This window comes from Lethenteron reissneri, chromosome 26, assembly GCF_015708825.2.
Source record: "Lethenteron reissneri isolate LAM-NWPU_2019-01 chromosome 26, ASM1570882v1, whole genome shotgun sequence".
NCBI lineage: Eukaryota > Metazoa > Chordata > Hyperoartia > Petromyzontiformes > Petromyzontidae > Lethenteron > Lethenteron reissneri.
The window spans coordinates 14,633,827-14,778,005 of record NC_083804.1 but is presented as its reverse complement, the minus strand read 5'-3'; the positions used below and the strand labels follow the sequence as shown (position 1 = coordinate 14,778,005).

Sequence of the window (144,179 nt, the reverse complement as noted above, 5' to 3'; positions counted from 1 at the left end):
GGATGAGCGCCTCCCCGTGGCGAGGGGGCGGTGGGGGCGGGGGTGGGGGTGGGGGGGTGTTCTTTGACCATACTTCACGCTGGTCAGTGCGGGTTGTTGGTGAAGGGTAATCAAAGACATGGGTGGGTGGGTGGGGGCGTAGAAGTGCAGGATAGCAAATTCACATTGCAGCACTTGCCCACTGCTTGCTCTGAGCGCCCGCCCACCCAGGCGCTATCCAGGTGCTATCCAGGCTCGACCCCTGCGTAGTTCGCTGGCTCGACCGCGACGCGGTGGCCAGCGACATAAAACGGCGCCGTCCGCCAAAAAAACTTGCGGGACTCTTCCCACACCTCCGCCCCACCCCTCCCGGGCCCCACGGAGCCCGGGATGCCGACGGCTCTGACGCTTTCGTGCCGTCGGGTTCCCGAGTTGCGGTTTATCTCGGGGGGGGGGGGGGGGAGGGGGGGGTTGGAGGGTTGCAGGGTGCGGCGCGTTCGCAAGGAGTTTGCGGCGGCATTGAGAAACGGCACGTGCTAATCGTCGCCAAGGATCGTGGAAAATTCGTGGCTTCATTCTGTCCTCGAAAACCCACCTCTACCCCCACCCCAAAAAAGAAAGGCAAGGTCGGGCTCAAGTCAACGGATGTCCGTTACTTAGCCGGAATTTAAATTAAAAAAATTTAACAAAAAGTTACGAGCGGAAAATGTGGAAAGCAAAATGCATTCGGTCGCAATGAATGACGCGTGTTCCCCGACGTCCTCGGATTCGGTGACGGGTGGTGGCGGCACGTTCGGTGACTCGCGCTTAGCGAACGACGACGCCGTGTCGTGGTCTCCGTGGCGTCCTCTCGTCCGGCCAGCGGACTCGAGCGCTTCCGTTGACTCCCGCGTGTCAAACGGAGCGCGCCAGACGGATTTGCGGTGTTTCTTGAACTCGGCGATCCGCGATTTTGGCCGTCCGCGAATCTCGCATTTGGAACTCTACATGACTACTGCGTCGAGAGAGAGGGGGGGGAAGTGATGAGATAAAGTGATGAGATGTGATGATGCGTATTTCATATTTGAACGTACATTTAATTTACTTCATGTTTATTACGACAATTTTTTCGTGTTATGATCATTGTAATGTATTTTCGTAGCTTATTTATTTAATGTAAATCATTACAAAGCTAGGTTTTAGTAGACCAACATCATCTTCCGCGTAATGTGCTGGTCACGAGCAATCTCCGCGGATAACGAGGAAACGCCGTAAAGTGCATCTGGCAACGCAACGCAGTGTCCCGGATCTCAAAAAGCACAGGACATTCCGTGTCTGGTCAATTGAGAGCCGGTAGCCTGAACCCCGTGTCGCAATCACGAGCAGTCGATTCCTCAACGGTTTGCCTCCCTTGCTCCCCCAACTGAAAGGAATCGACAGGGAGAAGTTGGAACTGCCAAGTCGTGGCGGCGACCTCGCTAGTTCGTCCAACAATTCACCACCGCACACCACACCACACCCCCCACCACACCCACACCACACCCCCCCCACCACACCACACACACCACATCCACACCACACCACACCCCCCACCACACCACACCCCCACCACACCCCCCACCACACCACACCCCCACCACACCATCCCCCACCACACCACCCCCCACCACACCACACACCCCCCACACCACACCAAACCCACTCCACACCCCCACCACACCCCCCCCCCCCACACCACACCACACCCCCCACCACACCACCCCCCACCACACCACACCCCCCCCCACACCACACCAAACCCACACTACACCCCCCCCACACCACACCCCCACCACACCACACCACACTCCCACCACACCCCCACCACACCACACCACACCCCCACCACACCCCCACCACACCACCCCCCACCACACCACACCCCCCACCACACCACACCCCCCACCACACCACACCCCCACTACGCCACCCCCCACCACACCACCCCCCACCACACCACCCCCCACCACACCACCCCCCACCACACCACACCCCCACCACACCCTCCACCACACCACACCCCCACCACACCACACCCCCACCACACCACACCCCCACCACACCACACACCACACCACTCCCCCACGCAGCGTATCCACAAATTGTCACAATTCGGGGGTTCCCGATTCGACTCGAGAATGCTTTCACCGCCCCTGGTGCGTGTTTACGGTTTGTCTGACCCCGTTCGCTCCATCAGCTGATGTGAAACGCGGGCTACGTAGTGCAGTGTGTATGTTGAACTTCTTTCGCGCCGTACGTAGCCAACCGTGCTACGCGGAGGTGCGGGTGGAAGGGCATTCAAGCCAAACACGAAAAAGTAGTTCTAAACATTAGCGTTTTCTATTTAGTAGAGCGGTGTCGTTTATAGTCGTAGTGTAGTGTATAGTGAAGTGTCGTGTAGTGTTTAATGTAGCATAGTGCGCAGTGTATAGCGCAGTGTGTGTAGTGTATAGTGTAGTGTATAGTACAGTATGTATGTTGAACTTCTTTCGCGCCGTACGTAGCTAAACACGAAAAGCAGTTCTTACGAAATTAGATTTCAATCTAGATTTAGATTGTGTCGTGAGCGTGAAGATTGATCTTGATCCGAATCGACGCGTCGCGACACACCGCATGGTGACCCGTCGCTGCTACTGCTGGTACTGCACATACTGCTGCTGATGTTGCCACTTCTGCTGACACTACTGCCGCTACTGCTGCTGATACTACTAATGCTGCTTCTCCTGCTGATACTTCTGCCGCCACTGCTGCCACTACCGCTGCTGCTGCTGCTGTGGTGTTCTCGCTCCTGCCGTCGCCGCTGCTGACCCTGCTACTGTGGTCCCACCCATCCACCCGGCGCCCTGCTGCAGGTGCTGCTGGGAGAGATCTTCGCCGGCTTCAGCCCGTCCCGCGTCGTCGTCAAGGAGCTGCGGTCGGGCGCCCCCCCCGATGAGCAGCGCAGGTTCCTCGAGGAGGCGCAGCCGTACAGGTAGCCCGCCACACCCCCACCCTGCCCCACCCCCACCACCCCACCACCACCCTGCCCCACCGCCTCACCATGACCCTGCCCCACCACCTCACCACGACCCTGCCCCACCACCTCACCACCACCCTGCCCCACCGCCCCACCACAACCCTGCCCCACCGCCCCACCACCACCCTGCCCCACCACCCCACCACCACCCTGCCCCACCCCCACCACGACCCTGCCCCACCACCTCACCACGACCCTGCCCCACCACGACCCTGCCCCACCACCCCACCACGACCCTGCCCCACCACGACCCAGCCCCACCCCCACCACGACCCTGCCCCACCGCCCCACCACGACCCTGCCCCACCACCGCACCACGACCCTGCCCCACCACGACCCTGCCCCACCACCCCACCACGACCCTGCCCCACCACCCCACCACGACCCTGCCCCACCACGACCCTGCCCCACCACCCCACCACGACCCTGCCCCACCCCCACCACGACCCTGCCCCACCGCCCCACCACGACCCTGCCCCACCACCCCACCACGACCCTGCTCCACCACGACCCTGCCCCACCACCCCACCACGACCCTGCCCCACCCCCACCACGACCCTGCCCCACCACCCCACCACGACCCTGCCCCACCACCCCACCACGACCCTGCCCCACCACGACCCTGCCCCACCACCCCACCACGACCCTGCCCCACCACGACCCTGCCCCACCACCCCACCACGACCCTGCCCCACCACGACCCTGCCCCACCACCCCACCACGACGCTGCCGTGCTCCGTCAAGATCCTAACCCACCGTCGTGCTCCGCCTCTTGGTCGATTCAGTTGACAAAGTTAAAATTGTTTGACCAAAACAAAAACCGTGTAATTAACCACACGTCTCTTTTTGTGCGGTCTGTTAACTCGGCGGCTGCCCCCTATGTGCCATGGATAGACCCTGACACGTGATGATGTGGATGATGATCCCAGCAGTGGATAGACCCTGACACGTGATGATGTGGATGATGATCCCAGTAGTGGATAGACCCTGACACGTGATGATGTGGATGATGAACCCAGCAGTGGATAGACCCTGGCACGTGATGATGTGGATGATGATCCCAGCAGTGGATAGACCCTGGCACGTGATGATGTGAATGATGATCCCAGCAGTGGATAGACCCTGGCACGTGATGATGTGGATGATGAGCCCAGCAGTGGATAGACCCTGGCACGTGATGATGTGGATGATGATCCCAGCAGTGGATAGACCCTGGCACGTGATGATGTGAATGATGATCCCAGCAGTGGATAGACCCTGACACGTGATGATGTGGATGATGAGCCCAGCAGTGGATAGACCCTGACACGTGATGATGTGGATGATGAGCCCAGCAGTGGATAGACCCTGGCACGTGATGATGTGGATGATGAGCCCAGCAGTGGATAGACCCTGACACGTGATGATGTGGATGATGAGCCCAGCAGTGGATAGACCCTGGCACGTGATGATGTGGATGATGATCCCAGCAGTGGATAGACCCTGGCACATGATCATGTGGATGATGAGCCCAGCAGTGGATAGACCCTGGCACTTGATGATGTGGATGATGATCTCAGCAGTGGATAGACCCTGACACATGATGATGTGGATGATGATCTCAGCAGTGGATAGACCCTGGCACATGATGATCACAGCAGTGTCAAGGTTCTCCGTGTGGCATGGCTGATAGGAGATCCCACGCTGCGTCTATCGCTGCAGTCTGCATGCGGACGCTGTGCTGCAGGAAATGTGAGGAAGGCGAACTTCTTTCGCACCATACGTAGCCCCCCCCCCTTTCCCCCTTCCCCCACCCACCGTGCTAATCGGAAATTCTTCCAGTCAGATTGCCACGGCAGAACTGTTGCCAAGTGACGACGCAAGTACTCGGCACCGGTCTCAAATGCGAGAGTCGGCGTCACAGCCTTCCCTTGCCCCGGCGCACCAAACGTCGGGTCTTCCTCGTAACCGACCGTAGCGTCCCCCACGTACTCCGTCCGGACCACGCTGTCAGGATCACCTCCGCCACACTGTGGCCGTGAACGCTGCTTATGTCCGAGCCCGTTAGATGAGTGTCCCAAGTACCTTTTATTTATCGCTCGTCCTGTTTGCGGTCAGCTCTGGTGCGGGTTTCCTGTGTAATGGGTTCCGGAGACACTTGTAGAGGTAACTTCTTTATTACAATACAACACTCCAACAGTCCTGATACTCTGTTACAGCCTAGCGACACAGCCTAGATACACAGCCTAGGTACACAGCCTAGGTACACAGCCTAGGTACACAGCCTAGATACACTACTCTGGCTACGCTCTGGGGTCCTCCGGCTACAACTACCCTAGGGGAGGCTACCTGACCCGATCCTAAGTACTGTTTATTTATCGCTTGTCCTGTTTGCGGTCAGCTCTGGTGTGGGTTTCCTGTATATAATTTGTTGTTTTTGCTCTTGTTACTTTGCTTGTTCCCACCCTGCGGTGTCCGGTAAGTGCTGCTACTACCGACGGCCTTTGACTGTGGCCTATGAGTCTCTGTGTAACGCTACGGATCTCTATGTAGCTATGTACTCACATACTCGTTGGTTCTTTCGGTAAAGTCACGTAGGTAGAAACATAAAATACATTTATTATTTTTTGTTTTTATTTTTCTACCCACGTGAATTTACCGAAGGAACCAAAAAGTATGGATTCCTTCAGTCGTGAAAGCTTCAAATCAAGCGATGTGCTTCTCGATGCAACTCGATGGCTGCATGTAACTCTACGGATCTCTGCGTAACTCTGTGCAACTGCAACGGTCGTGGGCTGCGGTCATCATTGTAACAGAGCCACTTATCGCAATGGGGCCTTGCTAGCTGAGTCTATGGCTCTGTATGTAACTCTATGAGTCTGTATGTCACTCTGAGTCTGTATGTAGCTCTATGAGTCTGTATGTCACTCTGAGTCTGTATGTAGCTCTATGAGTCTGTATGTCACTCTGAGTCTTTATGTCACTCTATGGCTCTCTATGTAGCTCTATGAGTCTTTATGTCACTCTGAGTCTTTATGTCACTCTATGGCTCTCTATGTAGCTCTATGAGTCTGTATGTCACTCTGAGTCTTTATGTCACTCTATGGCTCTCTATGTAGCTCTATGAGTCTGTATGTCACTCTGAGTCTCTATGTCACTCTATGTCACTCTATGGCTCTCTATGTAGCTCTATGAGTCTGTATGTCACTCTGAGTCTTTATGTCACTCTATGGCTCTGTATGTAGCTCTATGAGTCTGTATGTCACTCTGAGTCTTTATGTCACTCTATGGCTCTCTATGTAGCTCTATGAGTCTTTATGTCACTCTGAGTCTTTATGTCACTCTATGGCTCTGTATGTAAGGCCACATTGAACTGCTTGGCTCAATGTGGCTTTGGCAGCTGAAATAACAAAGCCTGAGTCTGAGCCTCTCCCTGCTCAAGCGAGCAGCACTCACCTCCACTGTCAGCCCTGAGCCACAGCAGTGTAAATTCCACATTCCCATGACAGGGCCGGGTCCCCTCCACACACTTATATATAATATAGATATTAAAGTAACAGCCGACCGTGGGATCTGCTGGCTCGGTGAACAAAGCGCGTAACGCGAATCAAATTCAAACGTCACACGTTTTTAGCGCGACGGTCTCAAAACCGGGGTCGCGTGATGCCGCGTGACAGAGAAAGAAGCCCCCCCCCCCCCCTTGTTCCGATGGGCAACGTCAGCTTCGGTGTCAGCGCTTTCCGTCGCTGGCCGCGTCCCAGGCAAAATAAATGTTGCGCTCGGGAAGAAAGGGGGCCCGCGGGGACCGAGAGCCGCGAATATAAATACCCCAGGAGTTGTATCTTTCCCTCGGCCTGGCCCCGTCGCGTCCCGCATGCGACGTCTCTCTCGCCGTTGAGGGCCTCCGCGGCTAAGCTCCCTCGCTTGCCGCGTGCTGATACAGCCCCGTCCCCCCCCCCTCACGCCCAGAGCCATGGGGGACTTGAAACGAGCGCTGTTCATTTTGGGGGAGCATGGGGAGGGGGGCATCAAAGGGAGATGCCGAGAGGGAGGGGGGGGGGAGCGGGGGTGGGGGGGCTGGCTCCCCGTGACAGTCGCTTTGCCTCGAGGGGCTGTCGCTCGCTCACTCAGATGCTTTTTCCCTCGCTCGCTCGTCGCTCACTTAACCACTCACTCGCTCGCTCGTCGCTCACTTAACCGTTCACTCGCTCACTCATCATTCACTTAACCGCTCACTCGCTCGCTCATCATTCACTTAACCGTTCACTCGCTCGCTCATCATTCACTTAACCGCTCACTCACTCGCTCATCATTCACTTAACCGTTCACTCGCTCGCTCATCATTCACTTAACCGTTCACTCGCTCGCTCATCATTCACTTAACCGTTCACTCGCTCGCTCATACTTCACTTAACCGCTCACTCGCTCGCTCATCATTCACTTAACCGCTCACTCGCTCACTCATCATTCACTTAACCGTTCACTCGCTCGCTCATCATTCACTTAACCGCTCATTCGCTCGCTCATCATTCACTTAACCGTTCACTCGCTCACTCGCTCACTCATCATTCACTTAACCGCTCACTCGCTCGCTCATCATTCACTTAACCGTTCACTCGCTCGCTCATCATTCACTTAACCGCTCGCTCATCATTCACTTAACCGCTCACTCGCTCACTCATCATTCACTTAACCGCTCACTCGCTCGCTCATCATTCACTTAACCGCTCACTCGCTCGCTCATCATTCACTTAAACCGCTCACTCGCTCGCTCATCATTCACTTAACCGCTTACTCGCTCGCTCATCATTCACTTAACCGCTCACTCGCTCGCTCATCATTCACTTAACCGCTCACTCGCTCGCTCATCATTCACTTAACCTCTCACTCGTTCGCGCGCTCGTCAATTACGTAACCACTCACTCGCTCATTATTCACCTAATCGTTCACTCAGCCGCTCGCTCACCCACATAATCAACTCCTCACTCACTCGCTCATTCACTCAAACGCTCACCCATTTGCTTCTTCGCTTTCCCGCCCACGCAACCACGCACTCAACCACTCATTTTCTTGGTCGTTCGTTCACTCACTCGCTCACTTAATGGCTGACTCACTTCCTCAATCACTCACCCGACTGCGCACTTTCTCGCTTTCAGACTCACGCGTCCGCTCGCTCATTGGCTGGCCCGCTGTTTCGATCGCTCACTCGCTCAGTCTCAGAGCAATTCAATCAGTGACTCGCACAATTTTACTCACTCGGTCAGTTATCCACCCACCCATCCACGAACTCGGCCATCCACTCAGACGCGGGGATAGAAGCCGCAGTTGTGTGGCTGTGCGTCAAGAGGAAGCTAGACAGAGGCTGTGATTGGAGAGAGAAGAGGATGCAGCGATGGGAGAAAGCAGCAAGGGTAGAAGAAACAAGCGGGAATGGAAGCAAGAGAAGCGGTAATGGCAGAGAGAGTTGGTGATATGCGATGGGAGAGAGAGACGTGGAAATGGTGGGGAGAGGCGGTGATGGGAGAGAGGCGGTGATGGGGGAGAGGCGGTGATGGGGGAGAGGGGGTGATGGGAGAGAGGTGGTGATGGGGGGGAGGGGGTGTTGGGGGAGAGGGGGTGATGGGGGAGAGGGGGTGATGGGGGGGGGGTGTGGTGATGGTGTGATGGGAGAGAAGTGGTGATGGGGTGGAAGGGGTGATGGGGGGGAGGCGTTGATGTGGGGAGAGGGGGGTGATGGGGGGAGGGGTTGATGGGGGGGAGGGGGTGATGGGAGAGAGGCGGTGATGGGTGAAGGGGTGATGGGGGGGAGGGTGGTGATGGGAGGAGGGGGTGATGGTGGAGAGGCGGTGATGGGGGAGAGGGGGTGATGGGAGAGAGGTGGTGATGGGGGGGAGGCGGGGTGATGGGGGGAGAGGGGGGTGATGGGGGAGGGGGTGATGGGGGGGAGGGGGGTGATGGGGAGAGAGGCGGTGATGGGGGGGAAGGGGTGATGGGGGGGAGGGGGGTGATGGGAGGAGGGGGTGATGGGGGAGAGGGGGTGATGGGGGGAGGGGGGTGATGGGGGGAGGGGGTGATGGGGGGGAGGGGGGGTGATGGGGGGGAGGGGGGTGATGGGAGAGAGGCGGGATGGGGGGGAGGGGTGATGGGGGGGAGGGGTGATGGGGGGGGGTGATGGGGGGAGGGGGTGATGGGGGGGAGGGGGTGATGGGGGGAGGGGGTGAGGGGGGAGGGGGTGATGGGGAGGGCGGTGATGGGGGGGAGGCGGTGAGGGGGGGAGGGGGGGGATGGGGGAGAGGGGGTGATGGGGGGAGGGGGGTGATGGGGGAGGGGGTGATGGGGGGAGGGGGGGGGTGATGGGGGGGAGGGGGTGAGGGGGGGAGGGGGTGATGGGGGGGAGGGGTGATGGGGGGGGAGGGGGGTGATGGGGGGGGGGGGGGTGATGGGGGGGGGGTGATGGGGGAGGGGGTGGGGGGTGATGGGAGGAGGGGTGGGGGGGGAGGGGGGTGATGGGGAGAGGGGGTGATGGGGGGAGGGGTGATGGGGGGAGGGGGTGATGGGGGGAGGGGGTGAGGGGGGAGGGGGTGATGGGGGGAGGGGTGATGGGGGGGAGGGGGTGATGGGGGGAGGGGGTGATGGGGGGGAGGGGGGGTGAGGGGGGGGGACGGGCGGAGGGGTGATGGGGGGGAGGCGGTGTGATGGGGGGAGGGGGGTGATGGGGGGGGGAGGCGGGTGATGGGGGAGGGGGGTGATGGGGGGGAGGGGGTGATGGGGGGAGGGGTGATGGGGGGGAGGGGGTGATGGGGGGGAGGGGGTGATGGGGGGGAGGGGGTGATGGGGAGGGGGTGAGGGGGGAGGGTGGTGATGGGGGGGAGGGGGTGATGGGGGGAGGGGGTGATGGGGGGAGCGGGGTGATGGGGGGAGGGGGTGATGGGGGGAGGGGGTGATGGGGGGGATGGGGTGATGGGGGGAGGGAGGAGGGGGGGTGATGGGGGGGAGGGGGTGGACTGGGGGGAGGGGGTGATGGGGGGAGGCGGGGGTGATGGGGGGGAGGCGGTGCTGGGGGAGGACGGGATGGGTGGGGTGATGGGGGAGGGTGGTGATGGGGGGGAGGGGTGATAGGGGGGAGGCGGGTGATGGGAGGGAGGCGATGATGGGGGGGATGGCGGTGATGGGGGGGAGGGGGTGATGGGGGGAGGCGGTGATGGGGGGGAGGGGGTGATGGGGGGAGGGGGTGATGGGGGGGAGGCGGTGATGGGGGGAGGGGGTGATGGGGGGAGGGGGTGATGAGGGAGTGGCGGTGATGGGGGAGAAGCGGTGATGGGGGAGAGGCGGGTGATGGGGGGGAGGCGGGTGATGGGGGGAGGCGGTGATGGGGGAGGCGGTGATGGGGGGAGGCGGTGATGGGGGGAGGCGGTGATGGGGGGGAGGCGGTGATGGGGGGGAGGCGGTGATGGGGGGGAGGCGGTGATGGGGGGGAGGGGGTGAGGAGTGGGAGGGGGTGATGGGGGGAGGCGGTGATGGGGGGGAGGCGGTGATGGGGGGAGGCGGAGTGATGGGAGAGAGATTACCGCGAGTGCCCCGCTGAGTCTGCGGGGCCACCGAGTGAGCGCGATAACAACATTTCTTAATTCTTCTCTAAAAGTTTTGGAACTCTTTGTCCCCGGCATTTGCGCCGCTTGGCTCAGCCTCGTCCGGCCAAGTGGTGCCGTGGTCGGGGCGCCTCCACCCACGATCGCAAGGTCATGGCGTTTAGCTCACGGTCAGGGTGTCCATCCTGACCTCATCCCTCGGGGGGTGGATAGCGTTCCTGCTACTTGGTGGAACATCATCTGTGACTGTTTAGTGGATACAGTGGCGGCCCCTGTCATAGGAACGTGGTATTGCCACTGCCCAACCCGGGGGCTTTTTACCAGCTCGTTTCTGGAGACACGGACCCAGCCCTGCTGAGAACCTGGGTTCGTATCCCAGGCTCCCACCCACTCGTGATGTTAGCAACTCGCTCAGTTGCTCACCCAGTGCGCACAAATTCAACGGGGTAAGAGCTCATCGCAATAACAAGCTGCCCAATCAATCCCGTTTGTTAAATGAGCCTCGTTTGGGAATTTAACCGTGCAAAGAGATTCGTGCGTTAGGCACCCGTCCACCAATTACCCTCGTACGTAGCGCAATGTATCTCTATATGTGTGTATATATATGTGTATATATACATCTTATTTAATTGCTTTTTTTGTAAATATTTCATCGGCGAAGTCACCCAAAATTGCTAAGAATTGCCAACCGTTTACCCGTGGCTGCACACCACGGGAAAGGGGAGCAGAGTCAAGGATTGTGATGCATGGGGGAAATGAAGTGAACGGGGAAAAGGGAATAGAAAAAGAGAAAGAATGGGAAATCAGGGGAAATGGGAGGCAAAGGGATGGAGAGATGTGAGCAGAGAGTCTGGAGAGATGAGGATCGGGAGGAAGAGGCTCCTATCAGGGCCTCCACGCTGCTGCTGCTGCTGCTGCTACTGCTGCTGCTACTGCTGCTGCTACTACTGCTGCTGCTACTGCTGCTACTGCTGCTGCTGCTACTGCTGCTACAGCTGCTACTGCTGCTGCTACTGCTGCTGCTACTGCTGCTACTGCACAGAGTCTGTTTTCTGAGTGGGCGGCGACGGGGGGAGGGGTGCATTGTGGGCGTAGCCACACAGAGGTCACGTGATTTACAGGAAGCTTTGGCTTTATTTAGTTACTGTACATGCATTTAAAGTATTTGGCTGCGATACATTTCCACGCGATTAGCCACTTAATTGAGCTGTCATTTGTGGCCAGGTCGCTTCTGTAAAAGAGCTATGTAGCCTAGTGGGCCTTACCTGGTAACATGGAAGAAATGTGATAATTGTTTTTTTACCCTTTTATCTGGCAACAAAACTGACACCTATTTTACAAGGAGTCATGTTTGCATAGACCACAATACCTGCAGTCAGAATGCAAACAAAAACATTCACATACCTGCATTGTTGTGTTGTTGTAGTACAGAGTTAGACTGATGGCCTTAATCTAAGTTGTCTTGTGGTTGTTGTTTGACTTGCATCCCACTGGGATTTTTGCACACAGCGTTGGTGTACGGTGTTTTTTCAGCAATATTTTTGCTGTCTTTTCTTGGATTTTCTGTTTGCACTTAGTCACATATTCACTTTAAGATGTTTTTTTTGTTCATGTTTTTGTTTTTTGTTTGTTGCGGTTGCACCCGATTCAAGAGCTGAATGGCTCACAGGGCTACACCTAATAAATGAACTTGAACTTGAACTTCCCATATCCTCTCCCTTTGATGCTGTTAATCCTGCATAATGCACATGCATATGTAGTACTAATCACATTCCTGGATTTCCCATAAATATGCTAAATTCCTCTTGATATGCAAATTCCTTTGTCAAGGCGCCCAGCTTATATATATGCTCCAAGCTCGTGTGCTGTTTCATTCAGACTCTGTCGCCTCGACAGACCTGGTTTTCACCTGAGGATGGCTGCTTGCGTTGTGGCCGAAACGTCGTGAGAATTATTTTATTGTGTTTTATTTTTATTATTTTATTACTTCCCTTCTACGTGACTTTACCGAAAGAACCAAGAATATAACTCTGATAATGTATGCACTGTCCTTGAAGTTGATTGGTCCACACCCGAGACAGCTTTCCTTAGAGCCTAGTCTCACACAATTTTTGGCGAAAAGCGTGAGGAGTGACTCTCACAGTTGAGTTCTGGGTTATTCCACAGAGGAGTGATGATCCGGGCCGCGGTTGTGTTGCCGAGACCCTCCACCGCCTGACGCGGTATATGAGCGTAATTTGACGACGCACCAATTGCTGCCGTTTAGAGCTCGACTTGGCGATTCTCACGACCAAAATGTAGCGATTAACCCACACCTCAATCACGCATCGTAAGGTAGGCTATAAAACTGCAAACTAAGCTTTTGTTTTATTTTACCAGGTAAGGCCCACTGAGCTACGTAGTTCTTCTTCAGAAGGGACCTGGCCACACATGAAGTGGCTCATCGTGGGGACATTTATAGCAGCCAAATACTCAAAATTCACGTCGATGATGATTCTACACTTGGAGGGAAAACCCGGAGGACGTGGAGAAAAATCCAACGCGACCACAGGGAAAGAGAGAGACCTGCAAACTTCAAATACACAACAGGGGTCGGGATCGAACCCATGGCATTGTGTACACGAGGCGAGGTAGCTAACATCTCGCCACGCGAAAGTCAACGTGAAAGGTGTCTGATGGATAGACACACACGGACGGACAGACTCACGGACAGACGGACCGACGTATATCTATTTCACGGGAAAAGCACGTAGCATCGTGGTTCAGCCTCCCCGATTAAAAGGGCTCTGTTTTCAAAGGGAGACCTGGGGGAGGAGGTGGGGGATGGGGGCAGGGCGGGGGGGGGGGGTCGGAAACAAACACATGGGCTGGGCACAGCCACCAAACGCTGTACAGAGCCCCCCATTGTTCGAGTGTAATACATTTGCCTTTGATCTTAATTCAGAAAAATGGAGCAGTCGTGGAAGGAGGGCGTGCGGGTGGGCGGCTCTGCTGCGCGCGGCGTCCAATCCGGCACGGGGCGGAGGCGGCGAGGGTTGACGGATCACCGCCGCTAATGGTTGCGCAACTCCCGTAATGCCTATCCCCGTTCCGATGACGCACGCGTACGCCATCAGTTGTTCTTCTCTCTCCGATGCCGTTCGGGATGACGTGCGTGTGCGGAGCCGGAAGGAAAAAAACTAAAATAGAATAACTTGGATAATTGTTTTTTGTACCTTTTTATCTGGCAACAAAACTGACACCTTTTTTTTACGAGGAGTCATGTTTGCATAGACCACAATACCTGCAGTCGTAATGCAAACAAAAAACATAACTCTGATAATGTATGCACTGTTATGTTTTTTGTTTGCATTACGACTGCAGGTATTGTGGTCTATGCAAACATGACTCCTCGTAAAAAAGGTGTCAGTTTTGTTGCCAGATAAAAGGGTAAAAAAACAATTATATTTTTTACTGGCAAATGAGGTACCAATGGTAGAATAACTTCATCGCGACCGATGCTCCCACAAGGCCACGCGAGGGTTGGGGGGGTGGCGGCAGCTAACGTAGAGTGCGGTTCTCTGCGGCGGCGAGTACAGTTGTCTTTAAAAGCAACGCCGTTACGACGCCTCTCAAAATCAAATTAACGCCGAATCGCTCGCGCGCTCCCAGATTCAGCGGTGCGAACGGGACCCCACCACCCACCCACCCTGCAACTTGCAGTCGTCTGGGAATAATGGAAAAGGGTTCCATTTCGCCAGAAGAATTATAAGAATAAGAAGGCGGTCACAGTAAAGAGCGTGGACTGACATCACCCCTGTCACTTCCCTATGATGGGATAGAGTGTTGCCCCCTCGCACGCAAGTGGGGGTTTTCTGCGGGTGCTCCCACACGCATAAGCACTCGTTAATTGGATGTAAACATATTCACATCTACATATATATACACGTGCAGAGGACTGTTCACCGCCTCGCTGCTGCCTCGTAGCTTCGTGTGGTTCCCGAAGGATTGTGGAGATGCAGTTTGCATGAACAACGCTGCAGAGAACTAAACGAAGTTAGACCCTCTGACCACAGATATTTCACATCCATCCGGGGGGTCAATCTGCAGCGCTAATGGGACCCTAATCGGTGTAAACGTAACAGTAAATATCAATAATTGAGTGCCTCTCTCTGTCTGTGCTTGTATCTCTCTCTCCGTCTGTGCGGCTCTTAACTCCCTCTGCTTCGCTGTCTCTATCTGTGCCTGTGTGTGTGTGTGACTGTGTGTGTGTGTGTGACTCTGTGTGTGTGTGTGACTCTGTGTGTGTGTGTGACTCTGTGTGTGTGTGTCTCTCTGTGTGTGTCTGTTTCCCTCCCAGGCTTCTACAGCACCCGAACATCATGCAGTGCTTGGGACAGTGCACGGAGTCCTCGCCGTACTTGCTGGTCATGGAGCTCTGCTCGCTGGTGAGACAACACACGCAGCACAAAGACAAAGATCCCGTGTCACAGACTGTTGGGGCAAGTGCTGTTAGCGAGCACCTACGAAGGCCGGCATGGCACACGAGGGAGCGGGTGGCCAGCACCACGCCCGGCCGCCTTTGTCTCCCCAGTGGCGATGTTTACTACACATCGCGCCAAGGTACTCATTTGGAGCCGAGTCGACCTTGGGGAGGCCCAGGACCGGTTCAGATAATCGTCACCGGTGTTGGCCGTGAGCGGGAATCGAACTCGGGTTGCTGGGTTCATCGCGCAGCGCGCTAACCGCTACACTACCGCTCCCCAGACAAGACACGCACACACGTCCACGTGCACACGCATGCGAACCCATGCACGTGCGTTTTGTATGCACTGTATAGTACTGTGAGAGTGTCTTTACATTCCTGAGTGCATTTTGCAAAACTCCTTGTAGAGTGTATGCAGTAGCCACGTTTTTGGGGATACTTTCACACTATACTTGTGGGTGGAGCTACTTCCGAGGCTTTTTCGGTGCACTGTGTGAATGTGTTCATGGGAGTGGCTACCCCCAGTTGGTTGGGTACACTGTGTGAATGTGCAGGTGGGAGTGGCTATCCCCAATTCTTGCGGTACACTGTGTGAATATGTTGGCGAGAGTGATTACGATCCCGTTTTTGTGGTACACTGTGTGAACGTGCACGTGAAAGTGACGACTACGCCCAGGTTTTTGGGGTACACTGTGTGAACGTGCGCATGGGAGTGACCACTACCCCCAGGGTTTTTGGGGTACACTGTGTGAACGTGCACGTGGAAGTGGCCACTACCCCCAGGTTTTTGGGGTACACTGTGTGAACATGCACATGGCAGTGGCCACTACCCCCAGGTTTTTTGGGTACACTGTGTGAACGTGCACGTGAAAGTGACCACTACCCCCAGGTTTTTTGGGTACACTGTGTGAACGTGCCATCGGACTATGAATGGTGTGGCCAAACCCTCACTGGACATCTGTCGCACCGTGGGGCTTCTCTAACGTTGTTACTGACATCGTTTAGCTCCAGAGTTACAAATACCTGTCCTCAAATCTCTCATAGTGGCCATGTGTGGGCAGTGAGTTCGTGGGTGTGCGTGTGTCTCTGTTTATGTATGTGGGGGGTGGTAGTGTAGTGGTTGGTGTACCGCGCTATGAACCGAGTTCGATTCCCGCTCACGGCCAACATCAGTGGCGATTATTTGAACCAGTCCTGGGCCTCCCCTTGGTCGACTCATCCTCAATTGAGTACCTGGTGCGGTCTATGTGAAAGAAAACATCAGCACTGGGGAGACAAAGGCGGCCGGGCGTGGTGTTGGCCACCCACTCCCCCGTGTGCCGTGCCGGCCTTCATAGGTGCTCGCTAACAGCACGTGCCCCAAAAGCGTTTTAAGGCTATACAGGGAGTCTTTGTTTTATTTTTGTCTATGATTGTGCGCGTACAATATATGCGTGGGTGTGTAAGTATGCGTGTCTATGTTAGTGTGTGTGTGGGTGTCTTTGTTTGTGTGCATATGCATGCCTATGTTTGTGTGCATATGCATGCCTATGTTTGTGTGTATGTCGGCGACTGTGTGTGTATGCGTGTGGGTCTCTACGTGTCCGCGCGTATATAGCTTGTCTATGTTTGTGTGTGTGTGTATGGATTTACTGCTATCGTCAGACGCACGCACGCACCCACACACGTTTCTGATCCATGACCCCCGGGGAGGGCAGCCCCACCTCCATGTAGGGATGGTGTGGCCGGACCAGGGAGGGACCCTCAAGTGTCGACCCGAGTACACACAACGGCGTGTGTACGTTTGTGTGTCTGTATGCGCGTGTGTATGTTTCTGTGCGTGTGTGTGCGTATCCTGTGTGTCTGTGTATGGCGTCAAAGTGCACGTGGCCTGGCACAGGTGCCATGGTGACGTCATCGCCACTTAGTGGCGAATGGCGATTGCTGTTGTTGTATGAGTATCTATGTGCGCGTGTATGCGTATCTATGTGTGTATGAGTATCTGTGTGTATATGAGTATCTGTGTGTGTATGAGTATCTGTGTGTGCGTGTATGAGTATTTGTGTGTATGTGTATCTATGTGTGTATGAGTATCTATGTGCGCGTGTATGCCTATCTATGTGTGTATGAGTATCTGTGTGTGTATGAGTATCTGTGTGTGTGTGTATGAGTATCTGTGTGTGTGTGTATGAGTATCTGTGTGTGCGTGTATGCGTATCTATGTGTGTATGAGTATCTGTGTGTATATGAGTATCTGTGTATGTATGAGTATCTGTGTGTGTGTGTATGAGTATTTATGTGTGTATGTGTATCTATGTGTGTATGAGTATCTATGTGCGCGTGTATGCGTATCTATGTGTGTATGAGTATCTGTGTGTGTATGTGTATCTGTGTGTGTGTGTATGAGTATCTGTGTGTGTATGAGTATGTGTGTATGAGTATCTGTGTGTGCGTGTATGCGTATCTATGTGTGTATTCGTATCTGTGTGTGGTTAGCATGCTGAACTACGAACCCGGCCACCCGAGTTCGATTCCCGCTCACGGCAAACACCAGTGACTATTATCTGAACCGGTCCTGAGCCTTCCCCAGGTCGACTCAGCGTCAAATGAGTACCTGGTGCGGTGTGTAAACTTCGCCACAAGCAAGACAAAGGCAGCCGCCGGTCGTGGTGCTGGCCACCCACGCCCTCGTGTGCCGTGCCGGGTTTCATAGGTGCTCGCTAACAGCACTTGCCCTCACAGTCTGTTAGAGGCTATATGGGGGATCTTTGTCTATGTGTGAGTATCTATGTGTATATGTATGTTTGAGTATCTGTGTGTGTGTGTATATATGAGTATCCACGTGTCTGTGTGTATGAGTATCTGTGTGTGTGTTTGAGTATCTGTGTATGTGTATGAGTATCTGTGTGTATGTGTGTATGAGTATCCACGTGTCTGTGTGTATGAGTATCTGTGTGTGTGTGTGTATGAGTATCTGTGTGTGTGTGGATGAGTACGCACGTGTGTGTGGATGAGTACGCACGTGTGTGTGTATGAGTATCTGTGTGTGTGTATGAGTATCCACGTGTCTGTGTGTATGAGTATCTGTGTGTGTGTGTATGAGTATCTGTGTGTGTGTGTGTGTATGTATGAGTATCTGTGTGTGTGTATGAGTATCTGTGTGTGTGTATGAGTATCCACGTGTCTGTGTGTATGAGTATCCACGTGTCTGTGTGTATGAGTATCTGTGTGTGTGTGTATTAGTATCTGTGTGTGTGTGTATGAGTATCCACGTGTCTGTGTGGATGAGTACACACGTGTGTGTGTATGAGTATCTGTGTGTGTGTGTATGAGTATCCACGTGTCTGTGTGGATGAGTACACACGTGTGTGTGTATGAGTATCTGTGTCTGTGTGTATGAGTATCCACGTGTCTGTGTGGATGAGTATGCACGTGTGTATGTCGTGTGTTGGGCTATGCTATTCTGGGTGGCCCCTCCGGTGAGAAAGAGCCAGTGAACTTCCAGGCCGGTTTTTCATCGACCTAATTAGGTGTCTGACGTTATCCCTCGAGGCAGCTGGGGGGGGGGGGGGCAAAAAATGCCCCCCCCCCTCCCCTCCTTCGCAACACGTTTCACCACATCAGACACCGCGTTCAAAAATATCATCCTCACAAGCCTCCTACGCATCCAGCGTCGTCATCTCTCCTCCTCCCACTCCTCTTGCTGCTCCTCTTGAGCTGACCGTGAACTCAGGCGGTCGGGGCGACACGCACAACGCCGCCGCGCTGTTGTGCGTGCGACGCGGCCAAGCAGATGGGACAGTGCGATGGACTTTGAATCCATCTGTGCGGCTCTTCGAACAGTCAGTTGGCTCCTTCGCGCATGCGGTTGGGGGGTGGGGGGGGGGCAGTCTCTCCAGGCTCTCCGGTTTCCTTTCCACGCGAAGGCAAACGACTCGTGAGATGGGATTGGCCGAGCGTCACCGACGCGGCAACCCTCCTGAAGACGGAGTCTCGGGACTCGACGAAGCTCCCTTGAGTTAGCGGCAACGCAGTACAACAGGTGCTCGCTAACGGCACTTGCACCCCCCCCCCCGCACCCACGCGCTCTATGAGACTGCATTCCATCCGGGGCATTATCGCCTTTGACTTGACTTTTTTTTTTTGTCCAATCTGTGGACGATGTGCCGTAATCACCCCGGCAATTCCAGAGCGGTCGTTGTTTGGACAGGCTTGCCCCTGCCATGGGAATGTGGAATGCCCCACTGCTGGCTCAAGGCTACCAATGCATGCGTGCACCGTTCAAGGCTCGTTTAAGCAGGGAGACTCGTTGACTTGCGGTTCAAAATAAACACAAAAGGCGCAGCCGCACCTCCCAATCTGCTTCCTTCTGCTGGTCAGCGAAACCAAACTAACAAGCAGAGCCATTTTATTATGTTAATGAGATTTATATAGCGCCTAGACTCAGGCGCTTTTTACTACGGCGCTTTGCAGCGATGATACAATTTACACGTCGCATGATAATAATTTAAAATGAAGAATTGGGTTATTGTAAGTTCTATGCAGAACCTCCAAGTTGCTTCGCGTGTCCTCTTCCACCCCACACGTCAGGCCCATCACAGCCTCCTCTTCCTGATTACATCCACAACGCCTTCCTGCCACGTTTTGCTGGTTACCCTTTCCCGTACGTACACTTAAAGCCCTTCTGTTTATCCGCTGCTGGATGAGAACCCATCCCCCCACAGGCCGTGTGGGGGGGACTCATTTGACCATACCTCACCACGCCGGTTAAAACGGGTTCATGAATGCGTCCCACTTATCTCCGAGTACCACAGAGTCACGTGACGTAACTTCGGTTACAGCACGGCGTGGGATTTAGCCACCGGTGCCCTCCGCTGACCCGCAGCGCAGCGCCGGGGCCGCCTACGACACCCGGGCGTGCGCATGGGTGGGTCGCCCACCCGAGCGCTCTCTAGGGTCGACCCTTGCTCGTCGACCCCGGAGACCTGACGGGTGACGTGTCGCGGCGGGTCGGTCAGCGGCCCGGCCGTGCGCCGGGCCGCGCTGCGTTTCAAGGCCACTTTGGGTGACCAGGCCCCCATCGTGAGACCCCGAGGTCCACCCCCCCCCCTTCCCCATTATCGAGGCCTCTCGTGTGGTGGCCGGCACTGCTCAAAGGGCTGAGCGCCGAGCTGGCCGCACCTCCGATTAGCACGGTTGGCTACGTACGGCGCGAAAGAAGTTCGACGTGCGTGCGCGCACGCTGGCGCCAGCGAGTTCGTGGGCACGGCTCGGAGTGTCGGCCGGGCTGTGTTTAAGCCGGGCTGTGTTTAAGCCGGGCTGTGCTTAAGCCGGGCTGTGTTTAAGCCGGGCTGTGTTTAAGCCGGGCTGTGTTTAAGCCGGGCTGTGCTTAAGCCGGGCTGTGTTTAAGCCGGGCTGTGTTTAAGCCGGGCTGTGTTTAAGCCGGGCTGTGCTTAAGCCGGGCTGTGCTTAAGCCGGGCTGTGTTTAAGCCGGGCTGTGTTTAAGCCGGGCTCCTGCAGTGCAGAGGGTCGGCGGGCACAGCCCGGACCCGACGCGAGGAGAGCCATCGCAGCTCCCGTTGAGATGCTTCAGTCAAGAGTGAGAACAATATCGGCTTGACCGTCGCTTGGCGAGCATTTCTCTTCAGCGGCAGAGCTCGGTTTGGAAAAGTGCTGCCCCCTCAGTCTGTGGACCTCGGAGGTCATTCGAAGTGACCTCGGAAGCAGTTCTCCGATATCCGATTCCGCGGGGAGATTTCCCGAAGGCATTCCTCTTCGGCTCGAGACGCCGCGACGCCGATTAGCACGATCGGGATGAAAGTTAGCGGTAAAATTAGCGATTAAAATGCGAAATATATTAAGATTTTTTGGAAACCAAGGGTCCCTTTGTGAGACCGTGCGTGGCGCTTTGCGTCTGGCCCCACCCCCGCCGCACTCGCGGTTCGGTGACCCTGCGGTAGCGCGCCCCGGTAAACAGGATGTTGCATCAGCTCTGTATACACGGCCGCCGCCGCAGAGGCATTCCGCGTTGTTATTCAATAATCCTACGTCTAAAATCGCAGTGTTAAGAAAATAAGTATATACATATCGCTCTCTCTCTCTCTCGCTCGCGACTGAAATTCGTCTAAAATTAAACCCGCTCGCTGCTCGCTGGCCAAGGCAAACGTATCGCAGGCCCAGAGAGCCGCCATTTATCCCTCCAGTCGGCTTATCGCAGTGGAGTGTTTTTGCTCGCTTGACAGCACTTTCATGCTTTATAGTCAGAATTATTAATATTATAAGACGATCCTTTGAGTAAGGCGCACCCCAAACTTGTGCCGGGTGTAAAGTTACGCAAAAGACAAAGATCACCTTATAGCCTCAACAGACTGTTTGGGGCAAGTGCTGTTTGCGAGCACCTATTAAAGGCTGACATTGAGGCACACGAGGGGGTGCGTGTGGCGAGCAACTTGCCCCCCCCCCAGGTCGCCTATGTGGCGATGTTTACACACCGCACCAGGTACTCATTTGAGGCTGAGTCGACCTAGGGGAGGCCCAGAACCGGTTCAGTTAATCGTCACTGGTGTCGACCCGCGGGATCGAACCTGGTTGCCGGGAATCGAACCCGGGTGGCCGGGTTCATAGAGCAGCGTGCTTATTGCTAACCCTTACCACTCCCCACTCTGCGGGGTCGTCGACAAGTGATTCTCAAGACAACAACCGCCATTCGCCACTAAGTGGCGGTGACATCACCACGACGCTTGTGCCAGGCCATGTGCACCTTGAGGCCACGTGAAGTGTCGAACGCCCGCTGGCAGGAGGTCACGGGGCAGACCCAGCAGGTGCCACGGGTCGACTGACTGAGATGACCGAGATGACTGGCTGATGCACCACCTGTGCCCCCTACTGTGCCAACTTGCCGTGCTTTAGCCACCCGGCGCTCTGCTCGTTGACAAAGACACACGCACACACACATACACACACAAAGACACTCGCACGTGCGGGTACACACGCACACACACAAAGTGGCATTCTTACCGCTATCGTTTGTAAGATTCGTCTCTGCCGTTTGCTTTAAAATAGTGGGGGAAACAAAGTAACGCTTTATGTTCGCGGAGAAAACAGCAAGACGCTATCCCCGGTTTTGCCAAATTCCATGCAGAAGATGGCATTAGTTAGGATCGGGTCACCGTGGCGAGGAGCATTCGCCTCACGATCGGAGAAAGGTTGTAAATTTGATTCCTGGTCAACTTAGACCATCATGTACATCATGGGACCTCCTTTGGCAGTGTCACAATATAAGAATAGGTTTTCCCCTTTTTTTCTGGCAACAAAACAGTTGTGTTAAGATGTTAAAACAGCAAACTGAAACCTTTTGCAAGGAATCATGTTACTGCATTAACCACAGATAGTTGTGGTGAAAATACAAACAAAAACATGCTCTGACATTATGTGCATTGTCTTTGAAACTGATTGGTCCACACCAGAGACAGCTTTCTTTAGAGCCGAGTCTCAACCGGTGTTAGACCAGAGGACGCCAAAAGTCGAACAGCGCAAAGACAATGATTTCGTGCAGACACGATTCCTTGCAAAAGGTTTCAGTTTGGTGTTTTAACATCTTAACACAGCTATTTTGTTGCCAGAAAAAAGGAGAAACCATCATGGTCATGATGATCATCATCATCATCATCAATCATCCTGACTCTGTGGGCCGGTCAACAGTGATCGTTAGTCGGGAACGTGGAATTTCCACCGCCGCCAAACTGAGATGAGCGCCCGGCCCGTGGTCGTTTGAACGCTTAGACTCTCTGAGACGCTTGAATTAGGATAATAAATTATAATATACGATGGCGACGGGGATAATCCTTGCGTCCAATAGCCGTGCGATGCACGTGCTGTTCAGCCGTCATCGCCATTAATGACCATAATTGTACTTTTAAATGCAGGATGCTAAGACACACAAAAACATCAACGCCCGCAGCTGTTGTTTTTGTACAGAAAGGTTTTTTTGTCTTCATCGGATGCAAAGTGCAGTACGCACTTGCGTGTGTGTCTATTTTTACTACGATATAAGTTTTTTTATTTTTACATATACATTAAAAACAAAAAAATCCGAGCGCGTTTGACGACGCCACCTCGGCCCGCTTGACTGACGAATCCCACGAAACGGCCATAAAGGAATGTTTCGGGAGCCATTGTCGTGGCCGCCCCGATGCCATCGTTGCGTTATTCGGGAGGAGCGGCGGCGGCGGTGGCAGCGGCGGCGGTGGCAGCGGTGGCGGTGGCAGCGGCGGCGGTGGCAGCAGCGGCGGTGGCAGCGGTGGCGGTGGCAGCAGCGAATGCCGCACGCTGAGAGGCAGGAATGTTAAGGGGGGTCCCCATCGTTTGTGTTGGGGTAGTCGGTCCACGTCGCCTGCGCAAGAAGCCTCCGAGACGGGGAGAGCTTCGCAGCTCATCGGATTCCTCCAGCCTGAGATGAAGATTCTGATCATCGGGATTATGAGCAAAGGCCTTGCCCAGCTACAAGCAGCCAGAGAAATCCAAAAGGGTTGGTAGTTGTGCAGTAACTACCCCAGGTTTTTACGTTGGGGGGGGGGCGGGGTCGGTGGGGACGCGTAGCATAGAGATCCATAGAGTTACACAGAGACTCATAGAGTAGCATAGAGATCCGTAGAGTTACACAGAGACTCATAGAGTAACATAGAGATCTATAGAGTTACACAGAGATCCATAGAGTTACACAGAGACTCATAGAGTAGCATAGAGATCCATAGAGTTACACAGAGACTCATAGAGTAACATAGAGATCCATAGAGTTACACAGAGACTCGCAGAACACAGCCCAAGGCCGCCAGAAGTGGTGGCAGTTACCGGACATCGCAGGGTGGGAATGTGCAAACTAACAAGAGCAAAAACAACAAATTATATACAGGAAACCCACACCAGAACTGACTGCAAACAAGATAAGCAATAAATAAACACGATTCAAAACACTAATCTAACGGAGTCGGACTTCACGAGCACGGCTGCAGTGTTCATAGCGACAGTGGTGGAGGTGATCCTCTAGCACGGCGAGAGAAGAGCGTGCATACCTTCTCCTGTATCCTCGCACGTGACACACAATCACTCGTTAGTTTTGAAAGGGACTTGGGCCAAACATCTCACTAGAAGTAGTGCTCCACTTAAAAAAAAAAGTGTCTTGTATGTTTGTTGAATTTATTTCGCACCGTAGCCGACCGCGCTAATCGAATGTGCGGGGGGAAGATCAACAGATGGGAGACTTGGGAGGGCAAGGGCGCCATGGCGGCTAGGAGATGTTAACTACCTCGCCTGGTGTGCAGGAGGTTGTGGGTTCGATCCCGACCCTGACGCCTGCTGTTTTATATTTGAAGTCTGCGTGCCTCTCTCTCATCATCATCATCACCACGGTGGCTAGGAGATGTTAACTCCCTCGCCTGGTGTGCAGGAGAGGCCGTGGGTTCGATCCCGACCCTGACGCCCGCTGCTGTATATTTGGAGTTTGCCTGCCTCTCTCCCCGTGGTCGCGTGGGGAGTTTTGGATAATAAAAACTAATTATTCAGCTGAAGAAAAATACTCCTTTGACATTTCCTTGCTGAAATTAACACGTCAACGTTGCGCCCGTGGCGTGATTAATCGGAGCGTGTTTTATTTTTAGCCGAGGGGGACAGTGTCGCTGTGTGGCACAAGGTGCACGCAGCAGCTGCTTGGCGACGGGCGTTCGTCTGCCCTGATGAGGCGATGTGCCCCACTGGTTATCGCAGTCAAATAGCTTGCGAGGAATTCTTATTTTCAAAATCGGCAAACTTGGCCTGTGACGCCGCCTCCGAATAACGCCGTGGGGTCTTCAGCAATGTCTGCCGTGAAGCAGATGCCACTTTTCCGTGGCCTCTGACCTCTGCGCCGTAACCTCTGCCCCCCCCCTCCCCCGTGCCCTCCTAACAGGGGGACGTGAAGGCGTACCTGCGCGGGCTGGCGGGGGTGACGGGCAGCGTGGTGGACGTGGAGCAGCTCCTGCGCATGGCCTTCGAGGTGTCGGCCGGGGTCACGCACATGCACCGCCACGGCTACACGCACAGGTGGGACGCTCGGTCCGTCGGTCGCTCGACAATTCCCCGCAGCTCGATCGCTCGGTCCGTCGGTCGCTCCCTCGCAGTCGAGAATCGCTCGACCGGTCAACCGGCCAGGGCCGCCCCCCGTCTCTCCGTCTCTCCGTCTCCCCGCTCTTCTCCGCGTCTTGCCCCCTGTGTCTCCACTCCGCGTGTCCGTGTCGCCACTTGCCGCGCGTGCCTCCTGCGTCTCCGCGCTGTCCCGTTGTGTCTGCGTGTTTCAGCTGGGAGCGTGCGACTCTGCTCGTACCCGTGTGTCCCTGTGTTCCGGCACTTCCCTGCATCGCCATCCTTTCCTGTGCCTCTGCTCAATCTGCTCACTCCGTGTGCTGTCCCCCGTCCTCCGTCCCCGCCCGTCTCGTGAGCGTTGTTGGGAGCGCGCGGTTCAGCCCCGTGGACCGCGTGGCTGTTGGAGAGCGTCCCGTTGAGTTCCGGCAACAACATCCTGGTGCTGCCGAGTGGCACCTGAGACTCCAGCATCAGTGATTTTGTTGCCGGAACCAGGCACAAGCAGCTTCCTCTCCAGCAACAACCACTGCCCGGCACCGGCACCACCAACACCACCAACACCACCACCAGTCCCGCCACTCTCACCACCACCACCGCCACCACTCTCACCACCACCACCACCAGTCCTGCCACCACCACCACTCTCACCACCACCACCACCACCAGTCCCGCCACTCTCACCACCACCACCAGTCCTGCCACTCTCACCACTCTCACCACCACTCGCACCACCACCACCAGTCCCACCACTCTCACCACTCTCACCCCTCTCACCACCACCACCACTCTCACCACCACCACTCTCACCACCACTCTCACCACCACTCTCACCACCACTCTCACCACCACCACTCTCACCACCACCACTCTCACCACTCTCACCACCACCACCAGTTCTGCCACCACCACCACTCTCACCACCACCACCAGTCCTGCCACTCACCACCACCAATACTACCACCACCACAACCATTCCCGTCACTCTCACCACAACTGCCACCACGACCAAGAGCATCACCACCGCCTCACACCATCTGGCACGTTCCCCTGTGTGACGGTGGCCGCTCTGCTTCGGTTTCTGTTTCATTTTCCTCGCCGCGTTTGGTTCTCTTCTCTTTCTTCTTCGTCGCTGGCGGCGACCCGTCCGAGGCCATCCTTCAAATGGGACGCGGACGAGCCGAGTCTCTCCACTTCTCGCCACGGAATCACAAGAGGAGTGCCCGAGAGCTGCCCCCCGTTCCCGGCCTGTATTGCGCTGTCTGGCGGCATCGCGCCCCAACCCCCCTAACATCAGAAGGGAGGGTAGCAGGTGACCAGGACCGGCAAGTCCTCGAGTGCGACGTCCGCCATCCGCTACGTGGCCGTCAGCCAGCGCCACCGCCGTCGTGAACTGCTTCCGAAAGAGCCAAGTAGATGAATCCCTGCAGTCGCGAAAGCTTTACACCACTGTAACCACTGTAACCGCATCGCCGGGAATCTGCCAAACTTCCCCGTCGAGCAATAAGAATGGGGGGAAAAATTAAGCGACAGTGGTGCCGGTGAGGAATCGCCACCACCGCCACCCACCCACACACCCATCGCCCCCCCCAGTGAGGAGCTCGCATCTGGCTCCAAATCCAAATGGCTCACATACATGGCGGAGCTTAAAAAGACTTATATTGAGTGGAGCTTCTGCGGATGCAACTCTCTCATGAAATCATGGGTGGGGGGGGGGGGCTTCTGCAGCACAGCCGACCAGTGTGCCTGTCAGGAGAAGCAAACCACGTGGGTCACGTCTCCTGAGATGCCCTGCAGCAAACCGCGATGCTACTCCTCAAGATTTCGGAAGCGGGGGCCTGCGCAGAACGTTGGTAAAGAACCCGTGTCGGTTGGACAGGAGACGCGAGGAAGAAGAGCTGCCTCAACAAGACAGCCGCACACCGCCCTCTACTGGCTCGAGGCCCCGCATCGTCAGAGAGAAGGCTCCTCCCTCGTCCCTAACGTGCCAGCATCGATGCAAACACGGCCTGACCCTGCTGAGAGGAGACACTGTCCGTGGGTCGAAACCGGCCCAGGGTTTTGCTGATGCCGAATCGTGTAAAATAATTCTTTACACTGCTGCCCTCGTACACGAGAGCGGAGTAGTAGGATGCAGTTGGGGGCATTTTCACGCTTCCCCCCCATCCCAGATCACTCCCCCTCCCTCTCTTTCTCTGGGAGCTTAAAAAACCCCGAATGCCCTCTTGTAGACGCCGACTTTGGCATTCGGCTGCTGAACCGCATCGCCGCTACTACCGCTTGCGCCGCGGGCGTCGTCGTACGCATGCGGAGCATCGGGTGAACTCTCGTTTTGCCGTCGGGCGGACGGCGGACGGCGTTGGATTGGCAGCGGCAGTGGGAACAAATCACAGTGACTGCAGAGTCGGAGATGTGGACAGAACTCCAGTGTCTGTGATTTCGTTCTCCACTCTGCTAGCCCAAACATCGTTCCCACCTCCACCCGCCTCCACACCCGAACTGTCGACCCGCGACCTCGTCATCTCGACCCTTTGGCGGCGGCGACGCGGCCGCCCGGGGGTAACCGCGTTCGCCTACTCGTTTGCGGAGGTTCTGCGGTTCGAACCCTGGCGGGCCGCCCTGGGTAATACTGCGGAGCGCGAGAAGCGTACATTTTGTTTTATACTTCTGCCGCGGTTAGTGGAAATCGTGTTAAGCGGAAGCAGTTTTCCTGTGAATAATGTAACGATAAACATTTGGCGAGACACAATGTACTACGCACACACACAGGGTGGGGGGAGGGAATGGCTGGACAAATAACCGAGAGTACCGCATCACTGCATCATTCCGCGTACCGCATCACTACACTGCTCAAGAAAGTAGTTCGGTGTCCACCGCTCACGAGCCGCGTTGTAATGGCGCTCGTTCCGCGTGATAACGAACGAACAAGTTGTCACGTCTGTCACCCGCCCTCCCTGTCCCCCGCGACCCCCCCCCCCTCCACCACCGGGTGCCGCCACCACCGCGTGTTGAGTCACGCAATGGGGTATTTGTGCCATGGCCTTTAGCGGGGGGGTGGCGTGCATGGAAACTGCTCCGTGGGTTTATCACGATGGCCAGGGATGCATTGCGAAGTGTGTCCGTGCGTGTGCCGGGTCAATGCGACCAATATTTGACCGTTCGCGAGCCTCCCCTAGGTCGTCTCAGCCCTAAATTAGTATTGTACCTGGTGCGGTGAGTAAATATCAGCACCGGACGTGGTGTTGGCCACCCTCCCTCCTCGTGTGCCGTGCCGGCCTTCATAGCTGCGGCTCGCTAACAGTACTTGCCCCTATAGTCTGTTAAAGGCTTCACGGGGGATCTTTGTCCATGCATGTGTGTGTGAGTTGTTTGTTTCGTCAGGTTTTTTGGCCGGATGCACCGCGCTATATTTAGCCGCACGTTTAACCCTCAATTAGTTTAATTGCCGTGCGATTAGTGTCGCTGTCACGTGCTCATTCGCCCCGCGTGCGTGCGCTTTCACTCACTTCTCCACCTCACCTCACCTCGGTCACCAACACACTCGTTTTATTCACTCATTTCTTCACCGCACTCGCCTCTTCGCCCCCCCCCCCCCCCCACCTGTCCCCCACTTCGCTTCACTCCCATCTTCACCTCATCATCTCGCTCCCTTCAACTCACCTCTTTACCGCTCCACGTCACTCCTCTGTTCGCCTCGCTCACCTCTTCACCTTGATCCCATCACCCCCGTCGGTTTCCCAGTGACCTTGCCCTGAGGAGCTGTCTCTTGACCTCTGACCTCACGGTGAAGATCGGAGACTATGGCACATCCGCCACCAAGTACAAGGTGAGACACTCATCCCTACAGCCAACCCTACAGCCAACCCTACAGCCAACCCCAAGTCATCCTTATAGCTACTCCTGCAGCCATACCTCCAATTTGCACGGTTCATGATGTACGGTGCTAAATAAGTTCAACATAAATACATGCCTACAGCCAACCCGATACCCACCCTTACAGCCAAATCTACAGCCTTCTCTAAAGCCATCCCTACAGTCAACCTTACACCCATCCCTACAGCCATACCTCCACCCATGCCTACAGCTACCCCTACAGCCATCCCTACACCCATCCTGACAGTCAACCATACAGATATCCCTGCAGCCATATCTACAACAATCGCTGCAAACAACCCTACAGCCAGTTATATCCCTACAGACATCCCTACAGCCAACTCTACACCCATCCCTACAGCCATCCCTACAGCCAACCGCCCAAACAACCCTACACCCATCCCTACAGCCAACCCTACAGCTACCCCTACACCCATCCCTACAGCCAACCCTACACCCAACCCTACACCCATCCCTACAGCCAACCCTACAGCTACCCCTACACCCATCTCTACAGCCAACCCTACACCCAACCCTACACCCATCCCGACAGCCAACCCTACAGCCAACCCTACAGCTACCCCTACAGCCAACCCTACAGCTACCCCTACAGCCATACTTACAGCTAACCCTACACCCATCCCTACTACCAATCCTACAGCCATTCCTACACCCACGTGTGTACACATGTACTTGTGCATGCCAATGCGTGTGTAAATGCATTGCTCGTGCATGCCTGTGCATGCGTACACATGTGTGCGTGTGTACACGCGTCTGTGTGTGTGCGCGCGTGTGCATGTGAACACGTGTGTGCGTGTCTCGCTCGTGTGTAAGTGGTAGTGCAGCGGTCAGCGCGCTGCGCTGCGAACCCGGCGACCAGAGTTCAATTCCCGTTCACGGCCACCAATACCAGTGACAATTATCTGAACCAGTCCTGGGCCTCTCCTAGGTCGACTCAGCCTCAAATGAGTACCTGGCGCGGTGTGTAAACGTCGACAAAGTCGGCCGGGGCGTGGCGCCGGCCACATCACCCCCCCGTGTGTGCCGCATGACGGAGCGACGTGGCCTACACGGGCGCTGCTCCGAGCGGCACTTGCCCCGACCAGTCTGTGTCAAGGGCTACACGTGGTGGGGGGACCTTTGCCTTTGTGTCGCAGGACGACTACCTGGTGACGTCGGACCGGCAGAGCGTGCCGCTGCGGTGGATCGCGCCCGAGCTCGTGGACGACGTGCACGGAAACCTCCTCGTGGTCGACCAATCCAAGCAGAGCAACGTGTGGTGAGCGAGTGAGCGAGCGCCAGAGTCGTCCCGTCGTTTGTATTGTCTCGTTTGTATTGTCCAACTCTGCTGTGTGTCCTGTCTCCTTTACGTCGTCCGGTTGTGCTGTCCGTCTCGTTTGTGATGGCCGCTGGAATCTCCAGAACGGCGCATCCCTCCTCGCGCGAGCGTCGTCCGCCCTGCGCCCCCGGAGCGTCTCTCGCTCCCGCGCTCGCCACAAATATCTCAATCGCTCGCCAAGGAACCGGCCAATGAGCTCAAGGCGTTGAGATATCCTCCCAGAAACGTCGCCGATCCTGTATCTTGTTAACGACGTCCCCCCCCACCCCCCCCCCCCTCCTCGCGAACTCGTGTTGTCAGGTCGCTCGGCGTGACGCTGTGGGAGCTGCTGGAGCTGGGGTCTCAGCCGTACAAGCACCTGACGGACAAGGAGGTGCTCTCGTATGTGGTGAAGGAGCAGCAAGTGCGCCTCGCCAAGCCTCGCCTGCAGATGGTGCACTCGGACCGCTGGTGCGGGCTGCCACGATGATGATGACGACGATGACGACCATAACAACGGAAATGATGATGACGATGATGACGATGACTGATGATGACGATGATGGTGATGACAATGATGAGGATGGCAATGATGATGACGATGATGACTATGATGATGACCATAACAAAGATGATGATGATGATGACGATGACGACCATAACAACGGAAATGATGATGACGATGATGATGATGACTGATGATGATGATGGTGATGACAATGATGATGATGACAATGATGATGACGATGATGACTATGATGATGACCATAACAAAGATGATGATGATGACGATGATGACTATGATGATGACCATAACAAAGATGATGACGATGACGACCATAACAACGGAAATGATGATGACGATGATGGTGATGACAATGATGATGACTGATGATGACCATAACAAAGATGATGATGATGACGATGACGACCATAACAACGGAAATGATGATGACGATGATGGTGATGACAATGATGATGACGATGATGACTGATCAAGACCATAACAAAGATGATGATGATGACGATGACGACCATAACAACGAAATGATGATGACGATGATGGTGATGACAATTATGACTGATCATGACCATAACAAAGATGATGATGATGACTATGATGATGACCATAACAATGGAAATGATGATGACGATGATGATGACCATAACAAAGATGATGATGATGACTATGATGATGACCTTAACAAAGATGATGATGATGGGGATGACAATGATGATGACGATGATGACTATGATGATGACCATAAAGATGATGATGATGACAATGATGACTATGATCATGACCATAACAAAGATGATGATGACGACAATGATGATGATGATGACGACCATAACAACGGAAATGATGATGACGATGATGGTGATGACAATGATGATGACGATGATGACTATGATCGTGACCATAACAAAGATGATGAGGACTATGATGATGACCTTAACAAAGATGATGATGATGGGGATGACAGTGATGATGACGATGATGACTTGGATGATGACCATAACAAAGATGATGATGATGACGATGATGACTATGATGATGACCATAACAAAGATGATGATGTTGGTGATGATGGCGATAGCTATGACGACGATTATTATGGCGGTGCGCGTTCCGAGCTGTAACGGTGCGAAAAGTGTGGTGAAATAGAAGAACCGCGTTATAGCGAAAACGCGTTAAGCAAGGACTTGGCGTGCTTATTTCCACCTTACACGCATATCGATGATTGTAATGCAGCTGTTGCTGTTGCTACTACTACTGCTGTTACTGCTGCTGCTATTTCTGTTGCCACTGTTTCTGCTGTTGCTACCATTGCTGCTGTTACTGTTGCTCCTCTCACTGCTGCTGTTGTTGTTGCTGCTGCTACTGCTGCTGCTACTGTCACTGCTGCTGCTACTGCTGCAGTTGCTGCCGCTGCTGCTTTTACCGCTGCTCTTACGGCTGCTGCTGTTACTGCTGCTGCTCCTAATGCTGTTTCTGCTGCTGCTGCTGTTTCTGCTGCCGCCGCCGGCGCCGCCAGGTACGAGGTGCTGCAGCTGTGCTGGCTGCCGTGTGAGCAGCGCCCGTCCGTGGAGGAGGTGCACCTCCTCCTCACCTACCTCTACAACCGGCGCCTCTGCTCCAGTGACGACGCCAGCTTCGAGCGCCAGTGGAACGCGCTCAAGCCGTGCCTGCCGCTCGCCCACCACCACCAGCAGCAGCAGCAGCAGTCGGCGCCGGCGCCCGCCTACCCACAGCTGCGCCGCTTCTCCAGCGAGGGCCTGCAGGAGGAACTGGACGACATCCTCACCGTCACCGAGACCAGCCAGGGCCTGAGCTTCGAGTACTCGTGGGACCGGCCCTGCTACTACGGCCGCGCCGGCGGTTGCGAGGGAGGAAGCGGCGACGGCGACGTCGGCGACGACGACGGCGCCGACGCGGCCCGGGCGGACGACGCGGCGGGGGGACGGCCGCGGCGCGCCAGCGGCGGCACCCGCGGAGACTTCTCCCGCCTGCGCTTCTACTCGGGCGAGGCGGACAGCGACGTGGACGCGGCTCCGTTCGCGCCGGACCCCCGGGGGCTGGCACCGCCGTCGAGCAAGCTGCCGGTGCTGGCGGCGGGGAGCCCCTCCGTGTGCGGCGACTACTTCGTGCGGCTGGAGGGACGCGCCGGCGGCGCCGGCCGGGACGACGATGACGACGACGACGAAGGCGGTGTCGGCGCGGGCGGCGGCGACGACGGCCGCGACGATGACGACGACGGCCGCTGCTCCGTCGACCTCGACGGCGCCGACAACGACCTGGACGGCGCCGGCGACGGCTCCGGCGGCTGCTGCGGCCGACGGGACGACGACGATAGCAGCAGCAGCGGCAGCGGAAGCAGCGGCAGCAGTGGCAGCAGCGGCGGCAGCGGCGCGGCCGGGGGGCCGTCGGAGCACGGGGGCGACCCCGAGTGCGACTCGCTGCTGCGCAATCGCTTCAGCATCCTGCAGAGCGCCGGCATCGAGGAGATGCGCACTGAGTTCCTCAGTCGCCACGGCAACAGCCTGGGCAGCCCCGCCGCCTCCCTCGCCATGGAGCCGCTGATTCGCGTGTGCGGCGGGGCCGGCGAGCAGCGCGGGGACGAGCGCGAGAACGACGAGGAGGAGGAGGACGGCGGCGATGACGACGGCGTCGATGAGCGCCGGCATCACCACCAGCGGCAGCAGCAGCAGCAGCAGCTGGACAGCCGCTACGACCGCGTCTTCGCGGACAGCTCGGACGAGGACGACGACGAGGAGGAGGACGACGACGACGGGGAGGCGGAAACGGCGCACCTGCTGGGCGGGGAGGGTAGCGAGCGGGCGGCGTGCTACACGACGGCGCACGACCTCCGCGCTGGCTACCGCCGCCCACGGATGTCGCTGCAGCAGCAGGCGGCGCCGCCGCCGCAGCCCCCGACGCCGGCCGCGGCGTCGAGCGTGGTGGCGCCGTTCGCGGGGCCGGGCCGCCTCACGCACGCCTTCTCGGCGTCGGCCGCCAGCCGCTCCTTCGACGCCGGCTGCTGCGGGCGCCTCCCTCCCGCCGGCGCCTGGAATCCGCCGGCGAGCCTCCCCGAGTTGGGCGACGGCCGCTCCGCCCCCTCCGTCCCGCCGCCGCCGCCTCCGCCGCCTCCGCCGATGCTGCCGCTGCAGGCGAAGGCGGGCGGCGCCGGCATGCGGCGCTCGTACTCGCAGCAGGAGCGGCCCGGAGCGGCCCGGCGCCGCGCGCACGACTCGTCCGACTTCGGGCTGCTGCTCACGGACCGCGCCAGCATGGGGCCCTTCGCCGGTCACGCTGCGTTCTCCTTCTGCTACGGCGCCGGCGGGACCGGCAGCGGCACCGGCGGCGGCGACGTGGTCGATCTGGGCGACGCCGGAGGCCCCGGGCTGCTGATTCTCGGCGGTGGCGCCGGCCGTCGCGCGGGGACGTGCGGGGAGCCGGAGGTGGCCACCGGGGCGGCGGCTCCGATGCGCTACGCGGACAAGCTCGGCGGTGGCGCGGGCGGCTACGGCGACGGCGGCGGCGGGCAGGCGGAGGCCTGCTACTCGCCGGGCGAGTGCGGCCTGCTGCTGTACGATGGCCCCGTGCGGGCCTACGAGCCGGAGCCGCGCGACTTCTACGCCGGCGCGCCGGGCCCGTTCGGCGTCCCCGTCGCCTGCAAGGTCGCCGGCTGCTACTCCCGCTGCGGCGGCGGCGGCACCGGATCCGGCGTGATGGGCGGGGGCGGAGTGCTGCCCGTCAGCTGCTGCGGCGGAGGTATTCCGGGGCCCGTGCCGGTGCCGGCCACGTACGCCATGGTGCCCTCGCACGGCGCCGGCTGCCCGCAGTGCAGCTACCGCTGCGGGAAGGGATTCGCGCAGCCGGCGGCGGACGGCACCGGCGGTCTCCTGCGCGAGCAGCGGTGCTGCGCGCTGGCGAGCGGCTGCCACCCGGCCGCCTGCTGTGATGCCGGGGTTGGCGTCATGATGCCGCGCGTCGCCGGCAGCGGCGGTGGAGGCGGCGGCTGGGGCGACATCTCCCGGCCGTGCGAGAAGAGCTCTTATGCGCGTGGCAGCTGCGGGGGCGGCGGCGGCGGCGGGTACCACCTGGAGGCGTGCGGCTGCACGTCCGTCGACGAACGGCACTTGCCGGTGCGAGGATACTGCGAGGGCGTGCACCAGCAGCAGCAGCAGCAGCAGCACGTCCTGCTCGACCGCTACCGACATGGTGAGCGCGAGGAGCTCGCCCTGGACGCCTGCGCCGCCAAGTACCCGCCACGACGGGGCTCGCTGGGCATAGAGGAGCGCTCCGGCTGCTACGGGGAGGAGAAGTACGTCGCCATCACGGCCGGCGCGGGCCTCGCCGTCGGGGAAAAAGCTGACGAAGCGAGGCAGTGCGGCGGCGGCGCCGGCAACATCGCCAGCGCCGTGAGACGCGTCGAGCCGGAGAAACCGGCGTTCGCCCAGGACGCGGCGCCGGTCACGACGGCGTCGGCGACGTTGGCGGCGACGGCGCCGAAGAAGCAGCCGGAAGCGCAGGCTGACCCGTTCTACGGGGCGCGGGCGATGGACGGAGGGGACTCGCGGCGCGGGGCGCCGGCGGCGGTGGCGGCGGCCCCAGATGCCGCGGATATGGCAGCGCAGGAGGTGAAGGCGGCGCTGTCAGACACGTCGAGCCCCCCTCCGGACTCCGGCGCCGACTTCGACAGCCCCCTGTCGCACCTGTCTCTCCAGCAGGCCGGCGCCGGCGACAGCGGTTACGACACGGAGAACGTGGAGTCGCCGGCGCCCAGCGGGCTCGAGCCGGCCAAGCTGCGCGGCTGCCACGCGGGAAAGGACGACGGCGCGGACGGCGCCAATGGCGCCGCCGGCTCTCCCACCGCCGGCGCCCTCGCCGTGGAGGTCACGGTGACGACCGACGCCGACGAGGTGGACGAGGGCGACGAGATGGAGGGCGGCGCCGGGGATGCGATGGCGTCGCCGCTGGCGCTGGAACCGCCAAATAGGGACTCGGCGTACTTCTCGGACGGCGACGTGGACGCCGGTTTGGGAGACAAAGCGCCGGTGGGAACGATGGCGCAAGGCCAGCGGATGGGTGGAGACGACGCCGTTCTGGGCCGGGCGGTGTCGGCGGCTGCGCAGATTTTCTGCCAAATCGATTGTGTCGGTGGAGGTGGAGGGGCGCGGTGCCGCGAGCATCGGCCGTCCCCTGAGCGAGGGATCGGACCGGGCCGGAGGCTCGCGTAGCGAGCCGGCGTCCGCGAGGCCCCCGCTGGCGCGCGGTCACATCGTGCTTTGCGGCGATTACAACGACATTGACGCCAACGAGGAGGAGGAGGAGGACGAAGATGACGGTGCCAACGACAGCGCGGTGCCGGACGCACGAGTGATGGACGGGTGGGACGCGCGGACGGACGGCGCGGCCTGGACGGTGGCGGCAGGGCCGTGGCGTCGCTCGGCCGCTGGTGCCGCCGACGCCGATGAGCGGCGGGCAGAGGAGGGGGACGAGGTGCTCGCGAGCGATGAGAGAGACGTCCGAGCAGAGGTACCGGACGGAATCGCCGAGCAGCCGCCGCCGCCGGAACCCACGGCGCCGGCCGCCGTCGCCAACGAACCGGTGGCGGCACGGCGCGGCGACGAAGAGGAAGAAGAGGTGGATGACGTGCACAGCGAGGACTCGGAGGAGGACATGGTGGTGTACAGCGTGCAGGGCAACAGCTCGGACAGCGACGACGATGGTGACGACGACGACGACGGCGGATGCGGCGATCGCCGCGGGGGCGACGGCGGCGATGGCGACGATTGCGGCGATGGAGCCAACGCCGGGGGAGCGGAGCCGGTGCCCGTGGTAGTGACTGAGTCGGAGAGCGATCGCTCTCTGCGGAGCATGCTGAGACCACCCGCCGACCTCTGCGGCCTCCCATCAGAGGCCGCCAGGGGGGGCCGCTCCAAGAAGATGGTGTCGTTCTTCGACGACGTCACCGTCTACCTGTTTGACGAGGTGTGTGGCGGCTCGCCGAGTCCCAAGACTCATTGTCGGAGGGGGTCCTGCTGCGTTGTGGGTAGTCACCGCTGCAATTACCAGCAGCGCCGCGGTCACTGCTAGACTCACCAGCAACACTGATCGCTGCTAGAGTCATAGGCAACACCGTGATCACTGATACAGTCACTAGCAACACTGTGATCACTGCTAGGGTCACTAGCAACACTGTGATCACTGCTAGGGTCACCAGCAACAACACGACAGCTATTCCACAACACTTTGAAGTCCTGCGCGGTCGCCAGTGTCAGTGCGCTGCTCAGAGAGTGAGCAGAGTGCACCCCAGTCAGTCGTACATTTCTCGTGGAGGTTCTGAATAAATTATGCCTGGCTCTAGAAGGTGCTCGCTAACAAACGGCGTTAGGGGTTACTGTGGGGATGATGGCGTGCGTGCGCGATTGCGTGCGCGATTGCGTGCGCGTGCGTGTGGGGAGCGGTGGTTTAGCGGTTAGCGCGCTGGGCTACGAGCCAACACTAGTGATGATTATCTGAGCCGGTTCTAGGCCTCCGCAAGATCTCCCCAGCCTCAAATGAGAACCTCGTTCAGTGTGTGAGAACATCGCCACTGGGGAGACAAAAGGGCAGCCGGGCGTGGTGCTGGCCACCCACCCCCTTGTGTACCGTGCCAACCTTCATCGGTGCTCGCAAACAGCACTTGTCCCAACAGTCTGTTAAGGCTACACGGGGAATCCTTGTCTTTGTTTGTGTGCATGCGTCTGGCAGGAGAGCCCCACAAGCGAGCTCGGAGACCGCGGCCTAACGGAGGATGACGGCGCCGAGGGGATGCAGCTCGGTGCCAGGGCGCCCTGCTCCTCCGAAGGGGATGAAGGGGGCCATCACGAGGAAGGCAAGGGTCCCGTGGCAGCGGTGCCGTGGTGGTGGTGGTGCAGCGGTGATGGTGCCGTGGTGGTAGTGCCGTGGTGGTGATGGTGCAGCGGTGATGGTGCCGTGGTGGTAGTGCCGTGGTGGTGATGGTGCCGTAATGGTGATGGTGCCATGGTGATGCTGCTGTGGTGATGGCCATATTAATGGTGGTAGTGCTGTTGCTGCTGCTGCTGCTACTGCTGCTGGTGTTAATGATGATGGTGGTCACATTGCTGTTGCAGCTACGGCGCCTGTTGCATGTGGTGCTGGTGCTGGTGTTGGCTTTGTTAATGGTGGTGCTGTTATGGCTGGTGGTGGAGGTGATGATGGTGACTGTGCTGCTACTGCTGTTGCGTGTGCTGGTAGTGCTTGGGGTGATGACGGTTGTGCTCATGATGTTGTGCTGCTATGGTAGCGGGTGTGGCACTAATTTCACCAGGTAAGGCCCACTGAGCTATATCGCTTTTTTTCAGAAGCGACCTGGCCACAAGTGATAGCTCGCCGAAGTGGCTTATCACGTGCAAATTTATAGCAGCTCAATACTGGAAACGCACGTTGATACTTAAAGTGGAGTAAAAAACCGGAGGAGCCGGAGAAAAATCCACGTGACCACACGCAAACTTCAAATATACAGCAGGCATCAGGGTCGGGATCGAACCCACCACCTCCTGCATACCAGGCGAGGGAGTTAACAACTCGGCTGCTGTAGGAGTGGACCCGGTGGTGCTTCTTGTTACTGCTGCTGCCAGTGTTGTGGGCAGTTCCCTTTGAAGTGCCCGGCCGCTCGTAACTGGGACCCTACTCCCTTTGTCCAACAGTCGGCGGTGGCAGCGGCGGCGGCGCCGGCTACGAGTGGGACGATGAAGACCTCCCCCCGGGGCCTCGCCTGGTGCGGCAGGACACGCCGCGGCACGCATCACCTACACTCCGCGCCGGCGCCGGGGACAGCGATGATGACGCGGGGGCCGCTGCTGATGGTGACGACGACGACGACGGTGGAAACGGCAGCAATTTCGCCACGTGGTTGGGGAGCGATGAAAACGCGCAAGCCTCCGTTTTGCCAGCGTCGCCGCCGACAGGGCCTGTTCTGCTCTCCGCAAGCACCGAGGATGGTGGCCAGCCCTTGTCCGGCAACCAGGCCTCACCAGACATCCAGGCGTCGCCTGTTGCCAAGGCCTCACCGGGCAACCAGGCCTCACCTGTTGCCAAGGCTTCACCCAGCAACCAGGCCTCACCTGTTATCAAAGTCTCACCCGGGATCCAGGCCTCACCTGTTGTCAAGGCCTCACCAGACATACTGGCCTCACCTGTTGCCAAGGCTTCACCCAGCAACCAGGCGTCACCTGTTGCCAAGGCTTCACCCAGCAACCAGGCCTCGCCTGTTGCCAAGGCCTCACCAGACATACAGGCGTCGCCTGTTGCCAAGGCTTCACCCAGCATCCAGGCATCGCCTGTTGCCAAGTCCTCACCCGGGATCCAGGTGTCGCCTGTTGCCAAGGCCTCACCCGGGATCCAGGCGTCGCCTGTTGCCAAGGCCTCACCCAGCATCCAGGCGTTGCCTGTTGCCAAGGCCTCACCAGATATCCAGGCATTGCCTGTTGCCAAGGCCTCACCCAGCATGCAGACCCCACCGTCCCGGTTCCGGGTGTCGACGCCAGTGCTGTCCCGATTCTCGGTGACGCGCGTATGTGATGCTGTACACGGTGAGTGACACAGGTAGGATGGCAACCATCGGCAACACCACAACAAACGAAACCCCCCCCACGATACACTAGTTGGGGCGAGGGGAGGGCAAGGAGCAGTGGCGCTTTGGTTCGCACAATGCACCACGCCCCCTCCCCACCGGCTCCCGGCCACGGCTAACGTCGGTGGCAAGCGACGTCTGCACCGGTCGGTCCTGACCAGCGTGGTGCGTTTTGTTGGCGCGGTTTTGGTGGTCAAAACAACCCCCCACAACCGGCACGAAAGCACGAAAGTGGCCAGGCCTTCATCCAGCAGTGGATTGACGAGAGGCCTGTGAATTATTTTAATGTTCATTCCAAACGGAGGCTTTCGCCACCAATATTATCCATTATAGAGGGGTTTTTTTTTGTTTAGGTCGCGTAAATATGAATGTGTCGTCAAATCCTTCACAGTCACCCCCCTCTATTTAAGACCGAAAGAGGAGAGCAGGGTTTCTCCACAACTCTGTGGCTGTCGCCAGATGAGGCTTGTTGTTATGATTACCAGCGAAACGTCACGGTAATCGAATTGTAAATGTTGTTGGTTCACTTCCCAACACAACCGGTGTGCTGAACTAGTAACGAATTGGCACGTTTTTGTTGACGTGACAAACCTTAACTAGTTGACTGTGTCGGGTGGTGGCGGGTTTAACGACACACATTTATATTTACACGATCTACCCCAACAAAACATCTCTTACGGATATATTGTATTGCTTATTGCGCCAGTGGAACAAGCAGCTTCACCACCACCACCACTGCTCAGTAACCAAGGTGCAGTTGGGACGTTGGGTGCATTGGCAAGCGGCCTTCATTTGCAAAGGAAATTAGGAAAATGTCCCTCAAGCGTTTCCGTCAACACCGTGGGCCTTTAATCCGAACGTCTGAGGTTCGACGCTTAAGCAACAGTCACCACTGGTAACATCAATGCCTCAATTTGTTTATGTACATAATTTGAGTAAAAATAAAAGCAAGATTTTAGGGTTTCCCTCCCGAAGAGAGGCGTGATTTTATGGCTGGTTGCCCAGCCTTGCTCGAACAAAGATCCCTCGTTTGGCCTACGCCTGTGGTTCTTAGCCTGGGGTGCACCCCCCGGGGGTGCGAGATGTCCTTTCTGAGGGTGCGAGACATGTCCAGATTGTTATTTAAGGTAAATCATCCAAACACAAACTAAGCACGGGCACGTAAGTTACAACCTTGTTTCATGAAACCCATGTATTTATTAACATACATTTTTTTTCACAATTGAAAACCAAAGGGGTGCAAGTCTGCAGTCAAGGTGAAGAACCACTGGCTGACACAAACGCTTGGTGCAGGGGCTGTCAGTGAGCGCCTATCAAGACCGGCACAGTGCAAGAGATGTTTGCATGGGGCACTATTACGACACCGTGGCCGCATTTATCTCCACCTTCGGGGAGGCCCAGGACCGATTGAGACACTTCCCACTATTAGCTGTGGTCAGGGAATCGAAGCCACGTGACCAGTTATATAGGACAGTGCACTGACCACTGGAGCCAGTGATCCTAAAACAAACACACACACGTGCTCCCTTTCTGGCTTTAAGAGCGTCTTTATAACATGTCTTGTCTCAGAGCTTTGTCCAGGCTGGAGGGAGGATATTTGTCTCTGTTGTTCAGTGTGTGTCCTTCCATCTTTGTGTTTTACTTTGCTTCTCTTCAGTGTCTATGCGCGTGCCTGTGTACGCGAGTGTGCTCGATAATAACACTTTTCCCCAACTTTCTGTTGAAAGCCATTCTGGGGATCTTTGCACAGGGAGCAGCGACACGGTGCTTTGCGCACTTGGCTACAAAAGCCGCAAACCTGAGTTTTACTCCCAGGCCATCATTAGCAAAGTAGTGTCTTAACCTTTCCTGGCCTCTCCTAAGTCTACTCAACATTATATAAGTCTACTGGCGCGGTGTGTTAAAAATCGCTATTGCAGAGGAAAAGGCGGCCAGGCGTGGTGTTGGCCACCCACCCCCCTTCGTGTGCCATGCCGGCCGTCATCGGTGCTCGCGAACAGCACTTGTCCCAACTTTCTGTCGAAAGCTATACGGGGGGAACTTTGTCTTTGTGTGCACGTGGGCCCACCGTATCTCTTTAAGTTTAAAAAACAAATACCTTAAACGGCATCGCACAAAGCCGCTGTCCCCCCCCCCAATCCCACACCGGCCAAGGTAACAGCGCGGTACAAACATCGCCCTGCATGCCGGCACCTGAGTTTATTCCCACCGTGGTGGGTTGGGGGGAGGGGTAAGTTTACAGCCCAGGAACGTTGGGGGCATACCGCACCCTGCACTCAGAATGTGGCAGCACGTTTCTCTGCTGCAAAGGCAACATGATGAAGTCCGCGGACGATGCAGATCCAATTAAACAGAGAAACGTTGGGCCAATGTTGGGCCAACGTTGGTCCAACGGTTCCAACCACGTGACAACGTTGGCATGTGTTGACTGGGGGAGCACATGTCTTTTTTGTTGTTTTTTTTAATTTTATTCGTGCTCTCGGTGTCAAATCGTCATGAGACAGAAACTAACTTCCAGTTGAAACTCTCCCGTTGAGCGCGGTGACGTCAAAACGCGTCCCGGAATGGCCCTGGAAGCGAGCCGGTAAAAATTAAACGGAGTTATCGATTGTTCGAATCCAATCGTATACCGCAATTTGCCCTTGACGATTCATCGAATCGTAAATTGTCAAGGGCAAGGAGTGGAAGCGTCGGGGCCGACGTTGGCCCAAGCGGTTGCACTGACATGTCAAACTTCGGCCCGACGTTGCGTGCTCTGGAGAGGAGCGATGAGATTGGGACAAGTTGTGGTGTCTGCGGGATGAAGGACGACGGGGTCTCTTGTTCTCCGCGACCGCTGACCTTTGCATCGTTGTGCCAACAGGTGGCGGCAAGACGGCCGGGGAATGACCCCGCGGGCGCGGGCTCGCATCGACGTCGACGGCGCCACGATCACAACGCTTCGATTGCTAATTGCCACACTCGTTACTAGTGGGCGGGAGACATTTAAAAAACAAAAAAACTATTACTGTAACAGCGATAACGATGAAGAATATATCAGTAGCGCTTCTTCACGAAACACTTGCCTGAAACACTCACAAACCTCGTCCTGTCGCGTCCTAAAAGAGGGATCGGGGAGATGTCCGGATTTTGGGCCCCCCTGTGTGTCGTGCGGTGAGGCGGTGTGACGGGGGTCAGAAAGTCGCATGGAGTGGAGAGTCCCTCGCCTCCTGTGGGGAACACCACGGGGAGACTTGCGATGAAGACGCGTCCACCCACGCTCGCCTGCCCATCGCCCGCCCGTTAGCTCGCTCGTTAGCGCGCTCGTTAGCGAGCCACGGACGCGTTTGCACGAATTCACACGCTTCACGTTAGTGCACGGGGAACCCACGAATCTTCTCCCGAGGTGTCGTGACCCCCCCCCCCCCCCCTGAGTGTATGCCCACTGCGCTGACCTGGGGAGGTCGGCGGAGGGGGTGGTGGGGAGGGGCGATCGTCTCCGTTGGCGATGCTGGATCGGCGGTGGCAATTCCATGTTCCTATGGCGGCAAGATGTCTCTCCCTCCCCCAACCCCCGCCACCGTAGGAACAGCCACTGTTGACTTTGCTTTGAAACCTCAGTTGGGGTGATGTTCATTTTACTGACCCCGGAGGGATGATGATGATGGTACTAATGGTATTGTTGATGGTAGTGATGGGACCGAGTTGACTCTGGTCAGGATTTCACACTCCTGGGATCTCTTGATTGGGAACTCTGTATCTCAGCTACCCGAGCTGTTATCTTTAGCGTTGAGTGCGATCGTTATAATGCGCGCGATTTTGGTGAACAGATTGAAAAAGAAAAATGCGAAAGAGCGATCGTTGGTAAGGGAAATCGTTGCCATAATTGTGGTTCGGAGTTTTTCTAAGCACTTTTGAAAAGGTCACTTGAAATTAAATAATAAGAATAACGATAATAATCACAAGCTGTGAGCCTGTTATACACACAAAGGATGTACGTGTAACATTGGCGGTGTCTTGTAAACAGTATTTATTGGTAAGTTACATTTGTCGTTGCTTTATCGATCGTACGCAAGTTGGGTTTAAAATAAATTTGACTGCCGAGAGAATAAAATTGGAAAGGTTTAAGAGTATAGCGATAAGCTTCAAATCAAGATTGAGTAAAATGGAGTATAATAATTTTTACGTTTTGGCCGACTGACCTCCCATCGCGAGACACAAAAACAAAGTGTTTTTTGAAAAGAGGTCAACTCAACCTGTCGAATAAGATCAAAGCGAACTCAGTATTTTCACAAATTTTGCGTTGATACGATGGCAGCGGCAATCGCAGTTTGGCTAACGTGTAGAGTTTAATTACAGCACCATGAAAATGCAGCGACGTATCACAACGAAGCAAAGCGCCCGCCATTTTGTGTCGCCACCCGGGGCCTGGGATTTGTTTTGTTTGTAGCTTCAGATGAGGGAGAGCTCCGTGAATTAACCGTCGACATTGAATTTGGCCGATCGATTGCCGTGGCCTGTGGTGCTTGCCCGTGTTCAATGGCGTTCGTTCATTTGCCTCAACTTACAACAACAAATCCTTATCCACCCGAGGTTTATCCATCTCTCTTCTTTCTCTATCTCCCGCCGCCATTCCGTCAGTGGTGAAATCGACTGCTCACTTGACCGTATTTGAGGGCTATAAAAACGCGATAGAAAATGTCACCGTTGCATTCACGCCGGAGAACGCAAGTCGCTCTCTTTAGTTTTGCTCGTCCTCCGTTAAAATTGAATTACGTTACCTAAAAATGCGGTACGTCGTGATCTTAACATCCTTTATTTAACTTTATCATCCCGTCTCCAATGCTTTCAAGGTACAGCTTTATCAAATGCATTATTCCAGTATATCAACGACGTCAAACAAACAGAGTCCACGTGGCGCCCATTTCCTTCGCCGGCCCCGAGATAGAGGTGTAAATTCCACGTTCATATGCCGGGGGCGAGTTTCTCGCGAAGGACATTTACACCAATACTTAGCTGTGACTACGTGGGGAGCAATTTCCTGAACGCCCTTTCTTGCTAGGAGGAACGGCCATTTCGTGAGTCCAGTCCACGTGTACTAACAACACGAAACGTGTAACATGTTGATTATGCTGACCTATTGGATATTTTTCTATCGTAAACGGTGTTAACGATGAAGGAGCCGAAATGTGTTTTTTCGTATTGCCTGAGGGTTACGTTAGAGATGGTGAAGTGATGATGGTTATGAAGATGGTGATGATGATGGCCAAAACTGAGGGGAAGTTATTGCAAAAAAAACTAAATGGTCGTCACTTTGACAACCCAAAGGCAATATTTTGTACGACTTCAAGACAGAGTCACTCGTTGTGTTACAATTTCGCACGTGCCATTCGAAGCGCTGTAAATGCCAATATACTCTAGGTTTTATGTTGAAACTTGTGGAAATTTTGTCGCCGTTTTTGTATTTCGGTTGCCGTAGGGGACCGCGAACTGCGACTGCTGCCATTGAAACGGGACGTGTGTTTTTTTCCCGCCAAAATAATCGAGGTGGGGGAGGGGAGCGCGCTGGGTTGTGCATGTAAACTAGAGCGGGTCACGTGACGCACCCTGAGCCAACGTCATAGGTGTAGCGCATAATAGTGGCACGTGCGCGCGCGTCGATGTTACGGTAGATGTAGTCGGCCCGGCAATGGAGGAGGAAGCGAGTTTCACAGACGACTTAAAATCGTATTATTATTCCGACACAACTCGACGACGTACACTTTACTAAAGCAGCGGTCGGAAAGCCTGCGGCTGTTCAAGGGACAACTCCGCGCCGTTATTTATTAAGGACCTGCCGTCTCTTGTTCACCACGTGGCACCTTGAAATATTGAGTTGGTTCACCGAATTCAAACGAAAAAACGCCTCTTGCTATTTTGGTTTTTCCCGACTCCCCCTGTGCGTCAAAGAAACGTGCGAGGAAGACAATTGACTACGTAATTCGACGCTAGGCGCTTTTTCTAAATATATCTTACAACAACAAAAAATCATCAAGTACGCGTAACTATTGCCATGCCAGATTTTTGTTGTTGTTGCTGCTGCTGTTGTTGCATATCTTTACAAAGGAGCGCGGATCGGGGTGACGGTGTAGAACACAGTGTAATATTTTGTATTGCTACGGAGAAGATATATTATAGCTATAAGATGTAAAAAAAACTAAAAAGATATGCCATAGGTTTACTATCAAATTGCATATACATTATATATGATATATATAAACACACACACACGCACGCACGCACGCACTCCAACATACTTAATAAGGTGTATAATGTCGCAGTTGTCTGTGCAGTGTGTTCATGTGTAACTTGCCAAGCCTTCGCGCGCACAGTAGTCTTATTATAAGTTAAAGTTTTAAATGATGATGACGACGGCGGCGATGACGATGATGATGTTAGAGAATGTTGATCCCACATATCGTGTGTGCGCCTCTGGTTGTTCGTGCGGGATCAAGCGAAGATTTACTCGGGTGCTCAGTCATTCATTCATCCAGTCGTTCATTCATCCAGTCGTTCATTCACTCGTTCGCTCGTTCACTCATTCATTCACTCGTTCGCTCGTTCACTCATTCATTCACTCGTTCGCTCGTTCACTCATTCATTCACTCGTTCGCTCGTTCACTCATTCATTCACTCATTCACTCGTTCGCTCGTTCAAGAAAGGAAATGAAGCTGGAGGGCCCTACCAAAAACCCGAGTGTTTCTTCTTGTAGACGCGCATCTCGGCTGTGTCTTCATGTCCTGGGCTTCCAGCTAACGTGGAACCGTTGGGAACAACATTGGCCCAATGGTTCCAACATTGAGCCGACATTGGGCCAATCGACGCCAACGTTGATCCAACCACACACCAACGTTGATCCAACCGCACACCAACATTGATACAACCGCACTCCAACGTTGATTCAACCGCACACCAACGTTGATCCAACCACACTCCAAAGTTGATCCAACCACACTCCAAAGTTGATCCAACCTCACTCCAACATTGATCCAACCGCACTCCAACATTGATCCAACCACACACCAACGTTGATCCAACCACACACCAACATTGATCCAACCACACCAACATTGATCCAACCACACTCCAACATTGATCCAACCACACTCCAACGTTGATCCAACCACACTCCAAAATTGATCCAACCACACACCAACGTTGATCCAACCACACTCCAACATTGATCCAACCACACACCAACATTGATCCAACCACACACCAACATTGATCCAACCACACACAACATTGATCCAACCACACTCCAACGTTGATCCAACCACACACCAACATTGATCCAACCACACTCCAACATTGATCCAACCACACGCCAACATTGATCCAACCACACACCAACATTTATCCAACCACTCACACAACATTGATCCAACCACACCACAACATTGATCCAACCACACACCAACATTGATCCATCCACACACCAACATTGATCCAACCACACACCAACATTGATCCATCCACTCACACAACATTGATCCAACCACACTCCAACATTGATCCAACCACACTCCAACATTGATCCAACCACACACCAACATTGATCCAACCACACTCCAACATTGATCCAACCACACTCCAACGTTGATCCAACCACACTCCAACATTGATCCAACCACACACCAACATTGATCCAACCACACTCCAACATTCATCCAACCACACTCCAACATTGATCCAACCACACTCCAACATTGATCCAACCACACTCCAACATTCATCCAACCACACTCCAACATTGATCCATCCACACTCCAACGTTGATCCAACCACACTCCAACATTGATCCAACCACACTCCAACGTTGATCCAACCACACACCAACATTGATCCAACCACACTCCAACATTCATCCAACCACACTCCAACATTGATCCAACCACACTCCAACGTTGATCCAACCACACACCAACATTGATCCAACCACACTCCAACATTGATCCAACCACACACCAACATTGATCCATCCACACTCCAACGTTGATCCATCCACACTCCAACATTGATCCAACCACACTCCAACATTGATCCATCCACACTCCAACGTTGATCCAACCACACACCAACATTGATCCAACCACACTCCAACATTGATCCAACCACACTCCAACATTGATCCAACCACACACCAACATTGATCCAACCACACTCCAACATTGATCCAACCACACACCAACATTCATCCATCCACACACCAACATTGATCCAACCACACTCCAACATTGATCCAACCACACTCCAACATTGATCCAACCACACACCAACATTCATCCATCCACACACCAACATTGATCCAACCACACTCCAACGCTGATCCAACCACACGCCAACGTTGGGCCAACGTTGGTCCAGCCACCGGCCCGGCGTTTGCACGACGTTTAACACGGGGGTGGGGGGGGTCTGACGAGCAGCGGAAGCTTCGTCAATGTGGGGGGGATCAAAAGACTCCAACAAGTTGCGCGTCGGCCGCGTCGTCACGGCACCGCTGTGACGACGCCCCAAGTCGAATGGGGCGTCAACGTGATCGGGCTTGGTCGTGACGCTCCTTGGAGCCACTTGCCATCGTGACGAAAGCTTCAACAGTCGTGTGGCACAGCCCGAGACGCAGCCTCGTGCGTGCGTAGCTACCACTAGAGACGAGTCGGTTCATTTGGGGTTCGGATTTCTCCTGGCAGGGGGGCGGGGGGGCATAGAGCTGTGATGAGAAGAGAATTTAGTTTGTTGTAGCCCTAACTCCTAGCCCCCTAGCACTACCCTTTAGCACTCGCACTAAACCAGCACCTATAGCTCCAACATCATCATAGCCTGGCCCCTTCTACAACTGTAGCTTCAACCTTAGCCTCAACTCTTAACTCGTCAAAGCCTGCATTGACACCTGACCCTGGAACACGAACCCTCCTCACTCCCGTCGCCCCTCACACTCTCACCCGACCATCTCTCAACCACGCGGTGTTGAGAGCTTGCTGTGAGTCGTCGTTCGCCGTCTTATAATCGATTCGCGTCGCTTGGCTTTCTCTTTTTCCTTTCTCCCTTCCCGACCGCGTAACGTCAACGGCGTCTTGTTCCGAGCGGACTGAGCGACGCTTACGGATATAGTTGGAGAGCGGGGTGGGTTTGTTGTTGTTTTGTTTGGGCCTCGAACCTCGCTTCTGAACGGTTTCGCGTTGGAGGCACGGTGTGGGCACGTGGTGGGTTAGGGTGGGAAGACGGGAGGAGAGGGCACGATGGCTAATCCCCCGTGCGGCGGTGTCATCCTCGCTGACGGACGAGTGCGGTCACGATGCGACCCACGTGGTTAGCTTGAATCTATTTTGACTCTCCTCTCGAGAATGAAATCCGCGTGGGGATGATACGCACGTGTCGAGCAGTAATACAGCTGTGCAAAAAACGACTGTTTGGTCGAATCACTGTTTTTAATGTTACAAATGCACCTGCTGCTAAAATTAGGGGGGTGGAGGGGGGGGGGGAATCACACGCGCACGCTGCAAGTTGAGTTGATATTCAACAATCACACCGCAATTAAAGCAAAAATGCGATTTAAATCCGATGTTAGAGTTTTGTCCTTGCCCGAAAGCTCACGCATACACCGCAGCAATGGCAGTCCATTTCCTGGGCACGGCTTACGCACGGTGCCTCGTGAACACGAAGACCGATTTCGACCACCCCGGGCACCTCCTCGGCTGTTTGGACGCGTGCCGGGCTTGGCTTCTCCGACGACCTCCGCTTGAATTTCGATATAAAGCTTTCGTGACTGCAGGGATTCATCGTCTTGGTTCTTTCGGTAAAGTCACGTAGAAGGGAAATAATGAAATAATAAAAATAAAACATAATAAAATACAATTCTCACGACGTTTCCGGCCACAACGCAAGCAGCCGTCCTCAGGTGAAGAACAGTCTGTCGGAAAGACAGCGTCTGAATGGGCACCTGTTCTTGGGAAATTAAAGACGCGAGCCAGAGTCGTACGATTTTGGCCATACAACTCCCACACTATGGGCCATATCGCGAAGCCAGAGATACACAGAGAGAGATATACATAGACCCACAGAGACTCGCGAAGATACAGAGACTCGTAGAAACACAAAGACTCATTGATTTACATTAAAGACACGAGCCACAGTCGTGTGATTGTGGCCATACAGCCTAAACTATGGACCATATCGTAGACCTCGAGCAGTGGTTCTTAACCTGTGGTGCACGCACCCCCTTGGGGGTGAGAGATGCCCTTGCTGGGTGTGGGAGACATGGGCAGAGTTTTTTTTAGAAGGAAAATAATCGAAAACACAAATTAAGCACGAGCACGTTACGTTACAACTTTGTTTCATTAAACCCTATGCGTTTATTAGCATTATAAAACATCATTGGAACCTCATTTGCCAGTAAAAAAAATGATAATTGGTTTTTTACCCTTTTATCTGGCAACAAAACTGACACCTTTTTTATAAGGAGTCATGTTTGCATAGACCACAATAGCTGCAGTCATAATACAAACAAAAAAGATTTTGCGCCTGTTGGCGTCACCTGGTCTAACACCATGTGAGACTAGGCTCCAAGGAAAGCTGTCTCGGGTGTGGACCAATCAACTTCAAGGACAGTGCATACATTATCAGAGTTATGTTTTTTGTTTGCATTATGACTGCAGGTAGTGTGGTCTATGCAAACATGACTCCTCGTAAAAAAGGTTTCAGTTATGTTGCTCGATAAAAGGGTAAAAAACCAATTATCATTATAAAACATTTTTACAATTGAGAACCAAGGGGTTGCATTGCTGCAGTAAATGTTAAGAACCACTGGTCTAGGGACACAGAAAACCTCTGAAATTCAGAGACCCACAGAGAGGCTTGCAGCTACCTCGCGACTCAACGGACATACATGAAAGACGACCCACTGCAATGATGGCCATGCAACTGAAACGAGCGAACGAACCACGCAGTGAAGCCGATGTCGCCTGCGCTGTTCCTTCAGACGAGGAGCAGCAACACGACAGGAAGTCCCTGCCCTGAAGCCCTCTCGTCGTCGTCGGCAACAGACGTCGACATTGGACATTTTAGCTCGTCAACTGCTGCCATCTTACGCAGTCGCGTAGTGGATACGGGCGATCCCCGGGTTACGGGAGATGCTACTTACGGAAGGCTCGACTTACGGGAGACCCGACTTTGTGGAAATTCTCCCGTAATTCGTGGGGGTTAAAACATTTTTAAAATTCCAATACGCGGAAATGTTTGCGTTAGTTACGTAAGCGCAAATAGTGCGGCGCGGTCAGGTTGGGGGTGGATTCCGCGGAGCGAGCGCTAAGGTGGGCAAGCCGCCTTATACCTCTTTCGCTGAGCCTCACGAGGATTCAGGTAAGATAGAATATAAAATAGAATTGTTAGTAACGTTACGTAGTTCCATTTTTCCTTTTGTCGCATTACGTAATTGTTTAGAGGAGAATAAAAAAAACAAGAATAGCTTTTTACAACTTATGCCAATAAAACAGGGGTTGTGTTTAGATGTTAAAACACAAAAATCATAGATTAAACCTTTTTGCAAGGAATCAAGTCGCTGCCGTTAACCACGTGCGGCACGTGTGGTGAACATTCCAAACAACAACAACATGGCTCTGATAACATTTGATGCATTGTCTTTGAAACTGATTGGTCTACACCGGAGTTGGAGACGCTGCTGCGAAACCTGGAGCGTGCCACCAAGAGGTTTACCATTAGCCCCACCAAAAACACATTCCTGCGGAGGGAGCTGGTAGGAACGTTGGGTTGCTCGGTCAATGACCAGGGTCAACGGCGGCGTGGTGTATTCCGCAAATATGGCCGACTGTGAGGGCGGGCACAAGCCGGCGTGAGTAGGTTAACCACGGGGTGACCAGCCCCTCCCCACCCAGCCCCACCCAGCCCCACCCCTCCCACCCCCACCCAGCCCCATCCTCCCCACCCAACCCCTCCCCACCTAGCCCCTCCCCACCCTCCCCTCTCCACCCAGCCCCACCCCTCCCATTTTTGGATGCACGACGGACGGACGGACACAATAATCCCATGTGGGCTGGTGTAACCAGCAGGTTCCTACCAGTACTAAGCACCTGCCTGGATATTTTGTACCATCCGACACTCCGCCCCCACAACTCCAAATTGGTGATGGGGCAGTTGTGGAGAGTTTCCCATACCTGGGCAGTGTGCTCATGGCCGGCTCTGGTTTAACAGCAGAGGTCTCACTCCGAATCAGTCGAGCGGCACTATCTTTTCGTTGGTTGCGTAACGCTGTGTGGAAGCTACCTGGTCTGTCGCTCCGCAAGAAGTTTCGGGTCTCCTCGGCCACGGTCATTCCCTTCCTTCTCTACGCTTGCGAAACGTGCACCCCCGTAATGGAACATCTCCGCCGGTTAGACACATTTAGGCTGGCCTGCCTACGATCAATCCTGGGTTTAACCCGGCTGGATTGTGTGAGGAGCTCACAAACTCTCGAAAGATCTGGACAAAGTCCCATCGTGATACACAGAGAGAGACACAGAGAGACAGAGAGAGACACAGAGAGAGACACACATAGTGACACACAGAGACTCAGAGAGACGACAACCGCCATTCGCCACTAAGTGCTGGTGACGTCACCACGGCGCTTGTGCCAGGCTATGTGCACCTTAAGGCCACGTGAAGTGTCGAACGCCCGCTGACATGAGGTCACAGGACAGACCCCGGTGCTATGGGTTGACTGACAGCGGAGACACAAAGAGATACACAGGGACACAGAGGCACACAGAGACACCGAGAGAGGCCGTGGACTCGTGCGTTCGCGAAAACCGTGGCTTTTCCCGGCACTCACAATTTAACAAACAAACAAAAACTAAAACAAACAAAAGAGTGGAATTTTTAAATTCACGTGTTGGCGAGTTACGTCCCAAAAACGCATCGATTTGGTGGTGGTGGTGATGACGACGATGACGATGATTATGATGACGACTGTGGACAATTGAGAGAGACGTTGATTTTGTAATGTTTTGGTAACGCTTTGATAACGTTTTCCCCGCCCAAAAAGCAAAAGAGACGCTGAGCCAGCACTTTGAAAACAGGGTGGCGAGGGGCTCCACAACAACAACCAAAACAATTACCCGCGGGCGAAAGACCGGGGGAAGCTCATTCGTGCGCACGAGTCACGATGGTGGTGGTGGTCAGACTCTGTTGGTGGTGGTGGTCAGACTCTGTTGGTGGTGGTGGTCACACTGTTGGTGGTGGTGGTCAGACTATGTTGGTGGTGGTGGTCAGACTGTTGGTGGTGGTGGTCAGACTCTGGTGGTGGTGGTGGTCAGACTCTGTTGGTGATGGTGGTCAGACTCTGTTGGTGATGGTGGTCACACTCAATGGGCACGCTTTGTTGAGCGTGACAAACCTCACTAATTGGCTGTGTCGGGTGGTGGCGGGTTTAACGACACATTTGTATTTACGCGATCTAACCCTCCCCGAATAAACCCCTCTATTAATATTGGTCGCGAAAGTCTAACTACTACTACGTCATGGGACGACCTCCTTGGCCAGTACCAAAATATACTTGTTGCCAGAAAAAAGGGGAAAACCCCTATTAGTATATTTTGGTACTGGCAAAGGAGGTCCCATGATATAGCTGCTCACCCCGAGCTCTCATTACTCTGGTAGTGCGTTGTCTTGGAACTGTGCGCCTTTTGGCGTCATCTGGTCGAACACCATATGAGACGAGGCTCTAAAGAAAGCTGTCTCTGGTGTGGACCAATCAGTTTCAAAGACAATGCATACATGATCAGAGTATTGTTTTTTGTTTGCATTTGACTGCAAGTATTGTGGTTAATGTAAACATGATTCCTTGCAAAAGGTGTCAGTTTTGTTGCCAGAAAAAAGGGGGAAACCCCTATTAGTACTACAACGTGTTAAACTCTCTTTATTTATCTCTGTTGCTCTCAGCACCCCCCCCCCCCATCACCCCCTACCCCGTGTGCTTATCCGCCACCTGCTGCTGTTGGGGTTTTTTTTGTAAGAACGCAAATAAAAATTCGAGTTACCCGCCTACAGATCGATTCTTTTCGCGTTGCTCCGTGGATTGAAACCGCCCTTGCCTTGACTTGGCTACCTGCGGTCCTCGATGGGGGGCGCCACGGCGGCTAGGAGACGTTAACTACCTCGCTTGGTACGCAGGAGGTCGTGGGTACGATCCCGACCCTGACGCCTGCTGTGTACGTGCAGTGTGCGTGTCTCTCTCCTCGTTGTCGCGTGGATTTTTCTCCGGGTTCCTCCGGGTTTTCCCTCCACATTTAGGATTCGAGTATTGGGCTTGCTAGAAGTTTCCACGTCACAAGCCACTTCGTTGAGCTGCCATTTGTGGCCAGGTCGCTTCTGAAAAAGAGCAATATAGCTCAGTGGGCCTTACCTGGTCAAAATATATAGTTTTATATAGGATTAGCTTTACTAGCCGGCTTCGCCCGAGACTTGGATTTTTGTCTTGGATTAATACACGGCCTACGCGGAGGGTGGGGGTGACGGGGACACACTTCGTGACGCTGCCGCATGCGGGTGACATCACAGATGTGACATCACAGATGTGATGTCACCGCTCACTTGCCGTGCAAAATATATCCATTATTGCCCCCCCCCCGCCCATTTTGTACAGTCTGGAAGCTACCCTCGTGCCAAATTTCAAGTTTGTTGCATGTTGCGAAGTATGCTAAACATTTTGAACATACACATATTCACAAATTTCCCTTTTATATATATAGAAGTTGGTTAGAGAGATGTGGTGCGTGATGATGGTGATTGGTGAGTGAGGATGAAGATGATGGATCGTGTTGGGTGATGATGGTGATTGGTGATTGATGGGTAGTACTGTAATGGGTGATGATATAATGTGATGATGGAGAGAAATGGGTGATGGTGTGGTACAGTGTGATGGTGGTACAGTGTGATGGTGGGTCGGGGATCTTTGAGATGGTGGGGCTGGAGTTGAAGGAGGGTGCAGTGGATGGGAGTAATGGTGGGGGTGGTGGTGGGAGTAGTGATGGGGGTGATTGGGAGTGATGGTGGGGGTGGAGGTGATGGTGGGGGTGGGAGTGATGGTGGGGGTGGTGGTGATGGTGGTAGTGATGGTTGGGGTGGTGGAAGTGATGGTGGGGGTGGTGGTGGTGGGGGTGGTGGGAGTAGTGGTGGGGGTGGTGGGAGTAGTGATGGGTGTGGTGGTGGGAGTGATGGTGGGAGTGACGCTACTGAGCAATTGAAGGCAGTCGCCCTCCAGCAACAACGGAGGGCAGAGGAGCGACGCTCACAACAACGAGCAGAGCGCCGGGCGGATAAGATGCAGCAAGTTGGCACAGTAGGGGGTACAGCTGGCGTATCTCCCAGTCGTCTCAGTCAGCCAACCCATGGCACCTGCTGGGTCTGTCCCGAAAGTGCACCTAGCCTGGCACAGGCGCTGTTGTGACGTCATCGTCACTAAGTGGCGAATGGCGGGTTTCGGTATTGGTGATGGTGGGGGTTGATGGTGGTGGGATTGAGGTGGTGGGAGTGATCGTGGGAGTGGTGATGGTGGGGGCAGTGGTAGGAGTGGTGGCGGTTTGGGTTTGTAGTTGGGTGGTGGTGGTGGTGGGGAGTTGTGGGGGCGTAGGTGACGAGGGTGGTGAGGGTGGGGGGAAAGGTGTTGCACCGGGTAGGAGAACACCTGGCACAGAAACGTCCGTACACAGCTGAGGAGGGTTTTACAACAACAAAAAAGGTGAGCCCATCATCTTTACCATCACCTGTCGTCTTTAGAATCATCAATCCAAGTTTGTCTGAAGTGTTTTCTTCCTTTAAATCAGGTAAGTGTATTTGTTTTGTTTCAATCTTTGTTGAGTTTATGGATACATGCAGCATTGTATTTTTGGTGCTTTCGTGGTTAAAGTGTCCCTTGTTTGCCCAGCAAAGCCGTGATGAGTTGATTAGCAAGGCACCGGAGCTATATGCTGCGCTTTCAAATCATCTCGGATTTAAAACTAACTTCTCTCGAACCGCCTTTTGTGTTCAGTTTTGTTGTCCCTGTATCACGGCTGGCGACGTGCGGTGCGAAAGAAGTTCAACATGCGTTCGTGCAAGACTCGTTTTGTTTTAAGGAGAGCGCTTCTTCCATCGAGATGTTCGGTCCAAGTCCCTTTAACAAAAAACATGAGAACGAGTGGTTGTGTTTCGTGTGGGAGGACACGAGAGAGCCCCGAGTAAACTCAAAAGCAAAGAGAAATATCCCCCGTATAGCCTTAACAGACTATAGGGGAAAGTGCTGTTAGCGAGCACCTATGACGGCTGGCAACTGTGGCACACAAGCGGGTGAGTGGCCAGCACCACGCCCGGCCGCATTTGTCTCCGGGGTGGCGATGTTCACTACACACCGCACCAGGTACTCATTTGAGGCTGAGTCGACCTAGAGGAGGCCCACGAATCGGCTCAGATAAGCGTCACCGGTGTTTGAACCCAGGTCGCCAGGTTCGTAGCGCAGCGCGCTCACCGCTACCCGACCGCTCCCCACTCATAGCACGTACACACGTACACATGTGCACACGTACACACGTGCACACGTGCACACGTACACACGTGCACACGTACACACGTGCACACGTGCACACGTACACACGTGCACACGTACACACGTGCACATGTGCACACGTGTACACGTACACACGTGCACACGTACACACGTGCACACGTACACATGTGCACACGTACACACGTACACACGTGCACACGTACACACGTACACACGTGCACACGTGTACACGGACACCACTGCAGAGGGGGGGGGGTCACAAATCCCACTTTCTGTACTGCATTGCGAACGTTTTCAACACAACATGTGCGGTTGGCAGGAGATTCACGGATTGTTGCAGCCACCTGTAAGGCGCTCTGCGATATCTCGTTACGCGTCGTGGTGGCGTTTCTCCGCTTTTCGATTTTTTTTCCGACGATCAGGTCACGCAACTCAAAACAAAAAAACTCCCCGCCCGCCACCGCTTCGACGATCCAACGTCTCAAAGTGGCCGGAAACCCTCCACGGAAAACGAGGCTCGGCGAGGCTTTTCCTGGGTGTAATGTAGGAACGTTCCATGTGGCTCAAGGCCGTAGACATGGAGTCAACATTTGGGGGGGACCAAATCTTTCAGGGTGTCTGGGGTCCCCCCCCCCCCCCCCAGAAAAAAAAAATCTAAATTTGAAAACGAATTTCCTGCGTAAAATATAAAAAATTCACTAACACATGGGATGGACCTTTTATTTATTTATTACAACAATGTCTAATAATGTATTACAGTACATTGCTCTGTTTTTTCTTTTTTCCTTTTGTGTTTCATTGTATGTAATGGCAGAGATTAGGGATTAATAAAGTACAACCATAACCACAATCATATCAACATGAATCTATTTATAGCAATATATTGGGGGGGATATTTTGAGCATATTTGAATATTTATTGGGGGGGTGTCCCCCCCAATACATATTCTAATTACGGCCTTGCTGTGGCTGTTAGGACGTCGCCCTGGGTTTCTCGTTGGCGCTCCCTGAAAAAGGGGAATCCCACGTGTCGCGGCACCCCCCGAAGAAAAGCCGGCGAGACGCGGCGAGGCTTCCCTGGGGGTACAAATAGGAAGCCATGTAGAGCGGTGGCCTGAGCACCTCGTCACGCTTGAGGGAGACTCGCTTCATTTGGCGGCGGGGTGGCCACGGGTGTGGCAACGCTTGTGCCTCACGGCAAGAAGCGCCCAGGTTCGATTCCCGACTGGGGGCACCTTTCTGCGTGGAGTGTGAAACGTTCTCCCCCATTCTCAGCGTGGGTTTTCCTCCGGCGTCTCCAGTTTGCTCCCCCCCCCCCCCCCGTAAACAATTAATTGAAGACTCCGTGAGGCCTTCCTACGTGTTAAACAAGCAGAAAACAATGCCCCCCCCCCCCAGTGAGCTACTACTGAAGACTCGAACCCAGGCTTTCGGAGGTGCGAGCTCAGTATCTCTTCGAACGCGGCCAACCTCCTTTTTTGAAACTTCATTCCGATATCCGCTCCGGTCTTTTATGTTGTTGCAGGTTCTCCTGACCAGCACCGCTGCTTAGCAGTAACACCCCCCCCCCTCGCCCCAATGCCTCTGCGATCGAGCACGCGGGGCCGTGGGCCTCCAAGTTGTGACCCCGTGCCCCCAGACCAATTCGAGGCCCTCTGCTCAAGTGACGGCAGCGAGGACCTGAGACCGGCGATGAAGAGGAGGAGGAGGCGGAGGAAGAGGAGACCGGCAATGGCGGCGGTGGCGACGGACACAGAACCGGTGGTGAAACGGCCACAGCGTCGTGGCGGAGACGGGGTCGGGGATGAGCCGCCGGCCGTGGGGTCACGGTCACGATCGGGGTCACCGTCGGGCTCAGGCTCGGGGGACTCCGCCTCGCGAGGAGACGCCAGAGACGAGAGGACGCTGAGGCGGCTGGAGAGCAACGAGAGGGAGCGCCAGAGGATGCACGGCCTCAACGACGCCTTCCAGGGCCTGCGCGAGGCCATCCCGCACGTCCGCCGCGGACGCAAGCTGTCCAAGTTGGAGACCCTGACCCTGGCGAAGAACTACATCGAGGCGCTCACCGGGGTGATCGGGCATCTGGCCGACGGGGAGCGAAGGTTGGAGCAGCTCGTGCAGCAGCAGCAGCAGCAGGACCAGCAGGAGGAGCAGGAGGAGCAGCGAGGTGCAGAGGGAGACCCCGTGACGAGCGTCCCCGTGAGAGGAGTCCCAGTTAACGGGTTTCCAGTGAATGGGGTCTCGGGGAGAGGAATCCCGGTGAGAGAGGTCCCAGTTTCTGGCCATTTTCGTCGCAAACAGCAGCGGCGCTCGTGCGTCGGGAAGTAGGGCCCAGGGGTCACGGTGGCTCTCTACGTGTGGGCAAGGAGATGGAGGGGCCTTGTCTTGGTCATCTTCAGCATCTATATCGTCGTCGTCATCGTCTTACTCTTGGAGATGGTGAAATGTGCGCCATGCAGCGAGGTTACAAACCCTGGTGGTGGAGAGGTTGGGGGGGAGAAATTGAACAGTGAGTTGCACTCCTGCGGATAGACTGGTCCCCGTCATAGCAACGTGAAAGTTTCACTGTTCGATTAGTCTAAGCTCATTTTAGCGCGGAAACACTGACTTGGGTGTATGCTGCATATATCGATAATGATCAAAGTAGGGGTTCAAAAATTTAATAGGCTTTAACCTTTCCAGCAATCATATAGGTATTAAGATGGTCAAAATGGTCCCATAGGTAAAGTAGGGGTTACCAGTGTGGTGTGTCTGTGTGACAACTGGGCTTACACTGCGTAGGGTACGCAGCCTGGAGGTTCCGAATAGAATGGGTGAGGAAGGCGTTGTGGATGTAATCAGGAAGAGGAGGTTGTTATAGGCGTAACGTGTAGAGTGGAAGAGGACACGGGAAGCAACTTGGAGGTTCTGCATAGAGGAGGGCAGGTGACCGAGAAAGCCATTGGAGTGGCACCCAGGGGTCGGTGACCACCGGGAAGGCCTAGAGGAGCCATGTGATGGTGGCGAAGTTGAGTTTGAGCGCTCCTTACAGGACCTGTCAACCCTCTTACAAACGCGAAGAGACGAAATGAGAGCATTGTTGTGTCGATGATTATGGCAGTGTGAGAGCGGTGCTTGCTGATCCGCCCTCTCTGGACATCTGTGAAAGAGAACTTCATAGCCGGTTCCTCCAGGACGAATACATCGCCTGCTTCTGTGTCGCCTGCGGAAGAAGAGGGCCACTCTGAGGCGTGCGGTGACGACGACGTCGAGATCGTGACCGGTCCTTGAGGGACGTGTCCCGTGTACAACAAAGAGGAAGACCTCAAGCCAGGCCGTGGTGGCGACGAGACTCGGGTCAACCGTGGGGGGAAGGTCGATGGTCGACATTACGACACCGGAAGGATCTGGCAGAAAGAAGGAAGCGATGGCGACGTTGGATGGTATGCAGGGTCGCTTTGACCTGGACTTTCGGTCCTGTGACCCGCGTGTATATTAGGTGAACTGAAGTGAAATTTGTTTGAATTTTGTGTAAAATTTCACGTTGCTGCATCTCAGACGAGAGACGCAAAATGGCGGGTTCTGAATCTTACGAGGAGTGATGTTGCCGATGACAGCGTTCAATTACGAATGTTTATTAATGATGGAGACCATGCGAATGAGAATGATCGTGGTGATTTGGAGTTTGGTTTTTATGTGAAATAACATAATAAAGAACACACACTTGATGATGAAAGATATTGACTACTGGTCATGGTTATTGATGAAGACCATGCTATTAATGATGATGTGTATTAGAGACCGATGCTACACTGCCGATTAAGCAGTAAAGGGGTCAAAATGAGTATATTGGTTCAAATTACCAAATGTGTTGGTGTTTATTTATTAATTACAGCTCTGGTTCACTGGAGGAAAATCCACATTCCTATGGCAGATGGGCGAGTGTATCCATAAGACAAACCAACTGTTGACTTCCCCACAAAGTGTTACGCATTGTATCGACCCCCCTGATGGAGAGATGATTGATTGAGCCAACACACACGCCCAAATTAGGATTTCAACGCTACTCAAACCTCCGATTGTGAGCTACTCACTCTACCGTCGAGTCGCGTGGCCGGTAAAATTAATGTTCTTCTGTATTGATGATCGATGACCGAAGATGAATTATATTTCAGCAATAATCATGTGTGTGATTGCAGTGCAGCAAGTATGTGTGATAGCGCTCCTTCCCCTCACCCCCCACAACACCGTAACTTTGAGCGGTTTATTTTAGTTTGTCATCTGCCACAGTTCACATCGTGACGCTGGAGGGTTTTTTGTTGTTGTAATCATTAACCCGGTTATGGAGCCACCCAGCTACTGGGTTTACCCTCCACAGTTTAGAAACATGCGTTTAAAGAGTAATTAGGCTGCTGTAAATGTCCCCGTGATAAGCCACTTCGTTCAACTATAATTTGTGGCCAAGGTCGCTTCTGGAAAACTGAACTATTTTATCTTCTTGGTTATTTCGGTAAAGTCACGTAGAAGGGGAAAAAAAAACCTGAGGACGGCTGCTTGCGTTGTGGCCGAAACGTCGTGAGAATTATTTTATTATGTTTTATTTTTCTTATTTTATTATTTCCCTTGTACGTGACTTTATCGAAAGAACCAAGAACATGAATCCCTGCAGTCACGAAAGCTTCAAATCGAAATTGAACTATTTTAATTTGGCCAGGTAAGGGCCCACTGAGCTATGTAGCTCTTTTTCAGAAGCGACCCGGTCATCACAAATGAAAGCTCTAACAAGTGGCTTTATTGCAGCCAAATACTCTAAATGCGGAGGGAAAACCCGGAGAAAAATCCACGCGACCACGGGGAGAGAGAGGGAGACACGCCGCAAACTCCACACATACACAGCAGCAGGCGTCAGGGTCGGGATCGAACCACGACATCCTGCAAACCAGGCGAGGTTGTTAACATCTCGCCACCGTGGCGCCCAGTCTTTTGGGGCCGTCCATAAATGACGTCATGCACCTAGGTGGGTGGGGGGGGGTCAGAAATTTGTGACTATGTGTGACGAGGGGGGGGGGGGGTGAGAAATGTGACGTCACATCAAAATGCACAACTTTAAATAAATATAGACAACACGTTCTACTTAATTAAATTGACTTTTTAATTAATGTTTTCTCCTACAACATCAGAGTGCAGCGACACATTAAATACGCTCTACAATGACAATAATTTGAAGCATGTTTTATTTTTTTTTGAGGGGGGGGGGGGCAGAGCTTTGTGACGTCATATTTGAGGGGGGGGGGGTCTGACTTTTTGTGACGCCGTGTGACGATGGGGGGGGGGGGGTCAAACATCGTCCAAAATCGCGTGACGTCATTTATGGACGGCCCCTTTCTCCCTTGTGATGTAGGATGAACGTTGAGACTTACAAGGGGCACGGGGTGACCAATAAGGTCTGAATTGGTCCGTAATAAGGTCGGGCACTGATAAGGGGTTGACGGGTTTGCAATTATCGATCCACTGCTGGATGAAGGCTCCTGTAAACGGACCTCACTCCCGCTCCTTGCGCGCACACACGGATCATTGATAAATAACGATCGATTCCATCTATCAATCCACCGTCGGATTAGCGTCATCAATCGATTATTTTGTCCAGCGGTGACGTCATTCGATTAACGCGTTGAATAACGTAACGGGATGGGGGGAATCGATTCTCGCGGTCTGTTCAGGGCACGGAATCGATCCACAACCCCCCGTACAGTCGGAGCGCGCGCGCCGCTGCGTTTAATTAGCAACGGACCACGTGACCCCGGCGTCATGTGACTGCGGTGACGTCATCCCGGAATGGGGGAGGGGTGAGTGGGGGGGGATGGATGAGTGAGGGGGAGGGCGGAGGGGTGAGTGGGGGGGAGGAGAGGGTTGGGGTGAGTGGGGGGGAGAAGGGGTGAGTAGGGGGGAGGAGGGGGTGGGTGTGGGGAGGAGGGGGTGGGTGGGGGGAGGAGGGGTGGGTGGGGGGAGGAGGGGGTGGGTGGGGGAAGTGAGTGGGGGAGGAGGGGGTGGGTGGGGGGAGGAGGGGGTGGGTGGGGGAAGTGAGTGGGGGAGGAGGGGGTGGGTGGGGGGAGGAGGGGGTGGGTGGGGGGAGGAGGGGGTGGGTGGGGGGAGGAGGGGGTGGGTGGGGGGAGGAGGGGTGGGTGGGGGGAGGAGGGGGTGGGTGGGGGGAGGAGGGGTGGGTGGGGGAAGTGAGTGGGGGAGGAGGGGGTGGGTGGGGGGAGGAAGGGGTGGGTGGGGGGAGGAGTGGTGGGTGGGGGGAGGAGGGGTGGGTGGGGGAAGTGAGTGGGGGAGGAGGGGGTGGGTGGGGGGAGGAGGGGGTGGGTGGGGGGAGGAGGGGTGGGTGGGGGGAGGAGGGGTGGGTGGGGGAAGTGAGTGGGGGAGGAGGGGTGGGTGGGGGGAGGAGGGGGTGGGTGGGGGGAGGAGGGGTGGGTGGGGGAAGTGAGTGGGGGAGGAGGGGGTGGGTGGGGGGAGGAGGGGTGGGTGGGGGGAGGAGTGGTGGGTGGGGGGAGGAGGGGTGGGTGGGGGAAGTGAGTGGGGGAGGAGGGGGTGGGTGGGGGGAGGAGGGGGTGGGTGGGGGGAGGAGGGGTGGGTGGGGGGAGGAGGGGTGGGTGGGGGAAGTGAGTGGGGGAGGAGGGGGTGGGTGGGGGGAGGAGGGGGTGGGTGGGGGGAGGAGGGGTGGGTGGGGGGAGGAGGGGTGGGTGGGGGAAGTGAGTGGGGGAGGAGGGGGTGGGTGGGGGGAGGAGGGGGTGGGTGGGGGGAGGAGGGGTGGGTGGGAGAAGTGAGTTGGGGAGTAGGGGGGAGGGGTGAGTAGGGGGGAGGGGTGAGTAGGGGGAGGGGTGAGTAGGGGGAGGGGTGAGTAGGGGGAGGGGTGAGTAGGGGGAGGGGTGAATAGGGGGGAGGGGTGAGTATGGGGGGTGAGTAGGGGGGAGGGGTGAGTATGGGGAGGGGTGAGTAGGGGGAGGGGAGAGTAGGGGGGAGGGGGTGAGTATGGGGGAGGGGTGAGTAGGGGGGGGAGGGGTGAGTAGGGGGAGGGGAGAGTAGGGGGGAGGGGTGAGTAGGGGGAGGGGTGAGTAGGGGGAGGGGTGAGTAGGGGGAGGGGTGAGTATGGGGGAGGGGTGAGTAGGGGGGAGGGGTGAGTAGGGGGAGGGGGAGAGTAGGGGGGAGGGGTGAGTAGGGGGAGGGGTGAGTAGGGGGAGGGGAGAGTAGGGGGAGGGGTGAGTATGGGGGAGGGGTGAGTAGGGGGGAGGGGTGAGTAGGGGGAGGGGTGAGTAGGGGGTGGGGGCTCATTGTTGACATCAAAGCCGTGGGGCGGCTACCAGCTACGGGAGCTGCTGTTGCTGCTTGTGGTGGTGGTGGTGCTGGTGGTGGTGCTGGTTGTGGTGGTGGTGCTGCTCAATCTCTCTCCGCTGCTGGCTTGCCGCTATCCTCCTGGTCCCGGCGACAGCGCTGTGATACAGCCGGCACAGCAGACACACACACACACACTCTGCTGCCGTGGCCTACGACAACACTCGGGCTCGCTAAGAGAGAGGTACGTTGTGACTGTCTGTGTGCCTGGCTTGGGGCTACGGCTGGGACAGCAACCCTGGATGTTTGTCAAGGCGACAGCTGTTGCTGTTGTAGCTGTTGTTGTTGTAGCTGTTGTTGTTGTAGCTGTTGCTCCAGCGGGGCTATTGTGGCGACACGGATCTCCAGCAGGCCTAGAGAATCACTGCCGCCGCCGCTGTTGTTGTTATTGTTGCTCTGGGCTACAGCTGCTGGTGTTTGGTAACGGTAACTTATCATCGGGCTGGACTACAGATGATAATCTTGGTGATGGTAACTTGGTAATGGTAACTTATCATCGGGCTGGGCTACAGATGATAATATTGGTAATGGTAACTTATCATCGCCTGGGCTACAGATGATAGTGTTGGTGATGGTAACTTAACATCGGGCTGGGCTACAGATGATACTCTTGGTGATGGTAACTTAACATCGGGCTGGGCTACAGAAGATAATCTTGGTGATAGTAACTTAACATCGGGCTGGGCTACAGAAGATAATCTTGGTGATGGTAACTTAACATCGGGCTGGGCTCCAGTCCGATGATAGCAATTCTTTGAACCGGTCCTGGGCCTCCCCTAGGTCGACTCAGCCTCAAATGAGTACCACGGTGTAGCGGTGTGTAGTAAACATCGCCACTGGGGGAGACAAAGGCGGCCGGGCGTGGTTTCTGCCCACCCCCCCCCCTCTGTGTGTGCCACAGTGCCGGTGGCCTTCATAGGTGCTTCTCGCTATAACAGCACTTGCCCCAACCAGTCTGTGCAGGCTACACGGGGGATCTTTGTCTTTGTAGCCGGTATCACGACTTCAGCTTCTGCTTAATTGCTCGAGATTGGAGCTGGGTACAAGCTGATCGTGGCCCACACTTGACTTGTATTATTACACACTTTCATTTCACTGTCTGTTGTTGTCGTTGTTGTTGTATCCTCAAATCTTGTAACTCAATTTTGACACACTTCCCAATGTGCTATCGACTGCAAACTCGGTATAGCTATGTCATACCGATGACAACACGATATTCTATCATAAAAAAATCCATAATATAAAATTAAAAACTTTTTACACGCTTTTATTTAACTTACTGTATGTGTTGTCGTATCCAAACATCGTGTAACTCAATTTCAACCGTATTCCCAATGTCGTACCGACTGCAAACTTCGTATAGGTGTGTCATACTGATGACAATACTATATTCTATCATTTGAAAAATTAATTAAACAATCTTTTTAACGGCTCTAATAGTCCACGCTCAACTGACGTTGCCTGTAAATCACCACGTGGTCCCTGACGTCACGGCAAGCCTCGGGGAGCCACGCCCAGGGGCGGGGCATGTGGAAGGAGGGGAGGGGCGATAGGGGGAAGGGGGCAGGGCAGCTCGGACAGTACATTTCATTAAAGCGTGTTTTTAAAAGTATTTTTAAATATTTTATTATTACCCGCTTTCATTTAACTCACTCTGTTGTTGTATCATCAAATCTTGTAACTCAATTTTAACGCACTTCCCAATGTGGTATCGACTGCAAACTTGATATACTTATGTCATACTGGTGACAATACTATATTCTATCATTAAAAATTGGTATTTTTAAACATGATTTTTTACATGTTATGTTTCGGCTTGAGTCTAATTGTCCACGGTCAACTGACGTTGGCTGTAATTGTCCATGGTCCCTTCCTGGAGTCGTGGAGTTCTTCCATTACTAGTACATTTAATAAAAGCCTGTTTTTAAAGGCGTTTTTGTAAATATTACTTTTTTTTAAAGGCGTTTTGCTCTCCCAAGTCTGAAGGAGGCAGGAGAACGCCGTCGCTGTGGGATCGCGTCCAATATTAATGTTGTATCGTTAAACCCGCCACCACCCGACACAGACAGTCAGCAAGGTTTGTCACGTCAACAGAACGGGTGTCAATTCGTTACTGCAGAGCGTAAACAACCCCCCAGCTCTCCAACACACCGGTGTGCTGAACTAGTAACGAATTGGCACGTTCTGTTTACTTGAACACTACAAATTGGCTGTGTCGGGTGGTGGCGGGTTTAACGACACAACGTTGATATTTACGCTCCACCTCCTTTGGATAATATTGGTCGCGAAAGCCCAGCTACTCACGACTACGCGTTACACTGATGGGCGTTGTTTTGTAAAGTCGTCTTGAGTTTGGTTTCAACTCATCTGAGTTGTGTGTTGCCGCCCCGGTGCACAGAAGCGTCGCCTCAAAACGAACAACAACATCATCATCATCATCTACGACGACGGTCGTCGCTGCTGGGGACAAGCGGATTGATTGAAGGTTGTGCAAGGAAGCAAGGAGAGAGACCGTCTTCTGCGGCACTTGATTCACAGCAGCAGCAGCATCGCCGTCGTGGCGTTAGCGAGGGGTGCGTTTCATCATCAGCAGCGCCACTGTGCCCACCACCACCACCGCCGTCTTCGTGGCGCGCGTGGGGAACCACGGAGGCGATTTACAACGTCGAGGAACTGTTTAACAAAAAAAGGGCCGCCTCAACATCAACAAATACCAACGTGCGAAAACTACACAACGACAAAAAAAACATCAACAGCCGAAAGTCAACAACAACAACAACTGCTAACTACATCATCAACACCGTCCGCAATAAACCAGCAGCAACAAGAACAACAACAGTCGACGACGACTTCTACACAAACTGCAAGAACTTCATTATCAACAAGAAGATCGACTACACCATCGTCACCACCACCACCACCATCGTCATCAAACTGCATAGACTTTAACCCGAGTGCCGTGGTATACATTGTAAACACACAAGGACGAGTTGTCAACCTCACGGCACCACCAGCGTCGTTTGGCGAGTTGCTCCTCGCGTCGTGAAGGAAGGCGGCCGGGAGGGAGCGAGCAATGGAGAGCTCGAAGCCACTGCTGGATGAAAGACCCCCTCCCTACACGCCTGGTCCCGTGGGAGAAAGGGGGGGACCCCCACCACCGCCAGGCTACCACCCCGGTGGTGGTGGTGGTGGCGGCTATGGCACCATGCAGCCCGCACCACAACAGTACCAACCCCGAGGCCACCCCTACCAACAACAACAGCAACATCAGCAGCAACATCAACCGCAGTTCCAGCAGCAGTATCAACCGCAGCACCATGCAGGTGAGCGATGGAGAGGGGAAGAAGACGAGTGGGGTGTGTGGCCACTGCCATACATTGCCACGTGACGCTCAGCCAACTTCGTTGAGCTGACCGTTTGTGGCCAGGTCGCTTCTGATAAAGAGCCATGCGGCTCAGTGGGGGGCGGCCTAACCTCGAAAAGAATATATACAACAAATAGCAGTGTTGGAGCGTGCTGTCGGCAAATCCACTGCTGGATGGCGGAGGGCCTTTGTCCCGCACTCCGTGCCAAGCAAGTTGCCAGGGATAAAAGATTGCAACGTTGCAGCCAACGTTGGAATCTGGTTTGGCACGTGGTTGCAATTGGGTTGGAACCGTTGTACCAACGTTTGTCCGTCGTTATTTGTTTATATACTGGGTTTGGGTGGAGTGGTTTAACCGTATGGGCGCCGTGGTGGCTTGATGTTAACTACCTCGCCTAGTATACAGGAGGTCGTGGGGTTTGATCCCGACCCTGACACCTGCTGCTGTATATTTGGAGTTTGTAGGTCTGTCTCTCTTTCTGCCCCCGTGATCGTGTGGATTTTTCTCAGAGCCTTCCGGGTTTCCCCTCCACATTTAGAATCAAACCGTCCGTTTGGAGTGTTTGGCTGCTGTAAATGTCCGCGTGATGAGAAGCCACCACTAAGTTGAGCTGTCATCGCGTGTGGCCAGGTCGCTTCTCCAAAAGAGCTGTACAGCTCAGTGGCCCTTACCTGGTAAAAAAAAAAACTAGTTTTTAGTATATTTGACCACCCTGGTTGGTAGAGGCAGGGAGCCATGGACGTTGGAATACAGTACAGTAAATGTGGTTTTCTGTGCTGCCATCTGCTGGCAATGGATTCCGGCCACGTGTTTGGCAGGGCGGTTAGTGGTCCAGATGTCTTGTAACGCCCATTTAATTCTCTCAAACCTCATAATTGTTACGGTTTATTTAAACACTTACATTAATATGCAAAGGGAGTTTTTTTTCAGAGGTCAATTAATTGCCGGTCACAAGCCATCTGGTCCACCCTGTACTCTGGCATTGGAGTTGTGGTTATGAGATGCCTCGTTTCGCCCCCGTCATGGGAACGTGGTATTGCCACCACTGGCTCAGGGCACAGTGTGAGAAGCAGAGTTGTGATTGTGTGTGGCACACAGCACACCTGTAAAGCACGCATCTCCCTCCGTGAGAGATGGTGACCGCTGCTTTTCGTGGCTTATGATATAAGCACATGACATGAGGTGGCGAGGTTTGTTTGAACAACATCGGGGTTGACGATTGACCCCGGGTCAGGGTTTTGATAACTAGGTTTAGGCCTAAACCCAAACATAAACCCATCAAAATTCTAAACGGCGGCTCGGTGTCGTGACTGCATTAAGTCCTGACCATAAATCCATCCCACCCCGAGCTGAAACCGGGTAAGGGTTTGGACTGGGTTTAACTCTGGCCCGAACCCTAACAGGAGGTTAACCTGGTTTATAGCTTTCTCTACACCTGGGTCTGTGTGCTCAGTTTATATGTGTTCGTGAGCAAGTCTACACATGTATACAATTTTTGCGTGCCTATGTGTGTTCACACCTGTAGGCCTGTGTGTGTTCACACCTGTAGGCCTGTGTGTGTTCACACGTGTAGGCCTGTGTGTGTTCACACCTGTAGGCCTGTGTGTGTTCACACCTGTAGGCCTGTGTGTGTTCACACCTGTAGGCCTGTGTGTGTTCACACCTGTAGGCCTGTGTGTGTTCACACGTGTAGGCCTGTGTGTGTTCACACCTGTAGGCCTGTGTGTGTTCACACTTGTAGGCCTGTGTGTGTTCACACGTGTAGGCCTGTGTGTTCACACCTGTAGGCCTGTGTGTGTTCACACGTGTAGGCCTGTGTGTGTTCACACCTGTAGGCCTGTGTGTGTTCACACGTGTAGGCCTGTGTGTGTTCACACGTGTAGGCCTGTGTGTGTTCACACCTGTAGGCCTGTGTGTGTTCACACCTGTAGGCCTCTGTGTGTTCACACGTGTAGGCCTGTGTGTGTTCACACCTGTAGGCCTGTGTGTGTTCACACGTGTAGGCCTGTGTGTGTTCACACCTGTAGGCCTGTGTGTGTTCACATGTGTAGGCCTGTGTGTGTTCACACGTGTAGGCCTGTGTGTGTTAACACGTGTATGCCTGTGTGTGTTCACACCTGTAGGCCTGTCTGTGTTAACACGTGTAGACCTGCGTGTACCTGTATTTGTGTTCACATTCGTACATCTGTACAGATCTACATGTATGTGTTGACATCTGTGTGTACCTGTGGGTGTGTTCATATGCGTATACCTGTGTGTGTGTGCTCACACCTGCACACCTGTGTGTGTGTGCTCACACCTGCACACCTGTGTGTGTGTGCTCACACCTGCACACCTGTGTGTGTGTGCTCACACCTGCACACCTGTGTGTGTGTGCTCACACCTGCACACCTGTGTGTGTGTGTGCTCACACCTGCACACCTGTGTGTGTGTGTGCTCACACCTGCACACCTGTGTGTGTGTGTGTGTGCTCACACCTGCACACCTGTGTGTGTGTGTGTGTGCTCACACCTGCACACCTGTGTGTGTGTGTGTGTGCTCACACCTGCACACCTGTGTGTGTGTGTGTGTGCTCACACCTGCACACCTGTGTGTGTGTGTGTGCTCACACCTGCACACCTGTGTGTGTGTGTGTGCTCACACCTGCACACCTGTGTGTGTGTGTGTGCTCACACCTGCACACCTGTGTGTGTGTGTGTGCTCACACCTGCACACCTGTGTGTGTGTGCTCACACCTGCACACCTGTGTGTGTGTGCTCACACCTGCACACCTGTGTGTGTGTGTGCTCACACCTGCACACCTGTGTGTGTGTGTGCTCACACCTGCACACCTGTGTGTGTGTGTGCTCACACCTGCACACCTGTGTGTGTGTGTGCTCACACCTGCACACCTGTGTGTGTGTGTGCTCACACCTGCACACCTGTGTGTGTGTGCTCACACCTGCACACCTGTGTGTGTGTGTGCTCACACCTGCACACCTGTGTGTGTGTGTGCTCACACCTGCACACCTGTGTGTGTGTGTGCTCACACCTGCACACCTGTGTGTGTGTGTGCTCACACCTGCACACCTGTGTGTGTGTGTGCTCACACCTGCACACCTGTGTGTGTGTGTGCTCACACCTGCACACCTGTGTGTGTGTGTGCTCACACCTGCACACCTGTGTGTGTGTGTGCTCACACCTGCACACCTGTGTGTGTGTGTGCTCACACCTGCACACCTGTGTGTGTGTGTGCTCACACCTGCACACCTGTGTGTGTGTGTGCTCACACCTGCACACCTGTGTGTGTGTGTGCTCACACCTGCACACCTGTGTGTGTGTGTGCTCACACCTGCACACCTGTGTGTGTGTGTGCTCACACCTGCACACCTGTGTGTGTGTGTGTGCTCACACCTGCACACCTGTGTGTGTGTGTGTGCTCACACCTGCACACCTGTGTGTGTGTGTGTGCTCACACCTGCACACCTGTGTGTGTGTGTGTGCTCACACCTGCACACCTGTGTGTGTGTGTGTGTGCTCACACCTGCACACCTGTGTGTGTGTGTGTGTGCTCACACCTGCACACCTGTGTGTGTCCTGCAGGGTACACTGTGATTGCCCCTGCGGGGTACGCGGGCGCCTACCCCACCATGGTGCAGCCGGACTCCTCGCTCATGCAGCCCCCCATCACCTCCGTGCTCGTTGTGGGGGGCTGCCCCGCGTGCAGGTATGGGGGGGGGGTCTGCACCCCAGGGGGTCCCCTCACACCAGGGGCCCCTCACGTCACATACACCTCACCCCGTGTACCCCACAAACCTATTAGACTAGGTCCCTTATCAGACCAGGTCACCACCTATTAGACCCGGTCCTCCATTAGAGCAGGTCACCACCTATTAGACCAGGTTCTCAGCAAACCAGGTTTCCTGTTCGACCAGGTCTCCCTATCAGACCAGATCCTCTGTGAGACCAGGTCTCTCTAACAGACCAGATCCTCTGTGAGACCAGGTCTCTCTAACAGACCAGGTCACCACCTATTAGACCAGGTTCTCAGCAAACCAGGTTTCCTTTTCGACCAGGTCTCCCTATCAGACCAGATCCTCTGTGAGACCAGGTCTCTCTAACAGACTAGACCCTCTGCCAGACCAGGTCTCTCTAACAGACCAGGTCATTTCTGACATCGGGCTTGGCGACATAATCGACCATGTGGTTGAAAATGACCGCGGGGCAGATTCCACCCAGTGCTACTCTCACAACGGGTCCGTGAGTTGCTGCCCTGGAGACCTGGAGATCGTTGACTGACGGTCGGTCAGAACCAGAATGAGAATATTTATTCATACTGGAGGAATCCGATGAGCTATGAAGCTCTTTTTCACGGGTGCCCAGTAAGGACAGGTCAGAATGTTCCAACAACAACAAACAATACAAAAACACAATAGGAGTGCGAAGTATAGGAAAGGTAAATAATCACTGAAAAAAATATATACAAAGAAAATAAACTTTCTATCTTACCAGGTAAAGCCCACTGAGCTTATTAGGTTGATGACGGCATTCGTTGCGACTAGCAGGAACCCGCTGAAAGAAGTTCTGCTGTAAAAGGATGTCGAATGTGTACATAGGCTCACTTCATATCTCACGTGACGCAATCACCCCTCTGCTGATACTCACCAATGTGGCGTGACGTCACTCCTTCCCTCTCCACCTTCTCGTGACGTCAACAAGCCCTTCACCTTGCATCACCCCAGAGGTCGCGTGACGTCACCCCGGTGCGTTACAGAAGACACAAAGACGAATATTCCCTGTGTAGCTTTAACAGACTGTTGGGGCAAGTGCTGTCAGCGAGCACCTATGAAGGCCGGCACGGCACATGAGGGGGTTGGGTGGCCAGCACCACGCCTTTGTGTCCATAGTGGCGATGTTTACACACCGCACCAGGTACTCATTTGAGGCTGAATCGACCTAGGGGAGGCCCAGGACCGGTTCAGATAATCGACACTGGTGTTGGCCGTGAGCGGGAATGGAACTCGCGTCGCCGGGTTCGTAGCGCGGCGCGCTAACCGCAACACTATCGCTCCCCACAGACGGACAGACACACGCACGAACAAGCGTATGATAATAATTCTTATATAGATTTCTCACTGAACAGAGTGGACCACGTGAAAGCTGCCACCTTATCTGGCTCAACTTCAACCTGCAGTCACTGTCGAGTTGTTACTCGGCGTCGACATGATCCACAAGGAAGCAGGAGGAGGAGACCAAGGTCCCTTTTCCACTGCTTTATTTCAAATAAGTGCCATTTGTAGAAACGCTGTTTAAAAATTCACCACGATGGATAACAACTTGTGAATTGTTGGCCACGTTTTTGTTTTATGTTATTCGATAACTGAATATGTACACTTGCATTAAGCCTCTTTAAACTGGCCTTCACCCGCCGGTTCTAGCCGTTCACTCCTGTTGTGTTTATTTCCTGCCTTCCGTACATGGTGGCGCATTGGGATCTACGGACGAAATGCACCTTTCAAATGTAAATTATTATAACATCGCCTCCGATCAGCACGGTTGACAACGTACGGTGGTGCGACAGAGGTTCAACATGCAAGCGTACATATTGAAGTTCTTTACGTTTTGTCAAATAACCGCACGTAGGTATACAGTGCAGTGAATGAGTGTGAAGCCCAAATGAGCCGAATGTGACTCGTGCTGTCCAATTACCGACGGCTATGATGGCCAGTAACGAGGATGCCCGCTGTAAATAGGACACGTGGGCCCACAGTGTGCGGTGCCGGTGCTCAGACACGATGGGGGTGGTGGAGGGTTGGGGGGGGTTTGCGCAATCGGCGCTCCTTTTAATTTTGGCCCCGAGTGGCGAGTGAACCTCCCAAACGAGCGCAGACACGCTCCGGGTGGCTGTCTGCGCCTTTACGTATGGTCGCACTCATTACACACAGTGTGATTGCCACATGAACCACAATACCTTTGCTGGTAGTGTCAAGGAACAACAAACCATCACGCCAACATCCTGGCAGCGGCGGCTTTTTGGCTGGCCATCGAACAAAGGCGGTCACCGCGTCGCGCGCGTTCAGATGCGCTATTGCGGCCGTCTGGAATGCTCTTCCAATATTAGAAAGCCACTGGAGCTAAGCACTTTTAAACATGGATTGAAAACTAATTTCTTTAGAACTGCCAGTACCAAAATATAGTAAGAGTGGTTTTTGTTTGCATTTTGACCGCAGGTATTGTGGTTAATGCAAACATGATTCCTTCTAAAAAGGTTTCAGTTTTGTTGCCAGAAAAAAGGGGGGAAAACCTATTGTTATATTTTGGTCCTGGCAAAGGAGGCCTCGTGATGTAAACAAGAGAATAATCTCGACCTTAGATCGTGACGGGATGGGGGAGACCGTCATCCAGAAGCAGATAGAACATTGCTGCTGATCATGATGATGTATTAAACATATTCACAGCTATGAGAAGGCCATTGCATTGCAGCTTTTTGTTCCAAAGCCCAAACTTTAAATAAAAAAAAAACATAAAACATGTTTTTAGGAAAAAGCCACCTAAAACCACAGTTCGAGCCCAGCATCGTAATCTGACGAAGACAATGCTAAGACAAGGCCATTGTGAACCCCGTGAGGTTGTCTGGTGGCCCTGTGATGGTGCGATTTGGAGGGTCTATTTTAGTGAGCGCTTGAGTATTGTGTTGCACAGTGATATTAATAGGGGCGACTGTACCGATACGTGAGCCGCCAGCCACAGCGGTTTAGAATACTGCACGGCTCTCCCTGCTGCATGGTATGAGAGTTTAAACCCGAGTCTGGGCTTGGCTTTCGCTCTTCCCTCCAGGGGCGATACAATGAGCAGTGCCAATTGGTGGGAAGTCAACGGTGATCATTGTTGATTGGATAGACTTGCCCTTGCCGCAATTACGTGGAATTTCCACCACTGGCTCGCAACTGTGAGTTCTAAGCACCGCCACATGCTTGTTTTGAGTTGGAAACCACTTATTTTTTACCTGGTGATGGTGTTATTGATGCAACGGATTCACAAATCCATCCGTGTAGAGTTTTGGGCGTCACCCTCTCGTGTGCGTGAGTTTTATCAGTGTTCTCCGGTTTCTGCCCACAAGGGAAAACGCACTCGCCGGTGGAATTTGGCCAAATATTCCAATACCAGGCCCTACAGAAAAAATATCCCCAAGCCTTTGGGTTCTTCTGGATAAATGGCATTACAGTAATTCCCTCGATTAACGTTTTTAATTCTTTCCACGAAAACTACTGTTAACCAAAAAAACTGTCAATCGAATATGGGATTGGCATGTTAAAACCATTAATCCATTCCAAGACGATCAGAAGTTTACCTCTTTGACCCTAAAACATAGTTCGTAACATTTAAACACTCAATATTAATAAACTAGCCTTTTGCCCGTCCAAGGACGGGTGTATTGTGGTGAATCTGAAACTTGCAAGCGAAAAGCAGACCGTGACGTGATATTCATTGCATCAATGCGTGTGCAATTTGTGAGGGCGCGGTGACACAGACCTATTTCATTTAAAGGTTATAATCTCTTGTTCATCATGACGTCCTTTTTACTTTGATGTCTCAACAGCGCTACGGAGATCGGGTGACGTGAGGGTTGTAAGTTGACGCTGAAGAGGGGAGAGGAGGCGCCTCTCCCCCCCCATGTGGAGTGACGTCACCCGCTAATAATTATTAATGAGGGGGGAGGGTGCTCCATGTGGAGTGACGTCACCTGCTCATGAATATTAATGAGGGGGGATGGTCGATGTAGAGTGACGTTACGAGCGTTAAGGACATTCCTAGGTGATTATAGTAGGTAAAAGCATGATAACACTTTAAATAATGCTTTGTTTTAAGGCTAATTGCTTACCTAGTCTTCTCCTTTTTGCGAATTCACTTTAGGGGACATTGCAATCACTACGAATTCACTTATGAGTAAAAAAATTAGTTTAAAATAAAATCACCGAGTCTGCAAGAGAGCTGTTTCGACTGCCAAAACAGAAGACGTATCCTGTAATAAACGGGCATCCCTGATTAGCCGTGGGCATGGCTCCTCAGCCCCACTTACGAGCACTCGGATTGGTCGAAATTGGCACCCGCGTGCATCATCTAAGTACCGCTGAATTCAAATTTCAACGTTAATCGAAACCATGGGGTGGGTCCTATGGAAGGCGAAATTGTTAACCGAAAAACCATGAACCAATGTCACTGTTAACCGAGGGACGACTCTGTTGATATTTTGTGCTCATAATAGTTGTATTGTTATCATCACGCTTGTTACCCATGCGAGACTCGCCGAGTCTCACGACTCTCTTTCAGGAGGCTCCTGCCAAGTTGTCGCTGTGGAGGGAGGGGGATGGCATCATTGCCGAGCGTAATCCCAGGCCAAGTCGCTGAGTAATTCCAGTTGAGAGTTTGAATTCCAATTCTTAATTCCTCCGCTGAACTGCAGCGAGGGTTCCGCACTCTTTGGGCGTGCTTCGTGTGCATGTACTGCACACTTAATCGGCGTCTGGCGCTGGTGGTTGTTAGTGGCGCTGGTGGTTGTGGGGAGCGGTAGTGCAGCGGTTAACGCGCTGCGCTACGAACCTAGCGACACGAGTTCGATTCCCGTTCATGGCCAATATCATTGATGATTATCTGAACTGGTCCTGCGCCTCTCCTCAAATGAGTACTTGGTGCGGTGTGTAAACATCGCCGCTGGGGAGACAAAGGCGGCTGGGCGTGGTGCTGGCCACCCGCCTCGTGCGCCGTGCCGGCCTTCATAGGTGCTCGCTAACAGCACTTGCCCCTACAGTCCGTTAAGGCTACACGGGGGATCTTTGTAGTGGTAGTGGTGCTGGTGATTGATGTGCGGTGGCAGTGGTGGTTTGGGTGTGGAGTTGTTGGGGTCCGTGCGCCTTAGTTTGCGTTGGTTTCATTTGTTGTAGTTCGCTTAATGTGGTTTTGTTGTGGTTGTAGTGGTTTGGAGTCAATGGTTACCACACTGTGATTTCCATTGTTAGTCTGCTGCAGTTACATTGCCACCGTTTCCACAGTTCATGTATGCAAGGATGTTGATCTTCCTGTGCGCCGTACGTAGCCAAACGCGCTAATCGGAGGTGCGGGAGAAGAACAAACTAAACACAAAAAGCCGTTCTAAATAAATTGGTTTTCAGTCTAGGTTATTTAAAAGTGCATAGCTCCAGTGGCTTCCTAATATCGGAAGAGAGTTCCTGACGCCCTCGGAAGCGCGTCCGAAAGGGCGCGACACGGTCACCGTCTTTGTTCAATGGCCAGCCAAAACCCCGCCGCTGCTCGGATGACCAGAGTTCGCGTGATGGGTGGTTTGTGCTCCTTGACGAGATCAGCAAAGCTATTGCGGCTCATTCGTGGCAAGCACTCTGAAGGCTACGCGGCGGAGGGTGCGAATCGCCGTCTCCGCGTGCCGTGTACGTGGTGCAGGGTGGGCGTGCTGGAGGACGAGTACACCTGCCTGGGCATCTGCTGCGCCATCCTCTTCTTCCCGATCGGCATCCTGCTCTGCCTGGCGCTGCGGGAGCGCCGCTGCCCAAACTGCGGCGCCGTCTTCGGCTGAGGACGCACCCGGACTCGCGCACGGAGAGAGCGCCCCGGGGTTCAGCCCGAGTGTAACCCTGACCGCCCCCCTGACCCCACTCCCAACTCTGAGCCCCTAACCGTGATTCCAACAATAAACCCCGTGACCATGATATGTACAGTTGCCCCCCCACCTCATCTTGACGTGAACGTTGACACCCTAACCCCAACCTCAACCCGAAACCATTGACCCTAACCCTGGCTCCTAACGCAAACCCCTAACCCTATCTATGCCCCTAACCCTGACCCACTAACCCCAACTCCCAACACTAAATCACTAACACTAGATCTGAGGCTAACTGTAACCCTCGCTCTTAACTGTGCGTCACTCGCATCACACCACTCGCACCGCATCACTTCACTTACAAACTCAACTCGCCACACCACCTACATGCACACATATCACCATGCTGCTTACCAAACCACCACACCACCCATCTCGCGCCTCACCACCCAACTCACCACACCACCAAACTCGCACCACACCACCCAGCTCACCACAGCACACCACCCAACACACCACCCACACTGCCCCAGGCACCTGACTGCAGGGGTGTCACGGAGTGGACGGTGGGTCTGTGCGTGGGTGTGTTGTACACGTGCAATTTGTACCACAGTATTTACGTTTGTAAAGTGTTTGAATGCCGGCATAGCTAATGGGAAATGGAACTCAAGGGTGTATTTGGGAATATAGGGGGTGGTGGATGTTGGCTATTCGTGGTGTGTGTGTGTGTGTTCCCTAAATGACATCGATGTCACCATATTTTCTGGATTATAAAGACGCTCCAGAAAGTAAAAGAAGCACTCCAACCTGGTGCCCTGATGCTAAAAATAGTTGAACACGTAGTAGTGGTAGTAGGAGACGTTCGCGACCATTATTGTCCATAATTGAGGTTTTTCTTTTTTGGGTAAGATCGCGTCGGAGGATTTCTCCACAACTCTGGCTGCAGCCTGATGAGGCTGGTTGTTGTAATTACCGGCGAAATGTCGTGGTGTTTGTAACCCAACACAAGTGGTGTGCTGAACTAGTAGCGAATTGGCACGTTTTGTTTACGGAACACTACCTTAGTAATTGGCTGCGTGGGGTGACAGCGGGTTTAGCTACACATTTATATTTACGCGATCTAACCCAAAAGAAACCCCCTCTATTATGGATAATAAAGTTATAACAAATCTGGTTTCTCTCGCGCGCAACAAAGACAAAAGTCCCCTTTATAGCCTTAACAGACTGTTGGGGCAAGTGCTGTTAGCGAGCACCTATGAAGGCGCACACACGTGTGCACACACGCACGACTTACCGGATTATAAGTTCCCCCCCCCCCCAACCTCTTCTTAAACATCAGCAGAATACGGTCATGACGAAGCTGGGGTTGATGATCATGCAATGATGGGAGCTTTGATTTAGTGGGTGGTGGTGGTGTGTGTGAGCAGTTCTCCTTCCTATCCTGTGAGGCATCGGCTGTGGGAGGCAGTACAGCAAGCGGGTGTCGAGGCACGAGGCTCCGCGTGGCGGAGAGTGTGCGACTGGGTCTCTGCGTGGGTGGATTCTTCCTGGCCACTGGAAAGAGTAATTGGGCAAATTTCCCAAGCAGATCTCCAGCCTGGCAGTATAGTACAATCTTGTAGATTCTGAAGCCTTTCTGGCTCAAGATTTTGAATCTAAATGCCGTTCTTCGCACATTTTCAGAGGGGGGGGGGGGGCACTTTCGCTGATAAGACATCACGAGTGTGAGGGCCGCCACCCATTTGAAACCATTGGGATTTGACAGCGGCACGATGGGGGGTTGTTTTTACATTTGTGTATTGTCGGGGGCAGCACTGAAGGTGACCAGTGGCCCGCAGGCCTTTGCGATGGAGAACACTGGCCTAAATTATCCAGGAAAGCCTCGCTTGGTCTCATGAATCATTTTCAGCAGGGCCCTGCAATGGTGTCTTTGGCCAATTCCTGCTTGTCGAGTGTTGTGTACGTGCGAAGAAAAACCCCACCGTGCGTACAAGGGGATTAACGGATTTGGCACTTCAACCCACTTGCTGGACTGCTGCCTCTTGCATCCCAGCCGGGATCCCACGGACCACGTCCACGGCACCGGCTCGCAGGCATGCGCCACCGTGCCAGGCTAAGTGCGCAAACGGGCGGGGAGGGAGGGGGTGGTGGTTGCGTACGACGTGATGACACGGAGGAGTCGAATGTGCCACGAAGAAACGTCTCGTGGCTTCCACATCCCCAGACAGACGCTCATGTCCCCGCTCGTGGGCCCCACCCTGGAAGGGGCGGTGGGCCCAGTTCTCCCCCTTCACTGGGCCCTGTCGCGTCCAACTCGGGCTGCTGTTCGCAACATTTGTTTCCCCCCCCACACTGTGTTCAGCGCTTTGTATCGGGCTCGCGTTGAGTTGTAACGAGACAAACATCTCGCGGTAACATGCGCAACTGCAACGAGATTACCGTGATTCTCATCGTCGTCGTCGTCGTCATGCCTCGGGTGCGAAGCATGAGCTGCTGTGGGGTAGTGCAGGAAGGAGGAGAGAATGGGTTGCCGTGTGGACCGGGAGGAGCCGAGAGGTTGCCATGGACGACCGTGCGGAGGGAGTTTCGGACGTCACCCACAATACGCACGCAGAGCTTGTGATTTTGTCAAAGTTGCCGTGGTTGCCTGAAATTTACTTGGTGGGGGCCCATGGCGTTCGTGACGAGCTCTTGTCACCGTGATAGTACGTTAAACTTCTTTCGCACCCTACGTAGTCAACCGTACTCATCGGAGGTGCAGGGGAAGGACAACAAACTCGACACAAAAATCAGTTCTAAAGAAATTCATTTTCAATCAAGATTAAAAATGAAGAAGCGTTCCAGACGGCCACGGAAGTGCATCGGAAAGTGCGTTAATGGCTAGCCATAAGCCTCTGCGAGGATGACCGAAGTTCGCGTGATGGTTTAGTCTCCTTGATGAGATCAGCAACCAGTTGTGGCGAGCGCTGTGTGTGTGTGTGTAACGAGTGCGACCTCAATGCAACCGGAAGCCAATGCAGCTCTGCGAGCACCAGACAGACACGGTATCATCGGCTCTTGCAGTCACCCAGCGGCGCGTGCGTTTGCCAGCCTCGTGCCCTCCGTCCTGTGTTCCGTTTTATCGGCAGAAAGGAACGGGGAGGGGGGGGCGTAAAAAGCCACGCTTCTCATCATCCTCCCAGCAATTCGGTGCCAATGGGCATTCTGGGAAATGGAATTGTGAGGTTTGAATCCATGTGCGTGGAGCCTTGATTGTGTTGCCTTGTTGCATGCGTGGTAGCAGCGGCGTTCGTTTTCTTCCCCACGAAGTCAAAACGCTCACTAATAATGGCATTGGCCACACGGCCACAGTGTGGCAGGACCCTCCTGAACAAAACCATATTCTTGCCAACTCGGTGAGGCCCATTATCAACTGTATTAAAACACGTCCACTATCGTCATAACTGAACTCACTAACAATTATGTTTACCCAAAATTCCTGAGAAATTGTTTGCGACTGCAAATGTCGCAATCGTGTGTTTTGTCTGTTTCACGGCATTGTTAATGACAAATGTTAGGGGGTTGAATGTCTGTGTTCTTGTGTTACCACTGCCAACAGATTCGTATTATTTTTTTTATATGGTGGGCTTATTTAATAGGGGGATGGTTTTGTGTTTGAAATGCCACAGTATTACCATTAGTAGTATTCACGGCCTATGGGAGGCCAAGTTCTCACCACGTTGAACACAAGCTGTGAGTCGCCCCTTCCCCACCTCACCTCCTCCCCCACCTCCCTCCCCCTCTCCCCACAACCCCCCTTCCCCTCACCTCTCACCCCCCTCCTAACCCCAGCACGGCCGCTGCTGCTGCTGCTCCATAACGTTTATAACTCCGGTTCTCGACCCGCGAGTCGCCAGGCTGCGGCACGGATACCGTGCGGGAGAAATGTTGGAATCACACGGGGGGGGGGGGCGGTAGACGTTGTGGCGACAAAACACAGTGACTCGACACGCCAAGAAACCGCAGTGGCACCATCACTTTCGACATGAGCTGATCTCCGTAACCTGGGAAGCACTGCAGACCTGTGGGTCTTGAGTGGTGGGGGTGGTGGTGGGGGTGGTGCCTTAGCGAACCGGTGAAGAACCGTTGGTCTCAACCAGTGGGTCTTCACTCATCTTCAGAGGGGGGAGGGGGGAAGGCCATTTTCGCGGATAAGACATCAGTTGTGAGGGCCACCACGCATTTGAAAACATTGTCGGGTGTGACAGCCTAACAATGGGTTGCGTTTTCACATTTTGTGTATTGAAACAGCGAACTTAACAAAAAAACATTTGACCAGGTAAGGCCCATCGAGCTATTTCAGCTCTTTTTTTTGCCCAACGCGACCCGGCCACAAATGACAGCTCAACGAAGTGGCTTGTCATCACGTGGCTTATCACGTGGACATTGATAGCAGACAAATACTCTTAAAGGCGTGAGGTTGATTCTAAATGGGGGGGGGGGGTGGGGGCGGGGAACCGGAGAAAAATCCACGCGACCACGGAAGAGATGGAGAGACGCAAACTCCACAACGATACAGCAGCCATCAAGGGTCGGGATCGAACCCACGCCCTCCTGTATACCTGGCGAGGGAGTCAACATCGTCGTTTGTGGCCGCACTAAAGGCCACCAGGGGACGCCAGTGGCCTGCGGTTATAGGGTGTGGAGGGAGAGGCAGAGGTCGCAACCGGGTACCCGATACCCGTACCCTACCCGATACCCAGCTACCCATACCCGGCCGAGTACGGGTAGGCTGTGAGTCACTGGTGAGTAACCGTTTGTCACTCATTTCGGGTAGGGTACGGGTAGGTTACGGCTACCTGTACCCGGCCGGGTACCCATTTGCGACCCTTGTAGGGCCGGCTAAGGAATCAAAACCCGTTTGTGGCCTCTGGGGAGAGGTGCGCGTGGATGTTGGGTGAGAACGTGGGCCTGGGGCAAGGGGGCTTGATTACACACCGGTTGACGGGGGGCGGCGGGTGGGGTGTAGGAACCATTCGTTCACACGTCGCACAACTTTTAACGTGCTAAATAATATAAGCTACCGATGTTTAAGCTCGGAATAAAGTAACGTAGAAAAATTGTCAAAACAAAATGTAATAAAACCGTTTACAAAAGCCGTGTGATTGTGGTTCAGAATCATCGCTGCACTAGAAGCTGCTGCTGCTGCTGCTGTTGAACGAAAGGGGAGATTGAACGTCCCCAGTTTCCCCCGCTCCTTAACATTTCCCGATTTTAGCCAAGTCTTTGAAATGCCCTTGTGTCGCCGTCCACTGGACTTGGGTCTCAACATTCAAGCAGTTCCGCCCTCCCGGGCCCAGGGGGAACGCGTTCTCAGAAACCCCTTCCCCCCACATCCCCCCACATCGTCTTCTCTGCAGTGACAGAGACCGTGCATCTCAGATCATCAACTAGGAAGTGTGCGATTGGGAGGCTGCACCGTTGTGGAATGAGGCTTTTTTTTAAGTACCGGAGCGAGGTGGATTGTTGCTTTGCTTAGAGAAGAGATGGAGTGATGTGGTACACGAGGATGCGGTGCTGAGTGGACTTGCCGATGACTGGTACCAGCGGTGTCAAGATCGGCCTCTGTGGAGGAGGCTCGTGAAGGACGCTGCTACTGGGCAGTTGGAGGCAGTCGCCCTCCAGCAACGGAGAGCAGAGGAGCGACGCTCACAACAACGAACGGGACGCCGGGCGGATAAAACGCAGCAGGTTGGCACAGTAGGGGGCGCAGGTGGTGCATCTGCCAGTCTCATCTCAGTCGACCCGTGGCACCACCTGGGTCTGTACCGTGACCTGCCAGCGGGCGTTCGACACTTCACGTGGCCTTGGCGTGCACATAGCCTGGCACAAGCGCCGTGGTAACGTTACCGACACCGAGTTGGCGAATGGCGGTTGTTGTTGCGAGACTGCGCGAGATGCCGGCATATTTTTAGCTGGTTGGGAGCGGCCGTTATCCAGCGGCTGATAGAGCGTGGCTGAGGAATTCCTATTGGATGGAAGTGCAAAAACACTGAACTCCGAAACAGCGCGAGGTCACGCAAACCTGGACGACAGCGGAAGAATTCCGTTGTGGTTCAGCGTTTTTACACCGAAATTCAAATTAGCATCAGGTCATGCGCACACACCAGACTGGTGGTCGAGGAATTCCATTGGGATTTAAGTGCAAAAAACGCCGAACCCCAATTAGCGTCGGGTGATGCATTGCAACACCCGACGGTTTAGTTGCATTGCAACACCCGACGGTTTAGTTGCACGTGGAGTCGTCACGTGAACAGACTTCGGCAATTCCTGGCGAGAAACGCACTCTGGACAAAGTGACTTCGGGGTGAGGATGGGGTTGGTGAATCACAAAGGGATGGGAGTACCGATTTTAAACAATAGATATTTCTAAACTTGCATTCATCAACAACATCGACTTAATATAAAAAGTATGTAACCGGCAACGTTTCGGGCAACGGCCCTTTATTGCTATGAAGGGCCGTTGCCCGAAACGTTGCCTATTATATACCATTCCGAATAAGGCAACCCAGAGTCTTGACGAATGTGCCAAGACTACCAAACGACGCAGTGCCGCCAAAGAATGTGTTCTAACGCTCAGGAGTGGCGATGGCGTGCAATGAAGTTGCTTGTACAGAGCAAGTGGGTTCCTGTACTCGTACAGATGTTGACCCACCACACCGGGTACTCTACTCATTTGAAGGCCGAGTCGATCTAGGGGAGGCCCAGAGTCAGCACAAACATTTGTACACACGCAGGCACATACTTTTACACATTCGTGCACATTTTTTTACAAAGATCCCCCGTGTAGCCTTAACAGATGTTTGGGACAAGTGCTGTTTACGAGCACTCCTATGAAGGCTGAGACGGCACACAAGGTGGGGGGTGACCAGGACTGGAGCACGCCCGGCCGCCTTTGTCTCCCTAGTGGCGATGTTTACACACCGCGCCAGGTAACTCATTTGAGGCCGAATCATTTACCAAACACACACACAACTGAAGACAAAGACAAAGAACCCCATATGGCCTTAAGACTGTCGGCCCAATTGCTGACCTAACACCCACGGTAAACACTGCCCCCTTAACCTCGCGCGCACACAACCACAGGGTCTTCTAACCCGAGCCCCGACCCAAGTCCTCAACCCCGACTCTCCCCCCCCCCCAACCCTGCACATTCGATAATAAACAACAACGAGGTCACAGAGCGAGGCGGCCGGTCTCGTGAGAAGTCGGGTTTTATTGGAAGACTGGGTCGGCGTACGCCACCCCATCATCATCAACAACAACACCACCAAAAAAAAAACCCAAAGAAAAAGATCCCCCGTGTAGCCTTAACAGACTGTTGGGCCAAGTGCTGTTTGCGAGCAGAACATATGAAGGCCGGCACGGCACACGAGGGGGGGTGGGTGGCCAGCACCACGCCCGGCCGCCTTTGTCACCCCAGTGGCGACGTTTTACACATTGAACCGGGTACTCATTTGCGGCTGAGTCGACCTAGGGGAGGCCCAGGACCGGTGCAGACAATCGTGGCTGGGTGTTGGCCGTGAGTGGGAATCGAACCCGGGGTCGCCGGGTTCGTAGCGCAGCGCGCTAACCGCTACACCACCACCACCATCCGCCCCCCAAATCTCAGTGCTCACACCATCACGGTGTCGGCGAGGTGACAGGCGGACGGCAAAAAAAAGAAACCCACGTGATCGATCGTGGAGGAGCCGAACCAACGTTGGTCCAGCGCACGTGGCCAACGCGGTTGCAGACGCGCGTCGTGACGCCTCTCCCCCTCGAGACGGACATTCCATTGTTGGGGAGGCAGGCGGTGGGGGATGTTTCATGGACACAGACATCGATGTCCGTGAATAAAAAAATATGTACAACGAGCCTCTTTTGCTGCATTACAACACTCCACACGGTAAAACGTGCAACGTTGGGCCAACGTTGACAGAAGGTTGAAAACGTTGCCCCAACATTGGCCCGACGTTCCAGGTTTTACTGGGTCGTGGCCTCCCGGTGAAACATGCAACTCTGACCCCAAAGTTTCACGTTTACTGCGTCGCGGCTTAAACGCAAAATATATATATTTTTGGCTAATCTTGTCCAAACCCCCATGCCGTTAGACCCAACAGGGAAGGAGTTGCCTTAGAAAAATACATTTCATAGATCATCATCATCGTCAGCGCAGTCGTCATAATTGCTTTGTCTAGAGCCAGGGGTCGACAACCAAAACACCAACAAGAGCAGCCTTTCTTTTCGTTCCCAATTCGGTAACAAAACTCAAAGTTTTCACGAGCCGCCGATGCGTGCGAATACACACACACACACATCACGTGATGAAGCGGTCCCGGCATGCGGCTCCAGAGACGACCCCCCACTCCGACCCCCACCCCCTGGCCGAGAATCAACAGTTCGTAAACGTCGCAGATGGGACTGGCCACGGGAATGTGGAATTCACTCCAAGCCCCCCACCACCACCACCAGGTGTGCGTGACAAGTGGCACCGCGACTGCGGGTTGCAAGGACGCTCCGTTTACATTGTAGGACCCCCCCCCACCCTCCAAGACGCTGCATTCCCGGTGTCAACACATGTATACAAGTCCGGTATCTCCTCTCTCTCACAACACACAGCGCACCGACCGGGTTTGTAAGACGCACCTTCCCCCACCCTCGCCCCTCGCCTCGTCTTTAAGACGACAGGAGGTGTATTCACTCATTTTCAGAGGGGGGCGGCGGGCGGGAGGGCAGGAAGCCACTTTCGCCGATAAGACATCATCAGATGTGACAAGAGCTGCCACACATTTGAAACCCATCGGTGGTTTGACAGCACGAAGATGATGGAGATTGGGGACGAGGGGGGGGGGGGGTGCACGTCAGGGGCCACACGAAAGGCCACGAGTGGCCCGTGGGCCTTGCAACGGAGAACGCCGCTTTAAGATGTCGGGGAAGGTAACAGTGCGTCTTTAACAATCCGGGGAATCCGGCTTGATGCGCAACCCCCTTGTGACGATGCACGGCGATGAAGAGTCCCCGGGGGTGGGGTGGGGGGCATTGTGGTTTTAGATTATTGCTCAGAACGTTTCGACCGCCCTCGGGTATCGATTCAAGCTGCCCCGTGAGACGCTCCGCGTGCGTTTTTACGAGAAGAGAAACGGATTTCGCGCGAGTTTGAACTCCCGACGACGACTATTAAGGCACGGACGCCGCACTGGCGAGAATTTACGCATCAACAAAAATATATTTAAGTCATAATTTGTGCTCATACAACATAAGAGTGTGTGTTGTTTATGTGGGGTGGGGGGGCAATTAGCCAGCAAGACAACAAAAATTATATACCCTTAAAATCAATCAAAAGCAGCAGCAACGGTAGCAACAATAACAAAAATCATGGTCTGAAATGATCGCCAGGTTCAAGTCCCGGCCAACTTGGGTCACATCATAGCCACCACCACCAATCGTGACACCGGCGGACAGGAATATGATGAGTACCATGCGGTGATGACGGTCAGTGACGTGCGACCGTTTCATAAGTCACGTCAAGGCGGTCGGTACCTACCACAGGAAATGTGGAATTGTCACGAATTGCTGAGAAACCAACGGTGGTGGTGGTGGGTGACAAGCGGTGGTTTTTTTAAGCGAATGAGACTGTGACCCCGCCATATGAACGTGGAATCTCCCACCACGAGACCGGGATGGCGACAAGTGAGAGGCCTCTCCTGCCGCTCGGCTGGAGCGTCTTGGTTTCCCGTCTTTTGCCCAAAACGGAAACCTTTGAGCCCGTAAAAAACTCCCTCGTCGCACACGCTCTGCCTCCGGCGTTCGAATTTTTTTAAGAAGACAAACATCGTCATGGGCGTCGCGTGGAGAGACAACACGGAGATGGGCTTTTGAGATCGGTCTCGCAATCGATAACACTAACGACACACGCACATACACAGATGCGTTCACACACACACACGGCCACATACAGACAAAGATCCCCCCCCCCCACATAGCCTTAACAGACTTTTGGGGCAAGTGCTCTTCGAGAGGAGCACCAAGTTGAGCCCAGAATTTGGTGACGATGGGGTGGTGGGTGGTTAGCACCACGCCCGCTTGACTTTTGACAACTGGACACAGTCATACAAAGACAAAGATCCCCCGCCCCCCGTGTCGCCTTCAGCACAGACGGTTGGTGGCAAGTGCTGTTCGTGAGCCCCTATACAAGCCGGTAAGCACGCGAGCGGGGAGGGTGAGGCCACCACCACCACGCTCGGCCGCCTTTGTCTCACCGATGCTGATGCTTTTACACGCAGCACTCGTTTAATGCCGAGTCGACCTAGGGGATGCCCGGGACAGATTCAGATAATCGTCACCGATGTTGGCCGCGAGTGGGAATGGAACTTGGGTCGCCAGGTTTGCAGAGCAGCGCGCTAACCACACCACCACCACCACACCCAACTCATACACGTTACGTGCACCAAAAAAAAGACATGTTGAACGCACGCACACCAACACATAAATACGAATTCACCACGAAGCGAAGCCTGTGAATGTAACTGTACACCACGAGATGCCCTCAGAGGGACTTGGGAGACACAGCCATTGCGACCCCCCACACAGAGCGCCAGTGAATAATAATTGTACAGTAGTAGTAGCAGTAACCATCGTTGTCGTTATCATCATCATCCTCGCCGTCAGTTGCTGCGAAAGAACCTGCTATGTTTAGTGCAAAAATATATTCGTCACCTTTAGTGTGCACGGCTGCCGTCGGTGCGTACGTGCGCGCTTGCACGCACACGTGCCCCTGGGTGTGCGCGCGTGCCGGAGTGCGTATCTGCTTGCGCACGGGTACACACGCGTGTGCGCCATTGTGCAAATTTGCGCGCATGAACGCAAGCGTATATGTGTGTGTGTCTGTCTGTCTATGCAAGCTGGACGAAGTCGAATGACTGCATGCAACCTCGGATGTGTCGATCCCAGTTCGGGGTGTCTTGGTTCCGTGGTTTCCGATTTGGTCGGGCGAAACGCACGTGACTTCAGTCCCTGGTTTTGTTTTTCGGATCATCCAATTCCGTCGACGCGTCGGTCCATTCTGAAGCGTCGCTCAGCGTGCGCGACAGCCGTGCCAGATGCCTGGCCCCCACAACCCCTTCCTTACCCCCCCCCCCCATCCATATTTTATTTTTTGTGCAAATTGATCGGAGTCTGCGAACACAAACGAAACGCACTTGGGGTGTTTTGACACAACTCACCGATGACAAGTGTAGCGACGATTCATGAAGCGGATGGTCCATCTCGAACCCTAGCACCCGAACATCGGTCCTGTTTCCTAAAGATAACTGTAGCTTTTACCCCAAACTATGGAGCTGCAACTCTCACCCTGACCACAAGCATAACACCAACCTGAACGTAAATCCCAAAAAAACGTAGCCAGATCCTATACCCTAACCATTACTCCAAACTCCGGCACTCGGCTTAAAACGATTTTTTTTAAAAGTTTTTTTACCTACCAGGCAATGCCTACCGAGCTCTTATTCAGACGCGACCTGGTCACACATGATGGCACAACCAAGTGGCTTGTCATCATGTGGAAATTGATAGCAGTAGCCATATACTCTAAGCGCGCGGCGATTCTAAATGGAGGGAAAAGCCGGAGGGCCCAGAGAGAAAAATTCGCGCGACCACACGAAGAGACACATGCAAACTCGAAATATACAGCAGGCGTCAGGGTAGACCACACGGCCTGTATACCAGGCTAGGTAGTTAACATCGCTACCGCAGCTTAACTCCAGTACTATGCTTGACCATTGCCCCCTAACAATAACCAATAGTACTATCCAGAGTGGAAATCCTAACCCTTCCCCCAAACCTCATCCTTACCCCCAACGTATCATTGGGGGGGGGGGGGGGGGGCACGTGCCACCCCACCCCCCCCGGCTCCGCCAGTGGCGCCAACCCCAACCCTAACGCCGAGTCTAACCGCACCACCGCTATCCCAAGCCATAGCCGATGCCACACGCTAATGCCACACCCCTCCTCCTTCTAGAAGACACGGGGGGGGGGGGGGCAGCCCTGGGCGAGTTTCAGCAAGAGAGGACCTGTTGGTGCCAGCGTGGGTGCACGTGCGATGTGCCAACGTCGCGGTGGTTTGGTACCGGCGCCGTCGTCGTCGTCATCTCAAACTGGAAGCCGAGTGATGGCCGCGCCATCGCCGGCCGGACGCGGTCACGTATACAGGGTGACCCAAAAAAAACGGGCCCCGTGCACACGGGGCCTATTAGAGTTGGGGCCCGTTTTTTTTGGGTCACCCTGTATTTAATGCCGAGATATTTGGTGTATCCCTGCGCACGCATGACTGGGAGTCGAACCCGGGCCGACACAGTTATTGCGCGCGCACGCACGGACGACATCGCGCGAACGTTGATGTTGACAGTGCCGCCACCCACCCCACGAAAATAGCAACGCAATCAAGTGTAGTGTAATTACAAAAAAAAAACCAGAAAAACTCGCGCACATTCCATAAACGATGACTGGAAAAAGCTTAACGAAGTAAAACATCAAAAACCCGACACGGAATTAAATGCGCGCACGCGTGCGCGTCCGACCTCCACGTTCGCCAAGTCCGGGTTCGACTCCCGCCAGCGTGGAGGTATGAGTCGGGAGGAGACCAGGAACTGCTGCATGTGGCCCTCACCCAGAGAGACGGTAAATTTAAACGTCGGGAAAAAATAAACGAAAAATCATGATAAGTTATTATTCATCTAACAAGCGCAGCGGCGTTACAGACAGACAACAATGGCGGCGGGGCCCTGTGGGGCCCAGCTGGGCCCAGCGGGCGAGGAAGAGGAAGCCAACCACGAGGGATTTGGGGGGGGGGGGCGTGCGAGGAACCATGGCGGAGCTCCGCGAGGTGGTCTTGGTCTTGGGGAAGAGGTCCGTGGGCCCCAGGGTCATCCGCGGCCTCACTTGACCATGGGTCCCGAGCGATCGTTGGTGACCGTGGGTTTCAGCTTGACGCTCGCAAATGGGTTTCCGCTGCAAAGCACGAGGAGGCGGCGTGTCAAACCAACGTCACACCAACGTCACATCGCCATCACCGCCATCACTGCCATCACCGCCACGTGCCCCACGCGCGCGCACACTGCATCGCGCGCTTTCAGATGCGCTTCTGCGTCCGTCTGGAACTGCTCTTCCTTCTGATATTAGGAAGCCACTGGAGGCGTGCACGTTTAAATCATAAACTCATTGCTTTAGAAATGCTTTTTGAGTTTATTTCCATCCCCTGCACCTCCGATTTGCACAGTTGCCTACGTACGGCGGTGCGAAAGAAGTTCAACGTAGATAGATAGAATGACGCGGACGGCTGCATTGTCAGCCAAGCGAAACATCCAATTTAGCGCAGTGACCCTGCCACGGAAATGCGTCATTTTCCCCACTCCTGGTTCAGAGCCACCGGTGGGGAATGGGTGTCACCCCGTTCTACTCGCTTGAGCTCACGTTGATACGCGGATAAAATTTACCAAAAATATTCCACGGCATGACCCTCCCGCATATGCCTCTCGAAACTCCCGATTAATAAAATCTACTTTAAAAAATAGATAAATATATACCGTATTATTTAGTTAACATTAACTTTTTAAAAAAAGGAGGAACTTGATAATTAAAAAAAGAAAATCGGTCAAAATGGACAATGTATACTTTTAGGTATTTGGGCCAACAATTAGCAAATATAACAACGCAGAATAAACACAAACAAAAGACACAAACAGCGCCGGTTCTTAGACCCTTGCAGGATTGTTCACAGTTAGTAGAGCTTGACACATGCAGGCAACTGGCACATTCCATTCATTAGTTAGGGGGGGGTGGGGGAGTTGTGTGTGTGCAGGCTCCTGGACCATTCCATTCATTAGTTAGGAGGGCGGGGGGGGGTGAGAAGACAGGCAAGGGACTGTGATCTTGTGCGTCGCGTCCAGCACCTCTCAACACCGCGCTGCACGCTATTTGCATCTGGAAGCGCGTTGTTCTGCAGCCGAGTAGCAACAACAAAAAAGCGACAAGGCTAAGGCCAGAGCAGGCAGCAGATTAAATAGTTGATTAATTGGCCAATTAACTGCTTAGCCATTTAATTCAAGAGGGGCCACTCATTTGCTCAAACCCAAGGAAAAATGTAAGCGGTCATATCAGATCAGGAGATGTAGGTGCATGATAATGTGACCAAGAGAATAGCCAATCAGAAAACAAAGCCTGGATTTCAAAACCTCACTTTATAAAAACAAGAAAATTCAAAAATTCTGAATCCAGCTCCGACTCCACAAAAGCAGCAGCAAGCTGCAGGGAAACATCATTCTGGATGCAAAGCCGCGTGCGTCCCTACAGACCCCGGCACACTGGGCTACGTTTGCAGCCAGAATCCTATTTCCTCTGCTGCACCCTACAACTGAAAAAAAATGGGCTCCAAAGAATCACTTTGGGTGCTGGAAGCTGTTTTCTTTTTTTTTTTGCTTTCTTGACGACACCAGAGATTTTAAATCCAGGCTGCATATGCATTCACCTCGGCATACTCCTGATTGGCAGCTCGCGGTCACATGATCAAACACCTCAACATTCCAGGACAGACCAGAGCTGCCTTCCGCCGCTCTTGCTGCCACGTGTTCCACATCCTGACACTTTTCGCCAGAGCATCACTATCGTCAGCAGCAGCAGCACCATCAGGGAAAACACTCTTCGGGATGCAAATGCAGCGCGGTGGTTGCGAGGCCTCAACTTGCAGTGCGCGGTACAGTGTGGTTGTGCGAGTACTCCGTATCCTGTGGTTTGGCCCGGTTAGTGCGAAGACAGTCGCCGTGGAAACCCGAAGACCCACACACCCACCACCACCACCACCACCACCGTCACCACGTGGATCACAGCATCGCCACGGGCATTGCTTTCACCGTCGCTGGGTGCGACTGGCTCCGGTCGTGCTAGCGGAGTCGGCTCACGTGGCAAAGAGGGAGTCCCTTACACAAAGCCTCCCCCCATCATCCCCCCCCCCCATTCCCTCCCGCTACCAACCCCAGCGGGGAGCGATCTCAGATGATGACGACGATGACGATTGCGGTGATAATTTATGTACGTATGTCGAACTTCTTTGGCACCACAAGTAGCCAACCGTGCTCATCGAAGGTGACGACTAGAATCGCGATGATGACGCCGACAGCGATGATCACGATGGAGGCGCTTGACGCCGATTGGCAACTGTGGCGATAATGACGGCAATGGAAACGGAGATGACGACGCGACCGTGAATCTCATGACGATGGTGACCACCCAATGGCTCTCTCACTCGAGACCACAGATGCCCCCCGCCCTCCTCCCTCATGCCACAAGGAGATTTCACCACCGCACGATGACCACAAGGATGACGGTGATGTCAATGATAATAATTAAGATGATCATAACGATGGTGCAAAACAACTCCTGGCTTCTTCCCCGATGGATCTCCAGATAAACATGCCAACGTTGGCCCAACGTTGGCATGGTCGTTGGAACTGCTGGCCCAAATATGGCCGAATGTCGTTCCAACATTTACCGGTCTCCTACACGGGACACCAAACGTTGCTTCCGTCCCATCCACGACCCTTTGCCACGTGACCGCCATCCCGCTAAGACCCCTCTCTCGCAAGGGGGCCAAAGGAAATTTTCGGTGATAAAAAAACCGAAAATTAAATTTGACGCTTACTTATTTTTTGGCATGGCGCAGTCCCGTCACCAAATTCGCCAACACTCTGACTAACAACCTCCCAGTGGGTGGGTTCCCCCGGGAGGGGGAGTGGTGGTGGTGGTGGTTGGGGGGGGGGGGTACAGGGATTCAAACCCAGACCCCGGGCCCTCTGACCGGTGCCCGCACGGTTTCCGCGACGCGGTGGACCCTGCCGAAGCGTGGATGTTAATCGGGGCGGACCTGTACGTCGCCCCCCCTAGCCTCCAACCGCGGCCAAGCGGCCACGCGGTCCGACATGTGCTCGGCGAGCCGGTGGAACCTACCCTCACACGCCTGCGGAACTCTTATCAAAACCTGGCTGTGGGTAAATCGACATCGGCAAGGGGGCTGGAGGGGTGGGGGAGGGGACGGGAGACACGTGGTGATGCTACAAAATATATAAGCGGACAAAGACGTCTTCATTCATTAGCTCTGGTCTCTCGCACGCAGGCGAGATGTTAACTGCCTCGCCTGGTATACAAGAGTTTGTGGGTTTGATCCCGACCATGACGCCCTGCTGTATATTTGGAATTTGCATGTTGTCTGTCCCCGCGTGGTCACGTGGATTTTTCTCCAGGTACCCCGGTTTTTCCCTCCACATTCAGAATCAACGTCACTCGTTTAGAGTATTTGGCTACAACAAATTTCCACGCGATAAGCCACTTGGTTGTGCCATCATTTGTGGCCAGGCTGCTTCAGAAAAATGATCTATACAGCTCAGTGTGGCTTTATACCTGGTAAAATAAAAGGTTTAGTTCAATAGTTTATACAAAAGTATTTCTTACACAACTCAGCGGCACCCCACGGGGGTGCAAGTGTGTGTGTGTGTGCGCCTCATTGTGTGCGTATGCACGCGCACGAGCTTGTACTTGGGAAGTTAGTGTGGCTAGCATACACGTGTGCACACGCGTGTGCATGCTGTGAACACGTACATTTCGAAACCACAAACCTCCGCAACGAGCGGCAACTTGCCGCCCGCGGCCCCGCGCCACCGCCCTCCCGGTCAGCTGTGAACCGTCGCTCCGCGGTAAGGGGGGATTAAGGAAATGGGCAGCCCTTACACGACCGCCAATTGCGGTTACAGGGTCGGCGAATACCGCACGGCGGATGTGTGTTTGCGCCCGTGCGATCACCATACCTGCTGAGGATGAGAGCCATGCCATTGCTGCTCCGGATTGTGTTGTTATTCTGCGATGGAAAAGAAACCACAAAAGACAGGTAAGGAACTTCTTTAAGACAGGCAAGGGACTAAATGATCTCCCACGGGTCAGCCGACGAGGACGTGAAACAAAAAACATCGATGTGCGTCGTTCCACGTTGCTCGTTAAACCCAGACAACCGATGGTCAGGCACAAAGACAAAGATCCCCCGTGTAGCCTTTAACAGACTGTTGGGGCAAGTGCTGTTAGCGAGCACCTATGAAGGCCGACACGGCACACGAGGGAGCGGGTGGCCAGCACCATGCCTGACCGTCTTTGTCTCTCGAGTGGCGATGTTTACACACCGCACCAGGTACTCGTTTTTGAGGCCGAGTCAACTTAGGGGAGGCCGAGGACCGGTCGAGATAACCATCCCTGGTGGAGGACCGTGAGCTGGAATCGAACTCGGGTATCCAGGTTCGTAGCGCAGCGCGCCAACCGCTGCACTACGAGGGTTGTAGTGTCAGGCACACGCGAACACACACCGCAAAGCACCGCAACACCACAACAACCACAACAACCACAACAACCACAACAACAGCGCGACACAGTGACAAGGTTGTTGGCCTATGGCATGATTGCCCCCCCGCCCCGTCAGAGGAGTGTGAGGGAGGGGGGGGGGTCCCAAATGGGGGGGGGGGGGGGGGGGGAGGGTCCCAAATGGGGGGGGGGGTCCCAAATGGGGGGGGGGGGGGAGGGTCCCAAATGTCGTCCCCTGATGCTCGTCGTTCAAGCCGGGAGACAATTTAGACTTTTGGACATTAACCCTATTATTCACTCGTGAGAAAACGACTACGTACTAAAAAAATCGCTACGTCATTATGATTGTTATTATTAACGAAAGCTACACACGGCAACACGAGCGGCCAACACTCCCGTACGGTACCGCCGGGCTGCCAGTAGGAGGCAGTACAGCAAGCAGGTTTCTCCTGGCCTCGTCACGGGACCATTTTTGCCAGCATCAAAAGTATGAAAAAGTTAAGAATACGTTTTTAACCCTTCCTGGCAATAACAACGGTTGCATTAAGATGATCAAACACCAAACGGATTCCGATCACGAGGAATCTGAGCTGCTCGCCTTTGCGCCATTTCGCCTTTTGGCGTCCGCTGGTCCGACACTTGGGAGACTGGCCACAACGAATAAGGCTGCCGACTCAGGTGTAGGCCAACAGTGGCAAAGACAAAGCCATCTCTTACTGTCAGAGCACGTCGGTTGGCATGTTTACCACAAGTACCGTGGCGTGGTTTAACGCAGACTTGATTCCTTGCAAAATGTATCTATTTGGTGCTTGAACATTGTAACACAACCGCTTCATTGCCAGAAAGGATAAAACCGATTGTTATTTTTTATGCCTCGGCTTAGTTATGCGTCATGTTCCTTGTTAAGTTGAGGGTTCGTCGACCGTTGCCAAGGCCATAGGGGGTGCGCGTACGGCTGGCGCCGGGGTCTTGCTTGGTGAGCGAGGTTGGGGGCTTTGCGCACGGCCAGACCCGGACTGGCCATAGGGCACGGGCAGTTCACAGGGCAAATGCCCGGTGGGCCGGTCCATTCCTAGGGATGGTGCGCCGGTCTGTGTGGGGAAATTGCACGTGCGGTCAGAGCTTTTTTTTGTTATTACCTCGAATGTGTACGCTTCATTGTCACCTTCCGTGTGACGGAGCGGGCCCGGCACGAACCGGTCCACGTGCCCCAATCCTAACAACCCCCCCCCCCCCCCCCCCCCCGGTGTGGCTCAAGGCGACCCCGTAACACGCGGGGTCGCCACCAACAGCCAACGCAGACCAGATCCGCATCTCCGTGTTAAATGGAGCGACGGTGGGGGGGGGGGGGGTCGAAGGTCGTAGACATTGCACATGACGGCAAAGGATGCGCCGTGGGATAAGTGGCACGTGGCTATGGACTCTCTCCCACCCCTTCCCCTCACCATTGCACGGCGGGTCTCAGTCGGCACAGCGTCCGCGCGAGGCCGTTCCCCCGCCAAAGGTAGCTTGCCGCTGCTCTCCATTGCCGGCCACAGGCTTAGCGGTGGAAATTCCACATTACCATGGAGGGGTGATCCGGACTATCTGCAGAACGGCCACCGATCAACGGAGCTAATTATTAGTCCGAAAGAACCGCTATCCCTGACCTTAAGTTATGACCCCAACTTTAAAAGTTCGTTCGTAACATTGGCTCTGACTGTCACCTGAGCATTAGCCTCAGTGTTAACCCAAGGCCTACGATGCACAGTTATAACCCGCAGATTTAAAATCACCGGAACCCAAACTCTACCCATAAACCCCAACCCACAAGCCTTAGCTCTCAGCCTAACCCCAACTCTAACCATAACCGTAGAACCTAACCGGAGCTCTGGCTCTGATCATCGCTCTAAGCCTTCAACTCCCCTACTAGAACCCTGACCATAACCCCCTAACTCTGCCTCTAAAGTTCCCCAAGCCTACCCCGAGCTGAAATCATAGCCCTGGCTCTAAACAGTTGCAGTAACTAGCGTGGGGGCAGGAGGTTCGTTGCCCCCCCCCGCCCCCCCTCCCACCCCGGTGGCCAAAGCTACGAGTTGGGGGGCCCCCCTTGGCAACCACCATGGGGTATGTTTCCAACAACATTGTAAAAGAACAAAACACTTGCGTAATGATCTGATTAGGCAAGATCAGCGGCAACATGTAATAGCCGAGGTGCGACCTTGCGAGACAAATCAAATATTGGGGTCCCAACCTGACCGATTGCGACAGCTGATGATGTCGTTACGACGCCACTGGCCGTACCCAGTCTATACCACACTGCTTACGATAACGAGGCATTACGGTAAGCAGGGCACTCCGATTCGGTATCGGTGAAACACGATTCAGGACGGAACTGGACCGTGATCTCACCACCCCAGCCTCCACAGAGGAGCCAGCACTGTTCCGGCGCAGCACGGCACTCCGGAGGGCACGCCACACAACACGCAAGGATCCCCCGTACAGCCTACACCGGCTGTACACAGGCTGTACACAGGCTGTATGAGGGCAAGTGCGGTGAGTGGACACCTATGAAACGCATGCAGGCACAAAGACGCGCACGCACGCACAAAGACGCGCACGCACGCATGCTGGTCTACATCCAGTCGAGGATCGTGCAACACACGGCAGGCATCGTCAATAACCACCGCATGCTCGTGAGCAAAGGGTTCACACGAGACACTGCAGGCGAGACATAGGACATGGGACATGGGAAACTGCAGACGGGACACTGCACATGGGACACAAGACACTGCAAACGCACACAGGACACTGCAAGCAGGACACTGCACATACACACGGGACACTGCAAGTGGGACACGGGACACTGCACAAGGGACACTGCACAAGGGAAGTAAGAGTTCCAATCATGAATTGTTTTTGCCAAAGCGCCCGCAGAAGACGACAGCAGTGGCGAGTGTGCAGCTGCAGGAGCAGCAGCAGCAGGAGGCACGGCGGGCACGTGGGGTGCCACACGTGGGCTGCGTGTGGCTGTGTGTGGCTGTGGGTGACTGTGTGTGGCTGTGTGTGGCTGTGTGTGTGGCTGTGTGTGTGGCTGTGTGTGTGGCTGTGTGCGTGACTGTGTGTGGCTGTGCGTGTGACTGTGTGGCTGCGTGTGGCTGTGCGTGACTGTGCGTGACTGTGCATGACTGTGCATGACTGTGCATGTGGCTGTGCGTGACTGTGCGTGTGGCAGTGCATGGCGAGTGTTTACTGGGAGCCGCGAGCGAGCGCGGCGGTGACGCTAAGTGCTGGAATCCTCCCGCAGCCACCAGAACGCCGGGGCGCAAACCAGCGCCGAGGTGAACGAGATGAACGACATCGGCTGTCCGCACCGGAGGGGTTCACGCGCGCGTACGGGCGCGCGCGTGTGCATGGGGATGTGTGCGTACGGACGTGTACGAGAATGGGTGTGCATGCAAGCGTGTGTGTGGAAAGTGAGGTTAGTGTGTATGTATGTATGTATGGTGCAGCGTGTGTGTGCGCGCGTATTGTGGGGTTAGCGTGTATGTATGGTGCAGCGTGTGGATCGTGGGGTTAGCGTGTATGTATGGTGCAGCGTGTGTGCGTGTGTGTGTGTGCATCGTGGGGTTAGCGTGTATGTATGGCGCAGTGCGTGCGTGCGTGCGTGCGCGTGTGTGTGCATCGTGGGGTTAGCGTGTATGTATGGCGCAGTGCGTGCGTGCGTCCACACGATTCCCAGCGAGGGCGTGGAGGGGAAGCGGGGATGGGGAGGCAGCACAAGCAGGAAGCAGCCACAACACGGAGACGTAAACAATCGACAAAACACAAACGGAACAAAGCACGGGCGGCTACCTTCAATTTTCGGCAGAAATAACCAAATCAAGGTCGCCCAGAGCTCCAGACACACCCAGCTAGCTTGCCCACCAACTCAACAATTCACTCGCCCACCGACTCAGCAATTCACTCACTCATTCACCGAGTCACTCACTCGCCCACCAACTCAACAATTCACTCGCCCACCGACTCAGCAATGCGCTCGCTCATTCACCGAGTCACTCACTGGCCCGCCGATTTAGAACACCCCACTCTCCCACTCATGCCGCACCTACTCACTTACTAAACCACTACTCAACTCGTGCGTTCATTTTAACACCAACTCAACTTACCATCTACCCAATGGCTCGCACACCCACTCACCAAATCGTTTAACCACTCACTCACCCATGCGCTCAAGTCACTAAACCACTCAATGAATAAAATTATCCTTCTCATGCACTCGATCGCTCACTCAAAATGCATTCACCCACTCTAACAATATGATAGTGGCCGGGTGACTCAGGGGGGGTGCACAGTGGCCATAGCAACGACGACACCGGCACGGCTCAGATCCTGCGTTCAAACCAAGATTTCAGTCACCTTATGACTAACCTGGGTTCTCCACTGGAGAGTGTAGATGGGTCTCAATCCAGTGGCACAAAGACAAAGATGCCCTGTATAGCCTGAACAGGCTGTTGGGGAAAGTGCTGTTAGCGAGCACCTATGAAGGCCGGTACGGCACACGAGGGGGTGGGTGGCCAGCACCACACCCGACCGCCTTTGTCTCCCCGGCGGTGATCTCGACACACCGCACCAGCATCTCAAGTCAACCTCGGAGAGGCCCAGTACTCAAGTCAACCTCGGAGAGGCCCAGTACTGGTTCAAGATAATCACCGACGACCATGAGTGGGAATCCATAGTACAGCACGATAACCGATAAAGCCTTAACAGACTTTTGAGGCAAGTGCTGTTAAGCGAGCACCTATGACGGCGGGCACAGCACATGAGGTGGTAGGTGGCCTTCGTCTCCCCAGTGGCGATGTTTACACACCGCATCAGGTACTCATTTGAGGCCGAGTTAACCAAGGGGAGGCCGAAGACCGGTTCGATAGTCATCACTGGGTGTTGGCCGTGAGCGGGAATCGAACTCGGGTCGCCGGTGCAGCGTGCAAACCTCTACAAGCGCCGTTAGCGAGGAACGCCATACAAACACACACACAAAGATAAAGACAAAGATCCCCCGTATAGCCTTAACAGACTGTAGGGGCAAGTGCTGTTAGCGAGCACCTATGAAGGCCGGAACGGTACACGAGGGGGTGGGTGGCCAGCACCACGCCCGACCGCCTTTGTCTCCCCAGTGGCGATGTTTACACACCGCACTGGGTACTCATTTCAGGCTGAGTCGACCTAGAGGAGGCCCAGGACCGGTTCAGATAATCGTTACTGGCGGTGTTGGCCATGAGCGGGAATCGAACCTGGGTCGCCAGGTTCATAGCGCAGCGCGCTGACCGCTGCATTACCGCTCCCCACACACACACGTACGGACACGCGCACACACACGCATGTACGCACGCAACACCCACACGCGAACGCAACTCCCACCTGCCCGTAGTCGGGAGTCGGGGGCTGGGAGATGTGCATGGGGGGCGGAGGGAGGGCGGCCCTCCCGTCCGGGTGCGAGTACACCGAGTCGTAGTCGGGGGGCGGCAGCACGATGCCCGCCCCACCCCCCTCCTTCTCCAGCAGATTCCCCATGCTCACGCTGCGCACCAGGCGAGAGCTGGGGGGCACGGGGGTGTTGGGGGAGGCGGGGGGGGGGCATGCAAGGGGTACGGGCGGGGAGCATGCGGGGGGGGGGCATGGGGGGGCACGGGCGGCATGCGGGGTGGGAACGTGCGAGGGATGTTGGGGGGGCACAGGAGGCATGTGGGGGATACGGGGGGGGGGTCCCGAGGGGGTTATTGTGGGGGGGGAGGGGGCACAGCCGGCATGCAGGTGCAGGGGGGGGGGCGCAAGGGAGCGATGTCAGCAGGGGGTGGGAGAGCAAGACCACCCCCCTTCACCCAGGATCCACCCCCCACTTCCCCTAAGCCCAAGGGGATCTCGCTCAGGGTGCCGATTCATAATGTTCACAATGGGCGTGTCGGACACACACAGAGCCGGCCGGGCACTGCTGGGACACGTGAGTCTCCACTGCTCGTGATGGCGATGAGCAGCAGCAGCACGAGAGCCGGTGGCTCGCTCGAGGAGAGGCTCGCGACAATTTTTTGGCAGAGTTTGGCGAAATTCCAGCTCTCCGAGAATCTACACAATCGGTTTGACGGGCGCGCCGCGAACACGCTCGGCGCCGAGCGGCGCAGGCGACGCCGTCCCCGACTCGGGGCGGACCGGACCGGTCTCGCCGCAGTGCGGTCACCCGGTGAGTCACACCTTGCACCGCCGCGTGCTCTTCGCACGAGGCGGTGTGCCCCGCTTAGCTGCGACGGTTCCGAACGGAGACCGGCTCGTGGAAGCCCGACGAAGGCTGCGATCAACTTCCTTCTCCTCGGCTTCCCCCCCCCCCTCGTCCACCCCAGCCATCAGTGCTGTCGACTTCCTGCCACCGTTCAAATCCAGGCTCAGCAGCCACCTCCTCTTTTCTGCTTGTGACCTGACTGCCCCCTCTCTCATATACTCGACCAGAGACCCATGGACTCGCAGAGACCTATGACCGTCTGTGTGTCTCTTTCCCACACTCGCATGAAGAGCCGCAGACGAGCATAGAGATCTACAAACGACTGCCTGTGTCTCGCTCCCCCCGAAAAATGAGGACAGCCGCGGCCATCTTGAGATGCGGTTCAATTCGGACGTGTAAATTTACGCTCGTTCAAATCGGTTACCGCTAAACGGGATGAAAAAGAAACCGGTAAAAACCGGTTAAGCCACAGGTAGAAATGAAAATGTCTGACGGGACCAAATCCCCCCTTCGTGACCTCCCTCCAGCAATGGTGCCAGCGAGCGAGCGAGCGAGCGAGCAAGCGAGCAAGCGAGCGGTTGCGGGGCTGCGCCTGTGCCACGTTTCACTGAGAAACGAGGGCGCGTCGTCGCAAGCACATGGTGATGTTTGTACGCCCTCGCACGCGCGCGTGTATCTGTGTGTGTGCGCGCGCCAATGGGCCCCCCCATTCGTCACCGAAATCCCAGCGGAATCGGTCACCGGATTTGGATCCGGACGTTCCGAGCTGGCGGCCGATTCTGACAACCGTCCAGCGGTCGCCCGGCCGTCATCTAACGGCCGTCGTGCAGAGACCCACGTGGCGCCGCGTCCGGATATCGCGCCGCAGGCTCCAAGCCGCCCCCCTCACCTCTGCTTGTCGTCGTCCGTAGAGCTCTCCATGGCGCGAGTGTACGAGTAGGGGAACCAGCCCTTCCTGCAGAGTCACGGGGGGAGGGGACACAGAGATAGAGAGACATGGGGGGGGGGGTGACACACAGGGAGAAACAGAGACACAGGGAAACAGCGAGACACGAGTAGACGGGGACATGGAGAGACGCAGAGAACAGAAACACGGGGAGACGCACGTTAGCGGTGCTGGCCAACAACACTCCAGGAGACGCTACCCCACGCTGCCTCTGTCACCGTCATGACTCACCAGCCCATCCCCAACCACTCACCCAGATCTCCCTGTCTACTGGGCCTCCCTCGAGGTTGACTCGGCCTTGAACGAGTAACTCGTGCGGTGCGTGGCACACCAACACTGGGGAGAACAAAGGCGGCCAGGCCACAATGCTGCAGGCCTTCATCCGTGCGCGCTCGCTCACGGCACTTGCCCCAGCAGTCTGCAGAGGCTATATGGGTTAACTTTGTCTTTTGCACACGAGCCTGTGACGCGCATGTGTGTGTGTGTGCGCGTGGTGCTGTTTGTGAACGTTACTAGGGAGAGGGCGACCCTGAGATAAACCCACAACCACCGCGCCACTCACACAGCCTCCAGCGCAAGGTGTGGCGCCTGTGTGTGTGTCTGTGTACAGGTATGTGAACGTTTGTGTGTGCGTGCGTTTGTGCCTGTGAGCGGGGAGCAGTGGTGCAGTGGTTAGCGCGCTGCGCTACGAACCCGGCGACCAGAGTTCGATTCCCACTCGCGGCCAACGTCAACGACAAATACCTGCACCCAGTACCGGGCCTCCGCTAGGTCGACTCGGCCTCAAATGAGTACCTAGTAACGAGCATAAACATCGCCACTAGAGGCACAAAAGTGGTTGGGCACGGTCATTTATTGGTGATGCTCACTAACAGCACTTGCCACGGACTGCCTTGATGAGGCTGCACGGGAGATTTTTGTCCAAATCTATCTCCAAACTTTGAAGAACCCCCAACACACATTGCCCACCACCCCCCAAAACAATAATCTCATTGCCAAGCAATAAGCCACGGTGTAGCCACAGAAACCCGATTGCAAAGCCACAGCCAACCATGGCACAACAATTTGATGCAGATTACGGGTCCAACAGACACAATGCTCATCACGGTCTGGCACTGATGGTTTTTGGGCACGTGCTTCAGTTGCAACGCCGGCGTTCAGTTAGCGTTCGTTCATTCATCATTTGGTGATTAAGAGGCCGTCAGGCCCGGCGACGCTGTCATTCGGCCGGCCGCTTGACTTAGAACGCATGTGTTTTCAAGTCCAAGTCAGGGTTCGGCTCGGCCCATCATCATCATCATAATAGTTATTCCACTAGGGCAGATAAATTAGGTAGAGCGGCCACTTTGTGCGTATGTATGTGTTCGTGTGTGTATGTCTGTGCATGTGTGTGTATGCGTGTGCGCTGCGCTGCGATCCCGGCCTCCACGAGGTCAACTCAGCCTCAAAATGGGGACCTGGAGCGGAGTCTAGTAAACATCGCCACTGGGGAGACAAAGGCGGCCGGGCGTGGCGTCGGCCACCCACCCCCTTCGTGTGTCGTGGCGACCTTCATAGGTGCTACTCGCTAACAGCACTTGCCCCGACGGCCTGCCAAGGCTACACGGGGGGACTTTGCATTTGTGCATGCGTGTGCGCGTGCATGCGTCTCTCACTGCGCCGTGCGCTCGTTGACGCCGTAGTGCCAGCCGTCGCGCGCCGCGGGCACCAGCAGCGCGATGCCGTCGCCCGCTTGGAACGAGAGCAGCGACGCGTCGCCCCGGGAGTCGTGCGCAAACGCCGCCACCACGCGCGGACGCTGCCCCGGCGCCGCCGTCACGCGGTTCAGCCCCGTCGACATCGACGTCGTGCGCGGGAACGGACCCGACGACGGGTCTGCTGGGGAGGGGGGGGCAGCAGGGAAGGGGGGATAGAAGTGGGCAGAAATGGATACGTGGTTGGAAGAGGGATGTTTGAATGCGGGCATGAAGGACTCAATGGAAGGGAGATGCAGGAATTAATTCATGGAGGGATAAATGAATGAATGTGAGGAGGGCAGGGGGAAAGTGGAGTGATGAATGAATAGAGGATGAATGAAATGAATGGAAGGAAAGAAGGGGGAAGAGAATTCAAGGAGGAGATGAAAGAATGGAGCGAGTCGAAAGAAAGAAGGGGTGAGTGAATTGGAGGCAGCGAGGAAGGAATAAACAGGCGGGAGGGGTGCAAGCAACAAGTGAGATGGGCGTCAGTGGGGAAGGGAAGGATTCAGAGGGAGGGAGGGAGGGAAGGATTCAGAGGGAGGGAGGGAGGGAAGGATTCAGAGGGAGGGAGGATATTTTAATGAGTCTTGAGTTACGAGGGCTCCACTGTGAGCTGATAATTAAACACGTTATTGACACAGGCCACAGGGAGGGGCTCAGAGCTGCTCTCCTTATTAATTTTTATTTGTGTGTATTTTTAAGCCGATTAGATGTACCCACTTACACACACAGCGCACCGACACACCAACCGACTCAACCACTCGCTTCACCCACCAACCCACTCAGTAACCCACAAACCCACCTCACTCACCACTTGGTAAACCACCAAACTGCTCACTCACTCAGTAACCCACAAACCCACCTCACTCACCACTTGGTAAACCACCAAACTGCTCACTCACTCAGTAACCCAAGCACTCACCCACACCCAACCACTTGCCCACGGCACTTACTCACCCACTCACAAATGCAGTCACAGAACCACTCAGTCATTCAGGAAACAAAGCACTCGCCAAACAATCCACGCGCCCACTCGCTCACTCGCTCACACAACCACCCCAGTAAGTATTCACTCACTCACTCACCAACCCACCCATTCACAAACTCACCCAAACTCACCACCCAACCACAGCACAGACGACAACTTTCATCTTCAGCAGAAGTAACCGCCTCAAGGTCAATCAAAGCTTCACTATCCCACCAAGCTCACTCGCTCGCTCAACTCACCCACTCTCCCCCACCTCCTCCCCACTCCCCACCCCTCCTCACCAGTGGTGAGCACGCTGGGGCGCTCAGTGATGTTCTTGCGTGACGGGAGAGTGTTGGCGTAGAAGTCGGGCGGCGGTTTGCTGAGCGGCGAGCGGGGTTTTTGCTCCGTGCCGTAGAATCCACCGTCGCCGCCGAATGGCGCCGGACCGCCCGGCCCGTCCAGTTTCAGCGGCTCCAGCTTCATCTGACGCGGCACAGGCGGGAGGACGATGACTGTCGGGGCGAGTGCTGGTCACGAGTGGGAATCGAACTCGGGTCGCCGGGTTCATCGCGCAGCGCGCTAACCACGACGCTTCCGTTCGACTACACTCACCTCACACTACGCAACAACAACAACAACCGCCGTTCGGCACTCCACGGCGCTTGTGCCAGGATAGGTGAACTTTGAGGCTGTCACGCGAAGTGTCAATGGCTCACTGATGGCAGGATGCCTTGCTCACCACGCTCGCTCACCACCCTCTTACACCACCCTCTTACACCACGCTCGCTCACCACGCACGCTCACCAACCTCTTACACCACGCTCGCCCACCACCCTCTTACACCACACTCGCCCACCACGCTCGCTCACCACCCTCTTACACCACGCTCGCCCACCACCCTCACGCTCACCACCCTCTTACACCACACTCACTCACCACGCACGCGCCTCCCCACCTCATGCTGCGATCGGCCGATGCCCTTGAGCGCCGCGAGCTCGGGGGGGATGTGCAGGGTGTTCTGCGTGGGCACGGGGTTGGAGATGTAGTCGTTGCCGCCGCCGCCACCGCCACCGCCGAGGCCGCCGGCGCGCAGGGCGCTGGCGTCCAGCGCGGAGACGGGCGCCAGCGCCGCGTCGGGGATCAGCATCACGTCGCTGCCCACCTCCAGCCACATCGGCAGCTTCTGCGAGATCAGATCGGACGCCTGTGCCGCGGGGAGACGGGGACACGGGGCACACGTTGGCACGGAGACACGTTGGCACGGAGACACGTGGACACGAGGGGATTAAGGGGCAAGGGGGGACGAAGAGGTGGTATCAGCACAGGCACACCGTCACGATGTGCCTGTGCAGAATGTTCTGGTGAGATGGAGAGAGTCATTGCGAGGAGAGGCACACCATGATGTCAAGGGGAGACGCACAGCAGTGAGTGCAAGGGAGTGTAGATACCATGTACTGTGCTGGCCTCCGTGAGGTGCTATCGAACAGCGCTCGCCCCAACAGTCTGTTAAGGCTATACGGGGGGGGGGGGGGGCGATCTTTGTCTTTGCGTGTGGATAAGGAAGTGGATGGCTGTGCGAATGAGTCAAGTCGGTGAGTGTGCAAATAACCGAATAGGTGAATCATTGAATGCATGTGGGGAAATCATTGAATGAAGCAGTGACCGAATGCTCAAATGACCGAGTGAAACAGGTGACCGAGTGAATGAACAAGCGAATGAGCGGGCAAGCGAACACACGAGCGAGCCAACGGGCGTGAGAAACGAATGAAAGACCGAACGAGCCGAGCGGGCACCTTGCTGTGGTAGGTGCTGAGCGCTTGTGCCATGAGGCACTGGCGCTCGATGAAGTAGCAGTAGCGGCGCCGCTCCTCCAGCAGCACGGAGCGGTAGCCGTCCGCCACGAGACTGTTGACCTCCTGCTGCTTTGCCGCCACCAGGTCCGCCACCTGCACGCAAAGGCAAAGGTTGCCCCGCTTTGGTGCCATCGCTCGAAGTGGCGAAGGCTCGCCGCCCGCAGGTCAACGGGACAGACCCACGTGCCATGGGGGTTGACCAACTGAGACGACTGGCAGATGGCACCACCTGTGCTCCCCACCGTGCCAACTCGCTGCGTCCGAGCCGCCCGGCGCTTCGCTCGTTGCTGCGAGCGTCACTCCTCCGCCCTCCGCCTTTGCTGAAAGCTAATTTCTTAATAACTGCTTTTTGTGTTTAGTTTGTTGTCACTCCCCTCTCCCGCACCTCCGATTAGCACGGTTGACTACGTACGATGCGAAAGAAGTTCAACATACATAGAACCACCCAGTAGCATCCTTCACGAGCCTCCTCCAAGGAGGCCAATCTTGACACCGCCGGTAGCAGTCATTGGCAAGTCCCATCTCTTTTCGAGCCAGCGCCACGTTGGCGCGAGAACGCACGCTCAGGCGTGCCCGCCCGTCCACGTGGCTCCTTGTCTCAGCCCCGGGCACACAAAGACTGGATTAGCGCGCCCCCATTGCCGGCGAGTAGGAGGCGGCGACGGCACCGCAGGGAAATATTTAGCGTTGGAAAGCGATCGGCGATTGCCGAGACAATAAAATGGCGACACAGCGCACCCCACTGGCACGCCCCAGCCAGGAGCGGGGGGGGGGGTTCCTCCAGCGATACCAGATTAAACACGCTCGCTACGTGCCGGCATCGAGGATTACGAGTAAGAAATAAATGGATTAAAAAGAAAATTCTAAAGGAGAGTCCCGTCATTGTCGCGTACAGAGATGTATATCCGGAGTCACAGCCACGGATTGCTCAGGCAGCCTGCGGGCACGTTTCTTAAACCGCCCCCCCAACTACCTGCCCCCTCCCCCCCGCCTCTGTCCACCTGCCAATTGAAACGGGTTCACCGCGGTGAAGTCGACCGGAGGTTGCCACGTGTGCGGTGCGGTAAATCATGGGTTACTCACCCCCCCCCCCCCCGCCTCTTCCAAAACGTCAGGCCAGCATGGAAGAGTAGGCCAAAAATTCCCTCTAGGGAGGAGGAAGCTTTGCTCCAGGTTCCGCCTAGCCGGGAGGCACCTTCCGCCACTGTGGCAAGGCGTTAACCATCTCGCTTGGTATGTAGGTGGTCATGGGTTCGATCCCAACCCTGACACCTGCTGCTGTATATTTGGAGTTTGCGATGTCTCTCGCTCTCTCTCTCCCCGTGGTCGCGCGGATTTTTCTCCAGGTCCTCCAGTTTGTTTCCCTCCACATTTCGAACCAACGTCACGCGTTTGGATTGTTTGGCTGCTATAAATTTCCACGTGATGAGAAGCCATTTCGTTGAGCTATCTTGTGCGGCCGGGTCTCCTCTGAAAAAGAGCTACGTAGCTCAGTGCGCCTTACCTGGGTAAAATAAAAAAAATAGTTCATAGTTTTAGTCCAGTGGGGCGGGGGGTGAGAGCAAGCGAATTGCAGGGATGTGCCTTTATCGTTAGCACTGAGCGTGGAGAGCTCCACCCACGGATTCTCTCCACCCCCCCCCCCCCACGGATTCCCTGCCCATAAAGGAACGTTTGTTTTTCACGGCGAGACAAACACTCGCTGCCCACATCATCGCTAGTGTCAAACAGCGAACCCTGAATCATCGTCACCACCACCACCACCGCGAGCTCGTACGGGGGCGAATTCGTCACCTCCACACGGACAATAAAACTTCAAGGGGTTTGTCCGTACGGCCAAACAACACTTAACCACCGTCATTCAGAAAACACACCCACGGTGTCTCAAGCACAGTCCCCTGTGCATAAGCACTTTGCAAAGGGTGGAACTCCAACACGGGTCACATGCCCTCCCCCCCCCCACTGTCCCTCACCCTCCATTCCTCCCCCCCTCCTTTGAACTGACAAAGGTGCAGCAGATTACAAGATTACCCAACTCACTTTGGGTTTCAAGGGGGGGATTACAAGACTCGTTCGTTTCTGCACTTCTCGCCAATGTCAACCGTTGCTACTTGCATCACACCATTATTGTGAAGCCCGCACGCATGGGGCTACTGGCGGTCCCCTGCTGGCCTGTAGTGTGCCCCCCCCCCCAACAACAACAATACTAACCCCATTGTCGTGCTGTCAATGATGGCAGTGATTACGATGATTAATACCGATAATAATGATGATGATGACAACGATTATGAAGATGATCAGTCTCATGGCGATGATGGTGACAATGATAATATAGTTGATGACAACGGTGATCAGTGATTGGGGCTGATCAACATCCCTGTTCACAGGCAGTCTTCCGACTCAGTGAAGCTTACCTGGCTATAATAAAAGCCATTGCTATCGGACGACGATTATGGTTTCAAACGTGTGGCGGCCCTCACACACCGGTGATGTCTCATCGGGTGAAAGTGCTCCCCCTCTGAAGAACGACTGCCGTGGGTAAAAGGGCTGGTGGTAAAGGCGCGGCCCCCGCATTTGCCTGGCTCTCGTCCCTGCTGCTAGAAGGCCCTCCCCCACTGGAGCGAGCGCCCATCTTGAGCGCCGCGTCCATCGCGAGATAACGGGGAAAAAAATTACTTCGGACATCCGCAGCTAGCGGCGCACCACCCTGTGCGCACTAGACGATGTCGCAGGATCGCGCCTCGTGCGCGGCCACTTCAACCACTCCGGGTACACACCTTTAACGTCGTCATCGTCATCATCATTAAATCATCATGCAGACTCCGGTCATCCTCGCAGCGGCTTTTGGCTAGCCATCGAAACAAAGTCGGTCACCGCATCGCACGCGTTCAAATGTGCTTCTGCAGCCGTCTGGAACACTCCTTCATTCCGATATAGGGAATCATCTAGATTGAAAACTCATTTCTTTAGAACTGTTTTTGTGTTTAGTTTGTTGTCCTTCCCCCGCACCTCCGATTAGCGCGGTTGGCTACATACGGTATGAAAGACTTTTAACGATATGCATCATCATCATCTTCGCCGTGATCTATCCACTGCTGAATCAAGGCCTCAACCAGCAGTGGAATCTTGACTACTACTGCTACCGCTGCTGCTACTGTCCGTCTCCCTGCCAGCTCACAACCCACGCGAGCAGCAGCAGCAGCAGCAGCGTGAAGCCGTGGGCTGTGGAGGCTCGGGCCTGACACTCGATTAATAATTCAACTGAACTCGCCCCCAGCCTTCTTGCCCCCCCCCCCGCCCACCCCTCCCACACCCGCCCCGTACCCCTCCCTGCCAGTCCCTCCCACACTGCCCACCGACCCAGCCCCTTTCAGTCAGGGGTAGAGGAAACACACCTTGTCGGACACCAACAGTGGTCGTCCTAACAAGTAAGGAGACACGAGGCGCGTCTAGGTTCATTAACAATCTCAAAATCAATAAAAAGACAAATTTGTATCACGCGGTCGATTACTGGGGCCCCGATAAGACACGGCAGCCGCATCCCCATCCTGTCGCCACGAAGGCGGGAAAGCCCCCCCCCCCAAACCCCCCCCACCCCCCCTCCAAACCTCCCTCCCCCCCAGCTACTAGTCACGAGGTTGCCGACTACACCAGATGACGTCACAAAACCCTGCCCGTCACCTCCCGTCCAGCGGCACACGTGGGAGGAGAGAAGTTTTCAAATAAATAAAAATCTCCCAACTCTTCTCGTGTTATCCGATTATTCGGATAATCAGTCCAGTCCTGCATCTCTATGTAAAAATCAGCTCAAGCCTCCGGTAAACCACGTGACTTGTGTGTGATCACGCCCACTCGGAATCGCTCTCCTCTCCTCCGCGCAAGTTCACGTCCACTCGCTCTCCCTTCCTCCTCTCTTCTCCCTCTCGTCACCCCCCCATCATCCCCTACACCTCGGCCCGGTCATTCCTTCTCCCCCTCCCGTTTCCTGCCCGGCACTCCTTCCTTCTTCCTGCTGCTCATCTTGAGCCGCGCCCTCTTTGTCAGTCTTGGGCGCCACGGTGGCGAGATGTTAACTCCCTCGCCTGGTATAGATGAGGTCGTGGGCTCCATCGTGACCCCGACACCACCAATGAATTTGGGGAGTGCGTGTCTCTCTATGTGGTAGAGTGGATTTTTTCTCCGGGTCCTCCCATTCTTCCTATCCCCATTTAGAATCATCACGCGTTCAGGGTTTTTGGCTGCTGTGCATTGCCGCGCGATAAGCCGCTTCGTTGAGCTATCATTTGTGATGACCGGGTCGCTTCTGAAAAAGAGCCATGCAGCTCAGCGAGGCCTTACCTGGTTGGTAACAAACAGGGGACTCCTGTCCCGGCATCCCTTCCCCATTCCTTTCTCCGTTTCCCATTCATAGCATCCTTGACGCTGCTCCCCCTTCCCCATGGCCGGGCCACTTGAAAGAAGTTTTCATCAAATATGGGGATTATAGCCCGTGGGGTGAGGGGTCAGGAAGAGGGTGGGGGTCGTTCGCTCGCTGGCTCCTCCGGCCCCCGCTCACCTGCGCCTCCTTCTCGTTGTACTTGCTCGGGTTCTTGGAGCCCTGGCTCTTCCTGCGCAGCTTCTTCAGCTCCGTCGTGTTCCTGTCGAGGACGTCACACTTCGCCTTGTGCTCCCCCTGGTACTTGCGCAGGGCCGACTGCAGGGCGAGAGGGAGCGGGTGAGGGGCACGCGGGTGGAAGAGCGACGAGTGGGCGAGCGTTGGAACGGATGGGCGAATGGTCGAGCGAGTGCGCGAGCGTATGAAAAGCTGGGTGAGCAATTAAGTGATCAACAGCGGGGAGATAACCAGGTGGATGAGCGAGTGAGTGGATGGGGAGCGGTGGGGAGCAGTGGGGAACCCTGCACTACAAACCCATCTACACGAGTTAGATTCCTGCTCACAGCCAACACCAGTGGCGATTATCTGAATCGGTTCTGTGCCTCCCCGAGGTCGACTCAGCCTCAAAGGAGTACCTGATGTGGTGTGTAAACATCGCCACTGGGGAGACAAAGGTGGCCGAGCGTGGTGCTGGCCACCCACCGACTCTTGTGCCGTGCTCGCTAACAGCACTTGGCCCAACAGTCTATTAATGTGAAACGGGGATCTTTGTCTTTCGGCGTGAGCGCACGACTAACAGAAATATTGCGAGTGACCAGGCAAGCAGTTTGGGGAAACATTCGATTAGGTGTGCGAGCGAGTGGCTGAAGGAAATAACTGGGGAGGGAGCGAGCGAGTCGGTGAGCGAACACATTGGTAAGTTGGCGATCAGGAGGGCGAGTGGGTGGGCGGGCAAACGGTGCGAGGGCGAGCTGGGAAGCCAAGTGAACGGCTGAACGGGTGAACATGCGAGCAGGTGGGTCACGAGGTAACGGGAGGTCGTAAGGGCCATACTGACCGGCAGAAACTTGATGTCAGACTCGAGCTTCTGCTCCATGTCGGAGAGAATGTCTGTCCGGAATGACTTGAGCTGGACAAAACAACCAGATCATCATCACCACCGACACCATCGTCAACATTGTCAACGTCATCGTTACCATAATCACCACCGACACCATCGTCAACATCATCAATGTCATCATTACCATAATCACCACCGACACCATCGTTAACATTGTCAACGTCATCGTTACCATAATCACCACCGACACCATCGTCAACATTGTCAACGTCATCGTTACCATAATCACCACCGACACCATCGTTAACATTGTCAACGTCATCGTTACCATAATCACCACCGACACCATCGTCAACATTGTCAATGTCATCGTTACCATAATCACCACCGACACCATCGTCAACATTGTCAATGTCATCGTTACCATAATCATGGTCATCGTCTTGTCATGGTCATCGTCCGATAGCAATGGTTTTTATTATAGCCAGGTAAGCTTCACCAAGTCCTAAGACTCCTTGTGAACTGGGATGTTGATCAGCCCCAATCATTGATCACCGTTGTCATCAGCTATATTATCATTGTTACCACCATCGCCATGAGACTGATAATCTTTACAATCGTTGTCATCATCATCATTATCGGTATTAATCATCGTAATCACTGCCATCATCCTAAATCAACTACTGGCATAATTCATCTCGATCACTATCACAATCGGTCATCATTGACATTAACGCTGCTTGCTGTATGTATGTTGAACTTTCTTTCGCACTGTACGTAGCCAACCGTCGTGCGAATCGGAGGCGAGGGGAAAGTACACGAAGCTCAACGAAACTCAACACATTGTCATCGTCTCATAGCAAGGGGCGTCTAGACAGCCCAACTGGGGTCATACACTCAGGAGGAAGCAAATAGATCGTTTCCTTTTCCCCTTTCGCCCAGGATCTCCCCAGGATTTTCCCAGATCTCCCCAGGATTTTCCCAGGATCTCCCCAGGATCTCCCCAGGATTTTCCCAGGATCTCCCCAGGATTTTCCCAGATCTCCCCAGGATCTCCCCAGGATTTTCCCAGGATCTCCCCAGGATTTTCCCAGATCTCCCCAGAATTTTCCCAGGATCTCCCCAGGATTTTCCCAGATCTCCCCAGGATTTTCCCAGATCTCCCCAGGATTTTCCCAGATCTCCCCAGGATTTTCCCAGATCTCCTCAGGATTTTCCCAGATCTCTCTTTCTCACCGTTTCCTCCAACAAATGCAGGATATGCTTGTGAGTCAATGCCATCTGCGTGATCGTGTCGCCTGCGGAGAAGAAATGTCAACACGGGGGGGGGAAGGGGGTTACAATCATCCCACAGCCACAGCTGCAGTTGCTCCACTCGCCACGGTTCTCGTGCCAGGCTAGGTGCACTCCGAGGCCATGTGGAGGCATCAAAGACTCGCTGGAAGGCGGTCAACGGACAGACCCAGGTGTTCTTGGGTTGACCGACTGGCAAACACCACCACCACTCAACTCACAACTCACCAATGTCACTCGCAGCCAAATAACAACTCACATTTGTCAAGAATATTGTAGCCTTCAAAAGGAAAACAATGAAGTTCACCAAGGCCCACTGAGCTATACAGCTTTTTCAGAAGCAACCTGGCCACAAATGATAGCTCAATGAAGTGGCTTATTGTGCGAAAATTCATAGCAGCCAAATACTTTGTGTGTGTGTGGAGGGGAGTGGTAGTGTAGTCCAACAATCCGAGTTCGATTTCACAAAAACTCCAAATATACAGCAGCAGGTGTCGGGGTCGAACCCGCGACTTCCTGTATACCAGGCGAGGTAGTTAACGCCTCGCCACCGCGGTGAGATCATACATAATAAGCGACGTTTTCGCAATGGGCATCCTACATTGTGCAAAATTTAGGCGAATAGACTGTTGAGGACAGCTGCTATTCTGAGCTACTTATATAAAACCGGACAGACAATGGACACGCAAACACAAAGATGCCCCCCCCCCGGCCTCACGGACAATACCGGGCACGTGGTGCTAGCGTGCATCCCTTGAATGCCAGCACGGTCCACACCCACAACACCACAACGACCACCGCCATTCCCCACTAAGTGGTGGTGATGTCACCCCCCCCCTCCCCCGACTGTGCTTGCCCAAGGCCTGGTGTACTTTAGGGCTATCAGGTGAAGCGTGGCAGGCTCTCTCTGCTGACAGGAGGTCACGGGTCAAAGACCCAGGTGCCATGGGTTTGACCGACTAAGATGGCTGGCAGACGCACCACCAACTTTCAGTGCGATCCGACCGACGACGCTCCCCTCGCTGTTGTGAAAATAAACAGCGTTCCACACACACACTGCACTCGAACACATGAACAAAGACCCCCCCCCCCCCCCCACCGTATAGCCTTAAGAGACTGTTGGGGCAAGTGCTGCAAGCGAGTAGCGGCACCTATGAAGGTCGGCACGGCACACGAGGGGGTTCGTGACCAGCACCCCCCCGGCCGCATTTGTCTCCCCGTGTTTTAACCCACGTGTGTTAACGTGTGTAGCGCAGCGATCAGCGCGCTGTGCTACGAACCTGGTGACCCGAGTTCCAATGGCAACTCACGATCAACATCAGTGGCGAATATATCAACCCGTTCTGGATCTACCCCTGTGACACCTCGGCCTCAAATGAGGACCTGGTGCATTGTGGGACGAAAAGAAAAACAACAGCACTGGGGAGACAAAGGCTGTCGAGGGCATGGCGCTGCTCGCTAGCACTTTCCCCAACAGTCTGTTGAGGCTATTCGGGGGATCTTTGTCTTGGTGTGTGTGCAGACAGTGTGAGCTCGTGTCACTGCGATGACAACTTGTGAGAGCTTCATTTCAGAATACCGCCGGCTCTTGTGAATTCCCATCGGTTTTCGCTCAGCGATGTTCAAGAGCATCAGAGCCACTGCAGGGGGGCAATGGCTGTCTCCTCCACACAGCTCCCGCATCACACACACGCACATCTCAACAATGATTATCCACGTGTGTGTAAAACCACGCATAGCTGTGCGTGTGTATGCGTGCACACGCGTGGGAGCGACGGTATATTGGGTAACGCAACTACGCAAGTCCCACCCACACAGGTTCCATGCCTGGCCCTAGTGATGCACTCCCCATTCCCAGTGGCACATGGTATCCAAACCTGGCTCGGGCCTACTGTAGGTCAACTCGGCCATAAATCTGTACCCGAATGTGGTGTGCGTCGACATGAACACCGGGAGACATCGCCAGACTTTCGGGGCACACTTGCCCCAAAAGTCTGTTTAGGCTATACGGGGGGTCTTTGTCTTTGTCTGCGAGGGGGGGTGTATTGGGTCACGCGTTGGGCAAAGAGACGCTCACCGAATGAAAGTCACGAAACTCTCTCCCGTGCAAACGAGCGCCAGGAAAACACGAGAAGGCCCCGCAGAGTCTCCCCAAGGGTCACACGGAACGAGAAGCGGAGTCAGCTGTCATGAGTAGCGGCTTCTTATTTACAACTCCACTTGAGTGTGCGCGCGTGTGTGTGTGTGTGTGTCTATAACCTGCGTCTATATCCTGTGTGTGTGTAGTCTGTGTCTATAGACTGTGCGTCGATTGTGGGGATTGCCCCGCCACACCATGAACCCGAGATAGATTTCCCGCTCACGACGATTATCTGAACCGGTCCTAGGTCGCCCCTAGGTCGACTCGGCCTCAAATGAGTACTTGGTGCAGTGTGTAAACATCGCCACTGGAAAGACAAAGGCGGCCAGGTGCGGTGCTGGCCACCCACAACCTCGCGTGCCGTGCCGGCCTTCATAGGTACTCGCCAAAAGCACTTGCCCCAACAGTCTGTTAACAAAGCAGTCTCTTGGCCAAACCACTGGGAGGGGCGGGGGGGGTACTCGTCTGACAGGTCAAAGGTCAAGAATTTGAATTAAACATTTCAGGACTCTCCCCCGCTGCGTCCGTAATTAATAATTAGACCCGGTTCCTTTGAAAGTGACGGCGGCGGCAGTTGTCATCCGTTAAACCCTGACCGCCGTGTGTGGGGTTCTAACGGAGAGGTTGTGGATATTTACGATGGGGGGGGGGGAGGGGGCATTCATCCTGCACACGGAGGATGTGCGAGCGAGCGCAGGCCAAGAACGTTTATTTTATTTAACAAAGGGAGGCACAAACTCAAAGAGACCAGGATCGAGTTTCATTTCCAAGAGTGGCATGGGCCACCAATATACGACAAAAGCAATAAGATAGAATAGGGTAACAACAGTGATTGTAATTATCAGCGAAACGTCGTACTAAAATTTAAAATGCTGTTGATCCTCTCTTCAGCACACCAGTGGGCTAAAGAAGTGAATTATTTTGTCCTTTGAAAAATGTGACACATTTTTTACTGTTTGGACGTGTCGGGTGGTGGAGGGTTACGACACATTTATAAATAACGCGATCTGACCCAAAAACCTATATTATGAATAATATTGGTCGCGAAAGCCTACGTGTTAAAAACAACAGTGAAGTCAAATAGAAATCAGAACAAAAGCAAGCCATCAGAAGAAAATCCCTGCCACGGGCTACAGTTTTTTTATAGGGTGGAGTAGTGGTACAGCGGTTAGCGCACTGCACCATGAACCTAGGGGACGCAAAGTTGTACTCCTGGCAACGACCGAGATCTTTATCATCGGGCCGGGCCAGCGACGGCGTACGATGAAACGTGTCCCAACAGCCTCCACGACCGACAACGCCTTGGTGGAGGAGGGGGGGGGGGGATGCCTTCACCATCCAGCAGCGGATTTATAAAGCGGCTGCAATTTATATTTCTTAATTACCTATCCGTACATTATATATATATCCACCTGGCAATGAGTCATAGCGCGTTTGGGCAAGCCCACTGGCGCGCGTTGGTAGACTGTGTGTCACAGGCAGCACCCCCCACCCCTTTGGGCGTAGGTCCCCTGGGTGTAGAACCTAAGAGCCCCCCACAGCCCGGATATGGCCCCGTGACCTCATTTCATATGGCCCCCCCAGTCGCACGAAAACCCCGCCACTTTGAAATGGCGCCCGCCAAAATAACCACGTTCATCTGTGTCACCGCACAAGCATCTAAGGGCCGCGGCTAATCGGGTACCCGAGGGCAATCATTTTTTGATGACCCTGCAAGTAACGGCGTTGACAGAGTCGAGTGCCGACAGTTCCAACTGGTCGCCTTTCAAGTTCTTTGGAGTACGCGGTGATCGGTGCTGGGCAGCCCGAGCGTGATCAGTGTCTCGGAGAGAGACGTTCGAAAATACTATTTGGCCTGCAACGCTGAAAATTCTCCACACCCATCGGCTTAGAGAGTAAACGGCAAGCTGCCAACCCACTGGCAAGCCCAGCACGATCCACACCGCACACAGAGACAAAGATCCCCCGTGTAGCCTTCAACAGACTGCTCGGCCAAGTGCTGTTACCGAGCACCTATGAAGGCTGGCAAGGCACACGAGGGGGGTAGGTGGATGGCCACAGCACTATGCCCGGCCGCCTTTGTCTCCCCAGTGGTCGATGTTTCCACACCGCACTAGGTACTCAATTGAGGCCGAGTCGACCTAAGGGAGGCCCATGACCGGTTTCAGATAATCGCCACTGGTGTTGCCTGCCTTGAGCGTGAAATCGAACTCAGGTCGGCGGGTTCGTAGACGCAGTGCGCCAACCACTGTGCCACCGCTCCCCTTACACACACGTACACGTACACGCACGCCCTCACGGATACTGTGACCAGGGCATGCTGACACGTGTGCGCTCGCGGGGACGAGTGCGGATTGACTTTGAGACGAAAGAGGGATGATGGACGAAAGAGGGATGATGGAGTAGAAGTCGAGTGGGGTGATGGTGGTGGAGTAGTGGGGGGGGGGTTTAGGAAGGGTGGCGGTGATGATGACGTGGGGGGTGGGGAATGGGTTGAGGGGCAGGGTGGGGAGGGGCTCAGGTGGGCTTGGTAATTGCCCGGGAGGTAGAGGTGGTGGTGGGGGGGTAGGAAGGGAAGGGGTGGGTGGAAACCGGCCAGTCAGGATGGCGGTGTCCGTCTCGCGTGGACGCGTCTCGCGTGGGCCTCATAACTCACAACCAAGGTCACGGAGACGGCACGACGAGGGGACGACTCTGGGACTGCCGGACGCAACGGCAACCACAACGCATGAACCAGACACAAAATATCCCCCCCCCCCCCCACAGCCTACGCAGGCTGTGGGGGGGGGGGGGGGCAAGTGTCGTGAGGCACGGCGCACGAAGGGAGCCGTGTGGTCATCGCCACGCCCGACCGCCTTTGTCTCCCCAGTGCTAAACGGTTTCACACCTCGTGCGCGAGCGTTGGGTCAAGACAGGCCTCGGGCAGCAGATTCCACTCTCCGATGATGCCAACCACGACAGGGAATCGAACCGAGGTGGGCAGCCGCTTTCGTGGCAGACCGTGCGAATCGCCGCCGCTCGCACGCACACACACGAGAGGCGGCAACAACAACAACTGCCATCATCGGCAACTAAGTGGCGGTGACGTCGCCACGGTGCTTAGTGCCAGGGTAGGTGCACTTTGAGGCCATTGTGTGAAGTGAGGAATGCTCGCTGCTGGCAGGAGGTCACGGAACAGACCGAGGCGTTACGAGTTAACCGACTGATATGACTCGCACACACGCATATGCAAAAACAAAGCCACAAAGACCCTCCATATAGCCTTTCACAGACTGTTGGAGCAAGTGCTGTTAGCGAGCACCTATGAAGGTCGGAACAGCACACGAGGAGGTGGGTGGCCAGCACCACGCCCAACCGTCTTTGTCTCCCCAGTGGCAGTGTTCACTACACACCACACCAGGTACTCACTTGAGGCAGAGTCAACCTAGGAGAGGCCAAGGACCGATTCAGATAATCGTCACAGCTGTTAGCCAGGAGCGGGAATCGAACTCGGGTCGCCGGGTTCGCACTAGCAACTGCACCACCGCTCCCCCTCAAAGACACACACGCGCGGGCGTGCACACCCACACACACCGGCGTTTCTAATGAAGGTGGATCGACCCCATAAAAAACTGGGCATCGCGAGGGAGGAGGCACGGTGAGGGGGGGGCCACGCGAGGGAGTCAGAGGCAGCCACATTCTCACACTTCACCGGGGCATCCTTTTGCACAATCTGCACCGAAACCGACAACGACCTTGCCAGGACGGTGCACGCCCGTGAGAGCGTGGGGAGTGGTGGCGCAGTGGCAAGCACGCCGTGCCACGAGTCTGGCGAACCAGAGTTCGATTCCCGTTCACGGCCACCAACACCGACGACAATAATTTGAGCCGGTCCTCAGCGTCCGCCTCAAGCGAGTACCTGGTGCGGTGTGTAAACATCGCCACTGGAGAGACAAAGGCGGCCGGGCGCAGTGTTGGCCACCCACCCCCTCGTGTGCCGTGCTGGCTTTCATAGGTGCTCGCTAACAGCACTTGCCCCAAATGTATGCCAAGGCTATACGGGGGATATTTGTCTTGTGCACTTGGGAGCGGTGGCACAATGGCGAGCGCCGCTATCCTACAAAGCCGGCGACCCGAGTTTGATTCCCGCTGACGGCCAACAGCGGCGACGAACATTTGAACCGGTCCTGCGCCTCTCCCCAATTGTCAACACTCTAGTGCTGCGTGTAAACATCACCACTGGGAAGACAAAGGCGGCACGGCGTGGTGCTGACCAACACCAACACCTCATGTGCCATGCCGTCGTTCTCAGGTGCTACTCGCAAACAACACTTATCCCAACTGTTTGCTGAAGGCTACACACGGGGGATCTCTTCCTTTGTGCACGAGGCTGGAGGATTGCTCCGGCCTCAGTGGCCGTTACCATAGCGAGTGGTGAACTCGAGGCGAGGTTAACATCATGGCTACTGTATAATCCCAGCCGGGTTTGTCAATACTTGCGCGTGTGCTTCCGTACAAATTAACGAAACCAGAGCCAAAGTCAAACGTGAGTCACCCACCCGGCTCTCGTCCCGAGCGCATGCCCCGTGGCTCATCTTGGGCCCCGAGCCGGCAGCGGAAATTCCACGTTCCTATGGCGGGAGGGCCGCCAGTCTGTTCCATCAACACTCGCTTCACGACTTCCCCCACAACTACTGGGAAATTGATGACGACGACGACGACGATTATGAAGAATGCGATTACGACTATCGGACTTTCATTAGCATATCTTCCCGTCCTCCCTGTTCTGCACAGCTGCGGTGCAGTGTGTGTTTCCAATACAAACAACGTCATAGCATTTTCACCATCGCTTTTGGCACCAATGCGACAACTTCGTGTACAGTACAGCACATCGAGTCCGGAAAAATAAACCCGGGGGTTGGTGGCGGGGGGGGGGGGGTGGTGGACAGGAGGGGAGGGGGGGGGCACGGGGGGCGGTGGAGCAAGGCGGTGTTCCTGCGATCTCCCTCCACCCCGCGCCTGTCTGGACACGTGCGGCGGCGGCGGCAGCGGCGTCCTCCGTGTGGACTTGTGAGACCGAAACGTACAACTGTGCTCCACGATTTCATCATCGGCATCAGCAGCAAGCGATGATCAATCCACTGCTGGATGAACGTCTCCGTCTCCCCCACCCCACCGCCTCCGCAAGCCGCTGTTGCCATCTCTCACGATCACGCAATGACGCGCAAATCCATCGATTTGAAGCCGGGCCACCTCCACGGTACTGGACACCGGTGAAAATCCTGGACACCCTTTAAAAAATATATATATACAGTAAAACCTTGGTTTGCGAGCATAATTCGTTCTGGAAACGTGCTTGTAATCCAAAGCACTCGCATATCAAAGCACTCGTATATCAGTTGTGATCACGTGACGCTCGGCAGACAAAGCGTAAACACGTGCTACTCGTATTGCAAGACCTCGCTCGTCTATCAAGTTAATATTTAGTAAAAAAAAAACTTGGCTCGTCTTGCAAAACACTCGCAGAATAAGGTACTCGCAATCCAAGGTTTTACCGTATAGTTTAATAAGCTCTTCGGATTCCTCCAGGATAAATAAGAAAATAAATCCTGTTCCTTTCTGTTCCTGGGTTGCTCTCTCTGTATCTTGGTGATATCTGTCTGCTTACATGTCTGTCTATAGTTTTCTGGTTAGATTCTATGTCGCTATTTCATTATACCTGATGATGATTGGTTGTGTTGCAATCGAAGCGTCGTATGCTATTATTTAATTTATTCTTTTATCTTTATACGTGACTTTACCGAAAAAACCAAAGAATAATTCCTGCAGTCACGAAAGCTCAAAAAATTAAGATTAAATCCTATTCCCATTCTGGACGTAATCTTGCAGCACGTTTCCCCCCGAATTTGGCTGCCGCCACTCTGGCGCGAGTGCCGCCCCCCCCCACGCCACCCGCCCCAGGGCCGCTGCCTTCCAGCGATGGCAGCACCCGTGGCCCATGGCCACGAAACTGGGATTCTCTCAACGGTTCACTTGGCGGCGTCTTCGCTCGCCGACGTTCGGACGTCCTACGGTCAAGCGTGTTCCTCCCGTTTGTCTGCCGGAGTAACTCCACGCACGCTTACGCCTCCTACTCCTCGGTTGTCTGCCGGCCCGAAGGTCACCCTTGTACAGAGAGCTTCTTTCTAAGCTCGAATGGGGTTTTACTCGGTGGAAAAAAGAAAAAAACTTCAGATTCTCGCCACGCTCCTTAGCGCACCGCTTCTCGTTCCATCTCTTTTCGACGATGTCCATTTTATTTTATACCCGGGGGAGGGAAGATAAATAAATACAATTGTATGGCACACTCGTACATAAGTCGGCACTAAGATATGGCTAAATATACCCCCTCTTAGGATCTACCTTCCGATATCCAGGGGCCAATGGAGCCATGCACTTTTAAATCTAGATTTAAAACTAATTTCGCTTAGAGCTGCTTTTTGCGTTTAGTTGTCGTCCCTTCCCCCGCAACCTCCGACTAGCTTGGCTGGCTACGTACATGCACACACGACAACCCTCGCACGGGTGCGGGGAGGTATTGCGCTCACACTCCTTTGAAACTCCGGACTCTACTGTTCTCGTTAAGCCCGACACGTAGGTGGTTTTCGCCACAGCTAATATTAAAACAACAACAACAAAACTATAAACTGTTTTTATTTTACCAGGTAAGACCTAGCCACAAATGAAAGCTCAACGAAGTGGCTTATCACGTGGAAATGTATTTGAGCTAAAGTACTCTAAATGCATGTCGATTCTAAATGTTGGAGGGAAAAACCGAAGGATCCGCGTACAAATCCACGCAACCACGGGGAGAGACACGGAAACTCCAAATATACAGGAGTCAGGGTTGGGATCGAACCGACGACATCCTGTATACCAGGCGAGGTAGTTAACATCTCGCCACTCCCAAATGAGGTTTGGGTTAGGGCCCATTAATAATCCGATCGTGGCCCAACCCAAAAATAAATTACGAGCTGAAATTTACGTTTGCCATTAAGGTTGCACTGTTCGGCAATTTTATGATTTCAAAGCCACTAATAAGGCGAACCGGTATATCATATGAAATTAAACCATGACGACTTACAACCCTTTGCAATCCACTGCTGCATGAGGGCCTCCCCACGCCGTGCCAATCGCAGCGAGGTTGTGTGACCATACTTCACCACGCTGGTTAGTGCCCGTTGGCAAGGGGGTGGAGAGGTGGGGAGAGGTCACCCAGGACCGGCCATTTCGGACATCGCTCGCCACTGATGTTAGCCGTGGCCCGGAATCAAACTTAGTTCGGCAGGTTCATAAGGCGGTAATTGTTCACCACGGGGCTACAGTTTCATCCAATGCAAGTCGGTGCATTTAGTCTACATGGGTCATTTTGCAAATCGAGGGAGGGGTTATCTATTTAAACCTATTGGTCTCCATAGAAAGCTGCGTTTTACTGTGCTAAACTAAAACACCGTTCTTCCTTTAAAAAGAAAGACAGCTTCCTGGTGTCAACGGGTCCTTACCTGGTTACAAAGGTCACATCTGTCTCTGCATGCCTCTATCCCTCTCAAACCCCCTCCCACCAGCCCCCCCTCCCACCAGCCCCCCCACCGTGGTGTGTATATAACCAACTGTCCATCTATTCCCTTGAACACGACAACACTCCTGGCCTCAAAGGGGCCTCGGAGACGATCATAAATAAACTTCAAAAAGGTCACCACTGCCTATCTCGGCGTCCACGCGGGCACGCGCCCGTGCCTCGTCTGACAACTTAGCTCTTCACATCTCAACACAGCACTGACCCGCAGTGAGCGAGCAGGGGGCCCTAGATGTTGTCGACCGGAGCGTCGTTTCCTCCCGAATAAATTCAGGTGAAGGGGGGGGGAAATCGCCGGTTAGTAAGCGAACAGTGGCAGCCACGGCCTCGGCTAGACGCACGTACTGGACGTGGCGTGCCGGGGGAACGGACAAAAATATTCCCGGCTCGCCCACTCAGACTTAAAACCGAGGCGAAATTAAAACCCGACGTCCCCTCCTGTTTCACAAACCCCACCTTGCCAACCGCGTCAAATGCCAACCGCAAACCGCAAATCCAGCGTCCACTCTCCGGGCCGGGAAAAATTACCAAACTTGCTGGGCCACACGCCCCACACGGCAACTCGGTGCACAACGAGTCCCGGCACATTCTGGCGATTCGCGGTGGTGGTGGTGGTGGGGAGGAGGGGTGTGGTGGGGAGAATGGTGCGCGGGTCTCGCTCGGTGATGGCCAGTTTATAGCGCACCAAACGTAGGGGTGGCGACCCAATCGCGCAGTACGGGTGGTGGTCCCGTGCAGTGTGTGCGGAGTGCTGTGTCAGCACAGGTCGTGCTGTACAGTACGGGTGGTTCAGATACAATCGTCACTTGATGTTTAGTGGCCGGGTTCGTAGCGCAGCGTGCCAACCACTACACCACACCCGGACACACACTCAGACCCAGGTACATGCGGACACACACTCAGACTCATGTACACCCAGACACACACTCAGACCCAGGTACATGCGGACACACACTCAGACTCATGTACACCCAGACACACACTCAGACCCAGGTACACCCGGACACACACTCAGACCCAGGTACACCCGGACACACACTCAGACTCAGGTACACCCGGACACACACTCAGACTCATGTACACACGGACACACACTCAGACCCAGGTACACCCGGACACACACTCAGACCCAGGTACAGTGGGCGGGGAGCTCCGTGACGATGAGTGGTGCGGTGTCTTGCGGTACTCACTCATGCCCTTGGACGCGTGGCTGGACCCTGCGAGTTCCCCCATCTTCACCAGCGCTTCAAAGTAACTCTTGGCAGAGTTCGTGACACCTGTGAGCATCACCATCATCGGTGCCATCAGCATCATTATCGTTGTTACAATCACCGTTCTTATCACCGCCACCATAGGTCATCACTTGGTGGATACATGATCATACGTCACCACGCTGGATCAATGCCAGTTGGTGATGGTGAGGGGCGGGGGGGGAGCATCATTATGCAAGCATAAAAGTACAGTGAAACAACATATATTTGTTGCTCTGCCCACCACGTATACCTGAAATCCCTATGGCAACCAGTATGTGTGTGTGTGCGCATGGTGGTCACCCTTATTAGTGGTAGTGTCGCGGTTAGCGCGCTGCTCCACAAATCCGGTGACCTGAGTTCGATTCCCCTCACAGCCAACACCAGTGACAATTTTCTGAACGGGTCCTGGGCCTCCCCTAGGTCGACTCCGCCTCAAACGAGTACATGCTGTGGTGTGTAAACATCGCCACTGGGGAGACAAAGGCGGCCCAGGCGTGGTGTTGGCCAAACCACCACTTTGTGTACCGTGCCGACCTTCATAGGTGCTCGCTAGCAGCACTTGCCCCAACAGTCTGTTAAGGCTACACGGGGGCTCTGGCCTTGTACACCCTCCCTACAGTAGTGGTGCCATCTCCAGTGCTGACATTTAAACGTTGGCAAATCACAATGGATCAGTCCTAACCAATCGTCCATTCGTGGGTCTGTCTTTTCGTTTGGTGGCCACCCATCCACGCCACAGTCCAGGCTTAACCTCGAGATCTCACGGGATCGGGGGGTGGAGGGTGCTCTCGCAAGATCGGCGGGGGGGGGGGGGCTCTCGCGGGATCGGGGGGGGCTCTCGCGGGATCGGGGGGGGGGGCGCGTTCCACGCGGTCCACATGATTTGGGCGCAGGCCGTCGTCCGGGCACACACCGAAGGCGGCCAAGTCGATATTGACTCTCATTCCACAGCGCTACTTGCACAGCATGCAACGCTGCTGCGCCTTGCCGTAGGCATGCGGAATATCCCCCCACCGGGCCCAGGGCTCGGCCAGGGAGGAACGCCTTTGACTTTTGACCCTTGACCGCCGTGGGATCTTTTGGCTATCATAACTTGGTGGGGACGGGGGGGTGCAAAGTGTAAACCGGTCCGTGACGCTAGTGCCGCTTGGACCGTCAAGAGCCGGGCGGGCGGGGTCGGCGATCATCGGTCTGCTGCAGAATGACTCGCTACAAAAAAGAATCGCCCTCCGATTGACCGATTACGGTAATTCCCTCATTGCGCGCAAGCTTGCCTCTCCGCGATTTCGGCTATCCACGGATCGCATCATGACGAGAGATAAAGTGACGAGATCATTTTCGTACGTTTAATTACGTATTTATTGAAGGTTATTCGTAGGCCAATATCACGATCCGCGAAGTTTGCTATTCACAAGCATCTCCGGAACTTGAATCAACGTAATCACATTATAGTAATCGATTACTTTCATTGTGGCCTTCGAATGCATATATGTACAAGGCGGATTTAAACTTGGAAGTAAAAGAGAGGTGTGCTGTGATTTTGTTATATTTATTATGCTGTTTTGGTAACCCGCGAGTTGTAAAATTACATTATAATAGACAAAGGTCTGTTTTACGGTGTGCACATGCAGTAAAATTACAAATCAGTCCGTAACCTTGCTTTTGGGTCTTCGTCAGCACCCTTGTTGGCCTCTCTAACAATTGCCGCAGGGCTGCCCGACGCGACAGCGAAGGAGGACTCTCCTTCAGCGCAGTATACACTCGTTAATTGGCCGCTGAAGGAAAAAAGATATAGATAGAGGACTGCAGAGCTTGGCCCATTTTTTGTGGCGTCGGCTCGGCCACCTGGGCTGCTGCCTTCCACCTCGTCTGTGGTTGCCGCGGTGATTGCGTCGTGCAGGGAGGGGCTGGGTGGGGAGGGAGGGGCTGGGTGGGGGAGGGGCTGGGTGGGGAGGGTGGGGAAGGGCTGGGTGGGGAGGGTGGGGCTGGTCACCCCGTGGTGCCCTTATACAACTCAACGTTTAACCTACTCACGCCGGCTTGTGCCCGCCCTCACAGTCGGGCATATTTGCGGAATACACCACGCCGCCGTTGACCCTGGTGGCCATTGACCGAGCAACCCAACGTTCCTACCAGCTCCCTCCGCAGGAACGTGTTTTAAACACTGCTGCTGGATAACACCGGTCTATGCGGACCCAGCCCCGTACTCACTGGACAGAGACTTTTCGTAGTTTTTCCCTGTTGTGATGAGGTTCCTCAGGCTTGGGTTGAACTGGTCCGAGATGGCCTGCGAGGGGGGGGGGCGGTCACGGCAGCACACAAAAGATGCAGACGGATATTACACGCATAGCCTCAGACCGTTGGAGCAAGTGCTGTTAGCGAGTACCTATTAAGGCCAGAACGGTACACGAGGGGATGGATGGCCAGCACCACGCCAGACCACCTTTGTCTCCCTCGTGGCAATGTTTACACGCCACACTAGGGACTCATTTGAGGCCGAGTCGACCTAGGCATAAACGTCACTGGTGTTGGCCGTGGGCAGGAACCGAACTCGGGTGTTTAGGGTTCATGGCGCAGTGCGCGAACCGCTACACCACCACCCCCACGCACGCGCACACACACAGAGACAAACAGCGATGATAACCTTTCATCATGATCATCATCCATGGTCAATCCCCTGCTGGATGAAGGCCTATAACAAAACGCAGTCCAACTTCAAGGTCGTTGCGATGCAATAAATCCACCAAGCAACTTCGCGCAAACTAATTCCAACGCTCCATCTCCGCGGTGGATGTCCTCTAGGTCACATGCCATTCCTTGGCTGCCACTCCGTTCGCATTCTTGACCATCAGTCACCAATCCCTTCAAGCCACGTGTCCGGCCCCAAGCTCGGCTATTTTGTAGTTTACCTTTATTAAGTTTATGAGAAAGCTAAACACATATGGGTTGGGGGGAGTGGTGGCACAGCGGTAAAAGCGACGCAACTGTGAACTCAGAAACCGGAATTCGATTCTCAGCCGCGGCCGACAGCCGTGGCTGAGTGACGTCTGCAACCGGTCCAGGTGGCCCACCCCTGCCTTCACCAACCACGCCGACCAGCAAGGGTAAGTGTTGTCAAAACAACCCGCGACCAGCACGGCATGGGGGGGGGGGGGAGAAAGAGGCGTTCGACCAAGCGGCGGATTTACAAAACGGCTGCAAGTTACATTCTTATTTATAAACACCCATCGGGTGCCAGGGATCCTCTTTTTCAATGAAGATCTGAATCAAGGATTCTACGATGATCGGCCTCGAACACTTCGGGGGGGCGAGTGCAGTTAGCAGCTTTGGAAACCCTTTCCCCTTGAGGAGACGTCTGCGAGTTGCAGGGAGGGTGGGTCGCGTTCACCGCCGAATCTCCGAATACGCGAGCGGTTTGGCGTTAGTTTTATTTGCGGAGTGGCGCTCCTGTTTTTAAAAGACGTCGTTACCTGTACTCACCACAGAGAAGTGCAGTGACACGACCGCACGCTCTACGATAGCCGTCGGCAAGCTGTGCCACACACCCTCCCCCCCCTCCCGCATGGCCTTTAACTTCAGATTCTGTTCGGAAATGTATTAAGATTCCGTTCGGAACCAAATCCGCTCCCATGACGCAGACGCACGTACGTCATCGGAACGGGAAGGGGTTAATAAGGCAGCCACGGCGCACGAGATGGTGGCGACGTCTCCCGGTGTTGACGTCCACACACCACATCGGGTACGGATTTATGGCCGAGTTGACCTACAGGATGCCCGAGCCAGGTTCGGATACCATGTGCCACTGGGGATGGGGGGGGGGCATAGGCAGGGCCAGGCATGCAACCAGTCTGGGTGGGACTCTCGGAGTTGCGTTACCCAATATACCGTCGCTCCCGTGCGCGCGCACACGCACAGCTATGCGTGGTTTTACACACACAGCTATGCGTGGTTTTACACACACGTGGATAATCATTGTAGAGATGTGTGTGTGTGTGATGCGGGAGCTGTGTGTAGGAGACAGCCATTGCCCCGCAGTGGCTCGGATGCTCTTAAACATCGCCGTGCGAAAACCAGTCTGGGTGGAACTTGCGTAGTTGCGTTACCCAATATACCGGCGCTCCCACGCGCGCCCGCATGCACACACGCACACACACGCAGCTATGCATAGTTGTACACGCACGTGGGTATGTAGAGAGATGTGCGTGTGTGTGTGTAATGCCGAAGCTGTGTGTAGAAGACAGCCATTGCCCCCCCCCCCCCCCGCAGTGGCTCCAATGCTCTTGAACATCGCCGAGCGAAAACCAACCGATGGGAATTCACAAGAGCCGGCGGAATTCTGAAACGAGGCTCGCACAAGTTGTCATCGCAGTGACACGAGCTCAGAGTCTGCACACACCCGAACGTGAATCGAGTTGCACACGCCAAAGTACGCAATGACACACCCATACATGCCAGCAATGCTCACCCGGACTCACAATAGCACCCAGACAGACTTGTACAGAATTACAAACCCTGTGCACCCATACACCACTCGCAAATAAAGACTGCGATTCTGACGCGCGACTATATACACATCCATCTGCATAACAGACAAAGACCCCCCCCGTTTCGCCTGGAACACACTGTTGGGGCAAGTGCTGTTAGCGACTAGCACCTATGAAGGCCGGTACGGCACACGAGGGGGTGGGTGGCCAGCACCACGCCCGGCCGCCTTTGTCTCCTTTAGTGGCGATGTTTACACACACCGCACCAGGTACTCATTTAAGGCCGAGTCGACCTAGGGGAGGCCCCAGGATCTGTTCAGACAATCTTCACTGGTGTTGGTGGCCCTGAGCTTGGAATCGAACTCGAGTGGCCGGGGTTGGCAGCGCGCTGACCGCTCCACCACCACTCCGCACACACACACTCCCATACACTCCGCACACACGGAGGAGTGGACTCGAGGGTGACAGTTACTCTTTGTGCCGCTGATGGACCTGAAGTGCGGCTGTCATAAAACCCGCACTTAACCATGGCCACGGCTCTGAGGGGGATGAAAAACTTAACCCTCTGCGGTTCGCGACATCCTCCTCCTCCTCGCCTTCGCCATCATCATCGTCGTCGTCACCGTCATCACGAGGAGTGGCGGTGCCAAGAATAAGCAAAAGCTTTAGGGCTCTTAAGTAGCTCGAGGAGCGAATAATCCATTTTTATTTGGCAAAAGTAAAAATCCCATCGGGCAATAAATTGCACACCTTCGATGGGGGCCTCGTTACACAATTAGAAGCCTGGTTTATCACAGCAACAACAAAAAACCGCACCATCAAACAAAATCAATTGTTACCTGCTCAAGTTCCCAAGGATGTTACTGCACATATTTACCAGGGTACAACCGGCATAAAGAGTACGACAGGGCCCGTAGAATGCGCCGCATACACAAAGCATCGGGGGGGGGGGGGGGGGTGAAGCAGCAGGTTGGTAAGAATGTTTGAAGAAAACGCACATTTACAAACTCAAAAGTCTGCAAAGCGGAGGGGGATCAATTTCACGTACTGTACACGTGAAAGGAAATCTCAAGGGGCCTTGGATTCAAGATACAAAAATATACTGTACGTGTACCAAATACTGTACTACTCTATATCGGGAAAAAATCCGCACATTTGTCAATAACAGAGTGTGTGCGTGGCCTTAGAAGGGCAAAACAATAACAAGCGACGTTTCGGGCGATGGACCTTCTTCATAGCATACACCGAATACGAATGAGGGGCATTTAACCTTCACGAAACATCGCCTCGTATGTGATGAATGATAATTTATTTTAACGCCACTGTTTGCTATTGATGCACGTTTTTGTATTTTACTGGTTGTGCCAAAGCAGCTCGCAGCAGCATCATCATCACCAAGCGAATTAGTCCTCCATCAGCTCCAACTCAAATCATAAACAAACATTGGAAAAGACGACCCTAATAATAAACAACACTGTACTAGAAAATAATAACTTGGTGCCACGTGGCGAGGTATTAACTACCTCGTCAGGTATACAGGAGGTCGTGGGTTCGATCCCGACCCTGACGTCTGTTATATATTCGGAGTTTGCGTGTCTTTCTCCCAGTGTTTGCGTGGATTTTTTCTCCAAGTCTTCTGGTTTTTTCCCTCCACATTTAGAATCAACGTGCGTTTAGACTATTTGGCCGCTATAAATGTCCACTTGATAAGCCACTTCCGTTGAGTGGGCCTTACCTGGTCAAATGAAACAAATAGTAAAAACAGTCACATTGTCATTAAGCAAGCAGTCCATAGTCTATGACACAGTTATTCCACACAAGTACGAAATAATACAGTTACGTGGACTGACCCACAATATGTTTCAAAGTCAACTTTTGGCCATCCTATGGCGACTCGCCAGCCCTGGCAATGGTACTGAAGTTGAAAAAAGACTGGGTTCCATTGAACGAATGGTTGGCGGTTTTGGTCTGGTTCCTGGACTAGTATTGGAGACAATAGCTATGGTTGGGGCCTACAGTATCATCGACAGAGCATCCAAGTGTTAGGGTCAAGACTAACAAGGGAGTGAGCAGCCGAGGAATGGCACGCGCCCACACAAGGTGACGGCGTGATGAAAATCAGTGCGCAAGTGGGGAGGAAAAGACCTTAATCCAGCAGTGGATCGACCCTGGCTGATTAGGCTGATAGAGAGGTAAGGCGAGTGTGATAGGGACTAGGATGAGGCGACTGGCGTTGACGATTTAGCTGTGATTATGGCAAGGGTTTGGGGCGAGTACTGGTGATGGTGTACGTGTGAACGTTCAGGCTAGAGTTTGTGCTCCACTTCGGTGACAAGATTAGGCTTACACAGTCGTAGAGCCAAGGTTAGTATGGGACCGAGATAGCGATGGTGTTAATGCTAGAGATGGGCTCATGGTTAGTAGAGATAGTTTTAGTAGCAAGTAGCATCGTTAGAAGCTATGATTATGGTGCGAATTATGAAAAGTGCTAGAAAACTCGTGTTTTGCATCGGGAACAGAGTTATGGGTTTCAGATCGGAGAGTAACAAGATCAAATGACTGCACTGTATGAAAAACAAGAACAGATTTGACCCTTTCCGGCAATAAACCAGTGTTAAGATGTCAAAACACCAAACTTAGACATTTTGCAACTGTACTGTACGCCTTCTTGCGTTCTCTGGTCTGACATTGGTGAGACTAGGCCATAAATAAAGAAGGCTGGCTCTGGTGTAGGGCAATCAGTTTCAAAGAAAATGCGTCATAATTATAGTATCAGAACATGTTTGTTTCCATGTTCACCACAGGCACCGTGCGTGGTTAACGGCAGCGAGTTGATTCCTTGCAACAACAAAAAAGGTTTTAATCTATTTGATGTTTGAGCATCTTAACACAACCGTTGTATTGCCATTAAGGGTAAACGCCTAATTGTTTATTTTTCATACTTGTGATACTTGCGGTAACAAAATAAAGATCCCACGATGTTGCTGCACTGTGCTCGTGTTTAGGGGCCGTCCATAAATGACGTCACGCGATTTTGGACGATTTTTGATCCCCCCCCCCCCCCCATCGTGACACGGCGTCACAAAAAGTCAGACCCCCCCCCCCCTCAAATATGACGTCACAAAGCTCTGCTGCCCCCCCCCCCCAAAACCATATTTCTATTTTGAAAATTAAACATGCTTCAAATGGCTTTAAACTATTGTCATTGTAGTGCGTATTTAATGTGGCGCTGCACTCTGATGTAGTAGAAAACATTTATTAAAAAGTCTATTAAATTAAGTGGAACATGTTGTCTATATTTATTTCAAGTTGCGCATTTTGATGTGACGTTGCATTTCTCCCCCTCCCCCCCTCTCGTAACACATCGTCACAAATGTCTGACCCCCCCCCCCCCCAGGTGCGTGACGTCATTTATGGACGGCCCCTTAGAGCCTGTGTCCTTCATACTGCATCGGACGAGTGGCGATCGCGCACGGGGTCACACACGTGGCGTGAGCTCGAGTCGTGGTGCGTTTGTGTTCCAGAGAGGAGGGCCCACACAGTTCAGGCCGCGGGCTAAAGTTGGCTCAAGATTTCACCGTCGTTGTTGACATTTACAGCAAACGGTAAATAGTTGCACGATACATTCTTCATTTTATATGCGGTGTACAAACAATGACAAATATCCCCCCCCCTCCCCAGTATAGCCTTAATAGACTGTTTGGGGCAAGTGCTGTTAGCGGAACAGCGCACGAGGGGGTGGTTGGACAGCACCACGCCCGGACGCCTTTGTCACCAGGTACTCATTGTATGCCGAGTCAACCTAGGGGAGGCCCAGGACCTGTTCGGATGATCGTCACTTATACATAGTACTGCACACACACACATACACACACCGCCTTCACAATCTCACAGTTGTGCACACACACACAGTGAAGATGCCCGAGACTGGTCGCATTCCACGTGCTTGGCCATTCCTGGAGAGGTGTACACCTGTGAAGGCCGCCATCCCCTCTACTCCGAAACTGGCAATAATTGTCGAGGCTTGTAACCGCTGCGTGGCAGTGAAGCGGGCGCAGAGTTCTCGGACAGGTGTACACTTGCATATGCGTTCAGGTGTGCAGGTGATGACGTTCACAGGTGTGCGCCTGACCACATGCACACCTGTATATGGGTTCAGGTGATGACCTCCACAGGTGTGTAGCTGAGCACATGCACACCTGTATATGAGTTCAGGTGATGACCTCTACAGGTGTGTAGCTGAGCACATGCACACCTGTATAGGAGTTTAGGTGATGACGTTCACAGGTGTGCACCTGACCACATGCACACCTGTATATGAGTTCAGGTGATGACCTCCACAGGTGTGCAGCTGGCCACATGTACACCTGTATATGAGTTCAGGTGATGATGTTCACAGCTGTACACCTGAGCACATGCACACCTGTATAGGAGTTTAGGTGATGACCTCCACAGGTGTGTAGCTGACCACATGTACACCTGTATATGAGTTCAGGTGATGACCTCCACAGGTGTGTAGCTGACCACATTTACACCTGTATATGAGTTCAGGTGATGATGTTCACAGCTGTACACCTGAGCACATGCATACCTGTATAAGAGTTTAGGTGATGACCTCCACAGGTGTGTAGCAAACCACATTTACACCTGTATATGAGTTCAGGTGATGACGTTCACAGCTGTACACCTGAGCACATGCACACCTGTATAGGAGTTCAGGTGTATCATTGTATCGGCTGTATCGTTCCGTAGTAGTGAAACAGGAGCCGACTTCTTGAACAAAACTCTCTGTTTACAAGGTCGATCTACGTTCCCAGCCTCGCCTATGGTCACGAGCTTTGGGTAATGACCGAAAGGATGAGATCGCAGGTACAGGGGGCCGAAATTAGGTATTTCTCCGCAGGGCTGCCGGGCCCCACGACTCTCCGTGATGGGGCGATGAGCTCGGCAATCTGGGAGAGTCTCAGAGTCGAGACGCCGCTCCTCCGGATCGAGAGGGGTCAGTCGAGGTGGTTCTGGCACCCGGTAAGGATGCCCCCCCCCCCCCCCCCCAGGTAGACTCCACCTGGACCCCTACCGGGCAGCAGCAGCAGCAACGTCCCACTGGGCTAAGACCGCCGGGCCGGCCCAGGACCACGCTGCTGCTGCTGCTGATGCTGCTGGCGGGCCGTGCCGCTCGGCTGGCCTGGGAACACCTGGGGATTCCCTAGGAAGAGCTCGAGTCTGTGCATAGTAGTGTAGTGTATAGTAGTTCATAGTGTAGTAGTGTATAGTGTAGTAGTGTAGTGTATAGTAGTTCATAGTGTATAGTAGTTCATAGTGTAGTAGTGTATAGTGTAGTAGTGTATAGTAGTTCATAGTGTAGTAGTGTACAGTAGTGTATAGTGTAGTAGTGTAGTGTATAGTAGTTCATAGTGTAGTAGTGGATAGTAGTGTATAGTGTAGTAGTGTAGTGTATAGTAGTTCATAGTGTAGTAGTGTATAGTAGTTCATAGTGTAGTAGTGTATAGTAGTGTATAGTGTAGTAGTGTATAGTGTATAGTAGTTCATAGTGTAGTAGTGTATAGTAGTTCATAGTGTAGTAGTGAATAGTGTATTGTAGTGTATAGTGTATTGTAGTGTAGTGTATAGTAGTTCATAGTGTAGTAGTTTATAGTGTATCGTAGTGTATAGTAGTGTAGTGTATAGTAGTTCATAGTGTAGTAGTGTATAGTGCATCGTAGTGTATAGTAGTGTATAGTGTAGTAATGTAGTGTATAGTAGTTCATAGTGTATAGTAGTGTATCGTGTATCGTAGAGTATAGTGTATAGTAGTTCATAGTGTAGTGTATAGTAGTTCATAGTGTAGTAGTATATAGTAGTTTATAGTGTAGTAGTGTACAGTAGTGTAGTGTATAGTGTAGTAGTCTATAGTAGTTTATAGTGTAGTAGTGTATAGTAGTGTAGTAGTGTAAAGTGTAGTAGTGTATAGTGTAGTAGTCTATAGTAGTTTATAGTGTAGTAGTATAGTGAAGTAGTGTACAGTAGTGTATAGTGTAGTAGTGTACAGTAGTGTAGTCTATAGTAGTCTATAGTAATGTACAGTAGTTTATAGTGTAGTAGTGTACAGTAGTGTATTGTGTAGTAGTCTATAGTAGTCTATAGTAGTTTATAGTAGTTTATAGTGTAGGAGTGTAGTGTATAGTAGTTCATAGTGTAGTAGTGTATAGTAGTTTATAGTGTAGTAGTGTAGTGTAGTAGTGTATAGTGTAGTAGTGTATAGTAATGTAGAGTGCTGTCGCCAGGGAAAGGGAGGTGTGGACCGCCACTACTCAACAAGCCGCCGCCGCGACCCTCACCAGGACAAGCGGACTGAGAAACAAACGAATTACATCGGCGTCGAGGTGATGTTCACACCTGAACACCGCCACAAGTGAGCAGGTGGTCAAGGTGTGCAGGTGATGACGCCCATACACGTGCATACACCCGGACCACGTGCACTGCTGCAGACGAACAGGGTTGTAGGGCATTTTGATTAATTGGGTAATTATTGCAGAAATTACTCCCAAGGGATTATTGCATTGCACTAACGCCGCTTGTTAATTGCCCCGCGACATCGTCGTCGTTGCCAATTTAGGCCACGGCCTAAAATGCACGGGATGGGAACGTTTCTATTTCCAAAATTCAAATTGCAGAGACACAACAAACGAGCCTCTCCCCGTTCGCCCTCCACCCCGTGTCGTTGGGGCAAAGGGCGCTGCGACAAATAATAGCGAGCGCCTATCCGGCAAGGTCGGGCCGCGCGCCTTTGCCTCCCCAAGTGCCGACGTTTTACGCACGGCGCGGGAAGGGCCCCGGGTCGTTCGTGCCACTCGTCACAACTTGACGGATGGCCATGTCGACGGATTTCTAGCTCAGTGCGCTAACTATTGCGTCACTACCCCCCCCTCCCCCAAATGTAAACTCTCACACATCAAAGTACCCCGAGCAAGGACCGCAGGAAACCAGGTCTCTCTTCCCCTTGCCAGAGGACACGGCAATCTGTCGACTGTCACCTGGCTAAATAAAGAACTCTCTGGGTTCGACGAGACTGACGATGAAGGCGGCCACGGGTCGCGTGATAAGGCGGGCGGGGTAGGCGAGACAGGATCCTGCCAAACCTGGTCGGTCGTATCAGCCAGCAACATCAGTTTGTCCTCTCTCCACCACCTTCTGTCACCATACCTCTGACGGCACACGTAGTCGGTCTTACTTGCACACATTCCGCACACAGGTAAGACCGGACCGCCTGCCTGAACGTAACTCTGGACATCAGAATCTGACGACTCCAATGTGCTCATTCAGGTCTAAGACCCAACACCTGCGTGTCCACACACACACACACCTATATATTAATCATGACACCCGTTTGTCTCTGAACCTATGTGACCGAAAACCTGTGTGCTCCTGCACCTGTGACTGACCGCACACCTGTGTGTGTGTGCTCCTGCACCTGTGACTGACCGCACACTGTGTGTGTGCTCCTGCTCCTGTGACTGACCGCACACCTGTGTGTCTGCACCTGTGACTGACCGCACACCTGTGTGTGTGCACCTGTGACTGACCGCACACCTGTGTGTGTGCTCTTGCACCTGTGACTGACCGCACACCTGTGTGTGCGCTTGCACCTGTGACTGACCGCACACCTGTGTGTGCACCTGTGACTGACCGCACACCTGTGTGTGCGCTTGCACCTGTGACTGACCACACACCTGTGTGTGTGCTCCTGCACCTGTGACTGACCGCACACCTGTGTGTGTGCTCTTGCACCAGTGACTGACCGCACACCTGTGTGTGCGCTTGCACCTGTGACTGACCACACACCTGTGTGTGTGTGCTCCTGCACCTGTGACTGACTGCACACCTGTGTGTGTGCTCCTGCACCTCCGACTGACCGCACACCTGTGTGTGCTCCTGCACCTGTGACTGACCGCACACCTGTGTGTGTGTGCTCCTGCACCTGTGACTGACCGCACACCTGTATGTGCTCCTGAACCTGTGACTGACAGCACACCTGTGTGTGTGCTCCTGTGACTGACCGCACACTGTGTGTGTGCTCCTGCACCTGTGACTGACCGCACACCTGTGTGTGCTCCTGCACCGCCGACTGACCGCACACACGTTTCTGGCCACAACACACTCGTGGAAAACGACCAAACAAACCCCAGCCATGGACACATTCCGTCCACATCCGCCCGCACGCCTCCCAAGTTTCTCAATCTTGAGGTTACATTCCCCATCAAGGGCACCTCCGACTCGCACGGTTCACCACGTACGGTGCGAAAGAAGTTCAACACACAGTAACAATACAGCGCCTCGATTCTCTTGGTGTGTACCTACACACATCTTGGGGGGGGGGGGGGGCACTCGGTGGTTCTTGGGGTGGGATTTAGAGGGATGGAGAGATGGGGGGGGGGCTGGTAGGGATGGGAGGGGGGCTGGTAGGGATGGGGGGGCTGGTAGGATGGGAGGGGGCTGGTAGGGATGGGGGGCTGGTAGGGATGGGGGGGGCTGGTAGGATGGGAGGGGGGCTGGTAGGGATGGGGGGGGCTGGTAGTGATGGGGGGGCTGGTAGGGATGGGAGGGGGCTGGTAGGGATGGGAGGGGGGCTGGTAGGGATGGGAGGGGGGCTGGTAGGGATGGGAGGGGGGCTGGTAGGGATGGGAGGGGGGCTGGTAGTGATGGGGGGGCTGGTAGGATGGGAGGGGGGCTGGTAGGGATGGGGGGGCTGGTAGTGATGGGGGGGCTGGTAGGGATGGGAGGGGGCTGGTAGGGATGGGAGGGGGGCTGGTAGGGATGGGAGGGGGGCTGGTAGTGATGGGGGGGCTGGTAGGATGGAGGGGGGCTGGTAGTGATGGGGGTGTACCTAGGAGGGGGGACCCCGAGTGAAAGACTTGCCAAGCTGTTGGACACAAACCAGCGAGCGACTTGCGATGAACCCAGCAGAGAGAGAGGGAGGGGGGAGGGAGCGAGTCGAGGTGCATTGCGAGTAGTAGTTCACATTCTAAGACGATGGCGTAGACGAGGCTTCTTTCGAAGGGTGTTTCATCTTATTGTTATTGTAGGGCGCGGTTCAGGATGTTTTAGTCTCCCCCCCCCCCCCCCCCCGTGTGAGGCTGTACAAGTTTGGGGTGTACAGTCGTTGTTCGCGTAGATCAGAGGGTGTAGTCCGCACTTGTAGACGAAGAGGGTGCTGTAGTTCACAGGGTGTACATTCGGCGCGTAGATCCGAGGTGTTGTAGTTCAGGGTGTAGTTTGTGTGGCTGTTGTACAACGAGGGCTGCGTACACACGGTGTGTGTAGTGTGTGTGTGTGATGTGCGTCTCTCACCTTGTAGGCGTTCTCCGTCAGGCGGTTCACCTCCTCGTCGGGCCGCGCCATGCCGGGTGAGACACGGGGGCAGAGGGGGGGTACAGAGACAGGCGGTGATGGAGTTCCTCCCCGAGACAAGAGACGGTGGTGGGTGGAAGACTTAAGAACAACACGCAACACCACACGCACAGCCGACAAGACCAGCGGCTAGCCGAGAAGAGAGAGAGACACACACACATACACACGGAGGAGACAAGGACACGGGTCAAACTAAACTATGAGACAGAGAATGGTCGAGACGCAGTCGGTCCCCCCCCTCCCCGATCACAGAGCACGAATCCAGCCCCCGACTGCCGCGAGCCACAGCAGCGACTGGCACCGGGCGGCTTGACGCCTCCCCCTTTTATAGACACCGGAGGCGCGGAGGTGCGGGGGGGGAGGAGTTTGGTGGGGATAGGGGGCGGGGAATTGTGTTAAAAGTAGGAGGAGCTTAGTTAAGAAGGGAGGGGCTTAGTTGATATGGGGGGAGGGGCTTAGTTAAGAAGGGAGGGGCTTAGTTGAGATGGGGGGAGGGGCTTAGTTGAGACGGGGGGGGGCTTAGTTGAGATGGGGGGAGGGGCTTAGTTGAGACGGGGGGGGGGCTTAGTTGAGATGGGGGGAGGGGCTTAGTTGAGACGGGGGGGGGGTTAGTTGAGACGGGGGGGGGGGTCTTAGTTGAGACGGGGGGAGGGGCTTAGTTGAGACGGGGGGGGGGGTTTGTTGAGACGGGGGGGGCTTAGTTGAGACGGGGGGAGGGGCTTAGTTGAGACGGGGGGGGTTAGTTGAGACGGGGGGAGGGGCTTAGTTGAGACGGGGGGAGGGGCTTAGTTGAGACGGGGGGAGGGCTTAGTTGAGACGGGGGAGGGGCTTAGTTGAGATGGGGGGAGGGGCTTAGTTGAGACGGGGGGAGGGCTTAGTTGAGACGGGGGGAGGGGCTTAGTTGAGACGGGGGGAGGGGCGTAGTTGAGACGGGGGGAGGGGCTTAGTTGAGACGGGGGGGGGTTAGTTGAGACGGGGGGGGGGGTTAGTTGAGACGGGGGGGGCTTAGTTGAGACGGGGGGGGTTAGTTGAGACGGGGGGGGGGTTAGTTGAGACGGGGAGGGGGGTTAGTTGAGACGGGGGGGGTTAGTTGAGACGTGGGGGGTTAGTTGAGACGGGGGGGGGGCTTAGTTGAGACGGGGGGGGGCTTAGTTGAGACTGGGGGGGTTAGTTGAGACGGGGGGGTTAGTTGAGACGGGGGGGGGCATAGTTGAGACTGGGGGGGTTAGTTGAGACGGGGGGGTTAGTTGAGACGGGGGGGGGGCTTAGTTGAGACGGGGGGGTTTGTTGAGACGGGGGGGGGGCTTAGTTAAGACGGGGGGGTAGTTGAGACGGGGGGAGGGGTTTAGTTGAAACGGGGGGGCTTAGTTGAAACGGGGGGGTTAGTTGAGACTGGGGGGGGGGTTAGTTGAGACGGGGGGGGTTAGTTGAAACGGGGGGGGGGGGGGCTTAGTTGAGACGGGGGGGGGGTTAGTAAAGACGGGGGGAGGGGGGGTTAGTTAAAGCATTTTATTTTTATTTTACCAGTGAATCCCACTGAACTATTAACTTATTTTTCAGCACAACAAAGTGGCTTACCACGTGGACATTTATAGCAGCAACATTATCGAAATAATCTAAGACGGGGGGGTGGGGTAGACTTAGTTAAGACGTGGGGGACTTAGTTAAGCCGTGTGCAGGCGACAGTATATGATGAATGTGGAGCCGCGTGTGTATGAATGCGGAGGTGTTCATGTGAAACTGGCTATTTGGTTATTTGATGCTGCTGCTGCTGTTTAACAAGTAGGCTTTCGCCACCAATATTATTCATAATCAACGTTTTGGGGTTTAGATCGCGTTATTTATAAATGTGTCGTAACCCTCCACCACCCGCACGGCCAATCAGTAAAAAAGTGTCACGTTGACAAAAGACAAATTAGTTCACTGCTTTAGCCCACCAGTGTGTTGAAGCGCGAAACCACAACATTTACAATTTGAGTACGACGTTTCGCTGGTAATTGCAACCAGCATCATCGGGCAATTCGCCACTTGCCCGCTAAAGCAGTGAACTAATTTGTCTTTTGTCAACGTGACACTTTTTTACTGATTGGCCGTGTCGGGTGGTGGAGGGTTACGACACATTTATAAATAACGCGATCTAAACCCAAAAACGTTGATTATGCTGCTGCTGTGTTGGCAGTGGTTCTAAATTGCAATAAATAAATATCACAGGCGACGTTTCGGAAATTACCCTTCAGAACACACCACCAGGGGCGCGGTATGTGTTTCAGTGGCAGATATCATTACTGAACTCACATTTGAAATAAAGCCTCACTAAGTCTCAGGATTATCTTCTTGGTTCTTTCGGTAAAGTCACGTAGTAGGGAAGTAATAAAATAATAAAAATTAAACAATAATTATTTTATTACTTCCCTACTACGTGACTTTACCGAAAGAACCAAGAAGATGAATCCCTGCAGTCACGAAAGCTTTAAATCGAAAAATCTCAGGATTATGTTTCAACAGAGTCCTGTCAAGTCTCCATAGTTTATAGGTGGTGATGTTGTTGCTGCTGCTGCTGTGTAAATCCCAATCAAGTAGGCCATTGCAGACCATTTTTCCAGCAGTGGGATGTTTTTTGGCGAAAAGCAGTTACATTGTTGGGTGGTGGTTGTTTGTTGTTGTTGTTTTAATCTTTGGAAGGAAATTGCCGAACCCGGAGGAAACCCATGCAGAACACGGATGGAGGATATACCATCTCCAAACAAAAAGGCGCGCTAGTCGGGAATCGAACCCAGGACCTTCTTGTTGCGAGGCACACGCATTTGGGGGTAGTTGGACGAGTGGGATGGACTTATATGTGTTTTTTTATTTTAAAAGGGTTAACTTAAGTTGGATTTTTAATTGTCCTATGATCAATCTAAATAATAATCTGCCAGAGCCTTGCAGATGCGACTCCAGCATTTCATGGTCTCTTGAGTTATATCGCCTGTAATTAATAAACTCGTAACTTTGAAACGTTACAACAAACAGCACTAAAACTAAATTGGTCAACAACCCGGTGGCCTTTTAAAGGAGACAAAACAAACATATCCGACGTTTCGGGCAATGGCTGCCAAGTCAACAGTATCACACAAAATAACGTGACACTTTCAAACTCGTACGATACGAGCGTAGATCGTAAGGGGCCGTCCATAAATGACGTCACGCACCTGGGGGGGGGGGGTCAGACATTTGTGACGATGTGTGACGGGGGGGGGGGGTGAGAAATGTGACGTCACATCAAAATTCGCAACTTTAAATAAATATAGACAACACGTTCTACTTCATTAAATATACGTTTTAATACATGTTTTCTACTACAACATCAGAGTGCAGCGCCACGTTAAATACGCACTACAATGACAATAGTTTAAAGCGATTTGAAGCATGTTTTATTTTTTGGGGGAGGGGGGCTCAGCTTTGTGACGTCATATTTGAGGGGGGGGTCTGACTTTTTGTGACGCCGTGTGACGAGGAGGGGGGGGCGTCACGTGATCACAACTGATATACGAGTGATTTGATATACAAGTGCTTTGGATTACAAACACGTTTCCGGAACGCATTATGCTCGCAATCCAAGCTTTTACTGTACGTATAATATCAATAAATACATAGGCGTTTGATGAAAGAAAGTAATTTGTATTTGTACATTCGATGATTTACCTTCTAACAACAATAAATCTGGCCCTATGTCGCACTTCCCGTCAGGTTTAAGAAACCACCGCTCAGTTTAACATAGATGTGTTGTACAACAACAACAACCACGCAGTAGCGTGGTCAACACATCTACGCCTCTATATAAGGAACGAAACAGGAAGACTTCTCCACAAATCTGGCTGTCGCCTGATGAAGCTAGTTGTAATTACTGGCGAAACGTCGTACTCAGTTTGTAAATGTTATGGCTTGGCTCTCCAACACACCGGTTAGTGTTGTACTAGTATACTACACTATACACTACACTATTATACACTACACTACTATACACTACACTAGTATACTACACTATATACTACACTATACACTACACTATACACTACTATACACTGCACACCAGTGTGCTGTACTAGTATACTACACTATACACTACACTACACACTAGTGCTGTATTAGTATACTACACTACACTATACACTACACTACACACTACACACTAGTGCTGTACTAGTGACGAATTGGCCACGTTCTGTTTACGTGACAACCCCTTGCTCGTTGGCTGTGTCGGGTGGTGGCGGGTTTTAACGACACGTGTTTTATTTACGCGATCTGACCCAGAACCCACCGCTGTTGACAATCGAGGGGCGTGGCGTGAGGGGAGGGGCGAGGCCGCGATAGGGGGCTGGGCCTCGGGATGAGGGGGAGGGGCCACCGCTCGTCCCCCAACCCCTCTCTGACGTCACCAACACACCTGGGCACGTCCCGTCGCTATGGAGACGGAGTGTGTGTGTTTACGTGTTGATGCACTGTGTGTGTGTGTTTAAATATGTGTGTGTGTGTTAAATGGAGTGTGTGTGTGTTGTCTATGTGTGGGGAGCGGTGGCGTAGCGGTTAGCGCACTGCGCTACTGAACCTGGTGACCCGAGTTCGATTCCAGGTCACGGGCACCACCACCAAGTGACGATTATCTGAACCGGTCCTGGGCCTCCCCTAGGTCGACTCGGCCTCAAATGGGTACCTGGTTCGGTGGGTAGTGAACATCCATACGGGAGACAAAGGCGGCCGGGCGTGGTGCTGGCCACCCACCCCTCCGTGTGCCACAGTGCCAGTGGCCTTCATAGGTGCTCACTAACAGCACTTGCCCCAACATTCTGTTCAGGCTATACGGGGGACCTTTGTCTTTGTCGTGTCACTTTGTCACTGAATGTTGGCGGTGAGTGGGGTAATCGAACCTTAGTTGGCCGCCGGGTTCACTGTTTGGGCAAGTGTTGTTAGCGAGCAGCACCCATGAAGGCTATTGGCACTGTGGCACACGAGGGGTTGGGTGGCCAGCACCACTCCCAGCCGCCTTTGTCTCCCTACCACGCCGCACCAGGTACTCATTTGAGGCTGAGTCGACCTAGGGGAAACCCACGACCGGTTCAGATACAATCGTCACTTGATGTTGGTGGCCGGGTTCGTAGCGCAGCGTGCCAACCACTACACCACACCCGGACACACACTCAGACTCAGGCACACCCGGACACACACTCAGACTCAGCTACACCCGGACACACACTCAGACTCAGGTACACACGGACACACACTCAGATTCAGGTACACCCAGAAACACACCCAGATTCAGGTACACCCGGACACACACCCGGACTCAGACTCAGGTACACACGGACACACACTCAGATTCAGGTACACCCAGAAACACACCCAGATTCAGGTACACCCGGACACACACTCAGACTCAGGTACACACGGACACACACTCAGATTCAGGTACACCCGGACACACACTCAGATTCAGGTACACCCGGACACACACTCAGACTCAGGTACACCCGGACACACACTCAGATTCAGGTACACACGGACACACACTCAGACTCAGGTACACCCAGACACACACTCAGATTCAGGTACACCCGGACACACACTCAGATTCACGTACACCCGGACACACACTCAGACTCAGGTACACCCGGACACACACTCAGATTCACGTACACCCGGACACACACTCAGACTCAGGTACACCCGGACACACACTCAGACTCAGGCACACCCAGACACACACTCAGATTCAGGTACACACGGACACACTCAGATTCAGGAACACCCGGACACACACTCAGATTCAGGTACACCCGGACACACACTCAGATTCAGGTACACCCGGACACACACATATCCGTGACCTAATATTGCCAATGTATTTGTCCATACGAGTCAACCCACTCCACTGCACCACCGCTCCCCCACGTGATTGCGCATCCACACACACGGCGCGTGACACGCTGGCATTGATAGGCGTTCACCAACACAGAGTGGGGGGGGAAGGGCGGAGTGTCTTTGTCTTACTAATAGGGTTTTTCCCCTTTTTTCTGGCAACAAAACTGACACCTTTTGCAAGGAATCATGCTTACATTAACCACAATACCTGCAGTCAAATGCAAACAAAAAACAATACAGAGTATTGTTTTTTTTGTAAGCATGATTCCTTGCAAAAGGTGTCAGTTTTGTTGCCAGAAAAAAGGGGAAAAACCCTATTAGTATATTTTGGTACTGGCAAAGGAGATCCCATGATGTCTTTGTCTTCTTCTTGTTGGTGGTGGTGGCGAGGCGTTCCCACGGGCTCAGAGCCACAACTTGAACCCCTGAGTCGCAGCATTCACGTAAAAGAATTCACAAATATCCGTGACCAAATTCCACCACCTGACACTCCTCGACTACTCGCAACAGTAATCACACACCCAAGCCCCCCTTTCATTAACTCGAAACACACAGCCCAAGAGCAAAGCGTGACAGTCTAACCGGAGTGTACGCCAAAGAACTAAACTATTTTTTTATTTTACCAGGTAAGGGCCAACTGAGCTACGATAGCTCATTACGTGAAAATTTATAGCAGAAATGCATAGCAGTATGATGTTGTGGCAGAGGGAAAACCCGGAGAACCAGGAGAAAAATCCACCGGACCACGGGGAGAGAAAGAGACACGCAAACTCCAAATACACAGCGGGCGTCGGCATCGAACCAACGACCTCCTGTGTACCAGGCGAGGTTGTAAACAACTCGCCACCACGGCGAAGCCTCTCCCATTGTGTGTGTGTGGGGGGGGGCTCTCTACACATCCCTTCCTCGAGCCGAGGCCCCCCCACCTACCGCCACAGCAGCGACTTGAGCAAAACAACTGCGCCTTTACATGTATTTACACAACCTAACAAGCAATCAAACGGCTCTCATAAACTGTAGCCGCACGCTGAAAGCTTGCGCGATTTTTGTGTGCCTGGCCCCCCTCCCACCCCACCCAGAGCCGTCCCGAGGGTACGGCGAAATTGGGGCGACCGCCCCGGGCCCCGCGCTTGGGGGGGGGGGGCACGC

The 144,179-nt window shown here is 54.2% G+C and overlaps 4 protein-coding genes across 10 annotated transcripts in view; 3 read left to right on the top strand and 1 right to left on the bottom strand.

Moving 5' to 3' along the window:
• LOC133347961 (uncharacterized) overlaps positions 1–36,210 on the top strand; it is a 97,530-nt gene extending 61,320 nt beyond the window's left edge. Inside the window, exons 6-12 of the mRNA XM_061560726.1 lie at positions 2,850–2,968; positions 14,921–15,008; positions 24,969–25,102; positions 28,880–28,964; positions 30,169–30,290; positions 30,651–30,800; positions 32,369–36,210. Coding sequence (XP_061416710.1) covers positions 2,850–2,968; positions 14,921–15,008; positions 24,969–25,102; positions 28,880–28,964; positions 30,169–30,290; positions 30,651–30,800; positions 32,369–36,074 — 4,404 coding nt within the window. The 3' untranslated portion in view covers positions 36,075–36,210. The remainder of the gene's footprint in view (positions 1–2,849; positions 2,969–14,920; positions 15,009–24,968; positions 25,103–28,879; positions 28,965–30,168; positions 30,291–30,650; positions 30,801–32,368) is intronic.
• An 18,919-nt stretch (positions 36,211–55,129) lies between these two features.
• LOC133348055 (class A basic helix-loop-helix protein 15-like) lies at positions 55,130–59,617 on the top strand. Of its 2 annotated transcripts, none has more exons than XM_061560890.1 (2): positions 55,130–55,224; positions 57,553–59,617. In XM_061560890.1, exon 2 carries the CDS (start codon positions 57,606–57,608, stop codon positions 58,353–58,355), a length of 750 nt encoding a protein of 249 aa, XP_061416874.1. In that variant the 5' UTR covers positions 55,130–55,224; positions 57,553–57,605; the 3' UTR covers positions 58,356–59,617. The 2 variants fall into 2 exon arrangements, with proteins under 2 accessions (XP_061416874.1, XP_061416875.1); XM_061560891.1 differs by having other exon boundaries at positions 55,163–55,309.
• A 3,715-nt stretch (positions 59,618–63,332) lies between these two features.
• On the top strand, positions 63,333–81,489 carry LOC133348070 (membrane protein BRI3-like). Of its 2 annotated transcripts, none has more exons than XM_061560912.1 (4): positions 63,333–63,579; positions 65,794–66,718; positions 70,343–70,466; positions 76,196–81,489. In XM_061560912.1, exons 2-4 carry the CDS (start codon positions 66,469–66,471, stop codon positions 76,326–76,328), a joined length of 507 nt encoding a protein of 168 aa, XP_061416896.1. In that variant the 5' UTR covers positions 63,333–63,579; positions 65,794–66,468; the 3' UTR covers positions 76,329–81,489. The 2 variants fall into 2 exon arrangements, with proteins under 2 accessions (XP_061416896.1, XP_061416897.1); XM_061560913.1 differs by lacking the exon at positions 63,333–63,579 and adding an exon at positions 64,987–65,004.
• Positions 81,490–83,587: 2,098 nt separating this feature from the next.
• BAIAP2 (BAR/IMD domain containing adaptor protein 2) lies at positions 83,588–137,417 on the bottom strand. 5 transcript variants are annotated; one of them, XM_061560816.1, is made up of 15 exons: positions 137,073–137,417; positions 125,452–125,527; positions 123,178–123,264; positions 112,197–112,258; positions 110,958–111,029; positions 110,081–110,218; positions 105,466–105,618; positions 104,628–104,876; positions 103,972–104,155; positions 102,619–102,841; positions 100,907–100,972; positions 99,165–99,342; positions 93,224–93,273; positions 92,370–92,433; positions 83,588–89,378 (listed from the first exon to the last, which is right to left on the bottom strand). In XM_061560816.1, exons 1-14 carry the CDS (start codon positions 137,121–137,123, stop codon positions 92,394–92,396), a joined length of 1,629 nt encoding a protein of 542 aa, XP_061416800.1. In that variant the 5' UTR covers positions 137,124–137,417; the 3' UTR covers positions 83,588–89,378; positions 92,370–92,393. The 5 variants fall into 5 exon arrangements, with proteins under 5 accessions (XP_061416800.1, XP_061416798.1, XP_061416801.1 ...); XM_061560814.1 differs by lacking the exon at positions 92,370–92,433; XM_061560817.1 differs by lacking the exon at positions 99,165–99,342.
• Between the last annotated feature and the right edge of the window lie 6,762 nt (positions 137,418–144,179).

Excerpts from the sequence above, each read along its gene's own strand:
- LOC133348070 (XM_061560912.1), top strand. The coding sequence starts at position 66,469 with ATGGAGAGCTCGAAGCCACTGCTGGATGAAAGACCCCCTCCCTACACG. Across the intron at positions 66,719-70,342 it reads TCAACCGCAGCACCATGCAG|GGTACACTGTGATTGCCCCT; the intron begins GTGAGCGATGGA and ends TGTGTCCTGCAG. Across the intron at positions 70,467-76,195 it reads GGGGGCTGCCCCGCGTGCAG|GGTGGGCGTGCTGGAGGACG; the intron begins GTATGGGGGGGG and ends TACGTGGTGCAG.
- LOC133348055 (XM_061560890.1), top strand. The coding sequence starts at position 57,606 with ATGCCTCTGCGATCGAGCACGCGGGGCCGTGGGCCTCCAAGTTGTGAC.
- BAIAP2 (XM_061560814.1), bottom strand. The coding sequence starts at position 137,123 with ATGGCGCGGCCCGACGAGGAGGTGAACCGCCTGACGGAGAACGCCTAC. Across the intron at positions 112,259-123,177 it reads CCACGCGTCCAAGGGCATGA|GCGACACGATCACGCAGATG; the intron begins GTGAGTACCGCA and ends TCTTCTCCGCAG. Across the intron at positions 111,030-112,196 it reads TGCATTTGTTGGAGGAAACG|CTCAAGTCATTCCGGACAGA; the intron begins GTGAGAAAGAGA and ends TGTTTTGTCCAG.